Raw genomic sequence first — 111,862 nt, 5'->3', positions numbered from 1 at the left:
AGTTTGCAACGCTGGGCAGGCTGCACTCTCTTTTTGCTCACCAAGAAGATGCTGGTGATTTTGAGGAGATGGAGCTTTCTCCAAATTCTGTATCCTTATAAACACCCAAGTCTTTAATATTACATTTGATGGGGATAGTCAGCTCACCCCCTTTTCAACATCCGTCTGTCCATCTCTCCATCCCTTCTTCTCTTCCTCTCCCTTCCCTCTGGATCCTCATTTCCATCTGTTTAAACAGCAACAGCAATGTATGTTGCAGGTATTTCAAATTGCACCATTAAAGATTTTATGTTGTGGATGTTAAAATTAAAAAGATATATGTGCAAATAGTCACTATGAATTTAATCAACTTGATTTAATACTAATAGGAAACAGCAAATGGAATTTATGACTCAAAAAGAAGTGAATTTTTTTAAATAAATACAAGTAGTTTGTGAAAAACAGAAAAAAATCCCAATCTGAAGAGTTTATTAGAGTCTAATCCCCCAACAACAACCGAAACCGGGGCTGCCCACCCAATAATCCTGGCTGCCATTAAAATATTAAAGATAAATCTAATCGTCTCTTTATCCAAAATAAGCGACTTTTATGTGGAGAGAAAATGTCTAACCCTTTGGGAAGAGAATTACTCCTAATGCATCAAATGGAATTCAGTCAGGATGGCAAAACTAGGTTTAAAAGCAAATGAGATGGTAATAGAGATAAAGGCCAGTATAACAAATTAAAAATACTCATTTACACGAATTAAAATCACTCCTAAAAGGGTTCTGAGTAAGGAGGCCACTGGATGGTCTTGGTCCTTCTTGGTATGCATGGGTTTATGCAGCCTCTCAGGAGACAGGGCAAGGCAGGATGTGGTGCTGAGTATCTGTGTGGGAGAAGTTCTGTTCTTGACCCCATCAGTCTGAGGCGGTTTTTACCCATGTCCTGCAACGGCCCCAAACCCATGTGCAGCGTGAGTTACACCAGTCCACAGCCTCCAAACAATTGCTTCTGGCCCCAGCATTCTTTCCCCAGCTGATGCCATGTGCCCAGGATGTCTCTATGGATTCCCCTGTGCTCCAGGGTTTGTAACACATTGTGGCAGCTCCCAGTGACACCAAGTTCATGCTGGGCATGACAAGGTGCCCAGCCTGGGATTTGGGTGATGTCTGTCCATGGGAACACTCTGTTGAGGATGACAGTTCCCAGGGACCTCACCCAGCTGGGGCAAAATCACCTCAGGGACCTGGGAACTGAGCTTGCTGCATGCCAGGAGGAGCTGCACCTGAGTGGTGGTTGAGCACAGCACCCTGCGCAGAGGTCTGGGAGCTGTGAGTTTCCTCTCCTTTCCTACTACCTGAGGAGCTTAAAGGGAGTGGGGCAAGGCAGAGAGGAGACCCGTCAGCACTGCTGCCTTCCCAAGCCCTGTGCCTGGACAGACCCAGTGTCCCAGTCACAGCACCCCTTCCCTTCCCTTCCCTTCCCTTCCCTTCCCTTCCCTTCCCTTCCCTTCCCTTCCCTTCCCTTCCCTTCCCTTCCCTTCCCTTCCCTTCCCTTCCCTTCCCACAGCTTCACACCCTGCACATGGAAACAGCTTCCAGGCACAATCTGTGCTGTGGACTTCCAGGAGGGTCAGGCCCCCATGGCAAGGGCATGGGTGTGGGCAAGGGCAGAACCACAGCTGCTGATGGGTGCTGGGTGGGGACTGCTGCAGCATCCCGCCTCCTCACACATCCCCATACGCACTGGTGTGGTGAAGAAGGTTGTAGCTGGTCCCACTACCTTGTTAGATCATTTTGAGATTGTCTGTGTGCCCCACTTTTGGAAACCCAAACTAATCTGTGGGTGCACTGGAGGAAAAATCCCACTGGAATGCTTCTTCCAAGATACAGCCCATGGCACACTCACAGGCAAGGTGCCATTTGCAGTGGGTTATAGGCAGGCACGTTTGCCAAAACTGGGAAGATGCTGAGTTCCCTCACAACCAACTTCATGAAAGACATCTGGTAAATCGACAGAGCACACCTTTACCTGCTGAGACTTCTCCTTCCATGCATGAAACACAAACATGTTTCCAAAGAGAGAAACAGTGAAATTGGAAATGTCCTCACTAGCAATATGTGGCATGAGTAAGAGCAGTTCTTTACAGCATCAGAGCTTCAGGCTGCTTAGATTCCCTAGCATCATTTTAGGTTCACTTTGCAATTTTAAGATTATAGATGCAATTTTATAGGCAAAATAGTTTTTTCTTTAGTTAATGATTAGGATCTGGAAAACAAGATTGCTTCCTCTGGCAAAAAAAGCCACTTGTCTTCCCAAATTTGATTGTTAGACTTCACCTTTAGTGGAAGACTTCTGTCTTCTGAATGGCAGTGGAATCAGTGATGTTCTTGGCATCTTGGCTTCTTATTTGTACAGACACAGCAATTTCAGCTCACAAGGACCTTGGCAGGCCCTCCAGTCCTTTCCCCACCTGTAAGTGGGATCCACCATACGCAAACCAATCATGTGAGATGTGTGTAACCTGTCCTTAAACCTACCCCATGAAGTTTCTCCAAGATAGGCATCCTATCCTAATGCCTGCCCTAAAGAGGATCAGCATCTTGTCCTAACATTTTCCTAACTGTTAAAGAGTTTCTCCTACTGCCTTGCTGCAGACAAAGCCATCTGCCATAATGCTTCCAGTGTATCTGCTATGCTCAGTAGATACAGTGGACAATTTCGGAAGACCACCACTGCTACATTTTCTAAAATATATTTGAAGACTTGTTGTCATCTCACTTCAGTCATCTTCGCTGTAGACCTAGGAAATGTAAGCTTTCTAGATATCTCATTATTTCTCTGCCATCCCTCACCAATCAGCCCAGATCGGTCCTGAAGCTCAGTATGCAGAACGGGCAGAGCAGAGTGCAACCGGGGCCGTGGACTGGCTGGAAAGCTGCTTTAGGTACTTTATCTTGTATATTGTCCCCAGGACAGGTACTCATCTATGGGCAGAAGCTGAATCTAGTAATATCTTCCTATATATTTATTTTGCTTAAAGACTCCATACCTTGTAATAAAACTAGATCTCCCTGGGATTTCCCCCCAACACAAACACACACTTTTCTTTAAACAAGGCAGCGTGTTTTGTTATCTGATGATGAAAAGGACATCAAATTGTTTCCCGAATATCCTCTTTCACACAAACCAAGAAAAGGGAACATCTAATATAGTTAAAGGAAAATGCATCACACAAAACCCTTTGACACAATGTATAATTTACCTGAAGTACTCATGTGCCATTAATTAGAAGTGAGCAGGACATCCTCAGCCAAAGATGAATATTTTAATTAAATGGTTAATGAAGTGGCCAACAGTCATAGTGAATCAAGCAAATCTTTATATACATTTATGGCAGCTTCATTTAGGATGTCCAGGTCAAACATCATTACTTTCCTATGCCACACTAGCTGACTTTAAAATTATATCTGCTGAATAGATCTTAGTCCGCATGGTAAAGCCCATGTCTTGCTGCTCTCTTACTTTCTGATGAATCAACACTGGAACTCTTGAAACTGGTTGAACAAAAATAAGCTCAGTTGCTACAGAAGAGTTAAAATCATGTCTACGTTATGGGCCTAGCTTGCAATAAAAATCACTTCTAGTAAGCTTCTTTAAAAAGGAGATAGAAACATTTATCCATTGAATAATATTCTCTTCTATTTTAGGGGTTGGAAAAGAGTGGCAATAAACCTCTGGTGTTGCCCCATCCAGCACTGCCCAGAGAGAGGAAGTGAACCAGATGTGATGAGACACTGATATGCAGTACCCACTCCAGACTGGCCCAAAGGGTTAGATTTTTCTCCTCTGATTTACAGGCAACTGTAAGTTACTGATATATTCAGCTAACAGCAAGTTTTGATATCCAGCCTTTAACTGCTCAGCAGCCCCATGCAGAAAAAGTGTTGTTTAAACTCCTTGTCCTAAGCAGGGCAGAGCTGCCCAATGCCTCAAGCTGAAAGGGGCCAGCAGAAAGGTGTCCTGAGTTACCTGGCCTTGCCACAGGAAACTGCAGGACAGAGGCACTGCCTGTGTTGTGGTGTGGTTGAGTCCTAGCAGCTGGAAGTTCCATGTGGCATGAATGGAGGTGCTCAGCCAGAGAGAAAATAGGAGAAATACGGATGTGTCTGTGTCAGAAGAGAAAGAGCGGTATAATGGAAAAAAGGAAAATGTCAGAAGTGCTAAGCAAAGTGAAACTCTAGCTCTGTTAAATGTCAGTGACCAAGGTCCTGCTGTCTTCAGCAGGATGAAAATCTTACCCAGGGGTTAAGAGGTGCAGCTCAAAACTACCAGGATGATTCAGAGAAGGCAGAAACGGAGACATCTGCTCAGGGCTGCAGTAACTCAGCCAGCAGCTGCCAACTGGGAGCATTTGGCCATGGGCACGACAGGTGCTGCAATCTCCTGTCATCATGTACTTTGTATCTTTGATTATTTAGAGATCAATATACTGACACGTAAAGAAAAAGATATGTTCAATAGGACACTGTTGATATCAGAAGCTTCTTATATGGGAAGACTTTTATATAGATAGAACATCCCTATCAGACACCGTGACCTCCACGGAGTTCAAGATTTTAGAGACTGAAGGGAACATTACAACCTTCTAGCCTGAACTTTGAGATAAAATAGGCTACAAAATCAAACAATTTCTGCATCAGGCCAATAGATTCTGGATGAGTTATAGACCATCTCTTAAAAACTTTCAGCCTTGATTTGAAGACTTTATGTGGTAGACAGAATTTACAACATCTGTGCGCAGGTAGCTCTGGTCAGTCTTCGTGTCTCAGCAGTTTTTATTAATACAGAAAGTGTTTCTTCTTGTCATATTAGCATTATCATGTCCTATATCCATCTACAGCGCAACATATGGTGGAAGGATAATGTAAAAATCTCCAGTGACTGTGACTTCAGTAGATCACCAGTGCTCCCCAAATTTTAAGAACACAGCTAAAATAAAAACATACTTTATTCAAAGTATTTTTCCATATATAGGTTTTGAAAGGAGACAGGCAGGAGCTGCATGCACTTCCACTGTAGAGGAGACCAAGGTAACTGATGCAGTGCTGGAAGAACCCAAAAGCCATTGTGGAGGAGATGGAAGAGCACAGGGAGATCAGGTCTGACCTATCTGTTTGAATCGTCAGAGAGTCATAGAATGTATTGGGTTGAAAGGGACCTTAAAGATTATCTAGTTCCAACCCCCCTGACATGACCAGGGATGCCACCCACTAGATCAGGTTGTCTCAAGCCCCATCCAACCCGGCCTTGAACACTTCCAAGGAAGGGGCATCCACAACTTCTCTGCAACCTGCTCAGTGCCTCACTACCCCCTGAGTAAAGAATTTCTCCCTAGCATCTAATCTAAATCTCTCCTCATTCAATTAAAAACCATTCCCCCTCTGTCCTCTCACTGTCTACCCATGTAAAAAATTGCTCTCCATCTTTTTTATAAGGCATTTTTATCCACTGAGGTCTGTCTAGACAAATACAGCTTTGAACCTAGTGCTGACAGAGACAACAAACATGCTTCTCTAACAGAAATGGAGGAGAAGTGACACTTCTTTAGAGACTAAGGGTGCAACAACAGACTTTGCCTCTACTGGGATTCAAGTTGTCCATGGATACAGGAGAAGGCTGAAGTAAAGTCACGACTGAAGAAAGAACCAAGTCAGCCCAATACATGTGCCCTGGATGAAGGACAGATTTGCAAAAAGAAATGGGAGAAGTAGAAGTGGAAAAGCTCAGCATCAAGCATAAGGCAGAAGAACTATGGAAAAACAAAAAAGGGTGACGTGGGTCAGAAAAATGGGAGAGAATTTGAGGTTTTTATGTTTTTCTCCCCAAGAAACCATCTGAGTCATGTAGCTGAGGAAAGCTCAAATAAAGACAGAATTTCTTCTGGTCAAGACAGGGTGAAAATATTGCCCGAAATTAGTTAGAGAGGTATTGAAATACAAGTACTGATATATAAGAAACTCCAATATATATTAGCAAAGACCCTATGTCTATACCTTTATAGCCTGGCAGTGGTCAGAGCATTAACTTTGTATGAACTACTTCAAATCACTTGACAAGGAGGCTGATCTGGAGCTACAGTCCCAGTTTGGTATTCCTCTGATTAACTAGCCCCATGAGCAGACTTCAGGAGCCACGCTGTGGACTATTGACCGCTATTGCAGTACACGCTGTGGTGGAGCTCTTGCCTCAGGTTGAGTAAAACAGGGCAAGTCTTAGGCTTTCTCTTAGTTTAACGTCTTTGGTTGGGGAAATGCTGGTAGGGATGAGGTGTGTGACATCTTGCCCACAGGTGATGAAAGGCAAGTTAACAAGGAACTGTGTGGCTCAGAAACCGTGCTCATGGGCATGGGTGTCTAGAGAGTCCAAGCAAGTGTTTCACCTCCTTTGATGGCATGAAGCCAAATGTTTCTACAACATGCAAAGCTTCCAGCTCTATATTTTCAAGGAGCGCTGTTCAGTTTTAATTTTTGGGTTTCCTCTGAGGTCCCTAATTTCTCTTATAACCTCTTATTTATCTCGGAATATCAGATGAGCAAGAAAGCCGGAGAGTCCGCGGTTTCCCTACACAGAAGCTTTGCGCATCTCTCCTCCAGGGCCGGTGCCCCGCGCCGTTCGTGTTTTATGAAAGCAGGGATGCCTCCATCCCTCCCTCCCTTCCTTCCTAACCCCACCTCCCCAGCACGGCTGGAGGCGAAGCGGGGCCGGGGCCTACAGGGCCGGGCCGGGGCGGCCCTTCTTTGCGCAGGGGCGGGCGGCAGCCCCAGTCCGCTGGCGGGCACCGGGCACCGGCCCCAGCCCGCCGAGCAGCGGCCCCGCCGCCGCCGGTGCCGGGTTTTTGGCATCCCTAATCGCGGCTGGCCCCTGTGATTGGCTGCGCGGCTCTGACCCCGCTCGGGCTCCCGGCTGGGCGGATAAAAGGGGCCTGAGCCGGGGGCTCCCAGGCATTCCCGGAGCGGGCACCAGGGACCGCTGGCCGCAGCATGACGGGCAAAGCGGGCGCGGCGCTGGTCCCCAGCCTGCCCAGCAAGCCCAAGCCCGACGGCGCGGCCGCCGCCCCCGCCGCCCCGCCACCGCCTCCGCCGCCCCCCGCGGCTGGGGTCAAGTCCAGCTCTGGGCCCACCCCTCCCCGCTGCACCGGCTTCGGCATCCAGGAGATCCTGGGCTTGAACAAGGAGCCGCCGTCGCACCCTCGGGCCGCCCTGGACTCTCTGCCCGCCGGGCACCTGCTGGCGGCCCGCTCCGTGCTCAGTCCCGCCGGGGTGGGCGGCGTGGGCATGGGGCTACTCGGGGCCGGCGGCATCCCCGGCTTTTACACCCAGCCCACCTTTCTAGAGGTGCTCTCCGACCCCCAGAGCGTCCACCTGCAGCCCCTGGCCCGGGCCCCCGGGCAGCTGGACAGCAGCCAGACGGCCAGCTCAGGTAGGCACGTCCCCGGCCCCCGGGGACCCTCCGCGCCCCACCAGCGCCGCCGCCCGCACCCGGTGTCCCGGCGGGAGGCCACTTGCTGGCGGTGGAAGGGAGATTTCGTTTCGATCCCGAGGATGAGGAGAAAGGGGGGGCGGGACCATATTTTCCCCCGTCCGGGGCTGCGGCCGCGGTCTGACGGCGTGGCCCGGGGCGCCCGGCCTAGGGATGCGCGGAACCCCGTCGGAGTGGCCCCCCGCGACCCCGTGTCGTTGCCGGAGAATTAGACGTCTTTCGGCATCCTTTTCCTAGACGGCAGCAGCCTCCCACAACTCTGCCTGCAGGCCCCGTTCCGAGGCCGCTTCGGGTCCTCCCAGAGCGGCAGGCAGCACCGCCGGACCCTGGCTCCGGGGGCAATCCCCAGCCTCCCTCCGGCAGCGGCGCCCGTCCCGGGCCGTGCCTGCCGCTCCCGCCCGCAGCACGGCCGCCGAGCAGCACGGGGCCGGGCCGGGGCCGGGCAGGTGGTGCGGCGCCGCGGGCAGGAGTGGGGCCGGAGCGCGGCCGGAGCGCGCATCGAAATACGGGTCCCTGATCCATCCCCCGGTTTCTCCTTCGGGCCAAAGGCGGCGGCACCCTGCCCTTAACACCCCCGGGCCGCGGCATCCCTGGGGAGCAGGGGGCCGCGGATAAGCACCATCTCCTCCCGGGGCTTGTTTTTGCTGATAGCTCCATAAACCTCAATTTCTGCCTCCCCGCTCCGGTGTTTCTGCGGCGCACTCCGGGATCCCCGGGCTGGGGCAGGCGGTCGCGGTTGTCCGGCCGCGGAGAGGGGGCTGCAGCTTTCCCGTTTTCCTACGGTTTGGTTGAGCTCGCCGGGCTCTGCGTTTAGCAGCGAGACAACAGCAGCCTCAGCAAACGACTCTGGTGGAGAGGGGCGAGAGCTAGAGCCCGGTCCCGGCCCGGAGCCTTCCCTGGCTGGGGCGGATCGCCCCGAGCAGCCCGCACCGGCAGCGGATCGGGAGCGGCGCCGGGGCCGCGCTGGAGGGAGCGGCCGGCGTCGGGGCCCGTCCGCGGCGCGATCGCAACGAAATCTTCGGCCAGAGCCGGCGGAGGGAGCGGAGCCGGCGGGCCTGGCCCTACCCGGGGGGTCTCTGGCGGGGAGGGAGCCCCAGTCCACAGCCGCTGCCTGTCTCTCCGCAGATTCCGAGGATGTTTCCTCCAGCGACCGAAAAATGTCCAAATCCTCCCTAAACCAGAGCAAGAAACGAAAGAAGAGGCGGCACAGGTAAGACAGCGGCGGCCACCCCGCCCGCTCCCGTCGCCCCAGTTCCCAGGAAACCGGCCACCGGCCTGGAGCAAAATACTCTTCCCGGCCCCGGCCGCCGGAGCGCCGCGGCGCCCCTGCGGCTTCTCCACCGTGTTCTTCCCTTTTTTCTTCCTCCCCGTCCAAAATAAATCGGATATGGGGACGTGCCTATAGGGAGCGGGGGATTCGACCACAGGTGTCATTTTATTTAATTTCTTCTGGCTGCGGATCCAGGTATCCCGAGTCGCAATTCTGGGCAGCACATAAGCATCTAGGTGGAATGCGGATCACCAGTGTTTGGAACGGAAAAATCGTCAACCTGTCAGAAATAATAAAAGCCGTTTCCAGCTCCACATACAGCAATCTTAATATTGGCTGTCAGCAAGACAGAATTCCTATCAATAATTTAAACATTTTATTGTGTAAAAAAATGTATTTTGCCAATAGATTAAATAGTTGGGAATCAGAGACAGCCTGCAAAGAAGCTGAAGAAGGCTGGGAAACTGTTTAAGGAAACGAAGATCCACTTTGGGGTTTGGTTTCCTCTCAGTACGGTCAGGGTAATAGACTTTGCCCGACTTCTCCCACAGTTAAAATGGAGTTGGTTCGTTTGCACTTTATAAACAGAAACGAAAAATCCTGTGCTGGGTTCTGGCATTGCTGTGGCCAGAGCGCCAGGACAAAGGAAGGCCAAATACCATCCACTGAGGGTGATTTAGGAATAATTAAGTCAATCCTGCCACGAGGCAGGAAAGGTGGATTAAAAGATGCTCCAGTGAAAGCTTAGCAGGATGAGGGGTGGAAGGAGACCGACTATCCCAGGAGACATCCTGCTATGTGTGCAACAGGAGACTCGGTCTGGAGGGCTTATTTCCAAATCCGTGCCTCCTCCCCAGGCAAATGTTCCCAGTTTGAGTGCTCTGGAGTAAGTATGAGCTCATTTTCTTTACACCCCAGACAGGGCTGGGTGATAACACAGCTGGGACTGGTGTACAGGTCCCGATTTGGATGAAAGATAGGAAACGAAATTCAGATTTGTTTTGGTTTTGGTTCTAGACGGAAACAGACCTGCAATGTTTGGCTGCAGTTGTATATTCTGTACTAAACAGTTAAGACCTCTAGTTGAACCAAGGAAGGATTGGAAGATGACTGGTCAATAGCCTGCAAATAGCTGCAGGATAAAAAACACCAAAAGGGGCAGTGGATTGTGAACTGCAAAAGGGACAGGGGCTACCCGGGGATGAGCTAAAAAGGGGAAACTTCAGCTGAATGTCAGCAAAACCCTGCTGCCGGTGAGCCTGGACAGGCTTCCACACTCTTGTCAGAGGAAGATGGAGAGAAATGCTTGAAATCTAAACTGGATCAAAATTGGAATAATTTTTCCTGTGGTCCCAGAGAGAGAAAATACATGATTCAGTGTGTCTCTGCTGTCCCTAGAGTTCACAGATTTGTCAAAGTTGAAGAAAAACTGTTTGAAAGGAGAATGGATTTAAGAGTGAATTTAAAGAAGGGTCTGGTTGCAGGCAGGTCCCTTGCATTTGCATGCTGCTTTTGTTAGTAATATTATTGATCTGGTTGAATCCTTTTCATTCTGTATAGCGGAGGATATTTCTTAGATTTTCTGTTTATGCTCTCTGGAACTGAAAGGCTTTTCTGAAATTTGAGTGTATTTTAGAAAAAGACTCTATTTCCTTTTTCCTTCTGGCAGATACATGTTTCTTAGATGGATAACATTTATTCATTTGCTTTGCACAAAGGCTGCAATTCGTTGTTGGGTTGAGGGTTCTTTTATTTTGGTTTGGTTTTTTGGTTGAGGTTTTTTGTTTGCTTTGGCTTTTTAGTTGCTTTTTTGTTTTGGTTTTTGTTTGGTTGGGGATTTTTGTTTGTTTGTTGGTTGGGGTTTTTTTGCCATTGCAGTATTGTTAGCTTTTATCAAAAATTGTGCTTTCTGTACTGGAGGAGTTGAAGGGTGGGAGTTTAAACCCTCAGGGACTGGAAGTGGTCCGAGAATTCTCATCCATCTGCTGGAGAAGGGCTTTCATCTGTCTCGGCTTTCCAGCTGCTGATTTTTCAATTTGGTTGTCCCGAACTGAGAACTGGCTGCGCAGAGGCAGGCTGGGCTGCCGCCTGCCAGGGCGGTCCAGGAGGATTTCTAAAGGATAATGGGGGAATGCGAACTGGAAGGGAGCAGCTAATGGGATGTCGGAATGGAAGCACCCAGGGTAAAGGCAGAGGAAGGGAGCTGGTCCTGACTCCTGTGGGGAAAGACTGACGAAAAGTGGTGGGTTAGGGTGGAGAAAACATTTGGAGAATTCATCCAAGGACTGAGACTGAAGGTGAAAGATTATTTGCTCATGGAGATTGAAGAGGCTAAGGACCAGCAGCTTGGAAAGGGCTCAGCACCTCTCCAGACAGGGTGCTGAGGAGATGCTGCTTCATCTCAGTGTGGTGATCCTCACAAGAGGCAGCAGAGTCTGAGATGTAAGCTCAGCTGCCATCGCTGCGGGTGCTTGCTGCTGGGGAGGGTCCGTCTCCAGAGGCAAGTCCCTGAAAGGGAAGGTGATTTGTAACTGTTAAAAATGCTGTCTTCTGGCATTTTCTGGTTCTCCTTTCACCCTGGCACTTGACCTTTTGTGCGCAGAAACGCAGGAGGTGGGGAAAAGTTATGTGTTAGCTGGTTACCCAGGTTTCACTGGTTTCAGTGTCCGTTTCTCTGACTCTTCATCATCTTTGCTGCTTCCTGTTTTTGATCAAAGAGTTTTACTCCCCTCAGGACAATCTTCACATCCTATCAACTGGAGGAGCTGGAAAAGGCCTTCAATGAGGCCCACTATCCTGACGTATATGCTAGAGAGATGTTGGCCATGAAAACAGAGTTGCCAGAAGACAGGATACAGGTAATCATATCTCTTGGACCCCCTTATTGTGCTGCCCTCAGCCATGCTTATCGCTCCGTGAAGAAAAGGTAGTGGCATGGGAAGGCTGACATTTTTCTGAATAAACTTCCCCAGGCTGTCCACTCTCCTGCTTTTGATGGGTGGGCAGACAGATCAGCTATTCTTGGCAGATTTCTATTTGGTGTTTGTATGTCGACATGTGCTGTGCATGGTGTGTTGTACCAGTGATTTGGGGTGTGTGTAACAGAGGGAATCCTAAATCAGAGAAGGACAACAGGTGTGCAAAAAATGATGACGGCGTTTCAAGGTCTTGGTAAAGGCAAGAAGAGACCATGTCTGGGTGGGCATTGCTGAAGGGAAAGAGCTCATCTCTGCTCCTTTGGCCACAGAAGGATGCACAGGGATGGCACAGGCAGCTAGTACAGCTGTGGGTAGGATGCAGTGTGGGAATGATGGGTGAGTCCCACTGAGATGTTTGCACCATGTCTGCACTTTGGCTGTATTTGCCTCCTCAAGTGAAGTTTCTCTGAAAGTTTCTGGGGATATTTTTTTGTTATTTTTTTTGTTAATCTGTTAAATTTTATTGAGTTAACAGCTTTTAACATTAAGGTTTTAACTGCATGTCAGTCCTGTCATGCCACTGTAAGGAGGTAGAACAAGGTGGTGTGGAATATCTCTGCTGTGTGGTGAACCCTCCAGCAGGAAGGAGCAGCCTGAGCTGCAGGGCTGTGCCAGGACCAGCCTTTGGCATGCATTACAGTGAGAAAGCTGGAGAAGACTTAACAGCTGCTGTTTACAGTGTGGGAGGCACACTGGACAGAGTGAACATGATGTTCATGAGGGTGGGCTCCAGTAGCTTCTATTGCCTCATGACTTGCTCCCATCAGGAGTCTACATAAGGCACAGGTTTGTAATGGCCAAGCCTTGAGCAGGTGGTGCAAGTGGTGGTTCTGGTCTGGCTGGAAGTTAAACTGTCCTGGTTCTCCACACAGTGGCAGTGGCTGGTTGCTGTGACTGGTGCATAGCAGTTTCTACAAGAGATGTCCTGTGTGCCATGCGGTGTTGGGAGGGCCCTCGTTTCCATGGTTCCTCCTTCTGTTCATCCCTCATGCATGCCCAGCACCCACCAAGCTGCATCTTGAGCCTGTGCTCTTTCTTTGCTGAAGAGATGGCCCAGGAGGCTGCTCCCTTGTGGGTTTGGAATGTAGCTCAGAGGGCACTTAGCAGGATAACGCTGATGCTGGAAGCTGCTGAGGTATGACCCCATGCAGGGACAGGAAGATCCTCTAAAACAAAAGTGTAGCCTTTTTTCCCCTCTTCCTGAGCCCCCCTCACCACCCTTATTCTTGTGCTCCATCAAAAATGACATTTTTATAAAAGCAACTTGTGCTTATCCCATTGACCTGGCAGGATTCCTGCTGATCTAACAGCTTGTTGATAGCTTGTGTGCTAACAGGATTTCCACCAGTCTTCAGAAATAATGGCCCATCATCTGAAATCCTACCTGGTACATTAGGATTTTGCTCTGAGAAACAAGCCCCGATGCTCTGCCTCTAGAAAGACTGAGTTGGATGGAGGTTCACTTCTCCACTTGTCACCCTGTAGGACATCAAGTCAAGAGAGGAGAGACTGTTGGGAGTTTATTGTTGCCTACAGCCACCATTTAATGCTGGGCTGGAAAGAAGATCCTTTGATTTCCCCTGAAAGACCTTTTCAAGGAAGAGGTTCATCTAGTGGCACCATGTATGTTGAACTCCAGAGGCCCGATTTCTCTGGCCAGAGCTGAGAGCATTCACTATGTGTGAGGTGGAGTGAGATGCTATGGCAGGCAGTGTAGAGCTGACAGTGCATGTACTGCTTCAGCACCCCGAGCACCCTTCTAGTGCTGAGTGTTTTAACTGATTCGGAAATGAATAGTGGGTAAAGTATCTTGGCTGTCACTGACTTGTCTGCCCAGTCATTCTGCAGCTGGCTAATGAATGACTGCCTACTCTTCTTGTATTGCAGCTTTTAAACCTAGGAGGGCTCCTTACTGTGACCCCTCTGCTCTTGAGATCAGGTTAGACTTGGACAGCAGAAGCACCCCAAAGTATGGCTGTTCTGAACATCAGGCGTAACTAAGAGCACGTATATTCCAGAAGAAAGTGCTTGTGAATAAGTTTTGCTGATCATGAAAGGGGAAATAATGAGAAACAACTGAATTTCTGTAGCATCTGTTGAGCACCCTGCCAGGGTGAGCATCAGGCTCACATAGGAGTCCTGAGCACCACTGTTCCTTCCAATAGGTCAGCAATCGATTGTCCCTTGCCACACATTCTATGAAATTTCCTTTTTGTGTGTGACAAGCCATGGCAAGGTGATTCCCAATTGTGATCATACTTCTTGATATTTTACCTTATATTCCTTTCCAACTTTAGACCTTTTTGTTATGACCCTAATTCTTTCCCCCGGTTATAAAGTTCACACTCTTTAAATAAATCTAAGGTATTTCTTCTCCTGGCTGTCACTCTTGTTTTTCATCATTGCTTAAGCAAGTTGCAAAGATCTTTCCTTAAATCATCCTTCATAAATCACATGCTCATCTCTTAATCATGTGGTTGTTCTTATATGAAGCCCATCCTGCCTGTCAGCCTTCCTGGAGATAAGGGACCACATGCCTACAGCCGCATGCTGGGTGTGTTCACACCAGTTCAGCTGGACTTGTGGGCCCTTGCAGAAATAGCCTTGGATTAGCACTGGTCTGCTTGCTTCCTTATTTGTTTATTTCTTTTTGTCTAATTCAGTCACTTCAAACTTCTTTTAGACAGATTTTTTTTTTTTTTTATGCTTGGGATTTTCCCTTCAGTGTTCTGGGTTTCGTATGTAATTTTGTTAACTTTGGCTAACAAGCATAAGAACAGACCTAACAGCTCTGACACTGGCAAGAGGTGGATGCTACACAGGGCAGCTATCTAGTGATACTGAGTACTTTGTCAGTCTCCTGGGATTTAAAATATCTTAATATCCCATGGCAAGAATTTCTGCAGCAGAACTGCCGGAGTGCAGTAAATCTTGCTTTGAATCCTTTAGCATCATTTAATGCCCCTTGGAAGAGACAGCTTACAATGAATCTTTATTCCCATCTTCATAATATTTATAATTTCACATAGTTGCATTATTTTCCTTGCACGAGTTTCCAGCTGCCTGAGGGAGCTCTATAGTTTTCCATTTTCATTGTAGCTTGCAGTTCCTCTCATCTTTCAACATTCCTCTCTCCCTCTTGTAGGTCATTAATGAAAGTGTTTTCTAATATTGTTGTGAGCATCACATGTTGTGGACTTCTACAGCATTTCGTGTGGTTTCCCACTGGATCCTCACCTAAGAGTGATATCTACCCCTTGTTTTCATTCATGGAATTATTTCTGAGGAGGTATTAGTCAAAGAGAAAGTAAATCACCTATGAAATTTGATGTGAAAGTGAAATTCAAAGAGGGCAATTGAAAGAATGATATATAGGAACTGCTTGCAGGAAAAACCTTCAGCAGAACAACACAAATAGCCATCAGAGGCCAGGAAAGTTGCTGGTTTAAGAGAACATTGAATCCAGGAAAAATTATTCAAATCCTCCATTTAAAGAGAAGATGAAAGTGTATTTTTTTCCAAGGCAGATACACACTGTGTGTGTCTTACTCCCACAGTGAGCTGGCTGCTCCTGGAAGGAAAATGAGCATCCTCCCATTGGGCAGCATGGGAAAATAATTTTTTTCATAGTGAGATAGTATGCATAAGTCAGATCAGATGTCACTGTGGCCATTTTGGAAGGTACTTGAAAAAGACCACATTAATCAATGTATTTGAAAGAATATTTGTAGGAGTTGAACTGCCAGCATTGGAATAAAGCCAGACTATTCTGTAAAATCCAAGAGAGGTAAGTAGATTCCTGTGGGGAAACATATCCTTAATAAACATTATGAAGTATTAAAAATGTCCTGAGGCTGACAAATACTTCAACATCTGACTTAAATAGCTGTTTCTCATAAAAAATACTCTAAAGTGTAATGTGCAGATTTTAGATAAGTTAACCCTATTGAATTTATTAATATGTAACAGTTCCAAACTTTAAACAGAGTAGTTCAGTAACGAAGTTCAGTAAGAGTTTGATTTGGGATTATTGAAATGATTGAGTATGTCTGTCCTTAAAGTATGTCTCCTACTGATCAAACCAAAGTGATTAGTCAGTGTTTCAAAAAAATAAGATCCTGACTGCTATTCCAGGGACATTAGAGTTAAGGGAGATAATAAATTTTAAAAGGTAATAAAACTGTTAATATTGTCAGTTCTTGTTGTTAAAAGATTGTACAGTAATTATTGGCTGACAAATTTTGGGACAAATAAAATTACTCTCATAAGCAAAAGGAATCCCAAGAAGAGGCTGGTGCTGTGTGTGCGGCGTGGGGATTGTGCATCCAACAGGCTTTGACAGGCAGTTAAGAGGCCAATTTTGGCTAAAAACAAAACGAGGTCAACTAAATCTCTAATTGAAAAAGTATTGGTTTATCTATCAGATTAACACATTTCAGTATCACTGTGAAGCTCTTTAGGAGTTGAACAGGGATGGAGGAATCAGGAGGAGTAGTCATTTAGAGGGAAGCAAGTACCAAGAGTATTTTGCAAGGACAAGAGGCTTACCTTGCTTCAGTTTTGCAAAAAGCTTCTCTATTTAGAGGTGAACATAATTTGAAAAGGCCTGAGGATCCTGTACTGCACTGAGTATGAGCTCAGGAGTGAACCCACAGAGTCCCCTCAAGAAACATGACAGAAAACATGAAGGAAAAATCAGTTTTATGCAGCTTTAGCAGCCCTGGTTTCTCCCTCTCCTGCCAGCTTTTCCTGCTTGCTGCAGAGTGCTGAGTTGTAGTCTGAATCCCATGGTGTGAGTACGGAATGCTGCGATTGCTCCATGCAGCTGGTGACCTTTCCTGAATCTGTGCCTGGAATGGCCACCAAAGGATTTCTTAGTGCTGCAGAAAGTAGTGGTGGTGCTGGATTTTCTAAGCTTATCACTATTACTCTAAGAAGTGAGGACCTGTCTACTCTTGATAAAATTTTGGGTGACTGTCACATGTAGAACAGAGAAAGGCCAGCATGAGGCACACTGCCAGTGGGTTCCAACTGGCATCTCTGTACAGCACATTCACGGGGACCATATAGCTGGAAGGAAATTACCGGAGTGGTTAGGCTTGTTGGAGGTAGATTACCGAGGTGAAGGACAAGCCAAAAGTGTTGCTATTGTGTGAGCCAACCATTTCAAAATATATTTATTTTAAGAGCCTTGCAAGTAGTTAATCATAAAATATAGTTGGGCAGCTAGTGCTGGCTACCTTTGCCAATAATTCCTGAGCACTGGGGCAAGCCATGACTGTGTGATACCAGATAAGTGTCATTAACTTCCCCTATGCTTCTAGAAATGTAGAAAGTATACAAGTGAGAGTAATAAAACTAATCAAACTTAGTGGTTTAGTGAGAATATTATTACGAGTTTTTCTCGTGGCGTATGGTGCATCTCTGCCTCCATGTCTTTAATTGGTATGTTAGGAGTTCATCCACTTTTCTGCCTCTTCAATAACATGCTTGTTTAGTTGATCTAAATTCATATTCATTTCCATTTTTCAATTAAGAGTTGTTTAATTTGGCCCTTTCTCTAATGGATTGTTTTCATTACCCTTTATCTATGGCCTGTTTTCAGCCCATGTGCTAGAACTTCGTTTACAAGTTAATTACCAGAGCTGCAAACAGAGGGGCTGGGTGATGGGCAAGAGCAGGGGCCCAGGCAAGCCTTTCCAAAGGGATTCCTGTCTGAAAAGTCTTACACTACATGCTTTTGGACAGAGAAAGAAAATGTGGCAGGAGAAAAGAAGGAAAATGGAGGCCCAGGAATGACACTTCAGTTTACTGGAAGTGGGGACTCTCCTGCTTGTTGCTAGACCATGCAGATTGCCTGCTTATATTGTGGGATTTACCCTGCTACAGCTGGGGTTGTTAGGTGCAGTTTTAAAAGGTCTTTTTAGTACAGAGGTGGAGGTATAGAGTTATGAATATTTTCTTTACCCAGGTACTGCTTTATCCCCCTATGTTCAGTTCCTGAGTTGCTTTAGCCACTGACCAATTTTCTAAATGGGACAGAAAAACAAATAGACCCAAACTTGCCTGTTCTTGCCTTCTGCTCTGTTCTTGCAAGATGTTTATGGTTGTGCCATGATAAGGGACTGTGAATTTGATGTGCTCCTCCACAGTATTGGGAGGGAAACAGGACTCTTGACAGTGACTCTCCTTGTTCTCTCCATGGTTTGGAGACACTCTCAGCAAGGATCCAACACCTTCAAGCATCAGGGCACACGAGTTCCCTGTGAGAGGAAAGACAGGCGGGCAACAAAATATGCTGAAGCCCATTTCTGTGGAGTGCCTTGGCAGAGGCTTTCCCCATCATGTCCAAGAGAATCAGGAATGGCTCTGCAGGCTTGATGCCAGGCTGTGACAACTCTTCCCTGCATTCATCCCCTCATTTTCTTAACAACAGTAGTTTAAGGCTACTACTTCTCTGAGTTAGCTTAGGCATTGCAGTTCCTCAATCACTTTAGGTCTTCTGGAAATACTACCCCAAATCCCTGTGCTGGCAACACTTGTATTCACTCCTTCACTTAATGATGAACTTTCTTTTCTCTCTTCTGATACCACTGCAGCTTTTCACAACTGATTTTAAAAAAATAATTGGTCATCCCAGAAATTTCAGTAGTTAATTCCTCTCCAGCCTTATGATGGCAGAGGAGCCAGCTGATGGTTGCGTTCATGTTTTCCTTTAATGACCCCTTATTACAAAGTTTTCCTCCTTTCCTGACTTTGAATAGAGATTTTTCTAACAGTTCAATAACACAAGCACTTTAGACACACAGTTAATTTACTCTCCCCTTTATTTCTTAATGGATCTATTTCTCTCTGTAGTGTTTTTCTTTTACCCTGATAGATCTCAGCAAGTTCTTCTGATTCTTCTCTGGGAGCACAAACCTGCTCTGCTTTTCACTGCCCTTCTCTGTGGGTGTTCTGTGAGCCAGGTTTTGCCCAGGCACTGTTGAGCAGTCCAGTCCTCAGCAGACATATCAAGAACCTCCATCTCCACATGCATGAGGCTGGCAGGTCCTTCTGTGGAGCAGAAAAGAGGAACTGAGCTGGACAACAAACTGTTTCTACAGTATCCTACAACAAAGATGCCTTCCAGAGGTCACTTTGTCAGAGGCTGTGAAAAAGCATTAGGTGCTCTTCTGTCTACCCTGAGTGTTACTGTCCTGGGAGCAGCAGCAAGAGGTGTTCAGTTTAGGACCTGCCTGGTGTGAGAAGCACACTTTTCTCCCTATTTTCTCTTTCAGCAGGTATCTGGTAGGCTCCCAACTGTGAGCAAAGGCAGAGCTGAAACTGTGGCTGCAATGTTGTTATTAGAGCTTTCAGCTGCAGCTTTCTCTTCAAAATTGTAGGAAGGGAATGCAAGCCAAGCATTGCTTGTATGCGGTCACAGCTCGTAGCTGTGTTGTTCAGGCAGGCCAGCATAGCCAGGCTGCCCACCCGGGCCTCTGGGAAGCACTGGTTCTCCTGCAGCTTCGGGATCCACATGGTGAAATACCTTCTCACTCTGCTACCCTTTCCTTCCTAAAGACGCTGCTTGGCTCACCCAGAGGGAGGGCTGAACTGTGAGTGTTGCTGAGAAAAAAAATTCTTGGAAGGATCTATCCGTCCCATCCATGTGAACATGCACGATAAATACCTGTGCCAGTCACTGCTCATAGCCAGGTGTGCCAGTGATGTCCATTCCAAGATAACTTGCTTTCTGTCCATCACATCATTCTGCTGTCTCTGGATCCCTTCACTGCCAGCCTTCCAACTCAGAGTGCCCCATGACTGTCACTATGACAACTGCCATTTGTTAGCAGACTGGATCAACTTCTTCAGCTTATATGATGACCATGACTGAGATCAAGGCTCAGTGTCTAAGTGACAGATAAGGGAGGGTCCCAGCCTGAGAGATCTTAGCTCAGGTGGACTAAGCATGGGGATACCTGGAAATGTGCTGGTGAGCTCAGATGTGCTGTCCTGGTGCAAGCAGCATCCCTGGACAGGCTGTGTGTCACCAGCTCTGCAGGTCACACCATCAGCTGTGCTGGTGCCCGAGCTGGTGGTGTTGGCTGCAGGCGTCAGTGGCACAGCAGCAGCCAGTGCCTGGAGCGTCAGCTTTCTGCAGCTGGAAGATGTCATGTGAAAACCCCTGGAGTTGTGAATTACCCAAAGAATGTTAAGGGTACACAGAGCTGAGGAACAAGTAGAGCCAGGAGCAGACATGGTGGGAGTAGAGTGCTGAACGTCCACCCAAGCTGGTGCATGGAAACTGATTACATCTTGCAGTGTTTTATAAAATTTCATGTTTGTATAGATAGCTTCCAGCTAATGCTTCAATGGCCCAAGGATGCAGTGCATTAGTGAGCATGAGCTGTACCCCTTGGGGACTTTGCAGACTGTCCCCATGCAAGCAGGAATGGGCTTGTGCCTTATCTCAGGGAACAGTGGGCACCAGGTAGTACTGCAGACACCATCTCTTGCTGGTGCACAGCCTCTGGTGCCTACGTTTTTTTCTGGAGAAGGTGAGAGAGCACCTTTGCTCAGTGTGTGCTGATAAAGGGTAGGGCACCATGGAGCTGATGCTGGCATGCAGGGGGCAGTCCCAGAGCACAGGCAGTGCTCCACAGCCTCAGAGGAATGCTGGCATCCCATGGTCTGATTTCAGTGCCCATTGAAAGGCATTGTGAAGGGGATGTGACATTTCTCCTCTGACTGTCCTGACTCACCTTCTCTAGCATGAAAGTGATAACGTGGCGTGTCCCTGCACGATCACAGAGTGCATTACACATGGATGTTTATGAAGATTTATGCTAAGGTTTCCTCAGTGCTAGAGGACCTGCAGAGCAGTATTAGTGGGGGAAAAGAAGGCAAAATGAAATAATGCAGGCAGGATAGCAGCTTGGTTAATGGAGTCAGGTACCGTGATCACCCAAAGGATGGATGTGCGCTATCACCCTTTGTGGCAGTGACAGATGTCTCCCTGGGTTTGTGTGGACTAGGATGATGACTGCACTCTTGTCAGCTTTCTTGTGACTATCATGCATTTACAACCCTGATGTTTTCTTGTTTTTCACTCAGCATGTTAGGAAAAGAAGAATTTGGGTGTTGATCTGCCAGGTCCCAGCACATGGCAGCCTGTACTGTAGGGCCAAATAAGCTACTGATCAGTTGGAATCACAGTGTGGCCATGGTGAAGTCAACGTCTCAGAGATGCACTTGCTGTGCAGATGTGAGGCACAGACTGAGTGTGTGCTGAACCACTGATCTCACCATACTGACCCTGCACATCGTGTGCACACTTGTTTTTCTTTGGGGGAGATGGGATCCCTGCAGCAAATGAAACTGTTTGCTTTTGAAAGGTTACAAGAAGTGGAAAAACATGGTGCCCTGTGAGGCCAGGTGAAAACCCCAGATTTGCCAAGGGAACACAGTTTAAGACATGTTTCCTGGTCAAGTGGGATTTTACAGCTTTGGTTGCATAAGTCAGACAAATTGCAACAAAAAGTTATACATGGCCCATGTAGTGCTTTTAAGAGCAGGATTCAGAGACAGGCCTAGCCTGCAGGACTGGTGGCATGGTAATATAATGTACATTTTTGCTGGGTGCCAATTCAGCCCATATTCAATGAGCACCCTGTTACTCTTTTAGCTTAGAGGAGACCCAAGCTTGGATGAACCATCATGTCTTTATTCAAGAGGGATGAGTGCTGTCTCACAGCTCATCTTGTATCTCTGGTTGGACCTGTTAGCCAAGTGGGTTGGACAAAAATCCAGCTCTTATCAGGAAGGGCCCTTGCTATGTTGTGTACGGGAATTGCTCTTTCTGAAGTGAGCTCAGCAAGCTCTTTCCCAGTGTTTAGCACGAAGAGGGATGATGAGTCCTGTGATCAGCCATGCAGCCCATGTGCAACCTTTATTGCTCTCATTTAACTTCATAACCACTTTACACCAGCCATAGAAAGTGATGTCACCATAAACAGTACCAATAACTTTGACGTTACATTTGAAAAGACAGCAATAAACTGTTTCCAGGCTTACACAAGTGGTGCAGTCTCCACTAGCAGTCAGGAAGCTTTTCTGTAGTGATTGCTAAAACCGAAGGATTTGAGGAAGCCCCAGGGCACAATTGGAACTCATGCTCTCATGGCAGTCCATTATACAGCCCCAGTGCTCACGGGTATGGGTGGGGTGGGGACATGCTCCAAGGAAGATATGAAGCCATTCTTTGCAGTGTTCACATCTTCCCATTGAACCCCACCAGGGCCACAGGTCCTCTCTGATATGAGGACGAGGACATCACTGTTTTTTCAGAGGAGGTTTTCATTTTCACCACTCTCATTGTTGAGTCTTAGGTTGGAGAGGGAGGAGGTAGAAAGGGAGCGGTGTAGGAGTCAGGAGAAACTGAGTGCTAAGATGGCAGCAGGGCCCCGGATGTGGAGGGCAGCTGGAGGTGTTGTCTGGTCTGCAGCTTGACCCCCCAAAGGGCTTCAAGTGGGTAAAGAATAGGCACCTGCGTGTTCATGTGTGGGGGAGATGCTCTCAGTGTGGCTCTGGGGGTATTGGGGTGTTGTCCCTTGCCTTAGGTGCTGTTTTGCCAACAGCTGTGTGCAGCTGCTCCCTGCAGCCTGGCAAAGGCATGTGCTGGAGTGTCTGTGTGTCCGTGTCGGTGTGTCCGCAGGTGCGGACGGGCATCTGCCTGTGGCCATCTAGTGGACACTCAGCTCGCGCTGCTCTGGGCTGGGACCGGCTTGCGCTCCACAAACCTCGCTCCTTGAAAGGCTCCTGTTGGAATGCAGTATCAAAGGCAGGATGAGAGATTTGTTGAAGCAAAATTTCACCATTATCTAGCCTGGAATTTTCCTTTAATAGGTGAGGAATGCTTGGGCAGGGAAAATAATTTTTTTTTTTTTAATATTAGTAAGACAAAAAAAATTCCAATATCAATTCTCCTGTCGTTGTACCCTAGCTTGGAAAGTAGCAGCCAAGAAAATGAGTATCACTAGTGGAAAATTTTAGTTTGAAACAAAACAGAAACAATACACAGGAACACCATAGATTTTAAAATATCCCTTTGACAATTCAGATTTCTGGATTATGGCCAACCGCAGGGAGATTTCTCTCTTCAGCAGACAATGTTTCAGGCACTGATTAGGTAAACAAACTAACTAATATAATGAATGTGGATAACAAGGACGTGTCAAGTCTCATGTCCCCTTGCAAAATGAGAGATTTCTCCTCCTACAATTTGCTCTTCTGCATCATCAATAATCCGAAGAAGCATCAGTCGTCATTTGTGATTCAGAGGAGGAAACTGGTGAGGTTATCCTTGCCAGCCTTGACTCCAAAACCCCCACTCCAAAACACTTGCAACTCTGTAGTCAAGTACGGAGTGCCTGAACTTTTATTGCTTTTCACAGTGGGCACTGGAGGTGAGAATTAGGTGATGATTAAAGTTAGAAACATTCCCATTTATAAGGTTTTGCAATACTGCAAGACAAACCTGTCCGCTTTACTCTATTGTCCATTTTTGGAGGATAGACTTCCTGGAACAAGCTTCCCAGGTTTCACAAAGGGTGTTTGTGTGAAAATAAAGAGGTGTGAAACTTCTTAAGGTGTAGCATGTTGGTCCAAAAGACACCTCTGCACATCAGATTGTGACAGCTTTGCACAAGCATGTGACATGCTTCAGTCTAAAATGAATCAGAAGGTTTCACCACTGCCCATGAGATGTGGAAGCAGAAACACAGTCTTTTCACCATACCCTGGGCTGTGCAACAGACAACCAGATGAAAACAAGTGAGAAGGAGGGTGCACAGTGCAGAGCCACATCAGTAAAGTGTTTCACAAAGCTGAGCTAACCCACAGGGTGGGAAGGGGCAAGAGGAAATGTGGACAAACTTAGACATTGTTTGAAGCAGACCAAATTTTACAGAGTTGGAGGAAGCTGTAGAGTAGATATCTCCAAGCAAGGACAATAAGCAGCCAAAGAACACCAAACCCACAAGAAATTTGTAAGGTGAGTAAAGTGCAAGGGTGAAACCCTCTCCCAGAAAAGTGAGGTGCCAATAATAAATAATTGCATATTTGGATGTTGTGGCTGATGTACCACACAGCTGAAAATACCTCTGAATTACTAAAACCACCACGTAATTCAGCTCAGAATCAAGGCATGTGAAAATTTTGGTAACATATTGATAAATTTGAAGAAATCAGTAAGATCTTCACCTAGAGGAAAGCCCCACTGATGGAGCCATCCGAGTGAGGACAAAATCATGAGAACAGGACACAGGGGACAATTGTGATCTGAAGTGGCATGGCGGCTGCCAGTGCCGTGTTGGAGCTCATCACTCAGTGTTCCTCAGAATGAGCTTGTCACAGAGATGCTTGACTGGGATCTGATCCCAGTAATACTCAGTATTGAGCACCATTGGTTTCACTTAATTTCATGCCTCAGATGAAGTTATAGTTCCTGGTATTAAAGCAAGATGGTCAGTCTTCCTGATTTCTGTTCTGTTAAACATTCTGGGATTTCAAACTTTCATTTTTCCTAATCAAAACCAAGAGGAAATTCCCATAAAGTGACAAAAATTGGTTTTGGAAATCTCAGAATGATCTTACTGAGATGTTGATGCAATTTTGATTTTCTCATTTGGTTTTAAAGCATAGATTTTGCATGTCTTAGGTAACTGAGATTAAAGTACAGCATTCAGAAGAAAGCTATAGATAATTTTGATTACACTTCACTGGCTGGACACAGTTTTTCCTGTGCGATTGAATCAGCATTTTTTGATTGAAAATTTTCTACCAGCTCTAGTCAAAATTGGGCTGCCAGCTGGCAAAGCTTCTGCTACTTCCAGTATTTGCGTAACACTGCCATGGAGAAGGGGATGCTCGAGGGTTTAGAGGCAGTGGGCAGTGCTGGGGAAGGCTGACACCTGGCCAGGGAAAAGGGAAGAGGAGCATGAGGCGTGGGGAAAGATGTTAGAGGCATCAAGGCAGGAGGGAGGAGAAAGGGAAAGTGGTAAAAGCATCAGTAAAGAGGCACCTGCAGCTCTGCACCCTGTGCTCTGGGAATGGGAGGATTGCATGACCTGGAGCGAGACCCTCTGCCAGCATCCTGCTGACTGCATAGCCAAGCAAACCCCTGTATTCACACAGGCATGGAGGAGAGGGTGAAGAGAGGAAGCTCTGCATTCCTGAGGGTCTTTGCAGCAATCTCTGGTCCAGGGGTTACAGATCAGCAGTATGAAAGTGTAAATCAGACCATTTATCATGCAGAGGAGGTGACGTGGTGAAGCAGCCTCCTTCCTTTGCCTGGTAAAATCCTCTCCGACATGCACAGAGTGTCTTCTGCTGGGAGAAGCTGGGATCACAGCTGGTGGGACCACCACCCCACCCATTCCACAGAGCTCTCTGGTGGAGCAGGCTGGCTGGGCTCCTGGGAGAGGCGAAAGCTGGCTGTCACCAGTGCTAGCAAGCCAGCCACCTGCCTACCCTGCAGCTCTGTCCCCACCATAAGGCTTCAGTGCTGGGCAGTTCTCCTCTGCACAGGTAGAAGAGATGATATTGCCTTGCCAGCTGAGACCAGGACGTCACTCCATGGCATCAGTCTTACGGTCCCCATGGCAGAGCTGGGGGACCGGCACAGACTCCCAGTGCTCCCCACTGCAGCTTGAGCTCCCCCACAGCGACAAGTGGTGGGGACAAGAGAGGGTTAAGCTGTCAGCTCTGTAATGTTAAACAGGTGTCAAAGGCACCTCCATATATCTGCAGATTGAAATCAAATTCTTTGCAGTATAAAAAGATAAATTACCCAGGCGATTCCCGCCTCATCCCACTCATCAGGCCAGCGCCAGACGGCAAGCAATTTTTTTTTTTAATGTGCTAACGACCTAATCAAGCAATCAAGTCGGAGAAGATTGCGGAGTGACCCCGAGCATCCATCTGCCAGAGAGACCCCGACATTCATTTCCATTCTGCCGTGTACTTTCCGGGAAAGGGAGGGAAAAAAATAGAAAAGAAAAAAAAAATCCTAAACAAATTAACACCCAATTTTCTGTCAGTCTAATTAGTTAAATGAGGAGGTGTTTGGGGTGTCCACGGGGAGGGAGGGACTGCCTCTCGGAGAGGGGCCTGGTAACTCCATGGCATTAATTAGCGCAGGTCAATGGCGTGGTTCCCTGGGGACCAGCTGCTTTAATTTCCCGTGATATTTCAGTGCCTGAGGCCCATCGATTCAAACTGAAATTAACTTATTTTTCAATCAGGCCTGGGTTGCCCCTGGGGCTGACTCTTCCTTTGCCTCCTTCTGAATAGACCTCAAGCAATTTTTCATCTAAAGCTGATGCCTCTGCTCAGGGGGAAGGGAGGGGAGCCGGGGAGGGAGGAGGGCGAGGGAGACAAGAGGAATGGAAATCGGAGAGAGAGCACTAATAGATTTCTGCCAGTATCACCCTCTCCCCGCCATTGCTGCCCGCCTCTCTGCTCACTGCCCCCCAGGTCACAGCTCAGAGATTATTCTGCCAATTTTCTGAGAAGATGAGGGGCTTTTCAAACTGGGAATTCAGAGCAAAGCGCACAGAGAGCTTCCCCCTTCTCTAGAGCATCCACCCCCATCCCAGCCCTCCCTGCAGGCACTGCTGCCTTCAGCCCTGTGCCACTGCTCAGACACACAGTAAATAATAAAAGAAAATCCCAGGCACAAGAGCCAAAAGCCACTAGAAAAAAGACGTTGGAATGGCAAATTAATTACATCCTGTGGAGAGGGATGGAACCTGCTTTCACACTTGGCCCTCACCAGTCCTTCAGGGGAGGGAGGGAGAGATACCCAATGTCTGATGCCTGGGGGAAGCGGTTGTATTGGCTTCAGGATAAGCGTCCACCCATCTGCTTTCATCCTGCTGCAGAAGTACATGCATGTTCCCACACGGGAAGGGGACTGGCATGCCTTCTCCCTGCACAAAAACCATGTCCCTCCTTGTTGCCTGCTCCAGGTTTGGTTCCAGAACCGCCGGGCCAAATGGCGGAAGAGGGAGAAATGCTGGGGCAGGAGCAGTGTGATGGCTGAGTATGGGCTCTACGGTGCCATGGTGCGTCACTCCATCCCGCTGCCCGAATCCATCCTCAAGTCTGCCAAGGATGGCATCATGGAGTCCTGTGCCCCTTGGCTCCTGGGTAAGAGAGCAGTCGCCTTCATGGGGGATGGCGAATGGGTAGAGACGGGGGATGTGAGGAAGAAATCAGTCACACTGAAAACAGGTGAAGGGCAGCAGGGCAAGGGCCCCCCATCCTGCCACCCTTGATGCCTCCGTCCCCCAATGACCCTTGTCAATAGGGTTTGACCACTCATCCCAAATTCCTGTTGGACCTTGGATCTTGACCTGCAGAATCTGGCCAGGGCACAAACTTGCCCCCTCAGGCTGCTGCTAACCTTCACTTCCTATGGCTCAAGCATCCTTCATGCCCAGCTCTGAAGCAGGGGCTCCAACCTTTGCCCAAGGGAGGAGGTCATCCCAGTCTCACTCCTCCTACCCTGTGATGCTGGATGGGGTGCTAGGACTCCCAAATGCTCCATCTTTGCCCCCAGTTCCAGGTGGAACACTCTGCTGCCTCCTCCTGGTCATGACACCTAGGGAAGCTGCATTTCTGTATGGTTTCACTTGGTTTTCTGTGCAGACATGGAGGTAGCAGCTACCCTGTCACACTCCCGCTCTTTACTTCCTTCTTTCTGACCTTCCAGGCTGGTTCTGCCCCAAAACTAGTGTCTGGTATCTTGATGATGGGCTATGCTGTCTTTTTGTCCATGTGCAACTGAGAGAGGCAGAAGGGTGGTTGTAGTTTGGTACAGAAATAGGCAATGAGGGATCTCCCTCCCCAGCCTCAGGGGAGGGAGAAGCTCAGGCAACTATGCTGCTGTCTGACACCCTCATCTCCATGCAGGGACAAGTTAGCTTCAGGTTCACAGAAAGAAATGAAGGGGAGAGTAATTATAGACCGTTGGGACCAGCCACAGTCCACAGATGCTGCGCTGCTCCAGCAGGCAGCTGCCTTGCCTGGGCTGCCCTCGCGTGCGGGCCGGAGCAAGTGGCTCGCCATGACTGCTGTGTGAAGCGAGGGTTTCTGCTTTTCCTTAATTCTGGCCTCTCTTTATCTTTGCTGTTTTCAGTTCAAGATGGCTTTCCCATGCCCAGGCGCTTTTCTAAACCCGAATACCAACAATTCTTTTTAGGGATGCACAAAAAGTCTCTGGAGGCAGCGGCTGAGGCGGGGAGGAAGACAGAGGTGGAGCGCCAGGCCCTGCCCAAGCTTGACAAAGCTGACAAGGAAGAAAGGGGTCCGGATCCCAAAACCACCATTTCCCAGGAGGAACTGAGAGAAAACAGCATTGCTGCCCTCAGGGCCAAAGCTCAGGAGCACAGCACCAAAGTCCTGGGGACCATTGCCGGGGACACCCCAGCCCCAGGCAGGAAGCTGGAGACAGGGGAGGAGGCGGCAGTGGCAGAGGATGACAGACAGACGGAGAAGTCAAACTCATCGCAGAAGGAGGAGAAGTTGATCTAGGGGGAAGAGAGGTGGCAGAAGCCAGCCCCGACAGACACTGTGTCCTCTGGGGGCCACGTTCCCCCTTGGACTGCCAGGCGTCCCCGGCCACCCCTGCCAGGGAGAGGGGCACTGGTCTCTGTGTTTGGGGCTGCCTGGCAGGGGTGCCCACTGCCTGTTCCCCTTGAGAATACCCCTGCCCCTTGCTCCTCCACCCCACCAGGCCTTCTTCACCCCCCACCCCTTCCTTTTGGGGGACTGGGAAGTGTCACATCATCACTGCCACCAATGACACTAAGGCTCTGTTCCCTTCAGCCTCACAACTGGCTCTGGGGCTTTCTCCTTCTGCAGCCCCAAACCCCATTTGCCAGCCTGAAGCAAGCCTGTTCCTTGCTGCCATGCCTCTCCTTGGTGCACATCTCTGCCCAGTGCTGCCCAGGCCCCTTCCCCTTGCGCCCTGTCCCACCGTGCCCCAGGCAGACACGCCACCTTCCCCTGGCCATCGCTTCTGCCTCTGGCCCAGGCTGCAGCAGGGCAAGCCCGTGGCAGTGCTTGCATGAAGTGATGACTATCCATTGAGGGTGGTTTGCACCTTCCATCGGTCTCTCCCTGCCCAGCACTGAGGTCTGCTGAGAAGGGACTGCAGCTTTAGAGCAGTTATGTTTTGCCTCTTTTTGGCAGGGACAGGAGGGTTTAACCCACAGGCACAACATCCTGGTCCCACCTGGCACCCTGAGGTGACGTCAGCCCATGTCACTGTCTTGGGCAGGGCTGGACAGTTTGGTCTGACTCTGCTCTAAACACCAAAACCCTACACCCCTGCAGAGGGGATGAACGGTGAATTTATTTATTGAATACATTATTCCAGGTGAGACAACAACATCCACCTAATGTATTTATTGAATTAAATTTGTCCAGCTCACCCTCTGAGTGTTAAAGGGAATGACAGCCATGCACATCCACCCTGATACACCCTGTAATGTGTACATACATCCCATAGGAGCACATGCAGACCCACACAGCCAAACTCACTCCATGGTACCATCACCTTCCCATTGCAGTAAAGCACTATTCCCCCTCCGTAGGACAGTGACTTCCAGGTGACCCCTTCTGTCCTGCTTTCAGCTGTGAGCATCCTTTCCCCAGAGCTACTGTTTTTCTTCCATCAAAGGTTAAGCCCAGTCATTCAACCCCTGTTTGTCTTTGTCCCGCGGTCGTTTGACGTGTTAGATGATAGCCCATGGAGTGTAAATAATGTATATACAGTGAGAAAATAATTCAGTATTGAGGTGTTTGAGATACGGAGCTGTAACAACTTCTAGTCATCCAGAATCTGTGATTTATGTGCCATTTTCTGTAAAGATATGAAGAAGAATAAAACTAAACAGGAATACTGTGTATGAGTCCAGTCACCACTGTTCAAGGAGGGTGAGTTCAGCCAAAGCTGAGAGGGAGTTGGATGCCCTACTGTAGCCAGAGAGGGGTGAGAGATCCAAAGTGGCCCAGAGGCCTGCACTTTCCTCCCCACCGAGGCATGGAGAAGGTGGGGCTTGGGTCTCTCTCTGCAGCGGAATACAAAACTGAAAGGAGTGTGCTTGTACTTGGAGCAGAAGTTACAGCATACAACTGGTGAGAGAACAAGTCACTTCAGCATGCAGAGCAGCCCTGGTGCTTTGGGTCATCCCAATATCACACGTGCCCTGGTGTTAGAGAGTTGCATAGATCTCCAGGCAGGCTTAGCCTCTGCCAGGAACAGGCTGCAGGGCCCCGCTGGCCTGGGGAGCTGAGGCAGCAGCCAGACACTGCAAGTGCAGGGCAGCTGGTTGAGAGAGAAGGGCACCCACAGGATTTCCAGTGAGGTGAGCTCCAATTTGAGAGCAATGGAAGCCTATTCTGGGTTACCAGATAAGGAGTTAACCTGCCCTGCTAAGAGCAACTGGGAATGGTCTGGTGGAAAAACCTAATGTCTTCCAGGGACAGGAAAAATGCTGAGGCAGAGTGGGTGTGCATAGGAAATAAAAGACTAGAGGAACAATGAGACTGCTTGGGCCTCACTTTGTGGAGGGGCTGTAAGCTCAAAGGACTGTGTTTCCCCAGAGGGACAGCACCCTTGTAGGTTCCCACCAAGCTTGGGGCAGCTTTGACCCAAAACAGGTGTGTGATCTGGGATGAACGTACCTGATGGGAAACAGCGCCTGGCTCCCACACTGGTGTCCAGCCTGTTCACTACACATACCAGCTCCATAGATCATGAGTGGTGTTGCATTCTGAAGAGCAAAGAGGAGATCTACTAACCCTGTCATCTCTACTGGGGATTCCTTAGGTGTGCCTGGATGAGAACAACCCTGCTTGCAGGGAGAGCTTTTTCTGCTCTTTTCTTGTGCCCCCTAGGAAAGGAAGGGAATTTGGGTGATGACATTAAGGAATTCCAAATTCTACCTTAAAAAAACTACCTATATAGGGCCTAAAGGAAAGGAAGGCAGACAAAAATGCTGTTTGGAGGCAGGGTGGCAGCTTAGCTCTGCTAAGGTGGGTGGTGGGAGGTCTCAGTGTGAGGAGATGGGCTGCACTGCTTCATGCCAAACCACCCCCAGCTGCTCCACCACGGCCTCATTGAGTGCTCCCAGGCCAGCTGGTGGTACAGCCAGAGTGTAGAGCTTGGGAGGAGGCAGAGAGCCCAGCCCAGCCTGCCAGAGGGGACAGCCCTGACAGCCACCCAGCAGTAAGGTGGGATGGGATGCAATATTCCCTGCAGCTGACAGCCACGTGAGAAAAACCTTACCTGTCCCACCATAGCCTAGTGCTCTGCTAGAAATAGGCCTTAGATCTGGGAAGGGGATAGTCCTATCACTCATGACTAGCATGGGGGTGACCCTAAGATTTACAGGGACCTGCCCCAAGCTGCCTTTTTGGCCAGCAGAGGACTGGGGGATACAGCAGGGCTGCTGTGGCGAGTAAGGGGATGGTGATGAATAGAGGGAGGTGAGTGGGGATGAAACAGAGGGGTCTGGGGATGCAGTGCAGCCCTGGGAGAGCAGGAGCAGGCTGTTAGAGCCTGGCCCAGGCACATGCTTAACCTGGCTCCTGTTCAAGAACGGCTGTCAGGACTCAGATAAGCATGAAGGTTATTTTCAGTCAAATATTTCTACAGCCCACCCCTTTCCCCTCCCTTAGAGTGATTGAATTTCTTTTTTCCCATAGTGCTCTGGAAGAGAGGAGGAGAGGAATAAGGCAGGGCAGAAGGGGTGCCCGGGCTCCCTGTGTGAGAGAGCTGCTTTGTGTTCAGTCAGCCCAGGACAACGCAGCACCACCTTCCACAGGGGCCTGAGTCTTGCCTGGGCCAGGTGTCTGGAGCAGCTCTGTGGGCTGCAGGCACCCATCTGCTCAGTGAGAGACAGGTATCCTGCAGTGATGGCCAGGCTGCTGGCCAAGACCTGCTGCTCCAAAGTGCTTTCTCAGGCTCCCAGATGCCCCCCTGGGTTGGTGGCTGCCAGAACCTGGAGCCATGGGCCTCTCACTGCCTACATGCCTGAAGCCGTCGCCTTCCCCAGACCCAAGGACCACCAAGATTTGTACAGGGTGTCAGTGGAGCAGAGTGACACCTTCTGGGGAGCACTAGGAAGGAGCCGGCTCACCTGGATCACCCCTTTCCACTCTGTCCAGGACTGTGACCTCTGCCAGGGCAGAGTCTCCTGGTTCCTGGGTGGGCAGCTGAATGTGACAGGTAAGGAGGGAGATGGACATGGGATCCTACCAAGTGCCTGCAGGTGTTTCTGTGTGTGTGGCTTCAGCCCTGGGAATGTAATGGAAGAGCACAGAGTTAAAGGTCTAGAGAGAGGGGGGTCCCCAGAAGGTCCAGTTGGTCCTGCAGTGACTGTAGTGTAAGGTTGTGGCTGGCCCTAAGGAAGCAACTGGGTTTCACTGGAGAGGTTGCAGCTGGATTGGTGTGTGCTGGGAGCTGCGTGGCTCTCCCTCAGCCCCTGTGGATCCCACAGCAGTGCAGTAGCTCTGTCCTGCAGGACCACAGGTAGTAACATCAAACCCTGTGCATTCAGCAGGCAGGGTTGCACTGGGTCATTCCTGCTCAGTGAAGGCAAGATGTATCTGTAGAAAGCAAAATGCAGGAGAAATGAGCCATCCTGTCACCACTGTTGTGGGAGGCTCTTCTGTGGACTGGGGCTATTGCCTTAGGGGGGACTATCAGGGGAAGACACAGGGGCTGGTGACAGTGTGTCCTGCTCACAGTGCTGTTGGTCCCAGTGTTCAAAATACGAGACAGACCTCTGAGAAAATAAAATCTTACGTAATCTATTTGAAAAAGAGAGCAAGAGTTATTTGCCTTTGGGATTTGACATCTTACTGCTTCTCCTTTTATATGTGTTTCTTTCTCTCCTGGAAAACTTCAAATGGTCAGGAGAAAAAAAGTGGTATGAAAACTGGGGCTGCTGCATCATCCCATGACTTTAGCAGGTTTAAGGAAAACAGAGAGCAGAACAAGGCTTCTGAGGAAACTGCAGCTGCCAGCAATGTGGGAAACTTTTCATGGAAGAACTACAGCCAAAGCCTCAGCTTACAATGTCCCTGGAAAGCCAGGGGCTGTGCACTCTGTATTTACCCTGGCTCTTTTCCATCTTGGACAAATGTAATCTGCAGCCTTCCAGTGCAGAGCTTCACTTTGCCCTACATTTGTTATTTAGGAGCACCGCCACTAAAAAACTGCCCTAGTTCACCCTGGAGGCAGCTGCAAGGCAGTACTGAGTGGAATGATGACTTAGTTAATGTTTGCCAGCACTCTGAGGGCACTGGGGCTGTGACCTCAAAAGGGACTTCAGGCATTTTCTGCTCTGGACTGCATGAGGTTGCAGCTAAAGGAGGAAGCTGATAGTGGGGATTGGCAGGTATTGGAGCGCTGAGGAGCGTAACAGGCTTGGGATGGTGCTTGTGATCTCCTGGCTGGTATGCACAAAGGCTACCCAAGGTGAACGCTGAGGAGAGTCACACACAGCCCTGACTTTGACCTGAAAATGGGACTGCCAGTGCTGGCTGTATGAAAAGTAAGATGTACTGAGGGTTGCTCTGTCAATGACGCTGGGTTTTCCTTTCCAGTGAATTGTCTGGACCGTCATGTCCATGTAGCCCCGGACAAAGTGGCTTTAATCTGGGAGAAGGATGAACCCGGAGAGGAGGTACGGGTGACATACAGGTCAGTAATTACCTCTCAACATATAAGAGGCACATTGTAGCATGCATGAACACTGCACAGGGCTGATCTGCTCATGTCTGTCATGTGAGGGAATGCAGCATCCCTTCACACAGATCCAGAGTGTGGTGGTTGTTGGCTTGCTTCTGCTGATCTGAAACTTCAGCCCACCTCCTGATCAAATCTTCTGGGCCCTGCAGAGTCCCTACCCAGCTGGGGAGGCAGGTATAGGCCCTTTGGGGCAGCACTGTAATGCTTACAGGTAAGACACACAGGAAAGGCATACATGTGCCTTTCCACACAGGTTCCTGTTATCTAAACTTCTGGGTAACTGGTCTGCAAGAAAGGCCAAATTCACAGCTGCAAATGTGTTGAGAAACCCCGTGCTCATCCTCATGTCAGCAGTGCTGCTGGATTTGGCTCTCCAGGGGGGCTGCCTGTCCAGCCCTGCTAGGTTAGTCTGGGGCCCCCCACCTTCCAGCTTAATTTGCCTGCTCTCTGAGTCACTGCCACAGAATTCACGTAAATCCCTCTGCACACAAAACAAGTCCCTCTGTCCTCTTTGGCTTCAGGCCTCACATGACAAATATGACCAGCCACCCCTGCCAATCCCCCTGTATTGGAGAGCCCTTCCATAAAATGACTCACTGACAGCCAAGCTGTGGTTTCTGTGAGGAACACCTCTTGGGAGAAGCCTCTTTCTGCTCACTGCTTTCCTACAGCTGTTGTTCCTGCTGGTACAAGCTCTGAAGGATTTGACCTCAGCTTTAGCAAAGCACGAGATCCTGTTTTGGGGAAAGATATCTAACTTCTCACATGTAGCCTGCAGCTGTGCAGGGTAGCGTGTCACAGCGGTTGTACAGGTTGGTAAGAAATGTGCAGGCTGTCATTGGGAAAGTCAGCTGAGGTGTTGTGGGTTTGCTGAGCTAGAGAAATTGCCAGTGGCTGTTGTTGCAGAGAAATCATTCTATGTCTTTTCCATAAATAATGGCTTATGTTAGAGGCTGTCTTCTCCATTCCTTCTCACTGATTTTTACAGCTCTCTCATGGTCTTCCAGAGTGAGGAGGGTTAGGGTGTGTAGGGATACCAGCTGTGTCCTTGTGACTCTGAAGCCCCCCATGTTCATGCACGCAGATAAGATCTGCAGGAAAGTCTCTAACTGTGTCATTGCTTCTTTGGGCAGGGAACTGCTGGAGCTGACGTGCCGCCTGGGAAACACCTTGAAACGGCAAGGGGTGAAGCAGGGTGACAGGGTGACAATCTACATGCCCCCATGCCCACTGGCAGTGGCTAGCATGCTGGCCTGTGCCCGCATTGGGGCCGTGCATGCTGTGGTGTTTGCTGGCTTCAGTGCAGAGTCTCTCGCTGACAGGATCCGAGATGGTAAGAGCCAGTGGGTAACAGTGATGTATATCCCTTGCTGAGCTTGTTGGTTCGGCAGCTGGGGGGCTCAGGGTTGTGTAGATGGCAAAGGTTTTCTGAGTAAGACTCCCTGGGCTCTCTGAGGGTATCCTGACATAATGTATTAGCCATGGAGCAGGTACTAGCAACCCGAGAAATGGCATGAGCTCACTAATTACCTTCCAGCCCATGGGATGAACTGGTTTTCTCTTTCCGCCATGGGACTGAAGGACTGGGATACAGTGTCTCCTGTAAGGGGATGCAACACAGGCAGAAATGAATGGGAAACTAAGATGCAAAGCTGCTGTTTTTGCTAAATGAAGGACATGGGTACCAAGGGCTGGGAGACAGAGAGAGAGGCAAAAGGTCATGGTAGAGCCAAACTGCTCTGTGACTGGTGGACAGGGGCAGAGTTGCTTATGTGGCTCTTCTGTCTTCTGCAGCCCAGTCAGAGACTGTGATTACGGTGAACCAGGGGCTAAGAGGTGGCAAGATTATCGAGCTAAAGAAGACAGTGGACCAGGCTGTGAAGCAGTGCCCCAGAGTGAAACGGGTTCTGGTTTCCATGAGGACCACCAACGAGGTTCCCATGACAGCCCTAGATGTGCCACTAGAGGAGGTGAGAGGCTGCCCAGCCACTTCTCCTGGGCAAAGTGCTTGCTCTGGGTGCAGGAACACTGGGTGGAGAGAGGATTTTGCCTGGCTATGGCAGTTTTGCTGGCATTGGCACAACCTGGGGACATTGTTCCACAGCAGCAGTGGCAGTCAGAGCTGCACACAAGTTCAGGATAGTCCCAGTAGCCATCAGGACTGGTGTGTCTTCCCATACTACCAGCCCTTTACTGTCAGGAGCAGGCAGTGCAAGCCAGAGCACGTAGCAAGGTGGACAGGGACCTAGAAACATACCAGACATGGGCTCCTACTTTGTGAATCCAGCCTTTGACTGCCACTGCACTGTCACACATGGGTCTGCTGGCAGACCTGGCACGTGCCTGTTATCCATAGCACAAAGGGTGGCTATGCCAGCATGGAGTGTGACTTCTGAACAGGTGAGCCGTGGCCATGCACTTCTTCTGGCTCCCTGAAGCTGCACAGCAGTCTCCCCACCTCTGCTCATTGCATCTCCAAGCAATTATTGATAGAGAGGCTTCCTGGAAGACTTCTGTGCTAGTCAGAGCAGTGGCAGCATAAAAATAGCTGCTTCTTACTCAGCAGGTCTGCTCTGGCTTGTCAGCTCAGCAAGGCAAAAGGGAGTTCAGGCTGCTGAGGAAGGTGAGCGGAGGTGCAGAGGCAGGGAGGATGTTTGTGGGGAGCAGGGTGGCACAGGTGCTCAGAGGAGAGGGAGACTCGGGAGAGAGGTGCACAAGCAGGCATGGGGACAACACAAGGGAAGGCTGTGAGACCCTGAGAGAACTGCTGTACTCTTTCCTGCAGGAGATGATGAAGGAGGATGTGTGCTGTGAGCCTGCTGTCATGGACAGTGAAAACATGTTGTTTCTTCTCTACACATCAGGCAGTACTGGCAAACCCAAGGGCTTAGTTCATTCCCAAGCTGGTTACTTGCTGTTTGCTGCTCTCACACACAAGGTAATGGATCCCAGCCACAAAGTGCTCATGAGCCGGCAGTTCATAGGCAGTGCAGAGAATAGACACGCTCCTTGTTGTATTATTAGCTCATCTTTATCCAGTGCAAAGCCTCTGGGAAGCCCTCCAAGCCCCAGCAGACCACATCTGCCTACAGATAGTGCTCCATAGCAGGGTCTCCCAAACACATACTGCTCTGAGCTACCTTCTTGTCTTTCTTCTTTCTTTCATTGTCCTATACTAAACAGAACCATTGGATAGGATGCTCAGCCTTGCAAGAGTAATTTTATATTACTGGGTTAGGAGGACGAAGCCAATTTGTTCCTAGAAATTGTGGCTTGCTTTTCCTAAGTGTAACTACCTCAACTCAGATGGGAGATCAAAGGCAGTGCTCCTGGGAGGAGCACATTTGACAACAACTGTAAAAGCTGGTGAGTGCCCTCATGACAAAGGGTCTATATCTGAAGAGTGTGGGTCATCTTTGGGAAGATGAAAGTCTTTAACCACAACACATGCCCAAAGCAAACTTAGAACTAGATAAAAGGGCACTGAGCCCAGCACAGAGATGCATTTGGCTGCAGGAGTGGTTGCAAGGAGCATTTTAGTGACATAATATGAGGTCCCATGTAAGAGGGAGTTCTTACCTGAACAGTCCCTTAGCTTTGGATCTGGCTCTTCCTGAGCGTGACTGCAGTTCCAGTAGCGCCTCAGACCACACACCCTGTGACAAAGCAAGCTCAGGGCTGGCTGGGACTTCTCTGTCAGCTGGGAGTGCTGAAGGCCATTCCTCCTGGGGTGTGTGCCAGAGGTGTGGAAGCCCTTGGCTTTCCTGTGAGCTAAGCTGTGCCCAGAGTGATAGGTGACCCTCTCAAGACCATCAGAGCAGGTTTGCAAGAGCCAGGGCTATCATTCCAGAATAGCAATGCAGGGGGTGAGCAGCATGTGGCCATGTTAGCTCCCAGGAGCACTGCAAACCTGGACACAGGGCTGACAGGTTCAGATCCCTCAGCTGGATGGGGCAGACTGCTGCTACCATAACTCACTGCTCCACTAAAAAGAGACAGAGGAACCAGGAGAAGCTTCCATTATGGCACCTCGGAACACTTGAGGCCCCAGAGCCCCAGATGGAAGTCAGCAAGAAGTGAGAGGGTCTGAAATCACAGAAATCACAGGAGACAGCAAGAAGTGATAGGCTAGTGGGAGAGTGGCCCCTAGGAAGCTTTCCTGGCACTGAGTAAATGAAATGAAGAAGAAGAGTGCTTTAGGAAGCTGTGTTGCTGCCAATATGACAGCACTCAGCTCTGCCCTGCACAGGGCAGTCATCATTCCTTCATGTTCCAGCCTTGCAGCCAAGGGTCTCACAAGGAATAAATGGGGCAGTGGGAAGAAGAGCTTGTTTTGCTTTTTGCCTGCAGGCACAGCACTGCACTCACCCAGCTGAGATGGACAGGTTCCAACTCTTGTGGGCAGGCTGGGGTTGTTCTGGGCCAAAGCATCACATGGTCCCTCTGCTTGCTGTGTCACTGCTCCTGTGCTGGGCTCCTTGCTGAGCTCAGGGGTTTTTGAGTGTTTACTGTCCGTCTGGAGTCCAGCAGTGCCTACAGGAGGCTCATGGAGTCCTCTACCACTTTGCCCTTGCCTACAACTCCTCTCCTTCCACATGGTCATGTAAGTACAGAGGCACCTTCCTTACCCAGAAGGTTCTGTTTTGATGCTACAGAATACTTGGATCAGCCTTGTCTAGCTAGATACCAGCAAAAGGAACACAGGGTGGCTATCCTAGCATGGAGCATGACTTCTGAACAGGTGAACCCCTGCCATGCATTTCTTCTGGCTCCCTGAAGCTGCACAGCAGTCTCCCCACCTCTGCTCATCGCATCTCCAAGCAATTATTAATAGAGAGGCTGTATCTCTCCCTACTGGAAAAGAGCAAATTTGGCTGTGGGGGGTTTTTCTTAAGTGTCTGTCTCCTGCACTTTCACAGTTTTGTTTTGTTAACTTCAATTTTATTTAATTAATTTATTTTTCTGGTTTTTTTAAAAGCTCTTTGAAAGAAGAAGGTGGTCCTGCAGGGGTGGTAGGAAGACAGAAGAACACAATCATGTTAGGGCTGACAGAGAGTACACTGCTCCCTGTTGTGCCCCTTGCCAGGGGTGCAGGCCCAGGTGAAACCCCTCAATGCCTTTCTTCTCTTGTTCAGTACGTGTTTGACTACCAGGACAGGGACATCTTTGGCTGTGTGGCAGACATTGGCTGGATCACGGGACACACCTATGTGGTCTACGGCCCCCTCTGCAATGGTGGTACCACAGTCCTTTTTGAGAGCACTCCCGTCTATCCTAACCCTGGTGAGTGAGGTGACTCAGGGGAGCTGGGACATTCCACAGTACCCTGAGATCCACAGCAGGCAGGGAGCTGGCAGCCTGATGCCAGGACATGAGCAGCAAAGGCTCTGTTGCCTCAGCAGCAGACTGTGGTCTGTGCCCAGCAGAGAGCTGCAAGGGGAAGAGTCTTGTCCTCTGCAAAAGACACCACTGCTGCTTCTCCAGGGGTGGAGCTGTTACTCCCTCTCCCTCCCTGCAGAGGGAACGGTAGCAGAGCTATGTGATGTGAAGAAAAAGGGGCTGCTGCTGCTCCAGAACTGCTTCTGTCCAGCCCACCATGGGATTAACTTGGCTGAGGATCCTGGCACTGCTCGGAGAGCCTTTGCTCTCACCTCTTCTTTCTTTGCCTTGGTGCTGGGCTGTGTGGATGCTTACTGGCCCTGTTTCCATTCCAGGCCGCTACTGGGAAACAGTAGAGAGGTTAAGAATTAACCAGTTCTACGGGGCACCCACTGCCATCCGCCTGCTCCTGAGATACGGCGATGAATGGGTGAAGAAGTATGACCGCTCTTCTCTTAAAGTGCTTGGCTCAGGTAAGTGCAGCAGCACGGGCTGGAGCAGCAAATCCTTGGGCATCACACTGTGCCTCTTCCCACAAATGCCAAGAGCAGCAGCACACAAGACCCTAAAATCAAGAGACTGCACTATTTGGGGATGGCTCCACAAGCAGGACCTGGGAAGCTCTGTCCTAAACCTGGTCTTTCAGCTCTGCCCCCTTGTCTTTCTCCTTGCAGTGGGGGAACCCATCAACAAGGAGGCATGGGAATGGTACTTCCGTGTGGTCGGCGAGACACGATGTCCAGTAGTGGACACTTGGTGGCAAACTGGTGAGATGCATATGATTCCTTGTTCCAGCTTCTGCTCTCCCAGGCTTTAGGAGTGACCTGCTGCTTTGCTGGCCAAGCGATAATGGTTGCTGCTGACAGTCTTGTATGAGCAAGGCAGTTAGGGCCCATGCGCACCCAAATGTAAGAGAAAAATGGCCTTTAAAGCTAACCCAGGGGACAAATATGGGAATTTGTGGGTACATCTCAGCAGACCCCTGCTGAACTAAATGAGGACAATCATCCTTCTGCAAAGTTCCTTCCCCAGCTCTCTGGCAAAGCCAGCCCCAGCCTGTTGAGTGTGCAGTAAGGGACAAGGCAAAGGCTGTTGGCCAAGAAGTGCTACTTGGCGTTCTTCTTGTCTCTGACTTTGATGAGCATTGCAGTTTCTTTTCTTTCAGAAACAGGAGGCATCTGTATCTCACCCCGTCCTTCTAATCCTGGAGCTGAAATCCTTCCAGGCATGGCTATGAGACCTTTCTTTGGGATCAGCCCCTCCCTCTTGGACGACAAGGTACATCTATAACCAGCAGTACAGGCCCTGGCTCAGCCCCCTCTCCGCCAGGTGCTTGCAGTACGTACTTGCTGATGGGAGTGGAGATCTGTAAGCATGTCTCTCCTGCTCATCTCTGCTAGACAGCAACCTTCCTTACTGGAAAGGGACAAACGGGGTCTTCCAACTAGTGCAGAAGTTGAGCTGTTTTCTAGCTTTCCCAGTCCTGGTAAGAGAGGCTGTGTTTGGGCTCCCTGGCACATCTTTCCAAGGTGAGGTAGCTGGGCAGTCTCCCTGGAGGGGCCTGGCATCCCACTATGGGAGGCAGTTTGTTGCAGACATATGCTGGGAGAGACTAAGCCTGTCTTGTTGAAGTGAGGAGCACAGGACCCTCCTCACTGCCCTCCCTGACATTTCCATCACAGGGTTGTTAAACGGGCAGTAGCTAAACATCCCAAGTACCTTCAGCCATGGTTACTAAAAGGTAACTATTTTACAGGGAAATGTCCTTCTGGAAAATGGTGTCTCTGGAGCTCTTTGCATCTCACAAGCCTGGCCAGGCATGGCACGAACCATTTACAATGACCACAAGAGATTTCTGGAAACTTACCTGACTCCTTATCCAGGTAAGGAAAACATGTGGCAGGACACTTGCGCACATTTGGTTGGCTATGGTTGGGTCTACTTGCTGGCTTTCTGTATGGAGGCAGGATCCAGGAGAGCTGGTACTGCTGCTTTGTTCTTCCAGAGACCCTCCACAGTACTGAGGCTTTTCATCTCCCCAGGCCTGATATCACAGGACTGCCCCTCACCAAGCTTACCAACTGGATCACACATTGTTTTAAGGCAGTGGATGTGTCCTTCCGCCCCGAGTCCCCTTGAGCACAGACAGACCTCTTGCTGCATCTCTTGCAAACTCTGTCAGCCTCTGTGACTCACCCAGAGGCACTAAGCAAGCCCAAGAGTGTGTGTGTCTTGATGTGAAGCAAAGAGGAGAAGCAGCAACACCACAGGCACCCACACTGGAGCAAAGTGCTCCCAGCACGTGGTGATGAGAGAGGCAGGGCATTAGCCAGTACACTGCAGAATGAGGGCAGGAGCCTGATGATAGAGCTGGTACCAACAGAGGCAGAAGACTAACAAGGAAGGTAGGCACCTTTACCCTGAGCAGTTGAGGAAGAAGCAGAATACATGGGACCTGCAGCCAAAAGAGAGGAGGAGAGGAAAGGTGAGAGCATGGCTGCTGAGCAGCTCACATGCTCCCTGCAACAAGTGACTATGGTATGGTTCTGGCCACTGCAGGGTTTTTCTTCACTGGGGATGGTGTGTATCGTACCAGTGAAGGCTACTACCAGATAACAGGACGGCTGGATGACATCATTAACATCAGTGGACACCGGCTGGGCACTGCAGAGGTGGAGGATGTTGTGGTAAGAGGTGTGGGTGGGAGGTAAAACCATCCAAGGATACAGCAAAGGTGCACTGGTGTGTTCATAAGGCCTCTTTGAAAAACCCAGACAGAACTATGTTGCTGCTGTGGCAGCAGGGAACAGTCATACAAAGTCTCGCCTGTGGAAACAGCTTTCCAGCCTTTTCTCTCCCATTCTGGCTCTTTGCAGCAAGGGAGGGACAAAGACTGATAGTGTTGATTGTGTAAGTGCATGAATCCCAAAGCAGCAATCAGACATGTTAAAGAGGAGCATCTGTGGGACCTGGTGGAGCAACCCGGAGGCACAGAACAAGGTCTACAAGGTGCAAGCCTAAAGCAGTCAGGGGCAGGGGGAAAATACTAGTGTTTGCAGACCTACTGAGGCAGGAAGCAAAAAGGGCAGAGGCCACCTGAGGCCCTTCCTTGTGTCTGTGCATTATTGCAGGCTGCAGCAGCCAAGTGAGGTCAGGGCAGCTCCCAGGTGGCAGCCAGCCTGCCAAAAGCACTCAGTCAAACCCCTGCCCTGTTCTCTTCCAGAATCACCATGTGGCAGTGGCAGAGTCTGCCGTCATTGGCTACCCACATGAGATCAAGGGAGAAGGTAAGATGCTTTCTTTCATGCCCCAAAACATCTCTTCTGGGGCTATGGCACTGCAGTGGGAAGTGGCACTGGTAGCAATGCTGTGTCCACACCATAGAGTGTGTTAGCAGGGATCTCAGCGCAGCCATCACAACCTGCACCTGCACTACAGACCAGCTAGGCTTTGCATAAGGTGGCAGCAGCAGTGCTTTTGTGTGGCCAAAAGCACTCACAGTTCTGGCTACAGAGCATCCCCTGAGGCTACCAGCAAAGAGGGACTCTCCTGGCACTAGATCCAGGCAGGGTCTTAGGGGCATGGTATGCACAGTGCTCAGTAACCTGGTGGTCCTTCTATCAGGAGCCTACGTGTTTGTTGTGCTGAAGAAGGACAGTGGCTACACACAGGAGTCTCTTGCTGCCGAGCTACAGGAGCTCATCTCAAAGAAGATTGCTAAGTACGCAGCTCCAGATTATGTTCAGGTAACACAAGCAAACTGGTCCAACACTCCCACTGGCAGACTGGCCAAGCCCTTTCCCTCAGCCTTGACTCTGCTCCTCCCCATCACAGGTCACACACCGGCTGCCCAAGACACGCTCGGGTAAGATTATGCGTCGGGTGCTGCGGAAAATTGTGGAGGACAAGGCCAGTGAGCTTGGGGACCTAACTACCCTGGACGACCATGAGGTTGTGCAGCAGATCATAGAGGGACACAAGCACCTTGTGGAGCAGCAGAAGAGCCACTAGCTTGGTTCTGCCAGCAGCCACCTCCCCTTCCTTCACTGCAAAACCAGAGAAACATCCAAAAAAGCCACTAAGCAAGCAGTGGCCAGTAAGTGCTCGGATCACACCTCCACTGCAATCTTGGACTTACCTCTCCACAACACAGAGACCCTCAAAACCTGTCTCCACACACCTATGTAGACAGCGGAGAGAACATGACGCATCATAGGCAGAAGAGTAAGGGGAGACAAGCTGTTTCCTCCCATGAAAGCAGAGGGCAAAAAGCCCTCCTTGAGGCTCCTTGTGCCTTGCAGTAGCTGCAGAGGTAGCAGCAGGCAGGATCTCCAGCCCTGGACAGGGATACTACTCCTACCTCTGCTCTGCTTTTCAGCAATAGTCTCGTCCAGGACCATTGCCAATATACAAACATCTCCTCCAAAGCAAACCCCAGAAAGAAAACACGCAGCAGTCTGGTTAACAAATATTGACTCTTCTCCATAAAAACAGTTTGAAAACAGACCCCGGATTTTAATACAAAAATGTTCCTTTCACCTGTAGCCATGTGTTACAAGGAGAGCAGAGACATGCCCCTTCTCTGTGCCAGCATTCTCCCCTTGTCTCCCGCTGGGGAACACAATTCTTGACAGAGCCACAAGGTACATAAATCTGTTCTTTGATACACAGCTCTGCTGTGTATCAAAGACAGAGCTCCTAGCAAGGCACAGAGGGCAGAAAAGAAGGCTGCATTCTAGCCTCACACCACTGCACCCTGGACTAAGTGGAGGTTTCTCTGGCCATTGTTTCTACAAGACCCATGAGGCAGGATCTTCTCTCAGGGCCTAGCAGCTCATCTCCTTTCTCCCATGAGAGCCAGGGAGGCAGGAGGAGGCTGGGAGAAGGATGACACAGTTGTGTCTACTCTTGGCAGAACTCCACACCATGAGTTCAGACATGCTCTGTGTCCATCAGCAAAATCCAGAACTGGTCTTGCACTGTTTGAATCCCTCACTGACACAGCTGCTGGCTTGGCAGCTCCATGTCTGCTGTTGAGAGCTATCCCACACGTGTGCAGGTTCTGTGGCTGGCCAGACAAAGGCACGTTTTTCAGTGTCCTTCCCCAGAAGGCAGACGCTTCATCTTCTCACATCGAGTGAGCTCCCATCTTCCCTCCCCATGAAGTTTCAAAATCCAGCTGTGGAACTGCAATTCAATAACACAACATTGACGGATATCTCTAGAAGGGCATGGTCCACCCACAGTGAGGTCCTCCAGCCTTAGTCACTCCCCTCTGCTCACCAGAGACCCTCTCTACCTCCTCTATCTTGCCACCACGAGGGAGGCATGGAGCGCTGCCTCCCTGTCTCACCTTTTCCAGGCTGGGTCTGTGTCCCACGCTGATCAGTGTCATGCCCAGCTGAAGGCACAGACGGTACAGCTCATGCTCCACCTCTTCTGTCAAGGCGCTGGTGGCTTCATCTAGCACTGAAAGAAAAGTCATAAGCCCCACAAATCCTCTCCCAACCAGACATCTCCTGTAGGCAAGAGCAGCATCTCCCAAGAACATTTCACATATTAACTGGAGTTCACCAAGAGCATCTGCAGAAGGCAAATGAGAAACGTAAGGACTCTGGTATTCCTCTGGCACAGCTGGTGTCAGTCAACTAGGAAAGTTGTCCTTCCCCTCAAGTGCTTGAATCCATCCAAACCACACCATTCACCTCATTCCTCTCCCTCAACAGCTGCCAGCCACTGCCTCATCCCCATCATGGTGAAAGCCAAGACGTGACCTTCTCCAGGCAGACCATGTGCCAGAGTGCCAGGCTGAACAGCAGCCAGCGCACTCTTCCAGTACAGATCCTACATAGAGCATGTAGGATGGCCTGTGGCACCTTCCTGCCCATTAGGGGTAAATACTACAGACCTGAAGCAAATAAATTCAAATAATCTCTACAGCTTTTAGTTTGCAATCCACAGGTTCCTTCTGCCCAGACAGCACTGAGCCGTGCTACAGGCTTCAGGGAAAAGAGAGGTACTTACATGTACTAACTTGCTACCGACACGGGCTCTGTTTACGCACATCCAACCTGGCCCTCATGACAAGTACTCAGCCCAAGCCCCCAGCAGAGACTAAGGAATTGGCCCCATTAGCTAATCACAGATGCTTCTGTGGCCTCTCAGGACTGTTTCTCCCACTGCTCCTTGTCTTCTTTTGCCACATCAGGGCCAAACTTTTCATACTGCCTCACAACCCTACAGATGTTCACGAGCTTCAGATATGACAGCTGCTGCCACACTCCTCAACACATGCACTTCTTTACACAGCAACTGGAGAGCAGGATGACAAAGTTCTTCTTCTGGTGCCATTGGATGTGGACCATGAACATTAATCACTAGTCCCCTAAAAAGAAAATGTCTTAGATACGGCCTCTTGATGTACCACCCTCCACAGAGATAATGAAAGGTTTTCACATTTCACAAATGAATCCTCTATGTGCTATGCTGATAAAATAATGGCCAAGACAAAGCATGTTCCTAGCACAAAAGGGATTTCACTGTCTCTGTACCAGCTTCTCTATATATCAAAAGCCTTGCCTTTTTTTCCCCCCCTCTTTTCTTTTGTAGTCAGTCACTCACCTGCATATTTTGGCTGGAGGTAGAAGAGTCGTGCAAATGAGAGCCTCTGCATCTCCCCCGGGGACAGGATGTCATACCTGCAGCAGGGTCGAGATTCAACACCTCCCTCAAGAAACAGAGCTCGTTTGCTGAAAATCTTATGGCTTCTGATATCAGAGACCAGCAAATAACTGTCCCTGTGTGTCCCTTGTGCCCCCCTCCATGCTGGGACTGGCTCTGCACCCCTGTACACAGTCAGCTGCCTGCAGAACACCACAGCTGGTGATTGTTGGCATAGATGCTTGGGGCATGAAGGCTTTGCTCCTGTACAGTGTCCACATCTCACAGGACACAGATTGACACAGATACATCCAGCAGCAATATGCATCTGCTTAGAAGTGCTCCCCACTCAGAAATCACCCAAATTCACACAGACAGTGAGATCCCTTACCAGTTCCAGTCCACCTGCTCATCCAGTCCTCCAGCCCTTGCCAGCAAATCAGTCTAGGGAGAGCACAGCAGATTTTTGAACACAGTCCCCAACCCTGTCAGCCTATGGCCCTGAGCATAACTACCTCCTTCTTGCCAGTATCCCTTTCCCCACTTTCATCTCTCCTCCTCTGTCTGTCCCATAGACAGTTGTGTCCCAGGTACAGACAACGTCCCCACATAAGTTCAGCACAGTCACGCTGCACTGCCACAAAAAATCATCCCTTCTTCCCTCATTGGTGGTACCAGGAAAGAAGGCAGCAGTGCTACCAGTGACTCACCAGCCCAGCCAGCTCCAGGAATTGCACAATCCTCTCATCATCTGCAGACCCTAGGGAGAAAGCCATACAGCAGAAGCAGAAGCAATGTGTGCTGAGGCCACTGCTGCATGGAGGAGTTGGTGGGACAGGAGGGAAGAACTGGAGGATCTCCTGAGGTGCAATGTAGGTGACCTGACCACTTAGTTATACTGGACCCTGGGCTTTGGCACAAATAGCCCCAAAACCTGACCTTCCTTAAAAATGTTAATCATGCCTGTGAGCATCATGCCAGGAGGTAGCTGGGCTCCACAGATACACCTGAGATTTGCCTCAGTCCACGGCCACAGCCAGAACACAAGGATCCAGGCTCCAACTGCCAAGGCCCTGCCCAACAGTTGCTCTCTTAGAGCTGAGACTGCACACTGCAAGTGGTGGAGCCATGGGAATGGGGTTCAGGTAACAGTTGGCAAAAGGACCCTATGTGGGAAGAGAAAAACCTCAGGGTGAGTCAGCTGTGGAGCAGAACATACGCTTGAGCTGGTACAGTCAGCATCTATGGAAGTTGAGTAGAAGGGCTGTGCATCTGCCATGGACCTCTCTGAAGCTGCTGGAGAGCCACAACAGTGGATGATGGCTGTAGTTACTCTCAGCAAGACTGTGACTCCCAAGCATTTGAAAGCAGCAGGTAACACTGCTGAACATCTCCAAGCTACAGCAGACCACATGTGGTCTGGCTTTGAAAGAGTGTAGGGGAGAAAAAAGGATCCACATACTCTGACCACGACAGTGTGTGAAGCCCTGGGGCATCATTTTGAACGAGTGGAACGGTAAAAGATGGAGGTGGATTAAAAATGAGATGAAGGCAAACATGGCTTGCTGAAAGTCAGGCTGTACCAAACAAATCAGATGTATCCCAACAGCAACATACATCATGTCCAGCACAGCAGGAAGAGCACGGCCAGCTTGTCCTCATTGTACTAAGAGAGCAACTTCTTATCAAGTAAGTACGCTCCCTCACAAAAGGGAGGGGACACGGAGTTGACCTTAGCACACACTAATCTTCTAGGGAACACCAGAGCAACAAAAGCAAAATGGATGAGTGTTCCTGATGGGACATGGCAGGGGAGAAGCTGCACTGGGTACAGGACAGTGAGCCAATACCACAGCATTGGTTAATTGCTCTAATGGATTTTCACAAACCTGAGAGTGGATAGATCTCCTTCAGGGGATAGATTACCTGTTTAAGAGAGCAAAAGAAACCATGTCAGAGGAAGCTGGACACTGTCCATCAGAGACGCAAAAGCACAAACTCAGGCACAAGGGAAGGAGCAGCCACAGCCATTCTCCCTCTTGCAGGTCTGTCTGCACCCCATGGGTTTGCAGGGCATGACCACAGCTTGGAGCAGAACTGAGGTCAGAGCAGAGCCAGACCCTGGGCTCACCTGCTCACGCAGGCTTCCATCCGTGAAGAAGGGCCGCTGTGGTAGGAACACCACTCCCCGGGGGCCAAAGCAGGTCAGCATCCTGATGCTCCCTGCACAGAGACACTCATCACACCTGCAGTACCATGCAGCAACTTCCCATTGCCCTGTGTAGTCCTGTCCCATGAAGCAGCCAACAAGACCCCACAAAGTGTGTTTGCAACACAGAGCAAAGCAGTGAGAGCCAAAGACTGTGACAGAGATGGGTGGCTCAAATCAGGGGATCAGTGACACATTCACCATCACATGGTGGCACTGGCCTCACAAACTGCCACACTGCCACCTTCCAAACTTGGGGTAGCCTTGGGTGAGAAAGAGAAGGCTGAGGCAAGTAGCAGTCCTTACCCTGTGTGCTCTCCCAGAGTCCTCCGAGGACCCTCAGGAGAGATGTCTTCCCTGTACCAGTGTTTCCCACAATCATCACACTGTTTCCTTGTGAGATCCTGAGGCTCAAGTCCTTGATGAGCAGCTTGCCAGATGAGGGTACTGAGAGTGTCACTCGCTCCAGAAGGAAAGCTGTGTCCCTTGGCGCTGGGTCCTCCCCAGAATGGCTGCTGGGCCACCACCAAGACAAAGAACGAGAAATCCAGGGGTAAGCAACCACACTGAGATTGGCAAAGATCAGGCACCTTAGACCTCCTGTGGCACTGTGACAGCAGCTCTGCCCCACACACCCTGGGAATGACAATTCACAGTGAGCACTGCCTGCTCCAACCAAATGCATGCAACAGACCGTGACACCAAGGGCCACCTCCATCCCATGGCAACCCCACACTCTGGCATGTAAGCTGCAAGCCAGCCAGTTGCTGAGAGGCGACTCACCTGTCCAAATCCCAACTGGTTCTGGCTTCTGAGTAATTACCATTTTTTTTTCTGCCAAGGCTCAGCAAGGTCTCCTGCAGTTCACCAATCCTAGACACACAGGAGGTTGCATGAATGCCAGGACAATTCCAGCAGCCTCTTCACAATATCCACACTTGCCCATGCTTGCACAAGAGCAATCGTTTCTTTTTTTTTTTAGCACAGACCTGGGCAGAGTCTTGTCCTGCACATCCCTTTCCTCCAGAGATGTGCCCACAGATAAGCTCACCTGTGTGTGTAGCCAGCAACATCAGTCACAGTGCTGGAGAGATCTATGAGCTGGCTGAAGCAGCCAATGAGGTAGATGGAAACAAAGGCATTCTGGGGAGAAATCACATGCCAGAGTACAGGTCAGTGCTGAGGTGGGATCCTGACCCTTATTCCATGACTGCAAGGAGGCAGCCAAGGAGTCCACACAGGCCACATCAGCTGTCTCAGCAAGATGAATGAGGGGTGGTGAAATCACCCAGGGTGGTGGGAGTGAAGATGACCACATTTGAAAGAAGCAGGGCTTCCCTGCTCAGTACAGCAGTTTTTGCCAGGTGGACACATGTCCTGTCACCCAGGGATGGTGTTTGCAGAGTGCCTGCTGGCCTGCCTAGGGCCCAGCATGCTAGCCCAAGTCACACGGGTCCATGCCACCAACGCTCTCTCAGCTCCGTATATAGCTCAGAGCAGGGTGTCTCAGCCTGCAGTGCCCACTTCGCTATTTTTAGCTCTGCATTCTCCATCACAAGGCAGTTTTGAGTATCTGGTAACGAGTCAGGTCAGGAACGTGAATGCAAGCCAGCTCAGCCTCACTGGTGGCCAGGCTCACCATGGGCAGTAGCTCAGGGCATAACCCAGACCCACAGCACTGGGCAGACCCCATCCCCACCTGCACTGCTGAAAACCACAGACTTCCCGACCTCCCAGGTTTTTTTAGACACAGAGGTCTGAGGTAGGAAACACTTATGTAGATGTGTCCTTGACAGTTCTCACCCCCAAGTTAATCATATACCAGCTGGCTACAAGCTCCCATTTCCATGACATGGTAGGTAGGGACAGTCTAACCTGAAGATCACGTGCTGCAGGTTATCTAGCCCCAGGACCACCAGCCCCACATGAAACCTCCATCCTCAGTGCCTGCTCACCCTCCACAATGGGGTCACAGAGATCACTCTTAGCTCACCTTGCTGACAAGGGCACTGAGCTCTGTTGGACTCAGGTCGCCGTAGACCCCAGAAAAGATGGGAATGGCAATGACCACGTAGCTCAGGATGCTGCCCAGATAATCAAAGGTGTTGATCCCAACTGGGCACAAGCACATTGAAAGAAGACAGTGAGTTAAAGTAGAAACCTCTGTCCCAGCCAGGCCCAAGTGCTGACCCTGAGCCCAGACAGAGGAAGAGCCATGCTCTTGCCTCAGCCCTTTATGATGAACCAGAGCACATCAGAGCACAAAAACCCATTTTGCAGGATAGCACAAGCATCAGAATGAAAATCCATTTGCCAAGCAAAAAGCACTTTAGGGCAGGCCCCTGAGCAGAGAAACATCATCCAGACACACAGCTCAGGGACTGCTATGGGGCTAAAGCCGCTTTGCCTGCTTGTTGCTACGCTTCAGTCAGGGGCCTGACTGACTCACAGTAAACAGGAGGGGAGGGCAAAAAGGAAGCTCTGGGGTGAGCTGGTTTGCCATGAAGTGTGTCTTGGGAGCACACAACAGGCAGAAAGACTTAAGATCCCAAATTCCCAGAGACGCTTCTCTTCAGGGTTCTCCCTCCCATACACTGCTCAGAAGCTCACTATGCTGCTGAGATCAGGAAGAGCTGTCTTTATAGGGGTCATTTAAAGCCAAAACCTGGACTCAGCAAAAAAGGAAGAAGGGATATTTTCAGGGGACAACTACGCTTAAGGGACAGGCTCTACTGGAAAGAAGTTTCCACATCTCCTAACCACATATACAGTCCTCAAATCTCAAGCCCTTCCCTCTTTTCTTGGCCTTTGAACACTTGACCCACGAAAAGCCAGATTCTGGGTCCTCCACAACTTTACCTCTTTATGAAGCTTTTACACAACAGGATTCCCATTTAGCACTGCAGGAGGCACCCTCTGTTCACCATCGGGGCTTTCATGCACCAGCAAGACGCAGAAGAAAACACAGCACCCACCCAACTGCTCTACCAGTAGAGTTCCCCAGCCTGTGGGCCACCACAATGGAGTTACCACACACCCCACTTCACCCCCCAAACTGCCCACTCACTGTATAGCCACAGCTCCTTGCCTATCAGCTCCCTCTGGGTCTTCAGCAGGCTCTGCAGCCTCCGGTCTGTGCGCATGTGCTCCACTCGCCCAGCCCTGTAAAAATAACATTGCAACATGCCACAGACATCCCAGGACCATGCGCTTTAAAACTGAAGCTTGGAACAGGCCTGGCACCTTTGCCTCCAACTAACAAGCTCTTTATTGACCAGGAACTGAACAGCCAGGACTGCGTTCCTGAAGAGTATCATCAAGGAACTCTGGCTGAAGCAAGGAGTCCTGAAAATCTCTCCCAGAGCCCAAGGCTGCTGCTGTTGCAGCAGGAGGAAGTGAAGCCAGCCCAGACACTGTCAGCGAGGCTCCAGCCTGAAGCAATACATACACCAGGTCAAACACAGTTCCCAAACACAGCCTGGTTGGAAAAGAGGGATGGCACTGCTACACAGCTGGAGCCAGAACGGAGAGGGCAGAGGAGAGCCCAGGGGGTGATAATCAGCCCACATGGCCTGCATGGCCAGCAGCCTCAGTCCACCTCTTCCCATTCCCCAATCCACAGGAATGGGACAAAGGCAAGTCCTGAGCAGTGCAACCCCCAGTGTGGGTACCTCAGCCCCACAACTCCCCCTTTCCCAGGGCCATCTCCATCAGGCCACCCACCACACAAGTTAGTGGTGATGCTCCAGTGGCCAGGCTGCGTCAGGAGCAAGGAGACATCTCTAAACCACCACCTTTAAGCAAGCGTGGCAGCTCCTTCTGCTGCTTTGCAAGGCCTGGGCTGCCCTCAGGTGGCAAAAGGCAGAGAGAGCTCCACATCTCACTTTAGACTCCCACCCACCATGGCAGCTATTGCCCCTGACATCCAACACAGGCTTGTGCCTACTACAAAAACCACACTCCCACCATGGTCTATGTAACAGAGGAGTCGCTAGGGCCCAAGAAGATAAGGCCAGAAGCAGCACAAAAACATCCAAATTCAGATTTTTGAAGTCTCATTTCTGAAGATTCTCAGTTCATAGAAAAATACATTTTCTTTCTCAAAAATGCGTCTGGTTAGAATTCAGTTTGGCATTACTGCCTTACAATACAGCTCAGGTAACTACTGAGCTGCAATCTTTGCTGTCCATGTATTAGGAAAGGACAAAGCCTTGGATACAAGGAGTTAAAGATGAGAAAGGAACTGCAGACCAGAGCTATTATTCTGTTGCAGATGAGGAGAGATTGCTGTATTTCCTCTTTTCCTCGCATTCACTTCACTTTTAAAGCAAGTTTGCCAAAGGCTTAGTAACAAAAGAAGTAAAAAAGGTGGCAGTGCTCTGCTTCTGTTTCTTTCTTTACCAAAACAATGGTTGGACAGTCTTAAGAGGACAAGATGACAAGCTAGAGAAGTCGAGCAATCAAAACCATCCACTCACCACATGCTCTTCCTCTTGCAGGATTCTAGAAATGCAACCTTTTAAAAAATTCCTTTATTTTTAATTACGATGCATACCATGAAAAGGCCTGATTGTGTGCCACTCAGTTAAGATATAGTTTCACATAAAGTGAAGCTTTTCTACTAAAACACTGTACTGAACCAAGATATTCTGTTTTCTGGTATAATAATCCACTTTCCATTTTCTACTTAGTAATAGAAAAAAAAAGTTCAAGATTGTGAGGGAAAGTACTGCATCTAAAATAAGGGCATGTAATTAGAGTATCTTTTCATTACAAAAAATTATCACCAACCAGTAAGAATCAATCAGTCCACAAGAAAAAAACTCAGACTTGCCAGTGCAAACCAAGATTGATTTCAGTTACTTAAAGCAGTTTCATGCCTGTCAACATAAGTTGTTATGATATCAGTGATTTTGACTCAAACCACTGTGGGGACAGCACCACAATACTTGAAATGCCCACACATTACAGCATGAAGGAGCCAAATACAGATCACAGGCAGGGAAGACCAGAGAGAGGACAGGTGCTACAATTCCTGGAAGAAGTGCAATTTGACAACATGCAGGGCAAAGGCAGACTCATGACAAGAGAGAAGCAACAACAACCTCCTGCCACTCCAACACAAGCTACAGCAAATTCATGGCTCTTTTCCTGGGTTCTCAATATTTCTGTGAACCAAGTAGCAGCTCAACAGGCTTCAGGGCATCACTAAAATGCAGAGGTGCTGCCGGGCTCCTGATAGTGTGCTCAGCTCTGGGGTGAATGGCACTGAGCAAATTCAGAGGACCAGTATAGCATTTGGAGTGTCAGGGCACAGACTGACCAAGAGGAGCAAGCAGAGGTAAGGTGGCCAGGTAGCAGCTAGCACACCCACAGAAGACAGGCAGGCTAGCAGTAGCAGGATGTGGCCAGAAAGAGCATGCAACAAGTCCTCAGAGGAACCAGATGCAATAAGACTTTGAGCAATCCTCCAGGCAAGGACCTGGCAAAACATCAGTAATGGTCTCTAAGCCAGCACCAAATCTGTATCTGCATCTGAGGACGTTAGAAGGGAGGCAAAGGAGAAACAGTTGTCTCCAGTTGCTGTGGATTATTTCTGCAGATGATGCACAGAATGCAAAGAACAGAGTGTCAGGGCTGTATGATGCTGCAGTGGAATGGAAGGGACAGAAAGCTCTGGCTGCAGACACAGAACTTGGGCTCCCTTGGGATACGTGAACACCACAAGGATGCTCTGAACTGGGACAATCCTTTTGAGGATACAAAGAAATTAAGACTACTAACCTGTAGAAAGCAGCTGGTTCTGCATTGACACGAATCTGCATGTGCTTGAACCTGTACAACCAAAAAAACATTGTAATTGTGCATAAATGCTCAGTGAATTATGTAGCCAAACCCATTCCTAGAGGAAACTTGTCTTGCACGTTAGAGCAGTGATCTGACGCATCTCTTGACAGAAATACTCAACAGGCTTGAAAGGCACCAGAAACCAAGGCTTAACACAAGGTGCCATCATTCAGGGCCAGCACAGTGGTGTATTTGTTTGGTATCCTGCTCTCTGCACACATCATCTTAGCCCTTGGGCTTACTGTCTGCTGGTAGTCCAGCATCTCCACCATAAAAAATCACTGTAGCCAACTGCCCTGGGCTGGGTTCCCTGTGCCACAACAGCTGATGCTGCTGTCCCTGGATGCCCTGAGCCCCAGAAAAAGCTAGAAAGCCCCTGCTACACACACAGCCAACACTGCAAGCAAGGGGGAGGAGGTGAGTTACAGAGCATATGGAAAGACTAGGCTGTTTTAGGAACCTAGTGAAGGCAGGGGTGAAGCAGACACCTGATTTCTGTCAGTAGATACAGTTTACTGAACGTGCATCTGCACCCAAGGAAGCTCCATGTGCAGTTTTCTTCAACACATCCCTAGCAGAAGCACCAACAAGGAGCAGGCAAACAGCCTGGAGACTGAGCTGTCAGACTGAACCAAAGGGCATTGCCTGCCATGACAAAAGGCTGTGAATGGTTGGCAGGGGCTCAGTACACTGACTTTGAGGCACCCTTACACAGGTAGCCTTCTCTGAGTGTGGGGAAAGTCACAAACAAGAGAAGTAGCTATATACACAGCACTGAATGGGGACAAAAAAGAAGCTTTCACAGGAGCTGCCAAGGGGCAGTGAAAACACAGCTCTGCTGGGACTCACCTGAAATCCCCCTCCAGTTTTTCCTGCTGCACAAGTTTAGACACAATTGGGCTCATCAAAACTTTGTTAACCATTGTCCCAATGACGAAATACCCAAAGATGCTCACTGGGCCTAGCCAGCCTGTGCTACAGAAGAGAAAGAGAAGTCAGCTAATAATCCAAGCAAAAGGACACTCCCGTACCATTAAGCTCAAGCAGTCAGAACCCTCAGCTGTCACCTCTCTTGGCTTTCACAGAAGTTTGCAGGCCAACATTGCACATCCCAGCATCCCCAAGGCAGAATTCTCTTCAGAGAGTAGAGACCACTCACCCATGTGTACAAATATCTGTCTGGGGAGTTGTAACATGGGTGGCAGGCTCCAAAAAAAGAACACCGAAAAGAGGTGTGCAAGCAGGACCGGGATACATCCTTACCTGTGAAAGCACTGGTATGTGTAGTAGGCCAGTGTGAAGGGTGAGATGACAAGCTTGCTGGCCATGGAGCTGAGCTGCCTGCAGAACCTCTCCACATCCTGGCTGATGCGCTGGTCCCTGCTCAACACAAAGAGCCATTGACACTGTTAGAGCCCAGAAGCAAGAGCCAGTACTAAATCCCTAACAGGGCACAAACCAGGCTGTTTCATTGCATGAACGTAGGAGAGGGTGCAGGTGAACAACCTTGCCTGAGAAGGACCTGCAGCTCCCCCACAGGAGACCATTTTCATGGCCCAGCAGGACCCACCCACGGGCCTTCTTGGCACCCAGCAAGAACAGCTCTTGCCATTGCTTTCACCCTGTTCCTTGTATTTATCCCTTGTTCGACTTTCAACAACACTACTTAACAGTTGTGCTGAAGGTCTCTGCATCATTGTCCTTAACTCCTCTCCTGGAACAACCCTCACAGTATGAAAAACTACTGAACTGTCCCCCTAACCTTTAGTACTGGGCTGAGATGTCGTCAGACCCACCAGGACAGGCTAGGGCATAGGACAGGCCTTCACCAGCTGTTGGATATTTGCAAACACTTCCATCAAAGCTACCCTTCCACAGTAGCTGGTCCCTTGGCTCTGAATGGAGTGCCTCTGGTCCCTTTGCTGCAAGGAAGGAAGTGCTTCCACCTACCCCAGCCCCCAGGAGCAGGAAGCAGCACACCAAGCTTTCTCACCTCACTGGCAGCAGGCACATAGGTGACAGACCCTCAAATCCCATCTATCCCACTGCTGAGATGGAGTTTCACTTGGAGTAACTAGGAAGAATTTCAGTATATTTACTCCCTCAGCACTTCATCTGTCCAGAACACATGGATGAGGGCATCAGCCTGCTGTGCTAAGCTCTGGTGGAAAGGCCATAACTGCATGTTGGAGTCAGAATGAAGAGCAAGGATGGACTCCTGGTTAGTCTCAGTGCAGATACAACCACAAGGACATTCATTTCTCAACACTTTAGCAGTTCAGGAACAGCAGTGGATTTAATTCTGGGGCAGCTCTCACCCTGACTGACCTTACAGTCATCATTTTTCCTTTTCCTCAGGCTGTAATTATTCCCATAAAACTGTAACTTAAATTGCGCTATAGTCTCATAGGAGGATACTGCTTTTTACAAGCTATTAAGCAACATGAAATGAAAACACATGAAACACATGGAAGCATCAACTCAAATGCCCTGCTAGGTGCTGCAAGTGTTTGTATGCCACCCAGAACCCACTCTTCTTTCCTTCGAAGTGGATGATTCCATGCATTTAACACTCCAGTTTGGTTTGCACTGCATAAATGGGAGGTCTCTTTGTTGCTCTAGCTTGTTCTTTAAGTACCTGGTACAGGGAAAAAACTCTAGTCAAGGAATTGCAAGATTAAGAGAATTTTTGCAATGGCACAAAAAACACACTAAACAGCAAGACTGAATGTTGGAGCAGAAGCAAGGTGTAATGAGAAATACTCCACAGTAATCCCACACATTTGGTCTGCAAAAGTCAGGAGAGCTGTCTCTTTTGCTGCAGAGCACACTGACCCAGTTGTCTCCTACATTTCACTGCACAACGTGAACAGGTTCCCTAGTTAAAAATAAACCTGAGCAGAATAATCATGTGCTGAGGGACCTCTGTCCTCGGCTTCCCCTCCCACACCCAAAGAAAAGGACAGGCATGCAGGAGCTTCCGGCTTCAATGTGCTGCACTGCCTGGGAAGTGCTGCATGCCCTGGGGACAGACATGGCTTTTTAACCCCTCCTTGCAACTCCAAACCACTGCAAAGCACTCTCAGAAATGAACATCTAATGATAATGGGAGTAAACCCAACAGCAACCTGGAAGTGCATCAGCTTGATGATGATCACCAACTGCCAAACGTGTAGAGCTGTTTGACCCAAGCTGAGCCCTCTCTCCTTGCTTGCTGCCCCCCCTTAGATACCCATTATGTCTTTTTGCAGCAGCCACACAAACCACCCTGCTCTGCAATGAAGAAGCAAGGACAGGCAGCCAGGAGCAACAGGCAGAAAAGTGCAGAGGCTGCTTCAGTTCCTTGAAGTTACTACTATTAGCAAGAGTTAAGGGATCCCTGCAAGACAGCAATTTTGCCCCAGGACCCTGGGTATGGTCTCCTCTGGTGCCATCAACATGGGGAATGGCACCAGTGCAGTGACTAGACCAGAGGTGCCCACTCCAGCAGAGGAGAGCTTGGCCTCTCAAAACAACTGTATAACACCACATAATTTGGAAAATGTTACCTCTTGATTTCTAGTTTTTCAGCTAGTATTTAATCATGACTTTAAATTCTGGAGAGGGAATAAAGGCTTCTACACTGGGATTAGCTCAATTGGTTAAAGCGTGGTGCTAATAACACCATGGGTTCAATCCCTGCGTGGGCCATTCACTTAAAGAGTTGGACTCAATGATCCATGTGGGTCCACTCCAACTAAGAATACTTTGTGATTCTGTGACCTCTCACATGATGTCTGACATAGGATCTTTAGCTCTTCACAGTACACAACTGTGACAGCAGTGCCCTGTGTGCAAGGACAGGCTGCAAGGCCAAGGTCCACACACAGCTGTGAGGAAAGGCATTTGACCTTTGCTGCACATCCCAGGTAGATCAACAGCTCTGCAGTAAGCAGGACAGTGCACAAAGCAAACTGGAGAGGGACCTCTCAGGGGTGGGGGGACTGGGATCTGCAAAGAGAGACTGAATCCTCCTCCTCTTATATTTCAAGTCACCCCTGACACTTCCTTCCTAGGAACAGGAAAGGGAAATGTGGCCCTCATACAGTGCAAAACAAAGCCCTTCCTGGATGTGTCTCTTATGGGTTATTAAACCACTAAAAAACCAAATGAACTGTGCTCAGCTGCAGATTCTGGTGTTTGAAGTTCAAACAGAACAGGGACTATCCTAATGCACTGGCTGCATGAAGGCAAAGAGAAGCACTGCTGACTCCAGCCAGACCCTTTGCAACATCACACAGTGTTAAGGGTTGAGTTTGCAGACATGTTTTATAGCACTGGATCCCTGCTCCGATGGGCATCCATTTTCCTCGCAACTGAAACATCCTGCCCCTAAAACCACCACGACTGCCAGTCACAGGAGTTCCCAGCAACAGGTATCACCTCCCACCAGGGCAGAAGAGGATGCCTAGATTTGTGCCTAGATGGTAAAAGCTTCTAGGGCTCACGCCCCTACCCAGAGACACAGAGAAGTCTGAAAAGGTGCGCAGCAGCCCTGGAGAAGCCAAGCAAGATACTGAAAGAAGCTGCCGGCAGCCTACGGGTTATCGATGTCTTCACGCAGCACGTGCAGGCTGTAGTAGACCTGGCCTTGGAAGTAGCAGCTGTGGAGGTATTCAGTGAGGGATTTCCTCCAGTTGATGTACATCATGTTGCAGATAAACTGGTCGAAACTTTTTAGCTGGAACGAGGGCAAAGAGATGGATGGGAAGAGATTTTTCAAAATTAAATAAAAACGAGCAATTTGTACTAGTGATCCACCTGACACCTAATGGGGCATGAGCAGGATCATGCCAGGAGCCGTGGGCAGCTTTCCCTTCCTCTCCCAAGACACGTGAGCCTCTCGTCTTACCGTGGAGTTCACAATGATCAGAGTCACGGCAATGGCAGTCAATGTTTTGAATCCGGAGAAGTCCTTGTTCCCTAGGACCTCATAGTACTGGCTGGGGATGACGCCGACCTGGTAAATAACCAGCTGCTCTGGAGGAGAAAGGCAAGCAGGGGAAGGAATTGAAGGACAGCGGTGACAAGGCAAAGTGGGGGACCACAGGGAGCAGGCGTGGGGTGCAGCCCCCCATCCCCACCACCCAGGCTCACCCAGCAAAGCGACACCGAGCAGCGTCAGGAACATGAGGGCGCTCGGGGAGGGCCACCCAGGAAAGAGCACGGCCAGGAGCCGCAGGAACCGCCGCAGGAACAGCCCGTCCAGCCGGGAGCCAGCCCTGCAACAGAGGGAGACGCGGGGACCGGCAGTGAGCTCGGGGGTCCCACCCCACCTCCCCTCCGCCACGCCCCGGTCCAGCCCGTCCGTGCTCACCGCCCACCGGCCCCGGCGGCCCCAGCGCTGCCGCTGCCCCCCGCCATCGGCACCCGCCGGGCCGGACCGGCCGGGCCAACCCGCCCCCGCGGCCGCTTCACATGAATATTCATCACCTCTCCTCGCCCGGCATCAGGCCCGCTCGCCCGCTCGCCCGCACGGGGGCGGCCGCCGCTGCCGCGCTCTTCCGCGTAGGGCGTCACCATAGAGATGCCGCCCGCCAGCACCGCCTCTGCCGCGCGAGGCCGAGAGCGAGCGCCCCCTGGCGAGACGCCGCGCTGCTGACAGCGGGCACAACGCCCCCTGGCGGCGCCGGACGGGTGCGGGTGGTCAGCGCCGCCCCGCCCGCGCGCTCCCCACACGGCGGGGCCGGGCGGGTGATCCCGGCGGGCCGTCCCGGTGCGGGGGATGCGTCCTTCAGCTCCTCCCCGCCCGCCCGCTCACAGAGACGGACCGTGGTGCCGGGCAGGGTTCAGGGCCGAGCCACAGGCCGCAGGGCCGGAGAACCCGGGCACTAATACCTCTTCTGAGGAAGGAGCTGGACAAGCACGAAATGATCCCTCTGGACATCCCAGTGGCTGAGGGACAGTCGCCTGGGCAGCAGGTATTGCCCACCTGTCATAGGGGAGACAAGAAAGTACCAGTACTGATTCTGCACATTTGGGTTATTTTGGGGTGGGCAGTGAAGTTTCAGGTTGCTTCCAATGGACGCACAACTTGCAGTGGCCATTGCAGGGGATTTCTCAAGCCGGGAATTTGGGATTAGGCAGCGATCCCCAGCGCGATGGTGAATGCCAGTGTGTGCTCCCCCCCGCCGCTGCAGGAACGGGAACGGAGCAGTGAGAAACCCGAGGCAGAGGGAGGGACTTCAAGAAAGCAGCAGTGAGCTGTGTCAGTGAATGGATCCTCTCTGGCTTCTCAGTGACCCCAATTTTAATACAGAAACCAACTTTTTTTTTTTTTTTCCTCAGATTTGGACTGCAATCTGGTTTCATAACCCAAAACTCTGAGTTATGAAATATTTCAGAACAAGTAAATTTCTGGACAAGTCTGGTGATAAGAGATGAGAGATCCTACGAGCTGTCATGCCCTCCTTACTCGTGTGTCTCTCACCTGCCATCCTGTTGATGCCATTTCTTCTGCAGATCCTTTGGGCTTCTGCACATGCCCTATGGGTTCCACTTCCCATAGTAGCTTTGTTCTTTTGCCAGTTCCCTGCCTCCCAGCCCTCTTTGTCTTCATCCTCATCTCCTTCATCTTTTGCTCTGCTGCTACCTGGCCAGCGGTCCAGCTAATCATACTTCACAAAATCAGTGTTTATGCTCCCAGGGATGAAAGGAGACACATCAGTGTGTTTCCTTAGCAAACGGCCTTGTCTCTAAGCCGTGCCCCTTTCTCCTTGCCCTCATCTCCCTTCTCTCAGCTCTTTTCCTGATGGAATTCACAATGCTATCAGTCATACCTAAAGGTTAAGCTCCAGAGGGCAGAGATCAGCCCTCTGAAAACCTGACCTCAGTGATGACTAACTTTTATGTTAAAAGAATCATGGGGGTTTTCTTTCTCAGCTGTTGCATCAGACCTGGGTGACGGTTGCTCCTAGGCAGTCACATCTTCTCATGGGGCAGTGCTGCAGCTGTGGCAATTGTGTGTGTCACCTTGTCAGTGGTTACCGGACTGAACTGACTCCTTTGCTCTGTTGTCCACTTTATGTTGAGGGGATATTCCTTCCCGTCCCTGCTCGACTGATGAAATGGCTTTCCAGCACCAGGGGAGTCAGAGGATCTAACACAGAGATGAGATTGCCACAACTGTCTATCCCAAGCCCTTCCTCCTACTTCGTCCTTCTCCCTGCCCTTTGTTCTGTCACTGACACCCCACGACCCCCACCTGGTAAAGCACACACTGTGAGCTCCCTTTGCTGTATCGGCTTCAGGATTTTTCCTGGGAACCCTCCTAAGGCAGCCAAGATCAAGAACAAAAGAGAAGTGCTTTCTCGGTGCCTCTCCATCCCCCCCCCCGAGGCTGTGCCCTAGACACTCAGCTGCTGTCAGCACAGAAACATTTACATCTTTTACAGCACTCCGGCTCTACTTCTCACGTTTCTCCCCCAGCAAACACCATGGTCATTTCAGTGTGTGCCTGGGGGCAGGGCTTGGGAAAGGACCGGGGAATCACGACTTGAGCAGAGTTTTATGGGTCTGTTTGCACTGAAGGGCCATATCTCAGCTCCCTGACTAGCTACAGACCCAAGAGAAACCCCCTCTGCATTGCTAACCTGTCACCAAAGTGTATGCCATGATTCCAGGGAAGCAAGAGCTGGGTCTGACTTGCTAGGTCCTGGGCTCCTTGAGACAGTGCAAGTTAATTCCTTGTGGTGTTTAACCGCAGCCCCATCTGCTCCTGCTTGCTAGGTGTGAAACATCCCATCCCCCATCCTCCCCTGCCTGCTGTTCCACGCATTTTTGCCCTGCCCTGGACCAGTGAGGGAGCCAGATCCCGCATCCCTGGCCTCCCAGCCCCCTGCCTCACGTCGTTCCCTACTGCTCCTCTATATTTCCATTTCCCTGTGGTCCCTCTCTGCCTGCTGGCCTGTAGCTGGGATGTAGGGAGAAGCCTGACAAACCCATCTTTCACTGCCTTTGTGGGGCAAGTGGTCCTGGGTGTTCTCTGAAGTAAGCAGCAGCTTCTGTCATCACAGAAAGAAACACAAAACTGCAGCCTTGACTGTAGCTTGCTTTCCGTCTTTCCCCTCTTTAATGCTGCTGGCTTTGTGTGATGTTGCGTAATGAAGCACTGCCACAAGATTATCCCCTTCCTGGGCTTTCCAAAACTGAATCCACCATTTCCTGCCCATGCTTCCAATTTCTAGTCTCCTCATAGGTACCTGTCCTCACTGGAGCTTGCAGCTTCTTCGGTGTGGGATCACCTACAAGCTTTAGCCCTCTGTCAGATCATTAGTAAAGAAAGGGTAATGAAAACTCTCATCCTGGGTTTCAGCTCTGTCTGTATTAGGGTGTGAACTAAACCAGCTAATTTCCAGCTGGATCAGCAAGCTGAACTGACTGACAGAGTCCCTCACACTCCTGTGCCACCCCAAAGCAGAGGGTGGGAATGGGAAACCGAGGGGGAGCAAACAGCATAGGCTAGGCTCAGCATGGCTTAAACCTCCATGGAGCCGCACCACGGCTCTTGCTGTGATATCTTAATGATTCTGCCTTTTCCTTCTCCACACTGTGTCTTAATTAGCCTTTCCCCCTCCTGTGCGCCAAACTGCTCTGCTTTCTTTTCAATCCTCCTTCCTTGTGCTTTGCCTCTAACAGTGTCTTTCTACTGTACACTTCAAAGGCTTTGCTTGCTGCATCTCCCCCATGCTGGCATTGGCTGGTAACACCCCCAAAGCAGGCCAGGTCTGCCATGAACTCATAGTCGTTGAAACGGTTCCGGGCCCTTTGGATCTGGGTAAGAAGCAGGCATGGGGGAGGAGAGGTCAAGGATTTTCAGCATTTCACCTATGAGAAAAATTATTAGTAACGCAGGAAAAAAAAAAGGGGGGGAAGGGACCCCTCCTCCACCCACCCTCCCCAGAGGAGAGCCCGCTGAGGGCAGAGTGCTTTTATGTGCAAGTGGGAGGGAAGGAGAGTGTTAGGGCTTCAGAGGGAAATGCTTTGATCTTGACTTTGAATCTCCTTCAGTTCCCAGCTCTCCCCCACCCTCCCACCTATGGCCAGGACCACAGGATACGGCCAGGACTCCTAGTTCTTGCTCAGTGCTGTGGTACTTCACTTGCTGCTTCACATTTAATTTCTTCCTATGAACCTGGGAGCCTCGCAGAGGCTTCGTAGAGCAAGAGCACAGTGCCAACACCAAGTTCAAACTTTCCCTCCTGTCTCACAGAATAGGAAGAAAAAGAGAGCCCAGCCAGCCAGAAGCCAGAAGGGAAAAGAGCCCCAAGCTGAGGAGAGGTGAATTAGAGATGGGACCTACTGTCAGGGTTCTGGTCCCCCAGGGCAGGGGGCAGGCAGACCTGGCTCTCCTGTGCATTCCTGGTGCATTAGACTGGTTAGTGCAGAACATGACCCAGAAGATGAACTGGGAAGCAGTAACCATTAGGAGAGGGACAGGGAGTGGCTCTCAAGGAGACAGCACTGATGTCCTCTGGTCCCACAAAGAGTTATTTTAAGTTGGAGAGAGGACAACAGCAATGAGAGCCCTTGGTGTTCTCTGCAGAATGGAAAGGAGGTGGCACTGAGGGGTGCTGGAGGATGGGGAATGACCCTGAGTTCTGATTCACTTCAAAGAAAGAGGACAATAGGGTGTGGGAGAGACTTAAGGGCCTCCAGTCTCTTGTCCAAGATGGGATCTAATGTGTAGGCCAGTTCCCCACTTCCCTTGTGAGATTAAACTCCTAACTGGGCCTTGCCCTTAAACTGCCTTAAAATTCAGGCCCAATACTTCTGCTGTCTGTGTTGCCCCTTTTTTTCTCAGCCGAAGTCACTCCTGTTAACCACTCTCCCTCGGTGAGGTTGATGCACTTGGCTATCTCTGCCTGCCAGTTCTCACTTCAGCACCACTAAATAAATTTTTTCCTCACATAATCTCCTATTTATAATTCAATCACTCCAGCTCTGCTACTCCTGGCTGAAAATTTCCTATAGTTTGTTACTTTCCCTCTCAGTATGATGTGAGTAGACCTGTCTGCCAGTGTCCAGCACTGTCCCAGGCATGCACAGACCGGAGGGTGCCTCACAGGACTTCTTTGCAGAGCCCAACAGTTGGTCTCTCTGAGCATCACTTTAAGGGCTCCAGCACAGGCATGAGGCAGTGGGTTCAAAGGTGGTTTCAGGGCCAGGAATGAGAAGTACCAGATAATGTGCATGAATGCCAAAACAGGACTTCCTGTCACTCACAGTAAACAAGTTAGCACAATAATTGGGGTGGACTCCATGTTTTCCAGGTCCCTCTTGGGCAAAATTGCACCAGAACCACTTGACCTTCCTTCTCCCTAAGAATAGTGGGCGTATTGCAGCTGCAGCAACCTGATTTCTGTTGCCAATTCAGGCTGCAAGCTCTGCTCATTGCTCTTTCCTTGTGGAGCAATGCCAGGCACAGGAGAGAAAGACAGCCAAGACAGTAGACACTTAGGACCCTCCTAGACGCTCCCATGCTCTCATTTCCACCAGCCCGTCAACAGTCCCAGCTCCCCTGACTTCCCAGAGAGATTCAAATTCTGCAGTGCTCTGGAGGGAGAAAGGTGGGACAACCAGAAGCCAGGGTACCAGGAATGGCTTTAAGAGGTTGGACATGTCAATTTAGCCCATGTATAGATGATAAATGGATCATAAAGTAGTGTGGGTCAACCTTTTCCAGCTACAGAGGTGGTTTTGGCAACTGGTCCACAGTCTGACCTGCCCCAAATGGCATTTGGTTGCCGACGTGTTTCAGTTACATCCCATCCTGCCTGAATAGTCTCATTTGGTCCACCCATGGACAGCCCTGCAGTAGGTAGGGTGTTCTGACTCCCTCCACTCCTGGAGGTCCCCTAGCTGGGAATGGGGAACTTTCCTGATGGGGTGGATAGCTGTGTGTTTAAATGTTGTCCCCATGTGTGTCACTGTTAAGATTGTCACATTACAGTGACAGAACCAGAGCAAGCCATATCTTATTATACAAGAACTCAGCACCAGGTCCTTGAGACATCCTTCCTCATGAGGTTCAAGCCAACAAGAATTCTATCTGCTGAACAAAAAGATTGCTCTTGACCTGGGAGAAGACTCCATGCCCAAACGTGGAGCAGTAAAACCTGCCTTACAGCACGTTTGGTAGCATGGTGCCTGGAGACTCCCCACAGCTGGGCATCTCTGCACCTTTTCTCTGAGCCGTGTCTGGGAGAGAATGGGCTGCAAGCAGGCAGGTTAAAACACAAGAGACAGAAAAGCTTCTGGCAGCCGTAGCTAAACTGCAAAAGGCTCCATGGTTGTAATGCTGAAGCAACCTGCACCAAAGCAGGAAGCACTCTGGTCCCCCACTGAACTCCTCCAAGGAACAGAAAAATGCTAACTACTTGTTTATAAGCTGGAAGTGGGTGTGTGCAGTCATCTGCATAACAGAACTGCCCAAGCTGTCTCTTTGTGTGTTTTCCAGCTCCTATGTTAATCACTGACCCTGCTGACTCCGGCATTTACCAGTGTCTCACTGCCCTGTGAGCACTGCTTTGCATTTTCTACTGAAGAAGTTAAAAGGATGAGAAGGGAAGCTCAGCAGCTGTGGACATGAACACCAGCCTGCCAGAGGGGAAAAGAGCCAGGACTGGACAGGCTGATATCGAGAGTGGAGCTGGCTTTGAAAGATTGTCTGAAGGGGATAAAGCTCACCAGGGAATGGTTTAGGTCTCTCTTCCTTGCACTGTAGCTTCACTGGGTCCAGTGAGAGTGACCCCTCTGAGTCCTGAAGGCCGGGGTTCAGTGTCACCTGGGGTGGTGACTCCTAACTAAGGCTGGGAGGACTCTTAAGCAGCCAGTCCACAGCTTCCAGGGAGCGCTTTCCTCCTGTCAAACCCTCCTTGCCCGGCCTCCCCCTGCATTCCTGGGATCAAATGTGAGACAAGAGCAGTGGGGAAAAATGCTCTGGGATATGTGCTTCTAGGCAGTGAAGGTATGCCTTGATTTGTGCAGCAGTGCTTGCCACTGGACGAAGGTGGAAGGAAAGGCAGCAGGAGAGGGATCTGGGCACACTTACCCTTTGAAATATCTGTGTTTCTTCCTGAATTGCACAAGAATCCTATACACGGCGTCTCCGTGAGCCCTCCTGCTCTCTCGTTGGCAAATGCTACCTCAGAAATGAGTGCCACAGTGAGGTTCCCCAAGGGCAGTGGCATGTGGGGCAGGAAGGCCTTGCTGTCTCTGGCATCAGGAGTTACTTTGTGCCCCTCACTGGATTTGGGGCGATTGTGGCAGGTTTCAGGCTGGTCCCCAGGGATAGGCTGGAAGTAGATACTGCCTGCAGCCAGAGCTACACACATACAGGGGACATGTAGCACTGACAGCAAAGGTCCCAACTCTTCCCTCTTGACCAAAGTATGACCTCTGTCATTAAAATGCACCCAGGACTCACACCCAAGACCAGATGGGCTCCTTGGGTTCCTGTTTTGGGGTGATGTAGGTTGGGAGGAGACAGGTTCTGGAGGAAGCTCTAGAGTTCTGGACACGTGAAGAGGCCATGGGCTGGAGCTGGTGTTGGCAACTTAGCAATGCTGGAGCGAGGTGCCTGATGCGGCTGTTTGCACAGCCTCACGTGATGCCCAAGGGACAGGATGAACCCATTGTGAGAGCGGGAGTTAAGGAGGGGGACCTCGGCCCTGAGATTAGGCTAAGGAGGCAGCAGAGCAGAGATAATGGGGAGAAAGATAGCTCCACCGAGGGTCCAGGCACCAGCAGGCAGATGTAAGGCTGTCCAGGAGGCTGCCCAGAGCTGAGGACAGGGAAATGGTTTCTGTCGTTTGGGTGCCTCCCACAGACAAACGAGAGGGTTTTGACGGGGAGCTGTGTCTGCCTTAGGAGCCCAGGGATCCAGCCAGCCTGGCCTTGCTGCTGAAAGGGCACCACTTGGGAAGGAGAGAGGAAAGGGCATGTCCTAGCTAGCAGGACAGAAGGACCGTGGCCTTGTCAGGAGCGAGCGGGGAGAGGGAGCAGACACGCATGCAGGCTGTGCCAACCCTTGGGCTGCAGTAACACTCACCTGGGAGCTGCCTGCTCCCCGTGGGACACGATGGGTGCCCCGCGCAGGCGCCCAGCTCCCACCCCGTGGCCCCAGTGGGCTCTGCCACTCGCCATGGGGCTGCAAGCCCGGGCGGGGTGTGGGGCAGAAGGATGCTTCGGGGCGCAGGGTGCCCGAGCGCTCCGGGGCGCAGCGGGGCAGGGTGGCCGGAGGCGGCGGGCCCTTTAAGTGCGGCGGCAGCAGCACAATGGCCATTATCACTTTAGCTTTGGAAGTGACCCCCGGCCCGCTCCGCTTTCATCTGGGCCGGGGCCGCGGGGATGGCCCGCTTCCTGGCGGGGGAGGGGAGGGCGGGGGCCGGCGGGGAGGGGAGGGGCGGCCCGGCCCGGGTCGGCCCGGCCCGGCGCCGCACGCGGCCGCCCGCTCCCGGGGGTCACTGCGGGGCTGGCACCGGGGCGGCCGCGGCTCCGTGCCGCTTCCTGCTGCCGCCCTTAAAGGTGCGGGGCGGCCCAGGGTGCGGGTGGGGCGTGACTTGACCCGCGGAGTCAGGTGAGTGTGGAGCCGTGCTGGGTGCCGTCGGGGCCGCGGCTCCTCGCCATCCCTTCCAAACTCGCGGACTGTCCCGCTGAGGCGGCACCTTCCCTGGGCGGGCGGGCGTCCAGTCCCGTTTTGCCCTCAGTCTCGGCTCGGCAGCTGCCCGGGCACCGGCGGCCTCTCCCCTGGCCCGGGGCTGTGCGTCCCTTTGTCTCCTGGCGAGGGGAGCGGCCGCCCGTGCTCCCACCCGGGGTGCGGGGCTGTCCCCGTCGCGGGGCAGCCGCACAGAGCCACCTCTGCCGCCTTCGGGAGAGGCGTGAGCAGCCGCGGGTGCGTGGGGCTGGGGGTGTCTGTCAGGCGCCGCCCGCACCCGAGCGCTCAGTGCCCCCGCCCGAGGGGCGGACGAAGCCGGGCTTGGCTGCAGCGCTCGGCCTAGGTTAAGGTGGGTCTGAGGCTTCTCCCTCTCCCGGTGAGCGATGCCCCGTTCGTGAGCTTCGGTGGACATGTGGGTGTTGGCAGATGGAGCAGGCTTCCTGCTGCCTTTGCTGCTCACCCCTGGATCTCCTCCGGTGATATTTCCAGCCTAGACAGCTCCTGGAGTCTATCACTTCTGTGCTCCTGCTGTATGGTCCCGGTGGTTTAAATATTCCTCTGTCATATGAGAGCCTTTACTAATGGGGTGGCCTGAACCCGCAGCTGGGGCTGGGAAGCGAGCCACTTAACCCAGGTGGGCTGGGGTGCGTGGACACCCCTGCTCCTGTGAGGTACCAGGGGCCCTGGGTAGTTGGGGCTGAAGTCTCTTGGATTCCTGCTGGTGGGAGCATTTTTGGGACTGGCTGGGGGAACTTGCGCTACTGGATGCCACCAGCTCATCAGTTTAGGTGAGGGAATGTGACCTGCAACTGTTTCCTTATCTGTAACAATGCAAAAGCGGCCAGGTTAGGTAAAACCTTTATCAGCTGCGAAAGCTGCCTTGGTTATTTCTTGGTGCTGAGGTGGTTTAGTGAACACTTGTGTGTCGTTTCCAGCATGCTTCCCTGGGGGTGTGCAGGGAGAAATGTTCCCTTTGCATCAGGTCCTCTGTGTTGAGAGCTGCTGGGTTTGATCTGGCCATGAACCAAGCCCCCCAGCTTGTCTGACTTCTGCTTCTGATTTACCCAAGACCCTCTCCACCTGCTCCAGGAGCTCCCTGCTGCTGATTCAGCTGTGGGTTTTGCCTTAGGATTGCTCTGGGCAGCAGGAGCTGACAGTGACATTGAGGCTGTGGATTTATTGCTGAAGAAAAAGATTAATGGTCATTAGGCTGTGCCTCCAGCCCTCCCTCTCTCTATCTCCCCCAGTCTATAAGGGGGTGGGAAATGCCCACTAGGACAGAAATATCAGGGCTGTTGCTGATGCTCTCTAGCGTATGTCAACTATGTCCTCACCCTCTCCAGGGTAAAAAAAGTCTGTCTTGCCTTTCCTGGCTCTTCTGGTGGGACAGTGCTCTGCAGGCCTTGGCTGCTGCAGGGGGAAGTGGCTGGCCCCTAAAGGGTTTAACAGCACACAGAGAGGGAGGACTTGGGCTCTGTCAGCCCTGTAGTTGTCCTGAGTTGTGCCTTTGCTTCAGCTCCTCAAGCACATGTCACTCAACATAGGCTTAGTCAAACTTTCTATAAACTACTGTAAATTTCTACCAACTTCTAGGAAAATAACAATGCAGATCTGAGCTGACAACTTCATACTTTCTCAGACCAGGATTTTAGGACTAGTTTATCTTCCCTGCTTCATAGCTGTGTGCATTCTCCTGTGTTTGTCTTTAGCAACTGATGCTCTACAGCTGTGGGAGCATCTGTAAGAACATTCTGGCCTCTGACATGCAGGAGATGGTGGAGGAGTTTGGAGCAGGGAGGGGATTCAATTGGTGACTACCTGTGATCTGGTTAAAGGCAAGGGGCATCAGCAGCATGGAGGCTTCTTGTGATGAAGAGCTTGTATGTGTCCACGTGATTCTGTGGCACCTCATGTTGTTTGTGGTTTGGTCGTGGACAGGGGCCATAGATGCTGCAGCAATAATAACCTTACCTGCAGCAAGGCTGAAAATTGGCAGAGTTCAGGCAGGACATCTGCTTTACTGTAGAGCTGCTGCTTTTACTGCCTCTGCTGTTCCTCATGTACCCACAGAGCTGTGAGTGCATAGCAATACCAGTGAAGTGTTGAGAGAAGGTGGGCTCTGGCTGGGATGTGAATTGAGCAGGCTGTGAAGTGATGCTGTACCTATTAGGAGTGAAGCTTAGGAGAAAATGGAGGAGATTTGACGTTTTATTTCAGTGAAGTGTTGTGGTCCCTGGGAGAAAACTGGCCCAAGAGGGAGAGAGTAAGCTGGGTGGGGAGAAGCCTGGGCTGGCTGGTAGTGAAAGGATGCTGAAGAGGGCTGCACCGATGAAGCTGGAGCTAAGAGCCGTGCAGCCATCATGAAAACCCCTGGAGTGAGGGGGAACCATGTAGGTATCCAAAAGCTGGACAAAGAGGGCAGTGCAGGTTTGACCCTTTGTATTTTGTGAGTGGGAATTGGCATGTAGAAGGAGGTATGACAGGACTGGGACTGGCTCAGGCAGGGAGGAGCACTCTGTGCAGACTCTGAAATACCCACTCAGTGCTTGTACTCTGCCTGTACTTTTGCCTCCTGCCTGGTAGCTCATCTAGGAGAAGCCCTCCTTTTGTGCTTTCTCCTTGGTTGGTGGTATGTGTCTGCTGAGCAGCAAGTGACATCTAGTGTCAGCTCAGGCAGCAGTAGCCGTGGCTTGGGCTGGCTCTGTCACTTCCATCCCAGGTTCTGTGACAGTTTCTGGTGCATACAGCGGGTGCAGCTGCAGAGCCCTGCTCTGAGGGAGAGGGCATGCTGCTTGCCCCTTTTTCTGTTGAGCTTGAACAGCTTGAGCCAGGTGCATCCATGTCTCCTCACACAGTGTGGTTCTGTCACAGGTCCTTTCCTGCAGAGATGACAAATGTTTTCCCTTTGAGGGAAACTCTTCTCCCCGGGTGCTGATAGGGGAGTAGTAAAATGGAAATGATGGAACTAGCAGTGGGAGAGGTGGGTATAGGGGCGATGCCAGGCGCAAAGCCAGGCGTGCAGTGGTGGGAGGTGACCTGACTTCCCACCCCATGGGTGCAGTCACTCCTTAGCTTCACTTAGGCAGGTGGAGGCTGTGTGTCTTATGTGCTGCCCACAGGAGGTCACTGGTGAGCAAGCTGAGCACATGTCCCACTCCCAGGTCTGCCTGGTGAGGACCAAGGCTTCCTCCTTTGTCCTTGGAATGTGCATGGTGGCCTTTCCTCTACCTTTTTCCTCCATCCTGCCCTTTGGGCAGGAGCTGGACCTGGAGGCTAGGCCGCTGCCAGTCTGGAGTGTGCACTGTCTTCATCTCCAGTGACTTCTTTCTTTTTGCCATCTTTCAGGATGATCCAGAGGCACCAGCTGGTGCAGTCTGTGCTGCAGGAGCTACAGGAAGCCACCGAATGCTTTGGCCTGGAGGGCCTTACCAGTGCTGCACTGGAGGCAGAGAGGACCTTGTCATCTTTCTCCCTGCCTGGCTATTGTGGGAGTCAATTCCAAGAGGAGCTGGAGGTTGACCGGGTAGCCAGGAGCCTCTATCCTGAGGATGCCCCAAGTAACATGCTGCCTCTCGTTTGCAAAGGTGAGGGGAACCGCCTCTTTGAGGCTGCCAGTGTGCTGCTCTGGGGCAACCCCAGCCTCAGCCTGGAGCTGCAGGTGCGTACTGTGGTGGAGATGCTGCTGCACAAGCAATACTACTTGAACGGCATGATTGATTCCAAAGTGATGCTGCAGGCTGCCCGCTACTCCCTCTGCACTGACGAGACCCCGGAGATGACCAGCCTCCCCATGGCTATCCTGGAAGCCATCTTTGATGCTGATATCAAAGCTACCTGTTTTCCTGGCACCTTTGCCAACATGTGGCATGTCTATGCTCTTGCCTCAGTACTGCAGTGTAACATCTACTCCATCTATCCCATGAGCAACTTGAAGATCCGACCCTATTTCAACCGGCTCATCCGGCCCAGGAAGTGTGGCCCACGAACCTCCACACTACACATCATGTGGTCCGGGCAGCAGCTCTCCCAGCAGGTCTTCAAAGCACAGTACTTTGTGGCCGTGGTTGGCCTGGAGGAGCTGGAACCCACGATACCTTCACCAGAGCCTCCTGTCCAGCCCATGAAGACCCTTGAGCTGCTGAACAGTGACCCCCAGTTGACCTACTCCAACCTGCGTGACCGCTACAGCATTACCAAGAGCACCTTCTACCGCTGGAAGCGCCAGTCTCGTGAACACCGGCAGAAAGCGGCTGCCAGGTTTGCAGCTAAACACTTCCTCCAGTCCTGCTTTCAGGAGGGTAATATAATCCCCCTCCAGCACTTCCGACAAATGTTTCCAGAAATCTCCCGATCCACATACTATGCCTGGAAGCATGAGATGCAGACCATGGTCAATGGTGATGCCTCTGCTCTGTCTGAGGCCCACAAGTTGCAGGAGCTTCACAGGGTTGTCCCAAAAAAGGCTGATGTGAATGAGACAGCAAATCCACAGGGGAGTTTAAAATCCTCAAGTCCTTCCCTAGATCCCATTCAAGCAGGAATCTTTATGCAAGGAGCCAAATCCTACCTGGAGAAATGCATTTCCATGAACACTCTGGTGCCTTACAGATGCTTCAAACGCAGCTTCCCTGGCATCTCCAGGTCCACTTACTATAACTGGCGAAGAAAAGCAATCAAGGAGAACCCTAACTTCAAACACCCCCAGTCACCCTTGGATAACCAGAAAACTCTAGCTATAGGAAAGCCATTCCTGCAGTTGAAGCCAAACAGCGTGCCTGTTAGGAAGAGACGGAATGGAGACCGGCCAGCACCCAGGCGTCTCCTGCAGCTCCAACCTTCTCTGTGCTGGAGAAAGCAGCTGCGAGATGTGGCCAGGAGGCAGGTCCAGCAATGGCAGCTGCCATTCTGCAAGTACCGCCTGCGCTATCCATCTCTCTCATCCACAGCCTACTGGTTTTGGAAGGGCAGTGGCCAGGCCATTTGGCAGCATCGCCTGCCCTGGAGCAGCTCCAGCCTGCCATTGAACCATGTGGCTTCTCTGGTGCCTCCAAGAGCGGAGCCAGGCCTCAAACCACAGTGCCATTTGGAGGCAGCCACCAAGCACATAGATAAGCCAGTGGCTGCCATGCCGTGCAACACCACCCTTTCGGGCTATGCCATGTCGGAGAGAGCCAACAGCCGGATGTTTGTGATGGATGTGATCGCCACTGCCCAATTCAAGGCACAGGCCAAGCTGTTCCTGCAGCAGCGCTTTGAGTCGAAGACCTTCCCAACCTACAAAGAGTTCAGTGCCCGCTTCCCACTCACAGCCCGTTCCACCTATTACATGTGGAAGCGTGCTCTGCATGATGGGCTGACACTGGTGGATGCCTGAGTGCCAGCTGCCAGCTGGCTTGGCCACAGCTCCTCTGCTGATGTGCCCTTTGGCTCTCTGGTGGGGTGCCCAGGTTGGGGCCTCACTAATTTTTTTTTCTGGTTTGGTTTTGTTTTGTTCCTAGTCTCTGGCTTTCTTTTTTGTGTGGTTCAATCAGGTATGGGAGCATCCTCACAGTGCCTATTCCCAGAGGCTGGAGGGGTGGAAGGAGAAGGCACTGAGTACCCCAAAGGAGAGGGACCAGGTAATTTTCCTCTCTTTTTGCTCAGAGGATGAGCAAGAGAGGCAATACTGTGCCAGTGTCATGGTGTGCTGCTGGGCCTCCTGAAATGGAAAGTCTCTCTGCCGCAGGCAGTTGCTTCAACGAGTAATGTGGATGTGCAGGATGAGCATGGAGGTGCCCAGCATCTCATCGGTGAGCAGACTAGTACTGGCTCAGCTGTAGGTGAGGAGAGGTTTGGGGAGTGCTCAGCTTTATGTAAGAAGCATCTTTGGTCTGGGTTCTTCCCAGCTAAGGAGAATAAAAGCTTCACTTGGGGCCAGTGAAGCTCTGGCTTTTGATACCTGCCTCTGGCTGCCCTGATCTTCCCTAGATGGAGCAGAGGCTGGTAGATAAGGGGACTTGTTTCCGTCCTCACTGTAATCTGTATGCTGGAAATGCTAAACTAGGAACCAGTGTCTTTTGCAGGCTCTGGAGAAGCTGTCCATGACCTTTCAGGTCTTGTAGCAATAACCTTTCACACAAACCTTTACTCTCACAGCTGGCAGCTGCCTTACTTTTCTAGGGTCTCTCTTCCCTGATGTCTAGAATGCAGAGAGACTGAAACTTGTGTGCTCAGTGTCCGTGCATCCCCTCTGCTGTGCTGCAAGCAACATGGATGCGTGTATCTCAGTTGTAAGAAACCAAAGCAATAAAGACTCTTCCACTCCTAGTCCTGTGTAGTTTCTCACTCTCCCTGCATGATTTCCAGGCAAGGCTTTCCCCTCCCTCTCTGCTTTCTAAAACTGTCTAGTGGGCACGAGAGTCTGTGCACACCTCAATACCCGCTTCTGAGAAGGTCCTCTTCTGGTTCCTGGTGGGGACTGTCTGCTGCTTGATATCTCCTCTCTGGAGGCCTGGCTGGAGCTGTGGTCTCCCTGGTAAGAGCCCAGGACTTGCCTTCCAGATCAGATGCAAGGCTGGAGATAATCCAGTAGGCACAGCCCTTTGTGACAGCAGGGATGCAGAGACAATGTCTGAGATGTTGGTGGTCCTGCCCTGAAGTGGTGGTGGTGTACTGGGAGGCTGAAACCAGCTGTTTGCACCTCTGCCCTGTGAGCATCTTGAGGTGCAAGGCTGAGGAGGTCTCTGCCTGACTCCAAAAAGCCTCATCCCCTTAGTGTGTGAGCTTTCTTGTGGTGTCTGTGAGCATGCCTGTGTAGGACTCAGCTGTAGGATGTCTGGGGCTGGCTGGTACCACTGAGGGGTGTGGTGACAACTGCAGTACCTGCTCTTGCTTCCCAGAAAGCTGTCAGAAGTCAGAGCAGCCTACAGATGCAGGGGGAGAGCCTCCCAAGCTCTGCATTTACAAGGTCAGTTCCTGAGGCTGGGTCAGCAGGACTGAGTCTTGTCTTAGCCTCAGGCCTTTGGTAGGGCATTAGGAGCTTTGGTGACCATATTAAGAGGAGATGCCATAACACATGTGGTGTGTCTGTCCCCAGTCCATCCCTCTGCTCCCCCCCCCACTCCCTCTTCCCAAACTAACTCACAAATAGCTTGTTTTTCCTTAAGGTGTCTGGAACCTCTCACTGGCTGCTGCAGCCCAGTCCTGTTCCTGATTTAGTCTGTCTTCACTCCCTGCGAGCCTCCTAGGCAGGGGAGCCCTATGCTACAAAGTTCCGCTGAGCTTTCTTCTGCAGCAGCCTGCAGGAGAAAGGGGTGTTCACGGTTGTCCTGTGGTGGGGCAGTAGTGTTGAACCAGCATCTGGGGCATGTCTTAAGAAACCATTTAGTTCCTTGTCCTTGGTGATGGTGGGATGTCAACACCACCCATCCACTCCAGCATGCCCTCTGTGGTCCCAGAGGAGGGGTTCTGGGGTGCTGGGTGCTCTGGGAAGGGAGGCACATAAGGAGCAGTGAGCTGCCAAGCAGTGCTGTGTGCTGCTGCAGAGAGCCCTGGGCTCTGTGTCAGCAAGTAATTGAAGTAATTAGCTGCCAGGGAGGACTCATCCATGAACTCCTCTAAGGGAGTGAGCTGGTAATTACTCCAGAGAGATTACCTATGTCTCCAAATTTATGGAGGCTGGAGATAGCTGCTTTCAGCAGCAGTGGTGGTTGCAGCAGCAGCTGTGAAAATGGGTGCAAGACCCCCAGAGTGTTCCCTTCCTTGCCTGAGTCAAGGGAAGCAGCAGGGAGGGGGAGTTTTCTGTCAGTGGATGCCAACATGGGCCCTATTTGGGTGGCCCTGAGACTGGGGCATACTGTGCCTGACAGCAGGGCTGGGGCATCCAGCATGGCACAGCATAAGGGGTGGTGGTCAGCTGCTGCTGGAGGCAGGTGGGCATCAGGAGAGCCTGCTGGGAGCCTCTGTGGTGTGGCCCAGTGCTCTGCAGGGTGAAGGAATGGCATCTCCTGCTCAACATCACCCAACTCTCCCTGAACAGGGAGTGCTGCATGCATCACACCTGAGCAGTTGCAGGATGAATCTCTTCTGGGTACTGGGCTCCACAGCCCTTTGCAAGACATTTTAGAAGCCCTCGTGAAGAGATCTAGGTGTAATGTTTTTTCCTGCCCTTAGCTGGATGCCTAGGTGGGGCATGGTGGGAAAATAATACTCATTCCCCTCCCTATGCCTTGATGGCAGTGGGCCATGTCAGGTCACTGCCAGTTGGCACCACCTAAATGGTGGCTGCTTGTTAGTTATTGATGTCATTTGTGGCTGAGCAGAGGTGGGGGAGGATTGTAGCACTTGATTTGTACATGTCATGCTGCTCTCACACTGAGCTGGTCATGGGAGATGAGTTTGAGGCAGCCTCTGCTGCTCCATGTCATGCTGCCAGGCACTGAATGGTGCATCTCTCCCTTTGTACCCAGGCAGTGAGGTTTAGCTCAGGTGTCACCTAAACTACCTCACAGACAGGTGCTTATAAATACTGACCCCAGAAAAGATGAAAATTAAAAGGTGACTGAAAAGCAGAGGCTGGGGGCCTGCAAAGTACTTGGGGACCTTTCTCTTACCTGTAATTTAGGGCTTGGCTCTGCCCTGCCACTAAGGCATCCATGTGCATCTGTGGAAGGTGGGCAGTGTAGTACAGCAGAGCCTGCCCAGGTGCTGTGGGAATCATTTATTATGCCCAAGCAAAGCTTTGGGGCACTTAGCTGATACATGTTATCTCAAGCATAGCTTTGCCTCCAGATTTTGCACAAGCAGCTGGTTGGTGCAAAGAGCAATAGCGCTGGTCTTAAAAACACATCAAGGTGGCAGAAGGGTTGCATTTCACATGATAGCTCCTGTGCTTTGCTGGGATCATCAGAGTGAAGAAGTAGCAGCAGCAGGAAGATAGAAAAGCCAGAGCCACCATTCAAAACTGCTCACAAGCTGACAAGCATAGCAGCAATTCATTATCAAGAATATCTGTGTGGAGAGGGGAAAAAAAGATGAGAAGCAAAAGAGGAAAGAAAGGGATTGTTTCATCATTCCCCTGCATAATTCCCTCATAGGTCCAGACTACAAGCAACTAGTGCTGCCAACCTGATTCAGTTGTTCAAACAATCATTTTACTCCTGTGCCCCAGGGGTATTTGTGGGGAACCATCTGCCTCTGTCCCAGCAGGTTATGCCAGCCACTGCCAGGTCCTGTCCCCTGTTCTTCTACCACCTGCTCTGCCTCCTTTCCATTAAAATTCATCTCATGTGCTGTGGCTGAAAATGTCTTCTGGAGTCCAGCTGTGGCCTATCAGTGCCCTGCCATTATGCTTCATGAATATTTTTTTGCTGAACCAATTAACCGAACATCAGATCTGCCTTCTTCATGTTGGAGCAATGGCTCAGGTCTTTCCCTGGTTGCTGCCAGCTGAGGACCTCCCTGCCTGCTGCAGCAATTCCTGCTGACAACCCCTCATCATATTTCCCTGTATTTCATCCCATCTCCACCATTCCTTGCCTTCAAGGTAGCCCAGTTTCTTGACTCTTCTGTATTTCATAACCCTCCTAATTTGTCTCATTAGCAAATGACACTAAGGTACCCCTCTTTCCTATGCCACCTTGCTAGTGAAAATATGGAAGATCAATCTTCATAGAGATCCTTAAGGATCTTGCCCTCCAGCCCAACTGATCTTCTAAAATGTCAACAGCTCATTAATACCTGTCTTAGCTTTCTTGGACCAGCCCCCATCTGATAACTCTTGGTGCAGTTCTTGGTCAGCAGTTTGGCCAAGCTCCAGAGGCAGTGTTCCCAGCCTTTCCTCTTCTAGAAAACAAGTAAGCTGATGTGTAATGCTATTTTAGCACAGTCAACACCTGGAAAATACTGGTGTTTTGGAGAAAGTGCTCAGGTACGAAAGTACTTCAGGAAGGAAAACTTCCCTTTTTCAAAACTTCCCTTTTTCCAGCCTAATACTGTCAAGAGTTTGGTGCCTATGCCTGGACTTTGATATACTACTTTGAGCATGGCATTTCAACAGATATTGCACTTACTTGCATTTCATTTTTCCTCCCCTGGCATCTTCCTTTACTGATCTCCTAATCCCTTTTCCATCACTTCAGTAACTGTAGTGCTGAAAAAGGTAGGAGAGCTGTGGCAGGATGAACACCTCCTGACAAACACAGGTGCTTGAGAATAAAGTTATATCTTCGTGGCACTTCTGTAACTGTGTGAGTCTGGGCAGGGAGCCTGCCTGGGTGGCAGGAGGGACCCCTTGCCCATTGGGCTGTCCCTCAGCTCTCCATGCCAGAAGGCAAACTCTGTCTGCACTCTGACTTCTGTGAGACACTGGGATTGATCCTGCCTGACATTTTGATTAAGCAACAAGATTTGTTTAAAAATGAAATCAGCAAATACTGAAAAGGATTAAAAACTGGTTAAGCATTGAGTCTCCAAAAGTAAAGAAGGAGCAGTTGCAGAGCGGGGGCATTTCTGCTGGGAAACCTTCAGAGGATGGGAGCAAGTTGAGCACAGCTGTGCAGCCAGAAAAGCTCCTGAGCAGAAATGGGCAGGAATGGGGCAGGGTGGGAGGAGAAGAGAGGCCCTTTCACTGCTGCCCCCATCCCATCCTGCTCTCTGGCATGGCTGGAGGGGTGGCATTAGCTTCTCTGCTCAGGGGAGCTTGGCCTGAGGGGAGTTCCTGCTGATTTTGGGTGGGGAGACACAGGCCCTGTCTGGCCTAGGAACTCCTAAGTTGGGTGCTTCTGACACTTGTTAGTCTTGAGTCTCCAAAGCTTCTGAAGTACTATTAGTGAGAATATCTAAATTGCATCTTTAAGATACACCTCCTAAAGGGCATTTCTGGTCCATCTTCCTTGTTTCTGAGATTCAGCCCAGACACCTAGAGCAAAACCAGGGTCAGCTCAGAGGAGCAGCACACCTGCAGATGTGGTCCCCAAATGTCCCTGTGCCTGGACACCACCAGGACAAGGAGTGGAGCAGTGGAGAGGGGGCTGTATTGGGGTATAGTCCCTTGGCACCACAAAGGATAGGTGAGCAGTGGAGGGTGGTGCCAGCACCTCCAGTCACGCTCACTAACCAAGCCCTCCAGTGGCATCACAGCAAGCCCTGTGGCTCACCAGTGACCATGGAGACAGCATATGCCTTGTCCCCAGCACGGTGTCTGTACCTAGTGCACCGTCTGCTTTTGACACCACATGTCCCCTTGCCCTGTGGGGACAGCTTGACCCCAGGAATGTGTTCTGGCACGTGTGGCTACCAGAGTCTGTGGAAGAATGAGCTGGTGCCTGTGTGTATGGTGAGAGGAGAGGTAATGAAGCTCCTGATTTCCCAGCAGCTGATGTCTGCCTGAGTGATGGCTCTTAATTGGCTTCTCCTGTCAGCCCCAGGAGAGATGGCATTGCCACAGGCTGTGCCTCCCTATGCTCTCTCCACTGCAGGCTGCTTTTGGGGAGCAAAGAGGAAAAGATAAACTAGGTGAAGAGATGCACTGCTACATGATTTTTAAAGGTTTTTTTGGACAGAAATAAAAATTTGCCCTGTCTCAGATAATTAGCTATTTCCTTACTGGATTACTGTGAAGGGAAAACACTGACTATGCAATTAAGTGAGCCAAAAGACTTGCTCTGCTTTTATTTCCCCGTGTCTCTTTTCTCATCATCCTCCAGAGGAGAGATGGGGGTGAAATAAAGGCATTTCTACTCTACCAGCGTGGTTGCAATCCCACCCCACTGATGGGTGCTGGTGAGAACAACAAGTCGTGGCTTTGCCTCTGCAAGTGGCTTTGTCTTCCCTGGGAGTGAGAGTGCTGGGAGTGCAGCAGGAGGGACACCCCACATCCTGCTCTGGTAGTTTCCACATCACCCACCTTGGGACTGACCCCAAGGAGGGGCAGGTTGGCTGGGGGTGTGTGGGAGGACCAGTGTCCTAGTGGATGCTATTGGCTAGGGACAGTGTCCCACAGCGGTCTTGAGTCCCCCACAAACCACACCAGTTTCTTTCCCCTTCTCCATCCTCTCACCTCATCCCTGTGGGAAGAGGAGTGAGATCCAGCGTGGCCCCATCCCAGCATCCCCCATCACCACTTCCCAGCTCCTATTTGTAGCCAGTGAGCCTGTTTTGGCACACCACAGCACTTGCCGAGGGGCGAGCAGTGGGAGCAGAGCAGGTGACAGCTCAGATGTATTGATTGCTCAGATCTGTGCTGAGGTGCTGGTGCTTTTTTCCTCAGCAGCTTTCTTCCTGGCTGCATCCCAGAAGGAGGTAGGATTCAAAGGCCACCCCCACCCTTGGCGCAGCCTCCATCCACCCTGTCCTTAGCTGCTTCTGAAGAGAAAGGCCTGCAGGAAGTGCTCACCTTGATGCTGTGGAGGTTACAAAAGGAGCTGGAGCTGGAAGACAACGTGTTTTCCACTGCTGTGAAAAGAAACAAAATCCCAATACACCTCAGACAGTGCTGCTCTGAGCTCCTGGCTGAGCAAGGAGCATCTCCAAAGCAGAGGAGGGATGGAGGGGATATTCAACTAGTCCAGGGAGTGGGGCTGGCTTGGTCCCCAAGTTCTCGTCCTAACAGCAAGGAGGGTATCTGGGACACCTGATCATGCACTTTCTTGCAACCCAAAAGCCACAGAATGTGTGAAACAAGAGAGGGGTGTTTGTGCACAGATTTGGGGAAGGGGGCAGGGAGTGGGCTTTCTTGTGACTTTCTGTGTCTGTCTCTCAGTGTCACTGGGTTAGGACGAAGGCTGGCAGTACTGGTGGGGCAGCTGAGCCAGGGCATGGGCATTTGGGGAGCAGTGGGCAGGAGAGTGATGGTACAGGGTTGCTGAGGCCAGGAGGCTGAAGGACCGTGCCTGTGCTGAGGGTGCCAGACAGCACCTGTGTTCACAGGGACAGGTACCTGCAGCCATCTGGTGGAGAACTTGGTTACAAACAGATGTCCTAACAAATTACTCATGAATGGAGAAGAGGGAGTTGTTCTGCCATGTCGTGGAACTCTTCAGTACCACTTGCAATTATTTTAGAAAGCTCTGGGATGCAGAGACGGACAGCAGGTTGTGGTGTACAGCCTTATAGGTCATCACTGTTTTACCAATCCTCCTCCACCACCATCTCAGAGAACCCCAAAGCCTCCCTCATTAGCCACCAGAGATCTCACTTCGTCACCACCCCTCTACACAGACACAGATAATCTCTGCGCCTTCTGCCCTTTGCAGACACAGATAATCTCTGCGCCTTCTGCCCACAGCAGTGACCTGCCAGGATCCCTGCTTCTCCTTTCTGGGCTAGACCTGTTGCCAGGCCAGAACTTGAGTCTATTCCTCCTTCCCCCGAAATTTTTGAGTATCCCTTGTGGGATCTGGACCATTACAGAGCTGTGCTGCAGAGCTGAGGGTCCTGGTTGGGAGAAGGACCCCTTCTCTGGGAGAACAAGAGGAAGGGGATGAAGAGTCACCTCTTCCACACTCACTGGTAGAGTTTAGTTTAACATTACTTTTTTTTAAGCTCAATCAAATTTCTGGAGCTTGAACCTTCCCTGACTGCTGTGTCTTGTTGCCTTTTTGCTTCCCTCCCTTCTGCTTTGGCAGCTACAGCAGACACTGTGAGTCTGTAATAAGTTATTCAGCAGTGATCATGCTCTTCCTCGGATTTCAATTTCCACATGTTTCCCTTCAGGCTGTTTCCAACTAATTTCTCCATTTGCATAATGCCCCCCTTAGGGATGCTCTGGCACAGCCCCTTCTCCCCCCCCCTTTGACAAGTTCATCAGAGATTCAAGCTATTAGTGGAAAACACTTTAATTCTGTCAGCCCTTTAGCCCGGTCCTTCCCCATGCATCTCCAATTAAAAAAAGACAAAGAAGCAGTTTGGGGTTCAGAGGGATGGAATGCCCACAGGAAATGGGCTGAGGACTGCTGGACCCCCCACCCTTGGAAGCCCCTGGAGGGAACCAACTGGAATAATTACAAATTCAGAAGCAAATGCTGTATCTTATTGTACATTCTGGTCTAGCGGCCCAAATAATTTTGCCTAGACCAGAATCAGCAGTGGTCCCCCACCCCGGCCCCCAGCTGGGGGTGCTTGAAGGGGAGAGATAAGGAGGGATTTAGCTGGGACAGCACTGAGCTGGGGGGTGGTGGGGCTGGTCACCCCTGCTGCAGATGCACCCTCTGGCATCCCCTCTCCTGAAATAATGCTCTTGCTTGGTTATTTGGAGGGATGGACATCCAGGAAGGCTGAGCACATGCAGGAGAGGGGAATGAAAACCGTCATATGGATGCTGGGTGAGCATGCCCCATATTACTCCTCTCTAGGCCACCTTGTCTCTTTTGGGCATACCAGCCCTTCCCTGCAAATTCTGCCTCTGTGTCTGCTCTCAGAAGCAAGGTCTGCTTATTTCCTCCTGATGTTTGAATTCTTCTTTGCTCTCTTCAAGCACATTTATACTCCTACTACACAGAGATGCTCCGGTCTCTTTTTCTCCCTAATTCTTGTCCAACTACATAGGGAAAAAAAAGCCTACACCACCATCCTGCTCTCAGTGGTAGTTGCCCACTGAAATACATCTCCCTCCATGATACACAGACACCAGCTAGATTATAACTTCCTTCAGGAATAGCATAAATACCTCCACGTTTAAGTGAGCACAGCACTGTTGTGAAGCTCACCTCTTTGATAGCCAGCTCCACGTTCTTATAAAAAGAGTCTTTACTCCTGCTTTTTTTATTACCTCTTCCATGTTAAAAAACATAACGGGAACTTCCAGACCAGCTTCTGTACAGGTCTCTGATGTGCTTCTCTCTTTTATGGCTCAAGTACAACGGCAATCGCAGACGTTAACATGCTTCTTTAGGATGAAATGTACATTTGAATGACACCCAGCTGGAGGAACATGCTGCATCCCTTGCAAAGCTGGCTGCAGCCTGCCCAGAAACTCTGGGAAAGAGGTGAGGGATGCCCAGAGCCTGCCCACAGGCTCCTGCGCAGGGGGGAAAGAGGCAACAGGGGAGCCAGGGAGAGGAAGGATGGTCAAAGGTGGATGCTGGAGAGTGGGGGGTGAGGCATGGCTTAATGCCAGCCCTTTGGGGCAACCATTGCCTTCATACCCACCTATGAAGCATTTAGTGTGCTGCTGACAGTATACGAATAAGCAAAAGTAAGAAGTATGGGGGGGATGTTTGGTATTTCCTTGTTACCAGAGGCTTTTGGATGGATGGAGATACCTCTCTCCAAGGCATGGGAAGGAGTGTGTTGAGGTCACCCCATGTCTCAGGCTCCTTCCACGTCTCATCTGGATCTTGTCCCCTCACAAACAGCACTCTCACCCCAGACTCTGCAGGTTTTGTCAGCCTTTTCTTTCCATCCCTCTTTGTGTGCAGGGCCCTGACCTAGTGCAAGGAGCAGAATCCTTCAGGCCACCACCCCTCCCAGGACACTTCTTAGGCAGAGGTTTCCATTACAAATCTTGAAGTCCCAGCACTCTGGGACCCTTATGAGGGCTCTGACTTGGGATCATCATGGCAGTCACTATTAACACAGAGAAAACCTTGCTGTCTTTACCAGCTTGCATCAACAACGGGAGAGATGGCATGCAACCACCAGCCTGCCTTTCTCCTTGTTTCTGATTTGGGATAGACCAGCAACTGGGATCTTCTGTGGATCAGGGGTCTGTTTGCAGAGGGATACAGAGAGCATGCCCCTTGGTCTTGTCCATGCTCTGTCCTCCTACTTCACTGCAGCTGAGGGGTCAGGCCACCCCATGGCACTGAAGTGAGAATGTTGTCCCCATCACAGGAGTCTGGAGACCCCACCAGGACTCCAGCCTCCCAGAAGAAGCAGCAGTCCCCTGGCACCATATCCCCTCTTCTCCCTGTGTGTGCCCTTCATGGGCCAAGCCTGGGCAATGGGTCTCCCAGCTGCAGGGCTGAGAAGGGAAGATGTAGCCCCAGATGGGGGTGGTCGCACCAGCCCAGCAGCAGCATGCAGTTTCTCTCCTGCACATCTTCCACCAGGCAAATGTGCTCCTCCTTGTCCCAGCAGCCAGGCTGGTGCTCAATTCCCTGTTGTTAGATGGTTGCACCTCACAGCCTCAGGGAGAACAGGGGTCTACTGTTTGTCTGCAAGGAGAAAGAACCTGCACAGGACATCCATGCCAGGGCCCTGCTGTGCAAGCAGCCCTTGCAGGCACTGGTGCTCTGTGCTCCACAGGAAAGCTCGGTCCCAGTAGCATCAGTGGCCAGGGATGGCTGTGACATGCAGGTGGCAGCTACACGTGGCCCCCTTTCGAGAGATAAGCAATCAGTGCTACCACCACCCCGATGTACACTCCTGTGCCAATGGTTATGGAGAGCGCAGCAAGGAAGAGAGCTCGGCGGGAAGCTGAACTGGCCAGATGAAAATCTCCTTTGGAGACAGCCTTGCTGGTCTGGAAGGAGAAGAAATGTTTGTTGCTCACAGCTGTACCAACCTGGCCTTTAACCAGCATGCAGTTGTTTCATTACTGAGTCAGTGCTTCTTCTCTGGCCACTGCATCCCACGGAGGCTGGGAACAGACAGCAAGGTGTCTGTCAGACTGGGAGGGCTCAGAACAGCAGTGCCACCTGCACACATTTCCCTGTGGATTTAGCCTCCAAGGGAAGCATGGGCTTCAGCTACTTGTCTGAAAGCACCCATCTGGGCACTCAGCCAGAGCTGTGGGTGGGTGGCTGGACCCTTGTAAGACCTCAGTGCATGGGGTGGTGGCTGTGCGGTACTGACCACATACCAGTGACCCTATACAGAGATGTAATGAGTACTGCCTAGGCTCAGGGAGCTGACTCTGGATGGCATGTTCTGTTGGTCCATCTGTGCTGCCACCTGATTCCTGCATGAGGTTTTCAGCTGAAGCCTATTTGCTCTTGAAGGGCTGATGAAACCAGCAGTGGAGACAGAACTCCATCTCTCTAGAAGAGGATGGCAACTTCCAGCTTCTCTGAGTGCTCAGGGCATATTCCAAGCTGGTCTTTTTATTACCTATTACTTGAGTTCAGGTTGCCATGTGGGTATCAATGTACTCACTGTGCAGACACCAAACAAAGAAATGGTCCTTCCCTCAGTGAGTGAACAAAGGGGGTAGTTATAGCAAATGGAGCTAGATATAAATTGCCCCACGTACATCATCACGTGGAGAGTGCACTATGTGGAAAAATGTGAAATCAACTCACCAGCTCTGTGCCAGGCACTCATGTAATATATTTTTCCATTTCTGTTCCTATCCTCTTGATTTAACTTCTTAATGCCTCCCCCCATCTATTCTTGGTGCGGCACCATCCATGCAAATGTGGAGTAAATCCCCTGGCTCTGCATCATTATTCTGGGTCAACTGAAATGTAAGTGAGCCCAGGCTCTGGGCTAAGCCCTCAAGAAAGCAGCAGCTCCTCTGAGCTGCTGCAGCCTGAGGGCCATTCCCTCTCCGGCCTCTACCAGCTTGGCATTGGCTCCCACAGGTTAGCCAATGTGCATCAGAAACAAGTGCAAGAGAGGAGCTGTAGTGTGATATGGACACCAAGCTCCTCTTTGCATCCAGACTCCAGAGCAGCCTGGCTCCTGTGGCATGAGGTGCCTCAGTCTGGGTCATGGTGTAGAACTTTCACATTACTGGAGAATGGGAGGACAGGTGGGAAAAAGCCATTTTCCTGAACCTGGTTGGAGGAGAAGCTGGGCAAGGGGCCAAGAGGAGCCCCAGTTCCCTAAATAACAGCCAAAAATCCCAAAGGAAAAGCCTGACTCCAGTAGCCCACAACAAAACTGGAGGGGTTGCAACCCTACAACAATTGTGGAGACATCCAGGAGCACCCTTTGTCTCAGCCCTCAGAGTTATGGCTGTGGCACAGAGATGAGCCTTAGATTCAGAAAGGTGCTGATCACCTCCAGGGCCGCTGTGGCTTTCAGGGCCCTTGCTTTAGCACTTGGCACATGCAGGCAAGCAAAGGGATTCCTTACCCCTTGGGAGAAGTAGAAGGCAGCAATCCCCAGGGGCCAGAAGCAGCACAGCATGGAGAAAAGAGCCAAGCCCAAGTGGTCCCGGGGGGGAAGCATCAGGAAATGATCCTCACTTTCGCTGTCGCTGGAGGAGTCGCTCTGCAAAACCAGATGGATTCAGCACATGCCCACCTCCCCGTGCCGCTCTGCAGGCTGCATCTCAGCACCTCGCCTCCCAGCTCCCACTCCCTCCTGGTCCCGTCACGTATTCTCATACAATTCCCACTGGCAAATTCAACGAGTAAATTTCAAAAATATTTTAGACTCTTCAGCATGGTTTCATGAGGAACAACATAGCTCAGCAAATTCAAGAGTGGAATGGATTCTCGGCTCCCTGCCAGAGCAAATGCTGGGGGTCTGGGATTTCCCTGCATTAGAGAGAGTCTTAAACTGAAATATCTTCAGCTTTGGCAGAACTGACTGTTTGTCAGCTTGAACAAACTTAAACAAAGTGACTTATCCCCATTAGAGACTAGCAGATCAATATCCTGCTAAACTAATTTAGGAAGTGAGGGAAAGCATTTGAAGTGGATCCTACCTTGCAGGGGCAGCATGCCCTGTCCCCTTAGTGAGTCACTGCCAGTGGCTGTGCCGAGCCCTCTTGCCTTTGGGCACTGCTGGGTAGCCTCAGAACACCCTGCAAGTGATGTGCCTTGGTGGGGAAGGGATGCAGAGGTGGGGACATCCCTGCTGCCATCTGAACAGGCTACATCACCAACACCAAATGTAGCAGAGCTGTGCTGGGTCATCAGGCATCAGCTCCAGCGAGCTCTGGGACCCTCTCCCACTTCTCAAGATCCTGGGTGGTATTTCCCAGCCTTGGCACCACTGCTCAAGCCATAGTGGGGGACAGTGCAGCAATGAGGCTGCTTTGTCAGCTTCATTCTTCCTGTGCAGGATTCATCCTGTCTTTATATATATAAAGCTTTCTCTCAGCTGCTGCCATCAGGCATGTGAATTTTGCTGTTATGCAAAAATTGCTGTTTCTCTTTAGCTCAAGTGCCACAGCAGCAGCAGGCTGCCCTTGTCAAAGCATCCCCATTTCCCAAGGGTCCCGCAGAGACCCACCTCCCTTTTATTCTCAGCAGCAGGCAGCCAGGCTGCTCTTAGGGAAGCTGACCTCCTTCTGAGGTCAGCAGTGAGGAAAAAGGAGCAGAAATGATAAGGAGGAAGAAGAAATACTGGGTGAACAGGGAGGCTGGTGAGGCAGGAGATGGTGGGATTTGGGGGGGAGTTCTGGGTAAAGAAGGGAGAATAAATTATCAAGAATTTGAGGCAATGTCCAGAAAGAATGACCACAGGAGTTTAGTGCCATCCCACCTGTCCAAGCTCACCTCATACTCCTGGAGCTCCTCTTCCTCCACTTCATAGGAAACAGTTTGGATGCGGATGTCACTCTCTACCAGGCAAGACCCTTGTGCCTCATGCCCTTCAGGAGCTTCGGATGGAGCTTCTTTGCTTTCTGTAAACGTGGTCTCACAGCTTTCCATTTTGCTGTCCTTGGCCTTGAGAGCAGTCTCATCCTTCACAAGGATGAAACTGGGGCCATACAAAGCTTCAACAGCCAGCTGCAGGGAACTGGCATCCAGCAACTGGTGAGTCCTGGCACTGCCAGTGTTTTGGAATATGTAGGAATACAGTTTCCCTTGGCAGCGATGACTGGGGTAATCCTGGCTGTGATGCTGGTGGTAAGAATAGCTGCTGCGAAGGTGTCCATTGGATTTGGCCAAGAGTGGGTTTTGAAGCTCACGTACGCTTTCCATGCTGCCGGTGGTGGTTCTGGTGGGGAGATCCTGCAGGAGAAGAGGGGATAGGAGGAAGTAGGCTGTTATTTTGGCAAGGTAAGGGAGCAGAAAAGCCTCTCACCCATGCAGAGCCAAAGTTGAGAGGGTAGCGGGAACAGAAAAATTCTGCAATACTGGAGAAAACAAGAACCCTCCCCACCTCTGCACAGATTGAATGCTATCTCCCCAGCTGGTAGCAAGATAAGGATGCACCCCTGCAACAAGGTTATCTGATTCCGGCTGGATTAAGATGAGGATTTGCTGTATCTATAATGCATTTTAAGTTGGCTGTATGCAGCCTGACGGGAAAGGACCTACTGCATCTTTTCTGCTGGTTCATAATGTGTGCTGTGATGAAGACTGACAGCACAGAAGTAGATAAGAGACTGACAACCACTCGAGGGGCCTCCCTGACCTCCCAAAGCAGAGGGTCGCACGGTGGATTATATCCCTCTGGACATTACACATGCACCTAACTGGCTTTCAGGTGCACAGGAAGTCCTCTAGGACTCATCCAAGGCTGAGCTGGGGCTGAGGCAAGTGCAGTGAGCCACAAAGGGAAGCCAGGGGGCTGCTGTGAGGACATGGAGGTGGTGTTTAGGCTGGGGTGGGAGTGTTGGATGCTCAGCCAGCTGTGAGGAGGAACAGAAGGATGTGGAGATTAAAGGGCAGACTCTGTGGGGTTTGGTCCACTTTGAAATGATGAAATTTTAAGTAAATGATCCATCACATCAAAGCGCTGTTTAAACCAGCTCCATCCCTGGGTACAGTAGCAGCCAGCCAGCCTTGGCTCTGGGCCACCAGCTTCAGAAAATGCTGAGTCCAAATGGGATCCTCAGATACAAAGGTCAATGTGGGTTTCTTCCTCAGGGAAATTCACTCCCTCTCCCTTCCTCCATTTCAGAGTACTGAAACCTTGTGCTGCTCTTATTATTTTTTTCCCCATTAAAATTTCTGAGATGAAATATTTCCACCCCTTTCCTTCAGAGGAGCATTTACTATTTTGGCTTCCCAACCCACCTTGGAACAAAGAAAAAGTACAGTGAAATAGCAGCGTTCCCAGAAGAGAGAAACAATTACTTTTCCCTCTTCACTACCTGAGCCCCAGGTTTTACAGTCTCTCTAGCATTTTCCCAGCTCCCAGACCATGCCACCTTATTGCCTTGCAACCCCAAATGTTCCTGTCCTCCTCAGAGACCTCGGTCACTGACTCCTCGGCAGGATGCTGTGTAGCAGGGTCACACTTCCTCCTGCTATAAGAATCCCTGAGGTGCACTAGGTTTTCTGATAGACACCATATCACCTTGGCTTTAAATCTCAAGAAGGAAATATAAACAAAGAAATAGAAGACTTTAGAGAGCGTAAAGCCCAAGCACTCCTGTTTCCTTTGCCAAACCCTGCCACATCATGCAGGTTTGGGAGCTGTGCAGGGTTTTAAAGGGACCTGTCCGTTGGCTTTGTTCTGGCAGTGGTCATCATATTTTGGAAATCTGCTCAGGAAAATGGAACTGTTCAAAAGCCCTCTCGTGATGCTAAAACTCTGTGCATTTTGGTGAATGCTCTTCACTTCTCCCTTCCCAAAATCATTCCCTGCCTTCTGCAGTCTCCCACCTTTCTAATAAAGACTGTAATGGCTCATGCAGCAGATGGTCATTAAGTATTTTCAAAATATTTAAGGGAGATCCATATTTGTAGCAAAAGGGTTTTTTTTTTTCCTGCACAGACACAGAGAAGCTCAAAGCTACATTCCAGTTATTAGGCAAGGAAACCACAATCCTTTTCTTTGCTTACCTTAACGTGCAAATTAGATTTCTAATAATATAACTTAATTTTTAACAAAACAGTAAGGAGAGACTAGTCACCAAATGTCATTTGAGAGCAGCAGCCAAAGCAGAAGCCCAGTGCTAGTGAGAGAAAATTGACATTTTTGGTACAGCATCCATGCCTCATCTCAAGAAATTATTCTGGCAGCAAGCTAGGGTAGGAAGGAATGGGATCTTGCTGGGAACTGCTGAAGGGATTCATTTCCAAATGTGTTCAGAAACACCAGCAGATGGACTGCAGGCAGGCTGCTGGCCACTGGGCAGCAGGTGCTGCCTGTGTGGAAGTTGCTGTGCTTGTCACTTTGGGTCCTCAGCAACAGGCTGGAGAAGGAGCAGAGCTGCACAGAAAAAGCTGCACATTCACAGCAGCAAGCGCTGGGAAACACAGCGTGGGAGGGGGAAAGAAGGGAAGGAGCTGGGAGGAATTGGAAACCTAAAAGGCAGTTTGGGAGGTGCCAGGGAACCAGTGTGGGAAGAGTGCATCTATGCAGCTGGACTGATGCTGGACATGGACTCTGTTGAGTCCCAAAGGATGCTACAGGGGCTGGTAGGAGTTGTCTCACTGACCTGGGCTGTGGGGGAGAGGCAGGCAGGGCTCGCAGGCAGCAAGCATCCTAGGGTGAACATACCTTGGAAGAGTAACAGTGTGGGTAGAAAAAGAAATCACAGGAAAAAACTCCTGAAGTGTGGAGAAGTCTGTGAATGTGGGCTGGGCAGGGCTGAGGCTTCATCCCAGGGGAGCAGGATGAGCTCGAGCCTCTCTGGTCCCTCAAACTGTCCTGGAGCTGCCCTTAGAGCAGAGCCAGGATCTTGGAGCTGCTGCATGAAGCGTGGGCACAGGGCAGGGCTACAGCTAGAAGGATTTAGTCTGTGCTACTCTTGTACCCTCTGGAATTATAAAAGATTTACCTGTACTAAAGTCTCTTTTCCTTGCTGCCTTCCACTCTTGGGAGCTGGGGCTGATGCTCTCCCTGGGAGCAAGATGTGGTACTAACAGATCTGCAGGGACAAGGGGAAAAGTGCAGAAGAAGATCTTACAGTGCTTCTGATGAATAAGCACAGGAGCCACCAGCTGTAGCCTTAGTGCCCAGTCCTGGCACTTGTCAGCAGTGGAGAAGGGACAACAAGGGCCAGTGTCACAACATGCTTACAGCAGTGTGCTCAGCCCTGCTGGAAAGCAGCCAGGCTGAAACCTTCCTCTCCACTAACTGATGTCCCAGTACCAGAGGGATTAGAGATGCTTCCCACTCCTCAGTCACCAAGACCAGCACATCGCATAGAGACCATGTACCGAATGGTCTGGGTTTGCAGGGGGAGACAAGGGCCATCAGGCCTCTAGAGATGGCATTAGCGAGGGAATGGCAGAGAGGGTGAGGACCAGCCCTGCACACACATGCACGGGGAAGGAGAGAGTCAGACCAGCCCTGCAGTTGTCCCCAAACCCCATTTGAGTTATCTGGATCCCACAGTGAATTTAGCCACACAGGGACTTAAAAAAGGAAGCCTGGTAGTAAAGCAAGCCTGGTGATAAAGAAAGCTTGTTAATAACCAAGATTGGGGAAAGAGGAATGAAGTCAGAAGATGAAAGCAAGAAAGCAGTAAAAGAGAAAATTGTCAAAGAGTGGTCACTCTGACCTGTTTACCAGCAAGACTGGATAGTCTGCATATCCATTAGCCCCATGGGGCTAGTCTGGGCAGCACTGGCAGCAGGTAATGGTGGTGAGATGCTGCTAGGTGCACAGGGAGGCACATACAAGCACATACAAACACACAAGCTCAACGTGGGCACACCTGGGAAGAGGCAGACTTCAGTGCCCTAGTTGAGCTGAACCATCGCTGCAGCTCTACTGCTGCCTGACAGCTGCTGGCTCCCTACCGAACTGCATCCCCCTGTGTGCGGCTGCTCCTGTAACCAGCTGGCTGAGCAGGGCCCCCCACGCTCCCCAGCCTACTTGCAGCAGTCCCCAGCAGAGTGGGAAATGCACAGCTGCGATGTGTACTCTCAGCTTCTTAAGGCGAGTACTGGGTAAAAGGAGCCAAAATAAGGCATGAAAATAAAGAGGTAGCAAATTTAGCTTCCTATTTCACAGATCTCACCTCCACACCACATCCCTTGAGGCAGTTCTCAGAGGGACCCTTGGCACAGATGCCGGCTATGATAAGCCAGTTAATGATGAATTAAGTAGCTGTTCCAGGAATCAATCATCATTTAATTGCCCTGTCAAGCAAACACTCTGCCTTGCTTCCCGGGCTCATTAGCAGGTTGTGGCTGTGATGCATGTCCCCAGACTCCCGAGTGAGAAGGTTAGCCCACCCTGGCGGAAGGCTTTCCCTTTCAGGACAGCACCAGGGGAGGTCGGTGCCCTGAGGTAGTGGTTGTACCATTGCACTGCCATGCCCTGGCTGGTCCGAGGGCAGGGGACAGTGTGAATGCCTGTTCCTGATCGAGCTGATGTTAAGCAGCACCATGGCCAGGTACAGCTGCCATAAGCCCCAGGACAGACGTGGACCCACTCCTGATGGAATAGGAAAGCATAGGAGATTTGTCTAGCACATGGCCCTGAGCCCAGACCCTCCTAGGAGCTCTCAGAAGGTGCTTTGGATCTTCTAAGCAGAGGCCCAAGTCCTGCCAGGACACAGTACCTCTGCCTCTGGGCAACCAAGCTTATGATTCTGCCCAAGAGAAAACCATCTCACAAAGGCTGCTGAGAAGCAAAGGCAGAGCTGCCTGGGCAGCTGTCATTTGGGGGGGATGGGGGAGGAGGGGGGGGTGACAGAAGGGCTGTGAAAGCTCATGGACAATGTGTCTGGCAGGAGTGGACCAAGCCCTCTCTCAGCCACAGGAGCCTGTGCAGCAGTATAGACACCTGGCATGTCTCAGCCCTGCGCCCTGCAGGGTGAACCACAGCTCAAGGGGAGAAGGAAGTGCTTTCATCAGCACCACAGACACGACTGCAGAAAGCAGTTTTGCTCCAGCCAACACTCAAGCCCTCCCATCGGTGCTTGTCTCCACACCACTGCTTCTGTCTTGGGCACAGCACCAGCATGCAGATTGAGAGGCTGTTCATCCCTGGGGTATGACAAAGCCTTCACCAGTCCTGGGAAAGGTTGCTGTGGCACAAGCATCAGGTGAGGTGGCCTTGGGGACGGAAAGGTCAGCGGGGTGATGTGAGGGAGGCAGGTCTCAATGTGGGGCAGGAAGGAAGGGTGGAGAGACATGACAGCCCCAATGGGGCTGGCAGAGATGGTACACAGAGAAACAAAAGAGCACAGTAGGGACAGCAGTGGGAAGGGAAATGGTGGGCAAGAAGCATGGGGCAGGGGAAGCACAGTGACATCTGAGCCAGAGAGCTGGACCCTGGCCACCGACATGGAGAAGGAAAGGACTATGAAGCTGCTGGAGGGGAAAGAGTTGGTGAGGACCAGGAGGGGAGGAAGAGGGTGACACAAAGCCTGTGGCCTTGGATTAGAGGGAGGATAGCTGAGGCATTTGTGATGTAGAGAATCTGATTCACACCTTTGATGCAGCTGGTTTGATAGAGCTGGAAAGGAGTGAATAAAGTGCTTGTTCTGATCTCCTGACAGGTGGAAAGCCAGTACCAAAGGGCTACTGGCTCCAACAGAGACAAAATTGCTCTGAGAATTGGGATATGATGGGCTGCTTTTCAAGGATCACAAGTCAAATTGGGCAATTTCCAGGTGGAAATCGAGTCTTTATTGTCTCTGATAAAAATGTTTCTCTGTGGCAGTGTTCTGACCCAGCCATGCTCAAAACTAAGGTGTTGCTCCTAATGCTAAGGAGCAGCAAATCCATCCCTGGGGGCTGTCAGGGAAGAGCCAGGCTGGTTTTGGAGAAGCCGTTCCAGGAACTCTACAAGGCTGGGGCTCCGCCACCACCCTGTCCCCAGCGCCTGTGGCAGCAATCTGGACACACTGCCCGTGCGCATCACATCAACAGGGGAGCAGTGGAAACTCCATTGCCTCCGAGCAGGCATCCCCAGAGCACCCAGCTTCACACCGGCAGTGCCTGCACACAGGCGCCGGCAGGGTGTTCGTGGCTGCCGCGTCCCCCGCCCCGGCAGCGTCCGGCGCTCGCCAGGCGGCCGCCAGGTGTCCCCGGCGCTCCGCGCAGCGCCCGCCGCGCACCGCACCGCACCGCCCCGCACAGCTCCGAACAGCTCCGCACAGTCCCGCACAGCCCCGCACCGCCCCGCACAGTTCCGCACCGCCCCGCACCGCTCCGCACCGCCACGCACCGCCCGCACAGCCCCGCACAGCCCCGCACCGCCCCGCACAGCCCTGCACAGCCCCGCACCGCCCCGCACAGCCCCGCACCGCCCCGCACAGCCCTGCACAGCCCCGCACCGCCCCGCACAGCCCGAACAGCCCCGCACCGCCCCGCACAGCCCCGCACCGCCCCGCACCGCCCGAACAGTCCCGCACAGCCCGGCACCGCCTGAACAGCCCCGCACAGCCCCGCACCGCCCCGCACTGCCCGAACAGCCCCGCACCGCTCCGGCCGTGGGGCCCGGCCGCTCCCCAACCCCGCCCGCCGCCGGCACTCGGAGCATCGCGGGGCCGGGACGGCGGCTGCGGGCAAAGCCTGGGCCCGGTGCCTGTATGTCCAGATCGCTGGGGGCGGCTACGGCGCCCCAACACCCCATGGCTGGCGCTGGCTCCTCTAGTGGGAGCACGGCGTCGGCCCGGGGTCCGAGCTCACCGAGCCTGCCGGGTGCACCTCGCCGTGCCCCTCAGGCACGAGAGATACGGGAAGGGCTCACCGAGCTGGTGATGCGGGATGGAGGCAGCATGGATGGTGATGGAAATAAAGCACATGGTGGTGTGGGTGGCTAGGTGTAAAATTAGCAGATTTGGACTCTCTCGGCATTCCTTTTTTTCAGCAGGAAACGCAAACAAGTAAATAAGGTGGCTGTCGGAAGTTTCTGCAGGCTGTCCTGTGTACATGGGATCAAGGGAGGAGAGGAGGCAGTGTAGGGGGGCTGCTCCCGGGACTGGCTCGGAGCTGGAGGGCAGCAGAGTGGCCGTGGGGTGCCCAACTGAGGCAGAGCAGACTGGGTGACCTGGCTGGCAGCACTGGGCCAGGGAAGGATCAGGGATGGGCAAGTTCGGGAGGTTCCAACAGCCACACTGGGACAGTCCTCTCAGCCTCAGAGCACTCCTGATGGGTTTGCACCCAACCAACCAGCAGCCCTGCAGCACCTTCAACAAAAAGCCCCAGTGAGAGGCTTTAAAAGGGCACATGACACCAAACAAAGCTGATGGATTGCTTTCACCAGAGGCTTCTTCACTTTCCTGTACGGGAACCCAGCAGGGTTGCTGGGAGGTAGTGGAGGTCAGGGCAATGACTCCCAGGCATGGAGGCTTGCTGGGACAGTCAGCATCTCCATCCCTTTGAGGCATCAGCCAGTGAAGACAGCTTTGGAGGCTGTTGGGCTCTCACTGCTTATCTCAGCCAAAAAATACCAGTCCAGGGTCAGGGGAGACTAATTCCCCTGCCTGCTACAACACCTAAATCACTGTCCTGGAGAAACATGAGCTCGGACTGGGTCTGGGCTTCTACCTCCTCTTCCTCAGCTCAGGACCACCCTAAGGAAGTACCCTAAGGCCGCTCTCTGGGGCGAGGGGCATTGGCATCTTGCCCTCAATGTAGAAAACCTACTTAAAAACATTCATACATACAGAGCCACTGAGAACCAAACTCCCCGACACCTGGGCTCCAATGCTTCCAGCACAGAGGCAGCCCAACAACCCCTGTCCTGAGACCAGCCTCCTTGCTCGGAGTGGCCAAAGAGACAAAAAGTATCCCACTGGACTGCTCACAGAGGTCCTTCAAGATGTGTTTACTATCAAGACGTTCTCTCTGCCACTGGAAGATTCACAGAAGCTCTTGCTGGCAGACTGTAATTTTGCTCATGGCCCATTTTCCTCTGCTAATGGCTACAGTCCTTGATTTCACATCAGGTTTTCTCCGTCACTATTTATACTCAGTATGGAAGTGAACACAGTGGTTATCCTAAATGGCTCCATGCTCTTCTCCAAGCAGGTACTTTCGTCCATACCCTTTTCTCCAGTCCCATCATCTCTACTTCAAGGCTCTTCTCCTGCCCATGAAGTCCCACAGGCCATTCATGGCTGCTGTTACCATGGGACCCTGCACCCTGTCCTCCCCACAGACCACTCTGAGAGCAGCAATACCCTGTGCTGGAGCAGACCTGTGCCTCATGCTCCCCTCCAGGACCAGCCCTGCTCCCCTTGGCCCTGCAGCCCAGCCTGGGACCATTTGCAGGTCTGCGCCCCAGGGATGATCTCCCTTCACCATCCGGGCACCCAGCACAGAAGTTGTCAGACAGGTGGGACTTGGCTTTCTTCCAGGTGAGAGACTTGCACCGTCAGAGACCAAAATGGGGACAGGGACATAGTGCTCAAGTTGGCAGCAGTTGTCGGGGTGACAGAAAGATGTCCTCCCCTTCACAGCTGTGGCTTGCTGATAGAGCAGCTTAGCCACAGCACCTAACTCCATCCTCACATCTCCCTGAAAATCCCCCTCTTATCTATTGAAGCTGGCAATGTAAAGCGTCTGTTAAGGACTGCTCGTTTGTCTCTGTTTAAAACCTATCCATACTCAGATGATTCATTAGCACCCTGAAGGCTCGAGCATGCCAGCACCCTGCTTTCCCCACTGCCCTGTTTATTTTATCCATGTCTCCCTTCCTTCAGCTCAGGGCTATTTCCACCTTGCTTACTGTGTTCTGATTCTCCTGGGGATTCACAAGGTTCCTCTGTAGTTCAGATGTTTAACTCATCTGGCAATGATGTGCTCTCTCTTTAAAAATGAACTTATGCTGTGGAGATGACACCTCTCCAACTTACTTTTCCAAACCCTAAGTTTCCAAAACCAGTGTGTATTTATCAGCAGTAAGCTGATTTCCTGGTCCAGCAAATAAGTGGATTGCTGTCTTCCCATCTGGCAAGCCCCAGATAAACTTCAAGGTGTTAAAATTATTACTTGGGTCAAAAGGTGCAATCCAAACCAGATGTTGAGAGTCTCTTTCCTATTCCAAAATTCCATACTGCCAAAGAATACTCAAGTGGAGATGTGCCCTCTGAGTTGGAGGAGGGACAGTTCACACTCGTTTATTCTATCGTCGGGAATATGGTGAGAGGAAAGGCAACAGCTTCCCCCAGCCATCCCACAACCCTTGTCCATCCCACAGTATCAGACTCCAGGATCATGCAGAGGATAGTGCTAATTTTTTTTCCATATAGTATGGAAACAGCTGTTGCAAAACAATGTCACATTTTCTTTTCCCTGACCTTGCCAATTGCCTTGCAGAGGCGCCCTCTGGGCTGCTCCTTCATTTGCTGTATGGATGCTTTTCCTTTCTTCCTGGCCCATTTCTCTTCCCAGGCCATGTCACCACCTCCCTGGGACAGGACTCAGGTTGCTTCTTGCACCCATCCAGAGTCATAGTGTGTTGAAAGAAGCAGCTGTGTGCTGGGTGAGCTGCACTGTTGGTCCTGTGTGGGCTGAGCGAGGACATTCTGCTCATGGTGTTTCCCTCCCAGCATGTCCCTGTTGTGTGGGACAAGCCTTAGCATCACCCTTTTGTCCTCCCCTGCCACCATGGAAGTCATGGAGAGCAGGAAGGATTTGCAGAGAAACCTCTGCCCAGCTCAGGAGCAGCACCAGAGTGGCTGTCACACGTGGCATCAAATCTCTGATGTGCCTTGGGCCAATTTTTCACACCAGCTGTTGAGCTTCCAGACATACAGCCTGGGGACAAATCCTGTGACCAGCTCTGGTTTTCAAAGTGTACCTGAAGGGTTTTACTCCAAAAGGAAGCTGGTTTAAGTGACACACCCAAAAAATACCGGGGATCATTGTAGCCTTCCCTTCCAGGTTGAGCAGTGTTTGGTTTGGTTTGCTGCCTTCTTCACTTGACAGAGAAAGAGCAACAGAAGGACAATTTGGAGGAAACCTGTAATGGATTATTTTTCCTTCTCTAGTGCTGTGCCATGGCCCTTCACTCAGAAAAGTCAATCATTTGCCCATGTCCATTTCGACAAATAGAGAAATTCTGTCTGAAAACCTTGCCTGAAATTACTACCCTGAAAGCAGCAATGGAGTTGCAGCTCCTGCAAGTGGTACCTGCCAATCACAGGCTCAGGTCGAGGGCTTTAGAAATTAGCCAGAAAAAGGGGGGCAGCAAGGGCAGAGCTTTGGATTACCTGGTGAAGTCAAAGATAGTCCTGGAAAGATGTGAGTACATCCTAACACAAGCAGAAGGCTGTGAGGGTGCCAGACAAACCAAAACGGCTTGAAGTGCCCATGCCCATGCCAGGGGCCCACAGACTGCTCTGCCATAAGCTCCTGGGCTGGGCAGGATTGGCCCCTTTGGGGCTTGCTCCAGGGAGCTTGTAGGTGATAGAGGGGGATTTTAATGGCCAACTTTTTGCCAAGTACTTGGTCACTTCCCTGCAATTGATGGTGATGTCTGCAGGCTGGGCTGAGGGCAGGAATGAGTTGGGTACCACGCAAAAGCAGGGATCTGCTGAACAAATTCACCGTGCTGGAGCTGCAGCAAATTACTCATTCTTTAATAATGGTGTTTATTACCTGCCTCTGATGGTGGTTCAGGGAGACGAACTGAAGTGGATTCAGGTCCCCAAAGCTTTAGCTCTGCCAGCCGCTTTTACGACACAAGAAACTTTTGCCAGAGAAATGCAGTCACTGCATTTTGACTTGGGTAATTTCTTCTCCTGACAATCTACAAAGTAACCAGCAACTATCCCTCAGAGACCAAAGCTATTTTTTTCCTTGCGTGTGGCAGGCAGGCTCAGACCCCACTTCTCTGGTTATCCCTGGTATTTATACAGCGCTACCTTCCTCCTGGGAAAAAGGTTTTTACTGGTGGCAGATCCCAAGCTAATGAAAAGGGAATTTATCTTTTTCAGAAGCAAAGGAAGCAGCCCAATAAAATGTGTTTTGGGAGAGCAGCATGGCTTTTGTGAAACCCGCAGCAGCTTCGGAGAAGGAATTATAAACAGGCACTGGGTAGAGACGGAAAGTGCTTCCCATTGAAACTCCTGAATGAGTGGCTTTTTCCACCAGACACAAAATGGGAGGGCATCCTCAGGGCTATAGGGAGATGGTGCTGCTCAGGGAAGCCGTGTCGTTGGCACAAGTCACGGCACCGTCAATAGCCAGATCTACCGAGGTCCCCGGACTGTTCCCCTGCCCAGCTGCATCCCGGGGATGCCCGGCAGTGGCGTGGCTGCCGCCGGCTGCTGAGGCTTCTCAGCAGAAGGAAAACCACCCCCAAACTTCAGCCGGCGGCTGAGCTGCCACCCGGGGAAGGAGTCCCGAAAGCAGGCTGGGTCCAAGGTGCCATTGCAATTGCTCCGACAGATCTGGCCTCCAAAACTTTGGTTGCAATCTTTACATTTTGGCCACGCCAGAGCCTCTGACGAGGTAATTTGTCCTGGTTTCTCCAGGTTGTAGCCTTTCATCTTTACGTCCCCCAACGTATTTTCTGACTCCCCTGGGGCGAACTCAGCCTCGGCGCGGGGCTGCCTTTCCCTGGGGACGTGCTGCCATCCCACTGGAGAAGCCTGGGGACGCTGGGGACGAGCTCCCGGACCCCCCGGGAACGCCGACCGCCCGGGCGCCAGCGGGGGTGCCCCCACCCGAGAGCTGTACGCGGGTCCTTACCTGCGTGTCGAGGAAGGGCTCACCCGCCAAGTTGGAGCACCGGCGGCAGGAGTGGAGAGGCGGCGGCTGGCATGACGGCGCCCGGCAGCGGCTCGGCGGCCCCGCCGCGGCCTGTGGCCGGGTGGGCTCCCGGCGGCCCTGCGGCGGGCCCGGCCGCGGCCGTGGGGAGCGGCGGGAGCGGCGGAGCCCCGGCCGGCGCCGGAGTGCGGCAGCGCAGAGCACCGCGCGGTGCCGGCGGGGAGCGGCGCAGCGCTCCGGCTGCGGCCGGACCGCGCTTCACCTCCGCGCCCGCAGAGCCGCGCTCGCCCGCTGCTGCGATCAGCGGCTCGAGGGCTGGCTAACGGGAGCCGTGCTGCGGCTCCCGACGTGACTGCTTCTCCCGCTGCTTCCGATAACACGGCACAAACTCTCTCCTTTCTCTTCGGATCGCTGCATTTCCCAGGGTACAGCCCTTCCCACTCCCCCAGCAAGGGAAAGACCCAGTGCCAGCGAGCAGAGTTTAAAGGAAAAGGATAAAAGCGATTTCTCGGTGCCCGAGCCGGTGCTGAGGGGACAGGTAGCCCGGCCTGAGGGCTGCACCCCAGGGACAGCCAGCTCGTTTGCTGGCTCAGTCGGGTATTTTTCTGCCCTGCTCCGTAAGGACCAGGGTGGAAGGCTGATCTGCCTCACACGTATCTGGGCACCACTCCGATCAGTGGAGTTAACCCGGGTTTGCACCAGCACAGCAAGAGTCAACACCACAGCCCCAACAGCCCATTCTTCCTGCGCCCATTTCCCCCCCACGCCCCCAAATGTCCCGGGGAGCCCGTGATGCTCCCTCACGCTCCGGCAGCTCCCTGAGCCCTGCACCGATGCCCTGCTATTCCTAAACTCCCTAGATGTCCCCCTAATAGTTTTCCCCACCTCAGGAGCACCCAGCACCGAGACGACTGTTGGCAGATACACACGCGGCTGGAGCCTGGTCTAGCGACAGCGACCTGCTTGAGCGGCAGAGAGCTGCCTGCCTTCACCCATCCTCTGTGCTGCTTTGCCAGGAGCAGTCCGTGACAGGCAGACTCAGGTGCGACCCACAGCCACCCGTGTCCACCAGCAACACTACCCAGCTGTCACCCTCCGCAGCCCACACTGAGGCTTCCTGGGGACCACGCTGTGTCTTCTCGGTACAATGCGACTTTCTGAAGGTCCAGGCTTGTCTCTAACACCTCCCAGCTTCTTCCAGGAGCTGAACTGACAGCTGATGGGCTATGTACCAGGGCAGCTGGGTCTCAAGGTCCCATTACCAGAGGGGCTGGGGCACTGGCTAGGGAAGGAGATGGGCAGGGCAGCCTCCCCTCTGCTCCAGCTCTCAGATAGCTGCACATCTTTCCAGTAGCAGCAGAGACACCCTTTTGCAAAGCTAAAAGGGCTGAATTATGTGGGCTAAGAACAGGACTGAAGCGTGTGTGTTCCCCAAAGAAGCAGTGACAGCTGGCCTGCTTTCCCTCCCTGGGGGTAATCTGTGTGTCCCACTGTTGGCAACTCCCAGCAGGTCTGGGGAGGATTTGAGCACAGAATGCCAACCCTGGGCTGGGGGCCTCAGCAGGGAAGCTGTCTTTGAGGATGTCAGCCAGAGCACAAAGGCTGCTGCTATGAACAGAGGGATCTCCAGGGAAAACAGGTCCCTGTGGCCAGACACAGCCAGCATAGCTTGAGGGGAATCTAAGAAGGAAATAGCTGTCCCTATGTCCCTAGGGAGTGGGACAGACAGGAAAGGGCTAGGGGTGCAGTAAAGGAAGTTTTGCATCTCTGCCATCCTAGGTTTGTCAATCCAGATTAGAAGAATCCTTTGGAAGCGGCCTCAGGATGTGACTTGGGACACAGGGACAGAGCAGATGACTTGTAGTGGTTCCTTCAGCCCTGAGAACTCCAACTCCAGCAAAGTCCCAGCAGGTGCGAAATAAAGCACTGGCTGTGTACACCTCAAGATACAGCGTGGGTGTGGGGTGAGCTGCAGCCCTGTGAGGAAGCAGAGGAGTCAGTGGGACTTGCTGTTGCATGGGTGGAAACAAACAGGTTTGGTGGCAATCGCCTTTCCCGAGTGAAAGTCCCCATAAGAGTCCTGCTCACGTCTTTGGGAGCTCATGGGGATGTGGTCACCACTGACTGCCTCATTCCCAGTCCTGCTGTTTGCCTCAGTTGTGAGATCCCATGCAGCTGTGTCCAGCCAGCATGGGGTAATTAAAGGCAAAGAGGCCTCATTCCACAAGGACAGCCTCTTGGCAGGGATGGAGGGGCTGTGGAGGTGTAGGGAAGCAAGACAGGCTCAAAACACCATTTCTCCCTGTCCTGGGGGAGCATGAAAGAAAAACTCAGTTGCTGGATGAAGCATCTTCATCCGTGGCCTGCCGAGGCCCAGAAAACTTCCTTGGCTTTACCACATGCAGAAGGCTGGGAGCATGGAGCACAGCTCACAGAGGTAACACTGCCACCATGGTGTGCATGGTCACCTCCACCACAGCTGTCCCTGCTCATCTCCGGCCAGCTCCTTCCATCAGCCGGGGATGGCCGCTCCATCCTTCACCAGAGCCACACATATCCCTGGCTTAATGTCCAGGTGCAGCAATTGCCTGGTGGGGCAGAGGATTAGCCCTCACCAACTTTTACAGATATGCTGCTTAGCAGCAGAGCTGCAGCACCGTTTCTCCTGTTTTAACAATGAGAAGGTGACATTAGCATCCCAAATCAAAGCCTCTTCGACCTTGAGCGGCTCTGAGAGAAATGTATGATACACAGATATGTACATGCTTGTGGAGGTACAGCGAAAACCAGCCTAAGTGATGTGGTTTGGGGCTTTGCTTTTATAACAGCAGCCATTCAGTCCAGATTAGAGACGGGCAGTGTCCCTGGGAGGTGACATGAGGCAAAAGGCTGTGTGACCTAGAAGAGTCAGCAAGAGATAAAACACTTCTGGGGCACTGAGGATAAGCTGCCAGTTGGAAACTTTCCTGCCCAGAAAAAGGGACAGACTCTGAAGGGAATGTAGCAAAATGTACAGAACCTCCCACTCCACAGAAACTTCTTGTTGTATTTATGCATCCTCTGGGATGAATGAAATGAAAATGGATATCAAAACAGCCCTTTGCTCTCAGCTGCAAGGGGGACTCTGTTGAGAATCCATCCAGCAGAAGGAAATGACATCTGATTACATTAAATATTAGCTGATGCACTATCCCATTGGACTTGTTATACAATCCAAATGATGCACCTCTTAAAAAAATAATTAGAAAAAATGTTGCTGGAGACATAAAATACAAGAGGAAAAGGCTGTACTTGTGTTTCAGGCCTGCCTGGCATGGGAAGGTGGGGTTTTGTTTTGATTATGTTCTCTAAAACATTAAAATCTGCCTGCCAATACGTTCTGAGCTTCACATGCTTCATTTAACTACAGACATAGCAACAGATAAATATGCCATGACAAATTTGGTAACACTACTTTATTGACGGCCAAAAAAACCCCGGATCACTCAAGACTAAAAGCCTGAACTCCTGCCAAACAATCACAAGCAAAGTGCTGAGATGAGAGACTTTGCGCCAGAAAGGGGCAGGCACTACTAAAATGCCCAATAGCTGGAAGGCCTCTGCAAAGGTGAGGGTTCAGCTGCAGAGCATCCTCAAAGAAACAGAAACAGAGAGTGAAAACACAATGAAAGGGAAACACACCACACCTGAGATGATTGGTCATTGCTGCTCAGGCGACTGTATCAGCAGGACCAGAGGACATCAGGAAGGACCCGCTTGTCAGAGGCACTCAGTACACTTTGTGCCGGTGAGGTGTGCGGGGGATTTGAAGTACATATTTATGGTGGCTGAGGGGAGCACCAAGCAGATTAAAGTTATATTTGCAGCTATTAAAAATGATCAGATTAGTGAAATCTAGAATGGGAGAGAAGCTTCAGAGGGATGAGCCAAAGCTAATTAATTCGGCAGCGTGATGGGAGAAGAAATTAAGCGTGGACAAGGGGAAGGTAAAACATATTGGAAGGAAAAACTCCAATGCTTCATAATCACTAGTGATTTCTAAATTAACTGGAAGCATGATGGCAAAAAAATTATGTGGGTGTATCTGTGGACAATAGAGCAAAAACCATCTGGTTAATGTACAGTAGTGAGGAAAAAAACCACGAACATGCTGTCAGATTGCTTTCATAGAAGGATACAGAAAATAATAAAAATATTACAGTACTGTGTTGGTAATGACTCAGCTGTTCTGGATAAATTGAGGTTTTTCAATTAGAAGACAGATCCAGATCATTTATTGTGAAAAATACAGTTAAAAAACCCCAAGTCTTCTGTAAAAGTGAAGCATTAAGCCCTGGAGGGCAGAATGAAGTTTTTTAAGTGTTTGTGAGGAAGTCTGGCCATTTAGAAGGCAGCAGTAAACAAGGCATAAGAGATGCAGTTCCCTTACGAAACATAGCACCCAACATCAGATCTTGTCAGGACTCTGATATGATGTGATTAGCACCTGATAACATGGGTAACTCCAACTTTAAATGTAGATAAAGCCCCTGAGAAGGCTGTGTCTGCAATATATTTGAATAGCATCCTTCTGGAATTAGTGTCATTTTCCTCCTTCATAGCAAACGTTGTCTTCTGAGGAGGCTGGAGACTAAAATGCTTCAGTGCAGTAAAATCCACAGGGAATCCCTTCCTATCCCTCCCTTGCTCCCCATCACCCACGGCCCTGAGTGTCTCATGTACCCATGTCAAAGGGGGGGGCCTCCCACCCCTTGCCAGTGGTACTGCAGCAGTGTTCAGGTGTCAGGCACTTTTCTTTGGCACGCAATGGATGGAGGAAAGAGGTACTTTTGGAAAGCACCTGAATTCTGCAGTAATTAAGCTCCCAGTTGACATACTGTGAATAGACATTCAGTGTGACCTTTTCCTTACTTCAACTATGAAATCTTGCAGGATGCCTAAAGTATGTGGCAGAATCTCCAGCTCCTCACAGCATAAGAAACTCCCATTCTCCTGGACAGTTGCCTTGGGAGGACAGGACATGGAGGTCATAAAGGAAAAGGGCAAGCCCTCATGAGGGCAAGAGACCTCCATGAATTCCAAATGTCCAGAGCTGATGCTCCTGGACCACAGCCAGCTGTGGTGTAGGCTGGGAGAGCAGGGGAGCAGTGTGGGATTTTCAAGGATATGAAGGGGGCAGGAGGGAGAAGGAGATGGTGTGTATGGGTGCAGTCACGTCATGTAGGGGATATGTTCAGGGAAATAGACATCTGGAGGACGAGTGGGATACGGAAGGGAACCCTATGTGCTGTCTAGCTGCTTTGCATTGCTCTGGAAAAGCAAAGCAGCTCTAAACCCAGAATAGCTGCTCCATATGCTTTGGCTGTTTTCGCCCGCAGCCAGAGCTTTGTGGTAAATCTGGCCATGAAAGATAACAGTCTCTTAAAAATGCTGAGCTGGTGGGACTACTTGTCTGCCATGGACGACCTCAGAACAGTCCTTCCAGCCTGATTCACTGTGGTTCTACAACTGTTGAAGGTAAAACTCCAAGTTATGAAGAAAATCAAGGGGGGGAATCCAAACAGCCCCAAATCTGTACTCCCATGTAGCCTGTACCAAAAAAAGCTCAGTGAACTTCAGCTGTAGAAATGTCTGAGAGGACAGGGCAGACTGTTTGAGGCCTGTCTGTGCACTTCTGCATCCTATTATCTTGAATTTAAGTCATAAACTGAAGACTTCACTTTGGCATAGTTCTTCCCAAGAATGGAAGTCTGTGACATGTGGTTGCCTGGCAAACCTTGCCCATCTCTGATTGCGAGAGAAGTGAGGTCAATGGCTGACAGACGTGATCCAGCCTTCCTGTTACCAGGGCTGGTTCTGCTGCTGGTACAGACAGCAGCCACTAGTCCCTAGGGCCTTGGAGGGCACAGAGCAAATAGCAGGATTGAGCCATGTTTTGAGATGAGGTGATAAGGAGAAAACTCCTCATGTTCCATAGCTGGCTTTGAGCCAACATGGTTCAATCCTGTTCTCTCACACGGGCCTGGACTGTGGTGTTTCACTTCATTAAAGATTCTTCTACTTACTGTCTTTTTTTCTGTTCCCTCTCATTTTTCAGAGTTGTCCCGCTCTGCCCAAAAAAAGCCACGTTAGGCGAGGACGTGTCCCAGCCTGTGCGTGTGGGGACATGGACAGTCGCAGCAGCTGGGGGCTCTCAGACTGTCTCTGTGCTGTGGTGTGGTGGCAGAAGGTTTAAGTCCAACCCCAGGAAATACAGCTGCTACCTGAGGTGACCATCACTTGCATGATAGCAGGTCTCCCACTGACTAATTGCTGAATAAACCCTCTTTAGAGGCTGGCAGAGTGATCCCTGGGGACCTCCTTATTCAGCTATTAGCAGGAGGCAATGCCTCTGGAAATGAAGCTTTACCAGGCTGCTGAAGCCCCAGATGAAAGGCAGGCAGCAGGGTTAGGATGAGGACATCAGCAAGCAGCTGTGTGAGCACCACAGGGACCTTCCCCATTTGTGCTCAGTCCCTTGCTGGCTCAGAGGGGCAGCGGTGGGCTGCATCCCTGTCTTTGGGATCCTGCAGTCTCCTGCAGACCCTTTAGCATCCCTCTGCCCTCCCCTGGGGGCTTGTACTCAACTTCTGAGCAGTTGAGGGCACCCTCCATGGCTGTAGTGGGGAGTGGACCTTGCACCAGGGCAGCCTCCTGATGTAACCCCCTGCACACAGATCTGCACATCTCTTGGTTTCTCCTTGTTTCCTCATTTCTGGTATCAAATCTCTGAGAAACTGACTCTGAACATATTAAGGAAATTCAACTTGTCAAACAGGAACAGAAGAACTTTGCCCCCCAAACCCTTAAAAAGTATTGAAATTCACTCGAATAAGCAAAAAAAAAAAGACGGAGCTGTCACACATGAGGCACATGAATCATCTTCAGGGAGGAAAGCAATTCTGGCGATGTCTGGGCTTGAAGTAACTGTAGTTAACATTATAATGACTCATACCACATATGCGTCATATTGCTTTTCATTAAGAGCAGCATTCTGATGTCCTGTGACTAACTGGAAGCTGGAATTGTGCTCCCAAAGCCTTGGGATGGGAACTTGTCTTGCTCATAAGTGCTGTCTTAGTGTCAAAGGCATTATCAGCCTTCAAATATTAAAATAATAATAATAATAATGATAATGATAATAACAATAATATTAATAATAACAACAACAGCAATAATTCTCAGATCAAGAACTTCATTCAAATGAACAAATGAGATGGGCTTTGGAGATATCATCCCCAAGAGTGCCATGATTTTAATAGGGAGAAAATGGATAAATTGAGGGCAGGCACCTCCAGAGAGGCCATTCTTCTGCTCTCAGCTCTTTAATGTCAAACCAGGTTCTTCAGCCCATTCCCGATCTTTAGACAAGGTCAAAATTTCCACTTTTGTCTCTCCACAAAAAGACTTTGGATTCCTTTTCTATAGCCCTATGACCCTTTCAGCACCCTCCCAACAAATTATTTGATGTGCAAATCCGTGCTAGTCAGGCATGGACATCAGCTCCTGCGGGCCAAACCACTCAGCCAAAATCAACTAGATCAGCCCGTGTGTCACCAAGCCTCTGTTTGTCTGTACTTGCCAGGGGCCAGAGCTAGCGCTGACCCTTCACCCTGTGAAACAGGGTTCTGGAGGCTGGAGGAGTTTGGAGTGTCAGAGGTGAAGGGGTAATGTTGCACAAGAGATGAAATACAAAGTTGTATGAATTGGGTGCAACAAATGCAGGGGATTAAGGGAACGAACTAGTGGCAACTCACTGAGGACAACCTCAATTCTTTGAGGGCAGAAGCTGCAGTTTTTGTGGTCTCAGTCCATTACACTTGGCCAGGGGAAGTGTCAAGGCTCTGGGATGATGTCAGCTCCTCTGGTCAGGCCAGCCTTCTCCAGCATTTAAGCCTTGCTGTTGCCCCATGAGGTCAGTCAGGCTGTTTTGGGGGCTGCTTGCGGTCTGTTGGGGTGGGTCTGGAGGATAGTGAGCACACCCAAGGCAATGCTAATGGACCATTGCTTCTGTTCCAATGACAAAATGCTCAAATTATATCAAAATTTGATGAGTGGTAGGAGAAATTTGACAGGAAATGGGAGGTAAAGGTGAGGAGATCCCCAGGAACAACCTGTCACAGGGAAAAATGGGAGAGATGTAACTCTGGGATATGAGCCAAGGATGCACTGAGCTGCCAGGGGAACAGTTTCAGGCTCCTACGCCACAGCTATGTTTTGGTGGTAGCATAACTGCACTTCCCAGAGGGCTGCCATGGGCTTTGAAGCACAACTGATGTCACTTGTTGGCCACGGTTGCCTTGTTTTTGTGCTGGTAGAGCTACGACACCCATCCAGGGATGAAGTCCTCTGTGGGGGATTACAATGAGCAGTCCTAAAGTGAAGCGACTGCTGGAGCCTGCAGAAGGTCACTGGCTGGACACCGCAAGAGGTTGTTCAGAAACCTCTGTGTAGCTGGGAAGCACCCTTCCTTCTCAGACCTGCCCTGAGATAAGGCTTTGAAGAGATGGGTGAGAAACCCTGGTGTGGAGCAGCGGCAGATGTGCCACAGCAAGATGGACTTCCTATGGATGTCTGTGGAGTCTCGTGTTCTCAGGGCAATGGCTCCTCCAGGCTCTGGGCCCTGCTAAATCTTGTGCTGTCAGCTTAAAACCACTTTTCATAACCGAATTGTCCTCCAGCATAATGAAAACTTCGAATCTGGGTGGGAGCAGAGTAGCTGAGGGCTATGCTGGAGTTACTGTATCGAACTGCAAGGAAGAGAAAAAATACAATCTGGAAGATACCTGCAGTGCTAAACACACTTTACCCTGCTATCTGAAGAAACAGATCAGCCAAAAAACTTATTATCAAACTTTACAAAGTATACCACCTATGGGCTGAAGGAAGCAAGAGAAAGTTCATCTCAAAGGGAAATATTTATACAAAATCGATGAACTACAAAAATAAGTGCTTACATTTGAATCACTGCGGCAGGACAAGGACAGTACTCTCTCTGCTGAAGAGCAAGCACTATCATGGGTGGCACTGATGTACCATCTGAAATCCATAGCAGGCCAATAATCATTCACATCAGCTGCTGAAATACGTTGTAGGGGCTAGATTGGCAGGAGGAAGATTCTTACAAACCTTAGGAGGTAAGATTGCCTGGAGATAGAGACAAAAATACAATAGCAGTGGGGTCCAGAGGGAAACAGGAGTCATATAAATTGCCCATTCAGCTTTGCCTCTCTAACCCCAGGACATCCCCCAAGCTGGACCAGTGACAAGGCTGCAGCATCTGCAGCCATTTTGGTGCCACACCGAGTCAGACCAGCTCCAAAGTACATTCACAAGCAGGCAGGCCATGGTGGGGAGCTTGAATCTAAGGAGAAGTGGTCAGTATACTTGCTTTCTTGTGGATGCTTGGTTGTAAAAGCAAACTGTGCACAAAGTCCATACAGCTGCTTGTTTTTTATTTGGGTCCTGTGTCAGGGTTACAGATTTAGCTGTATCTTTGACTGCCTCAGCCTCAGACTAGAGATCATTTATAAACAGGAAAGTATTTCAAGTGTTGAATGTGCCAGGTTATGACATAAATGGGTATAGTTTGGAGGGACTGTGCCATAATCAATTGACTCAAGATACTGTTATCTGTGAGATACTTACAGATACAATCTCATAAAAACATTTCTAAAAGGTGAGAATACAAAATAAAAATGTTTTACAAGCCTCTCTCTCATCGATGCATTTCTAGTACAGCATGTCAAACCCATCAGCACAAATGGCATCATTGCTGCCCAAAGGCCTGCCTGTCCTTTTCCTCCACCTCCCTGCACCAGCTGGTGAGACCCACAGCTCTGGGCCAGAGCAGATACAGCCTGAGCAGCAAAATGACCATGTAGCTTCTGGATTCAGGTGTCCCAACCAGGGTCATCTCATAGCAGCACCTCCAGGACATGTGGCTGGACATCATTCCCTATTGCAGCATCTCTCAGTGGTCCAAAAGTCCCATGTTTTCAAAAATAAGCTTCTGCTCCAGACCGATGTGCCGACTTTGCAAAGTTGCTCTGATTTGGCTCTTCACAACCGAGTATCATTGCCCTGCACTGCACCCCATACCAGTGTGTTTCAAAGCATCAGGGTCCTGCAGCATCTCTGTGGCCCTGGAAACAGGGAATGTGGGGGACCAAAGTGCAGTCTTTGTTTTCAGCCAGTAGTGCAATTTGCATAGGCTGCACCCGGATTTACTGCACCCCCTGATGACCATACAGGAGCAGTAAACACCCACATGGCCATTTGGCTCAATTATTGTAATTCCCTCTCCACAGGGCTTCTCCACTGTGCCTTGAAGGTTGTTCTGGAAGCAGCAGCACACCGGCTTACTAGCTGGAGCTTCATTATCATATCATCTTCACTTCTGCCACCTGTAAAGCAGTGGATTGATTGACTTGGTCTCACTAGTCCCTAAAGCCTTCATCAGTGTTTACTGTGGATGTCTCAAAGTCCCATTCTCCATCCACAAAGGAACTGCCAAATCTTGTCAAACCTCTGCACTCACCTTATCCCCCTCTGCTCATTCAGCAGTGCTGCTATAGAGCAGGAAGGGCAGGGCCCTGAAGACACTGCACGGTTGGTATTATTCTTGTTTCTCACCCAGCTGCAATTTAATTTGTAATGGTAATTACTGAAGTAATTACCATTTTCTAACACCCAGAGATGTCAGTGACAGGCAGTATGCTGGCAGCAGGTATTGCATGGACATGAAGAAAGGAAATATAGAGGGCATATCTGGGATGCTGCACATAACAGCACAAAGCCAGCCTCAGCAGGGGTGCATTTGGGAGAGCTTGGAGCTAGAGTGGTCAGGAGACCAGGAAGAATGATCAGAAGCTAAACAGAGAAGAGAGGAAGGATAGAGTTAGGGAGGTGAGGATGAGAAGCTCAAACCTGATTCAAGAAGAAGCCCACAGAGAGAAAGGCATTGATATTGCATCCTAGAGACAAAAGCAGGTGCCATTGGGCATGGGCTGAAGAAGGCAGAGATCAAAGAGCATGGCTGGGAAGCTGCAAAGCAGAGGCTATCGAAGCATGATTTTGACCAGTACCTGATTAGAGCTTGAGTTGTCCATGCACTGGAGCAAGCCAGACTCTAGAAAGTCCAGGCACAACAGATTAGCACAGCTTGGACATGAGCTGGGTGTGCAAGCAGAGGGACGGAGGCTGGATGAAGGTGCTCACTCCATCTTCAAGCTTGGGTGGCAGTATGAGGAGCATCGCTGGGAGACTGTCACCCTGCTGGTACGGTAGCTTTTTAGCATTCTCCTTGCCATCCTGTTTTTCCCTCCTGTGTTGCGCCAACTTCCTTTAATTTGGTCATTAAAGGGTTATTTGGGTTATTACAGCAAATTGTGGCATTTTCTCTTTAAACCTGTGAAATAGCCAGAGCCCTGAAATTGCCCTGAACTCTAATGGGTACAATCCTGGCTCAAATGAATTATTGGCAAGCTTCTCACGGACTCTTGCAGGGCCAAGATTTCACCTCAGATGGACCCTGTCTTTCAATTAAAGGTATTACTCTTAATATTCATTAAAATTCTGTCTAATCCTATCTTTACAAGGGGCAAACCCTGAAATTCATTAAGAGTTTTATAAAAAGCACAGAGGACCAGTCAGGAAAAGTGCCTTATTTGAGAGGCTGAGGAATGCCACCTTAAAATGACCTTAAATTAGCCAGGTCTGAGAAGTGGGACAACTTGGTGCTGGAGCCCACTGGGAACATGACCTCCCTGGGTGTGAGTGGCTACGGAGTGGCCTCCCTGGGTGTGGTGGGAACTCCTCCAGCTCCCCATGGTTTTGCTCTCATAGCTCCTTGCCTTTTGAGGCAGTAGAGGGCAGGTGAAGGAGGCAGCATGGAGCTACAGATGCTATGAAGTGCCCAGTTAATGCCTTTGCTTCACCCTCTCTTCTTCCTTCAACCTCCTTCAGGTATCCATCCACACAGACATGATCTTGCGCATGGGTGCCTCCCCTGGCTGCCCTCCCCCGCAGCTCAGCCCACAGCCATACTGTGGTCACAGGGCAGTGCGGTCTCTATGATCCTGCAGGCCTCACCTTTGCTATCCTGTGTTGTGTCCATGTGCCATCCCCTAAAGCCTGTCCCAGAAAAGCCTCGAAAGAGGGCAGCCATCAGTGGGGAGCAGCTGCTGCCTGTTCTGCACAGCCTTCAAATCCAATGCTCACCAAGCCATTGAGAGAACACCCCAAGAAGTTGCCCAAGGATTTGTTCTTACCTGCATGGAGAGGCAGCCCCTTCTGGCAGCGAGCAGGCCGCAGGGAGAGACAGTGCACAAAGCCCTGATGTTAGCTCTGGGATAAAAAACGTACTGAAAGGAAAAAATATCTTGGAGGCTGGAAGAGGGAGAAATGAAATGGAAGAAGCTGGCCAGGTGAACTCTGCAAGGAGCACAGCACAGCAGGAGAGATGGGTGTTTCTCCAGGCCAAAGGTTAATGAGTTGCCTCAGTCAAGAGCTGAATCCCAGATATCATATTATTTTCTGGCCCTCAGATGTGAACCAAAGTGCCTTGGGTCTGTCCTTTGGTCACTCTAATTTCAGTGTAGGTATCCTAGATTCTCTGCTTGTGTTTGCAGATGCTGTAATTTTGTATGCATTTTCATGAGGCTCATATAAATAAAAAAATTCCTTCATCAAGTAAGTATCAGTGCATTATTCACAGGCTGCAGCTGTCAGTGGTGGCTTGACCTCTGTGAGAAGCCCTGGTTTGCTACCTGTTAGACAAAAAATTTTTCACTGTCTCTTGTGTTTCTCTGCATCTGTTAATTCCTTTATTTTTATTTCTAAAGCTGTCCCATCAGGCTGAATGACTCCTAAATCCCTGTTTTCTCTCTCTTTCACTTTGCTGCTAGGAGCGCTACTGTTGTCTGAAGCCAGAAGGAAGGCTGCCAACAGTCCCCACTCCCTCTTCTCCCAAACATCAGCTGCTTTTCCCAGCTATGAAATATGCTGGATGAAATACATTAGGTTCCCTTGGTTGATAATCCATCAGTACTCCT

At 50.8% G+C, this 111,862-nt stretch overlaps 5 protein-coding genes across 25 annotated transcripts; 3 read left to right on the top strand and 2 right to left on the bottom strand.

Annotated features, from left to right (window-relative positions):
- Window positions 1-6,869: 6,869 nt before the first annotated feature.
- VSX2 (visual system homeobox 2) lies at window positions 6,870-29,730 on the top strand. Of its 2 annotated transcripts, none has more exons than XM_039553286.1 (5): window positions 6,870-7,464; window positions 8,650-8,734; window positions 11,529-11,652; window positions 26,787-26,967; window positions 27,959-29,730. In XM_039553286.1, exons 1-5 carry the CDS (start codon window positions 7,026-7,028, stop codon window positions 28,351-28,353), a joined length of 1,224 nt encoding a protein of 407 aa, XP_039409220.1. In that variant the 5' UTR covers window positions 6,870-7,025; the 3' UTR covers window positions 28,354-29,730. The 2 variants fall into 2 exon arrangements, with proteins under 2 accessions (XP_039409220.1, XP_039409221.1); XM_039553287.1 differs by having other exon boundaries at window positions 6,879-7,464; window positions 28,022-29,730.
- Window positions 29,731-31,534: 1,804 nt separating this feature from the next.
- LOC104685076 (acetyl-coenzyme A synthetase 2-like, mitochondrial) lies at window positions 31,535-43,468 on the top strand. The gene is made up of 14 exons (XM_019282907.3): window positions 31,535-32,056; window positions 33,439-33,535; window positions 34,717-34,916; window positions 35,378-35,553; window positions 36,369-36,521; window positions 38,719-38,866; window positions 39,298-39,435; window positions 39,637-39,729; window positions 40,128-40,240; window positions 40,719-40,845; window positions 41,522-41,649; window positions 42,186-42,249; window positions 42,587-42,708; window positions 42,797-43,468. Exons 1-14 carry the CDS (start codon window positions 31,744-31,746, stop codon window positions 42,971-42,973), a joined length of 2,049 nt encoding a protein of 682 aa, XP_019138452.2. The 5' UTR covers window positions 31,535-31,743; the 3' UTR covers window positions 42,974-43,468.
- Window positions 43,424-59,685, bottom strand: ABCD4 (ATP binding cassette subfamily D member 4). Of its 14 annotated transcripts, none has more exons than XM_039553278.1 (19): window positions 59,556-59,671; window positions 58,815-58,939; window positions 58,570-58,697; window positions 58,259-58,398; window positions 54,942-55,058; window positions 54,528-54,653; window positions 53,616-53,666; window positions 50,899-50,993; window positions 49,825-49,946; window positions 48,883-48,974; window positions 48,615-48,704; window positions 48,138-48,346; window positions 47,754-47,845; window positions 47,512-47,548; window positions 46,333-46,382; window positions 46,014-46,066; window positions 45,584-45,660; window positions 44,316-44,431; window positions 43,424-44,149 (listed from the first exon to the last, which is right to left on the bottom strand). In XM_039553278.1, exons 1-19 carry the CDS (start codon window positions 59,654-59,656, stop codon window positions 44,054-44,056), a joined length of 1,917 nt encoding a protein of 638 aa, XP_039409212.1. In that variant the 5' UTR covers window positions 59,657-59,671; the 3' UTR covers window positions 43,424-44,053. The 14 variants fall into 14 exon arrangements, with proteins under 14 accessions (XP_039409212.1, XP_019138467.2, XP_039409211.1 ...); XM_019282922.3 differs by having other exon boundaries at window positions 44,316-44,545; window positions 48,138-48,343; XM_039553277.1 differs by having other exon boundaries at window positions 44,316-44,545; window positions 59,556-59,657.
- Window positions 59,390-73,668, top strand: VRTN (vertebrae development associated). Of its 2 annotated transcripts, none has more exons than XM_010392777.3 (2): window positions 59,390-59,638; window positions 70,720-73,668. In XM_010392777.3, the coding sequence occupies exon 2, from the start codon at window positions 70,721-70,723 to the stop codon at window positions 72,746-72,748; it is 2,028 nt and encodes a 675-aa protein (XP_010391079.1). In that variant the 5' UTR covers window positions 59,390-59,638; window position 70,720; the 3' UTR covers window positions 72,749-73,668. The 2 variants fall into 2 exon arrangements, with proteins under 2 accessions (XP_010391079.1, XP_039409219.1); XM_039553285.1 differs by lacking the exon at window positions 59,390-59,638 and adding an exon at window positions 67,160-67,296.
- A 2,389-nt stretch (window positions 73,669-76,057) lies between these two features.
- On the bottom strand, window positions 76,058-99,778 carry SYNDIG1L (synapse differentiation inducing 1 like). Of its 6 annotated transcripts, XR_005602099.1 has the most exons (6): window positions 93,799-93,843; window positions 86,745-87,203; window positions 85,372-85,509; window positions 82,059-83,815; window positions 79,748-79,806; window positions 76,058-76,362 (listed from the first exon to the last, which is right to left on the bottom strand). XR_005602099.1 is itself a non-coding variant. In XM_039553291.1 (5 exons), the coding sequence occupies exons 1-5, from the start codon at window positions 93,826-93,828 to the stop codon at window positions 76,353-76,355; spliced, it is 696 nt and encodes a 231-aa protein (XP_039409225.1). In that variant the 5' UTR covers window positions 93,829-93,843; the 3' UTR covers window positions 76,058-76,352. The 6 variants fall into 6 exon arrangements, 5 of the variants coding, with proteins under 5 accessions (XP_039409225.1, XP_010391125.1, XP_039409222.1 ...); XM_039553291.1 differs by lacking the exon at window positions 82,059-83,815; XM_010392823.4 differs by lacking the exons at window positions 76,058-76,362; window positions 79,748-79,806; window positions 93,799-93,843 and adding an exon at window positions 99,654-99,778 and having other exon boundaries at window positions 81,171-83,815.
- Window positions 99,779-111,862: the final 12,084 nt, after the last annotated feature.

This window comes from Corvus cornix, chromosome 5, assembly GCF_000738735.6.
Source record: "Corvus cornix cornix isolate S_Up_H32 chromosome 5, ASM73873v5, whole genome shotgun sequence".
Classification (NCBI taxonomy): Eukaryota; Metazoa; Chordata; class Aves; order Passeriformes; family Corvidae; genus Corvus; species Corvus cornix.
This window is presented reverse-complemented; position numbering and strand designations above follow the sequence as displayed.

What these genes read in the sequence shown, in the direction of transcription:
- VSX2 (XM_039553286.1), top strand. Translation starts at nt 7,026, where the DNA reads ATGACGGGCAAAGCGGGCGCGGCGCTGGTCCCCAGCCTGCCCAGCAAG. An exon ending in TGCCAGAAGACAGGATACAG is followed by an intron (nt 11,653 to 26,786) that starts GTAATCATATCT and finishes TGCCTGCTCCAG; the next exon opens with GTTTGGTTCCAGAACCGCCG. An exon ending in CTGTGCCCCTTGGCTCCTGG is followed by an intron (nt 26,968 to 27,958) that starts GTAAGAGAGCAG and finishes TGCTGTTTTCAG; the next exon opens with TTCAAGATGGCTTTCCCATG.
- LOC104685076 (XM_019282907.3), top strand. Translation starts at nt 31,744, where the DNA reads ATGGCCAGGCTGCTGGCCAAGACCTGCTGCTCCAAAGTGCTTTCTCAG. An exon ending in TGGGCAGCTGAATGTGACAG is followed by an intron (nt 32,057 to 33,438) that starts GTAAGGAGGGAG and finishes TTTCCTTTCCAG; the next exon opens with TGAATTGTCTGGACCGTCAT. An exon ending in GGACACTTGGTGGCAAACTG is followed by an intron (nt 39,730 to 40,127) that starts GTGAGATGCATA and finishes CTTTTCTTTCAG; the next exon opens with AAACAGGAGGCATCTGTATC.
- ABCD4 (XM_039553277.1), bottom strand. Translation starts at nt 59,656, where the DNA reads ATGACAGGTGGGCAATACCTGCTGCCCAGGCGACTGTCCCTCAGCCAC. An exon ending in TCCTGGAGCTGGCTGGGCTG is followed by an intron (nt 46,067 to 46,332) that starts GTGAGTCACTGG and finishes TGCTCTCCCTAG; the next exon opens with ACTGATTTGCTGGCAAGGGC. An exon ending in GAGCAGGTGGACTGGAACTG is followed by an intron (nt 45,661 to 46,013) that starts GTAAGGGATCTC and finishes ACCCTGCTGCAG; the next exon opens with GTATGACATCCTGTCCCCGG.
- VRTN (XM_010392777.3), top strand. Translation starts at nt 70,721, where the DNA reads ATGATCCAGAGGCACCAGCTGGTGCAGTCTGTGCTGCAGGAGCTACAG.
- SYNDIG1L (XM_010392805.4), bottom strand. Translation starts at nt 93,828, where the DNA reads ATGCTGCCTCCATCCCGCATCACCAGCTCG. An exon ending in CATCCCGCATCACCAGCTCG is followed by an intron (nt 87,204 to 93,798) that starts GTGAGCCCTTCC and finishes CTTCTCCTGCAG; the next exon opens with GATCTCCCCACCAGAACCAC. An exon ending in AGGAGCTCCAGGAGTATGAG is followed by an intron (nt 85,510 to 86,744) that starts GTGAGCTTGGAC and finishes CTGGTTTTGCAG; the next exon opens with AGCGACTCCTCCAGCGACAG.